We start from the raw sequence: 144,179 nt of genomic DNA, 5'->3' as shown, positions 1-144,179 counted from the left end.
TGGGGCTGTGTAAAAAACACATTGCATCTGCAAGCAAGTGCGGATGCGATGCGTTTTTCACTGATGGTTGCTAAGAGATGTTTCAGTTTTTTTTTTATCATGCGCGTGAAAAACTGAACACAATCGCAGACCAAACTGATTGAACTTGCTTGCAAAATGGTGCGAGTTTCACTGAACGCATCCGGAGCCAATCCGTCATGCTGGTGTGAAAGGGGCCTAAGGGTCCATTCACACGTCCATAGTTCTGGGTCCGCATCTGTTCCGCATTTTTGCAGAATGGGTGCGTATCCATTCATTTCAATGGGGCCGCAAAAGATGCGGACAGCGCACTGTGTGCTGTCCGCATCCGTAGTTCCGTTCCGCCGCCCCGCAAAGAAGATAGAGCATGTTCTATTCTCGTCCCCAATTGAATAGGCATTTCTGTCGTAGGGCCGGTCATGTGCTGTCCGCAAAATGCGGAACGCACACAGAAGGTATCCATGTTTTGTGGACCACAAAACACTTACGGAATTGTGACTAGACCCTTAGTCCCTGGCCAGCCATGCACATTAAAGGGCGTCTGTCAGCAGATTTGTACCTAATGACACTGGCTGACCTGTTACATGTGCGCTTGGCAGGTGAAGGCATCTGTGTTTGTCCCGTGTTCATATCTGCCCACATTGCTGAGAAAAATTATGTTTTAATATATGCAAATGAGCCTCTAGGAGCAACGGGGGCGTTGTCGTTGCATCTAGATGCTCTGCTCTCTCTGCAACTGCCGCACCCCCTGCACTTTTTCACTGCCTGGTCCTGTCAAAACTAATATGCATAAGGAAGGCTACACCTCTGATACTTTGTAAAGCCTCAATCACTCCTCAGTGTTTCACGGACATGTGCTGTATATGTTCTCCACGGACAGCACACGTCCCTATTCGTTTTAATGTGTGTATTCACACATCAGTGTTTTAGCACAGTCTGTAGGTCCGGGTTTTGTAGCACGGATGCATGCTCTGTTTTGTCTATGTTCACGGATCCATCATGCCCATTATAGCCCATGGGTCCGTAAAAACCACGGATGCTATCCTTGTTGCATCCATGTTTCACAGATCATTAAGAAGAGATTCTTTGAAAATTATTTTTCAGCTGTTCAGTGTCAGTGAAACACGGATGCAAGACAGACAGCAAAAAACGGACACCCCGATCCTTCATGTTTGCATCACTGACCACCTGCTCCCGGATTTGAGCACGGACGTGTGAATGAGGCTTAATTCGTGATTTGATGAAAGTTCTCCATGCTCAGCACATGAATACCTATTATATTCTCTTAGGAGTCATATAATACCAGAGTTGCCAACTGTCCAGAAAATGGATAGTCTGTAAAAAATAGGCGACTTTTTTCCTGTGTCCATGTTTTTATTTGAGGCTGGTGCTACTTGACTAGATTTATTTTTTATTGTGATTTTCATTATTTTACATCTCACTGTAGATGCTGGTAATGAGTTCTTTTCAGTATATGGAGCTATAGAAATGTATTCATTCTAATCTTTATTATTCATTATGGATTTACAATTTGTCCATAAAAACATGTTGGCTGTCCGTGATTTAGGGATAAGTTATACAGGGTTGCCAGCTAGAATATTTCTTTTTGCTGGACAACACTAATCTTTTGATTTTTCTTCCTTCTTTGCTCAAACTCGTGAAAATAATATATTGGTTATAAAGCATAACAACCTGACACTTGCAAAAATGAGGCACAATCCTAAATATATCAATTAGAAGCATCAACTAACTGCATTAACCATTACCAGGCTGAAGAGTACCTTGTGTTTTTTTTTTTTTGCTTTTTTTTTTAAAAGGTTAATATTATTAAGACTTTTACTATTAGAAGACATTTCCTATAATTACCAAAGAATTCTGCTCTCTACTGAGAACACGGCACATTAGAATTTATACGTTACTTCTCACTATGGCTGCATTCACAGTTGTGTTCACTAGTTTGTGGATAAATGCCAGCATTCGGACGGGGAAAAGCCATTGCATGCAGCGGTATTTGTCTGGCCAGATCACTGCTGGATCCCATTATAGTCAATGGGAATATGGTGGTACACGGTGTCCGGCAATGCCAGAAACGGTGAGCTCCGGTAGCCTGATCCTCTGTTGGATCAAACACATCTGTAAATGCAGCCTAAGTTCCTTAAGATACATATGTCTAAGGCCTAGTTCAAACGTTTTTTTGCGAGTGTACGGGGCCGTTTTTTTGTGTTTCGTATACGGAACCATTCATTTCAATGGTTCCGAAAAAAACAAAACTGAATGTGTTCCGTAAGCATTCCGTTTCCGTTCCGTTGAGAGATAGAACATGTCCTATATTTGGCCGCAAATCGCGTTCTGTGGCTCCATTCAAGTCAATGGGTCCTCAAAAAAAAGGGAACCCATACGGAAATGCATCCGTATGTCTTCCGTATCCGTTCCGTTTTTGCTGAACCATCTATTGAAAATGTTATGCCCAGCCCAATTTTTTCTATGTAATTACTGTATACTGTACACAGCGTACGGAAAAACTGAAAGGAAACGGAACTCAAAAACGGAACAACTTATCCGTGAAAAACGGACCGCAAAAAACTATAAAAGCCATATGTTCGTGTGAACTAGGCCTAAGGGTACTTTCACACTAACGTTTTTCTTTTCCGGTGTTGAGTTCCGTCACAGGAGCTCAATACCGGAAAAACACTGATCAGTTTTATCCTAATGCATTCAGAATGGAGAGCAATCCGTTCAGGATGCATCCGTTCAGTCCCTTTTACGTTTTTTGAACTGAGATAATACCGCAGCATGGTGCAGTTTTCTCTCCGGCCAAAAATCCTGAACACATGCCAGAATGCTAGATCCGGCATTAATTTCCATTTGAAATGTATTAGTGCTGGCTCTGGCATTGTGTTCCTGCAAATGCATTTGTCAGACGGATCCGCATCAGGATCCGTCTGACAAATGCCATCCGTTTGCGTCTAGCAGGCAGTTCTGGCGACTGGACTGCCTGCCGGAATCCTCTGCCGCAAGTGTGAAAGCACCCTTAGGCTTCTTGCACACGGCCGTTGTGGTTCTGTTTCGTGCATTGGTGACCGCAATTTGCGGTCTTCAATACTCGGGCAACGTCCGTGCTGCAGCCGGGACGGATCCAGACCCATTCAACTTGATCTGTCAGTTCCGCAAAAGGATAGAAGAAGTTCTATTTTTTTTGCGAAACTGAAGCACGGATCTGAACCCCACAGAAGCACTCCATAGTGGTTCCGTTCCGTGCTTCTGTTCCGCACCGCATCTCTGGATTTGCGGACCCGTTCAAGTGAATGGGTCAGCATCCCTGATGCACATGGCCAGTGCCCTGTGTATTGCGGAACCGCCGTATGCAGCCCGCAATACGGCCACGGGAGCACAACAACCGTGTGCAAGAGGCCTAAGGGAGCGTTCACATCACCGTTATTTTTTCAATTCTTCTGATCCGTCAGAAGAACCAAAAAAAAAGGATCCTGTAAAAAAACGGATCTTGTTCATCAATTATGCACATTTGACATCTGTTTGAGCCATTTCTGCCTGCGGTCCGTTTTTTAAACAGAAAAACAGTCCTGCATGCAGAAGGACAAAAAATGAGAGTCAGATATGTTGTTCTAGTTCGGGAGAGTTCATGTCACCGTTATTTTGAATGGACCCTTAGACTGCATTCTCCAGCAGGTACCTCCACATCGGACTGATATGCTGGAGCTTTGTTTTAGCCTGGGTACACACGGGCGTTGCGGGAAAATATGCGGGTGTGTTGCGGGAATATGCAAAATTTTTCCCCGCGAGTGCAAATCGTTTTAATGCGTTTTGCACGCACGTGAGAAAAATCGGCATGTTTGGTACCCAGACCCGGACTTCTTCACAGAAGTTTGGGTTAGGTATTCTGTACATTTTTTTTTTTTTCTTATAACATGGTTATAAGGGAAAATAATAGCATTCTGAATACATAATGCTTTAGTAAAACAGTAATGGAGGGGTTCTAAAAATAAAATGTAACTCACCTTAATCCACTTGTTCGCGCAGCCCGGCTTCTCTTCTTTCTTCTTTGAGGAAAAGGACCTGTGGTGACGCCACTGCACTCATAACACAAAGAGTGTAGGGGGGGGGGGGGGGTCAGCTCATCCCAATACGCAGGTGCACGTTGCTTGTGGCTGCAAATATACATATCCGACAAACACAAGGTGCAACAGCACTCTACAAACCAAAAGTAGAGTACAAAAGTATTTTACATTGCAAATACTATGCTAATAACTTAGAGATGCTTAGCAAATACATTTTGTACAAAATCATTTGAGCCCGTCTGCCGAACGCCAAGGCGACCTCTATAAGACGGGTCCTAACACTAAAACTCACCTGTTGGGTGCCATAACTGCGACCATGAATCCAGAGAGTGCAGGTCCCACATGCATGCTGGGCCCCCTTGATTTACGTCTGTGTGGAGCCAAAATGGCCTTCATTGAATCCAGGGGCTACAAGTACCAGCATGCATGCTGAGCAGACTATATACTCAGTCTAATTAAAATCAGCCTGCGAGGCAGGGGAGGGGCCCCATAGAAATGAATGGGTCCGGATTAAGTGCGGGTGCAATGCGTTCACCTCACGCATTGCACCCGTGCGGAAATCTCGCCCGTGTGAAAGGGACCTTACAGTCAAGGGTGCACCACAAATGAGGCCAGGTAGAGGCAAGAGGGGGGCAGTGGAAGGGCCATGGGCAATGGGCGCTTTTATTGTGGCAAAGGGGTTAGGTTAAGAAATTGACATTTGGGAGGGGGGGGGGGGCGCCATTTCAGTTTTCTCCTCGGGCAGCAGAAAGGCTAGGTGCACTCCTGTTTACAGTACAAAGAAAGTGCATGAGATTTTAGGAAATGTAGTCTGCAACATGTCCATTTATGCGTGCATATCCACCACGTTCACCCTTTGTAATACATAGGCTGACATCCATGACAAATCCGCAGCAGAACTTCATCTGTAGAAAATCTGCCCTGTTTGGGCCATATTCGTAAGCTACAGCTGCAGTCCATAGGGAGCCGCAGCTGTTACTGAAGGGTTAACAATCGGTAGCACTACATGAAGTCTGTGGCCGATGTTGCTCGCTCATAGGCCTTTCCATGATGGATCAGAGGTGCAGTTCTGATTGTTACCAGGCCAGTGCTTGAGGCTATACATTACAGCTGCTTACCAACTGTCCCATACAGATGCTTCCTACAATAGTCCAGTATCCAGGGTTTTCCAATGAGAGGAATGATTTTTATGTTGTCGTTTGGGGGGAGGGGGGGTCTATCTATTACAATCCAGCTGTCGGCTGTTCTTTTTGGTTTTTACAGCAGCACAATACTATAATAACGTGGAATGCTTGGTGGGGTGAAATAGCATCCACGGGTGGGAATGGCACCTGGGGAAAAAAAACTAGTGACTTCAGTTTGTGCAGGCTATGAAACACGTTATTAAAGGCTTTAAATCTATAATGTGTCCGTTCAACTTCATTGCCTTACAATTGCTGCACCCCCCCCCCCCCCTTTTAGTCCCCACAGACCTCTTGGACTTGTGCCTTTGTTTCAGATGGACTATTGCAGACCCCTTTTTTTTTTTTTTTTACTGGCTGCACCTGCTGCCCCTGCTGTTCTTTCCCTTATGTCCATGTGTATAGAGGGGGGGAAAAAAAAGTTTTATTTGGAGACCTGCCTGCAGATGTCACTGTAGAGCCAGTCACGGGTTCAGTAGTGCAGCCTCACTGCACAATCCCTTTTTGCAAGCAATCCGATAGTTGGGTTAAGTGTTAAAAAAAAGTAGGTAAATGAACTGGATTAAGGCATTTAAGAAGCTACGGTAAATTGCAACGTGCTGTATTAAAAATCTAAAATACCTTGCTTTAAAGGGCTAGTCCAGCCTTGTGTAAACCATCTGTACAAGTAAGCGGTGTAACCTTTCCTTATACATTGTGTTTAAAGGGAGTCACCCACCTGACCAGTATTAAACGATCGCATAGTTCAATGGGACACAAACACGACACAGATGTTACCTTTGTTTAGTTTTTCAGATCCTCCAAATCGCCCAAAAAGGAGTTTTTATGATATGCTAATGAACCATCGCAAGTGCCCAGGCCCCCTCTGCCTTTAGGCCTCATGTATATGACCATGTGCTGGCCAGGCCCGTACTGCGGTCCACAATGCACGGGCACAGACTGTAGGGCCACCGCATGCAGACCCATTCACTTGAATGGGGTCCGCGATTGGCATCCGATGGTCAGCACCGCAAAAAAGTTGTGCATTCTTTTTTTGCGGTGCGGAGGCCCGGACATAAACACCACGGAAGCACTCAATAGTGCATCCGTGGGGTTCCGTGCCTCCGTTCCACGACCTTCCAAATTGCAGACCCATTCGAGTTTGCAGGCCACAATACGGGCGCAGCTGGACAACGCACCTAACTCTTCCCCTCAGTGTTCTCTGGCCAGCCCTGTGTGACATAATTTTTCCCTGTAGCCCAAATGCTGCACCTTCACGCATCACCGCCGGGCCTGCGCATGTGCAGTGCTCTGCCCACTGTGGGCCGAAGCCCAGAGATATGTAGTGTGCATGTTGGAGAAGAGTCTGGCCGATTGACTAGCCACAGTCAGTCCTTAGGAAAAAAACTGTTGATCAGCAGCTGATAGACAAGGGAGCAGCAACTTATTAATAAGCCGGACTCTTCTCAGCAGCGTGTGACTCTTCTGTGCCACGCACTGCAGGCATTGAATAGTAAATGCTCTACAACCCTCCAAGGCTGGGTTCACACCTGAGCGTTTTACAGCGCATTCCTACGCGCTGTAAAACGCTCAACAGGCAAGAACCAATGATTCCCTATGGGAATGGTTCTCACCTGAGCGTTTGACAGCGCGTACGATTGCACTGTAAAACGCCCCAAGAAGTACATGAGCTTCTTTGGGGCGTCTTGTCGCGCGTTCCCGTAAATAGACTTCAGCGGGAACGCGCGACAATGGGCGTTCGCTTGTCTCTGTATGCGCGATTGCAAACGCCCGTACAATCGCGCATACAGAGCGCTCCATCACGAACGCTCAGGTCTGAACCCAGCGTAAGGCAGGGGTGGCCATCCTTAAATACACAAAGAGCCAACAAAAAAAAAAGTATGACTACCAGGAGCCACAGGCTATACATTTACACACAGTTACCGTATTTTTCGCCCTACAAGATGCACCTAGGTTTTAACAAAGAAAAATAAGATTAAAAAAATATATTTTTCATCTGATCTGAGGTCTGCTAAAAATATTTTTTCTTATTGTTCATTAGCAGAGAAAAAAATTAAAAATATATTTTTCATCATACCTCAGATCAGACTCCTAAATCAGATCCCCAATCCTTATCTGACCTACAATAAGATCACCAAACCTCATCAGACTTCCAAATCAGACCCCCAATGCTTGGATCAGACCCTCAGTGCTCAGATCTCCCCCACATGCTCAGATCTGACCCCCCAATGCTCAGACCTGACCAACCCATGCTCAAACAAGACCGCCATGCTCAGATCTGCCCCCCAGGCTCAAATCTGGACCCCCCCCCCCCCCGCCCCCGCCCCCATGCTCAGATCAGAGCCACATTCTCAGTTCTATAATTAAAAAAAAAATCTCCTCTCTCCTGATCAGGCACTGGGCTCCTGCTCGGTCGGGCACCTGCTACTCTGCAGGTCTGACATGCTCTCCACTGTGACCTGATGAGCGCAATGTCAGGTCATAGTGCGTGTCTCCACGTACTACGTTCTTACACTGTGTGCATCAGGACGTCGTGGAGAGTGAGCTGGAGCTGCAAAGTAGCAACAGTGCCTGATCAGGAAAAGAGATCTGAGCATGGGGTGGAGAGTGAGCTTTACTGGCTTCACAGCTAGAGCCTCACTTGAAGAAGCAAAGAGCTGCATGTGACCGAAGAGCCACAGGTTGGCCACCCCTGCTCTAAGGGCTCATGCACATGACCGTTGTTTTGAGGTCCGCAAATTGTGGATCTGAAAAACATGGATACCAGTCGTGTGCCTTCCGCATTTTGTAGAATGGAACAGCCGGCTGAAAATAGAACAGTCCTATCCTTTTCCATAATACGGACAATAATAGGGCATGTTCTTTTTTTTTGCAGAACAGACATGTGGATATACGGACACGAAATGCACACTTTCCGGTTCCGCATACAGCCTGCATAAAAAAGGAACAGATATGGATAAAAAATAAGTTTGTGTGCATGAGCCCCAAGGCTGAGTTCACACTTCAGTTAGGCTACTTTCGCACTTTTCTCTTTCCGCTAATAGTAGGAGGGGGGGGGGGGGGGGGGAGACACTTCCGTTTGGTCCCCATTTATTGTCAATGGAGACAAAACTGAACTGAACGAAACGGAATGCACCAGAATGCATTCTGTTCCATTTGGTTGCGTTCCCATCGCGGACAGAATAACGCAGCAAACAGCTTTTTTCTGTCCGCCATGTGGTGCGGAGCAAGACGGATCCTGACACACAATGTAAGTCAATGGGGATGGATCCGTTTTCTCTGACACAATAGAAAACAGATCCGTCCTCCATTGACTTTTAATGGTGTTCATGATGATCTGTCTTGGCTATTTTAAAGATAATACAAACGGATCCGTTCATGACAGATGCAGACGGTTGTATTATCATGACGGAAGTGTTTTCGCTGATCTATGAAGGATCTAGCAAAAACACTGGTCTGAAAGTGGCCTTATTTGGTCAGTTATTTCCATCAGTTATTGTGAGCTCAAATCAGTAGTGAAGCCTACTCAGAGACAGAGGCGTAACTACCATAGCGGCAGACCATACGACTGCTATGGGGCCCAGGGCAAGAGGGGGCCCTGTCTTAGCTGGGATCATCCCCCCTTCCACTGGAGGTGAAAACTTGGTCAGGACTCTACCCTCTAAAGGAACATTCCCTTACGTCCTAACCAGTGGCACAGATGGGGGGTATTCTGCCCCTGTAGACTGGTTAGGACAGGTGGAAGTTTTAATGAAACAATAAAAAACACTGGCATGCACACGCCCTCCCTGCCCCCAATAAAGAGGGGCGTAGCCCTCATGCTATTGTGTTTTTTTCTGTCCTGCGGACAGGACGGGACGGGTGGTGCACTCCTCCATCCTTGCGGTGGAGAGAGTGTTTATTCCCTTTCTTTATTTTGGTTCCTTTGGAACTGGGCCGCTCCTCCTATGCGGTCGGAGGATGTCCCCTGGCCTTAGCTGTGTCTCTCCCTTATGCAGAGCCCTGTCTCAGGTTGGGGCTTACCTCTTTCCGGAGGTGGAGTGGCTGGAGCGGCGGTAGCGGCGTCCCGCATGTTCGGCTGGGCGCAGCCATCTTGTGGAAGTGACGTCAGGTGACGTCACTTCCGGTTTTCGCTCCGGCCGATCAATAACGTCGGCCGGAGGTGTATTTTAGATGATCTAAGGCCGTGGGGGCCTTTAAATGTTTCAGGGTCCTCCTCTGGGTCCCTAATTTAGAGTTTTTACCTTGTTATTCAAAGGAGATAAACTCAGAGGTTTACCCCGCCCCTTTTTGGGGCGGGGCTTTCTTTTTTGGCGCCAACAAACCCTATTTAAACTTGGTGAAGCTCCAGGTTCAGTCTCCTGGAGCGCAGCTTGCTGTCAACCTTGAGTGTGGTTTGGTGCTAGAGTGTTTGCTACCTCTGTGTGCTGAAAATCTTTGTTGCTTACGATAAGAGCTTCCTAGGATCTTCTGGGTAAAGATCCTGAAGCTTGCGATTAAGCTCTGTTTTCTTGAATTTTGCTAAATTCATGTTTCTTTTAATTTTCAGCCATGTCGTCTACCGGTGACGGTGAGCGAGAGCCCAGCAGGAAGTCCGCGGGCAAGAGGCGCCACCTGCAGTGCCATGACTGCCAGATCGTCCTGGAGGACTCTTATGATTTCTCCCAGTGCCCACCCTGTAGGGCCAAGTCACTCCCCCAGTTGGAGCCATCTGTCCACGATGTGGTCGATTGGGTGAAGGGGTACATGGAGTCCAACATGAGCCAGGTCAACGCCTCCATACAGGAACTGAAGAGTACCCTGGTCGCCAAACGTCATCGTCCCTCCTCCCCCCATCGTGCGATGGAGGTCTCGGGGGGTCAGGAGGCGAGGGAAGGTTCCGCCTCCTCCTCGGATGAGGAGGATGGATTCTTTTATTTTTTTCCGCTGGAGAAGGCCCAGCGGCTACTAAAATCCGTCCGGTCGGGGGACCAGGACGTTGATCCGGGGGAAGCCTCATCCTCTGCCTCTAGGGGGCCTAGGGCCTTTAAAGCAAATGATTCTCTCCTGTCTCTGATGAAAACAGAGTGGAGAAAGCCAGAGAAAGGTCCAGTGTTGACCAAAAGGTTCAAGGCTGTGTTTCCGGTCAAAGAGGATCAGGTATCTTCCTGGGGGCCTGTCCCTAAAGTGGACATGGCGATCGCGAAATTATCCAGAAGGACCCTGATCCTATCAGACGACGGGTCAAGTTTGCTGGACCCAATGGACTGGAAGGCGGACTGCGCCCTTAGGCGCGCTTATTCCTCGGCCTCCGCCTCAGTCGCAATTGCCTCGTCAGAAGTGGCGAATTTTCTAAAAACGAGATTCTCCCAAATTGAGTCTGACCTGGACCATGGTGTCTCTAGGGACGACATTCTGGCCTCATGTAAGACGGCCAGCCTTGCCATTGACTACTTGTGTGACGCTGCTCCACAACAATTGAAGCTGGCATCCAAGTCCATGGCTCTTTCAACCGCGGGCAGGCGTCCGCTTTGGTTGAAACCTTGGAAGGCCGATACGACCTCAAAACACAATCTTTGTGCCATGGCGTATGAACCCGGCAAACTCTTTGGTGCAGAGCTTGACCAGATAATGGAGGGGCTGTCGGACAAGAAGGGCAAGTCTCTTCCCCAGCAGTCCTTTCGTGGTCGGGGCAAGGGGTATGGTTCCAGAGCGGAACCGCAACCCAGACCCCAGAGGAATTGGGGTTCCCGTAGAGGAGGGAAATCCTCTCGGGGTTCTAGACCCCCCAAGAAGTCCTCGGCGCTCTGATTGCGGGCCTCCTCGAGGCTCTTGGTATTTAGCCGGTCTGACTGGAAATCTCGGGCTCCCTTCTCCCCACATTCCCGTAGGCAGTCGCCTACAACACTTTCTACCTTGTTGGCAGGATCATATCCAGGACAGTTGGGTCCTGCGTGTAATTTCTCAGGGCTACCTTGTAGACTTGAGCAGTCTGCCTCTGGACAAATTTGTCCAGACAAGGCTTCTTCCCAGCAACAAGCAGAAGATTCTAGAAAGTTACATACTAGAATACTTCCAGAAGGGGGCCTTAGAAGAGGTTCCTCTCCAAGAGAGGGGAACAGGTATCTAGTCCCCAGTTTTCCTGGTACCCAAGAGTACTGGAGGGTGGAGGATGATTATAGATCTGAGGTTCTTCAACCGTTTCATAAGACAAAAGAAGTTCCGTATGGAAACTATCCAGTCAGTGACCAATCTTCTTATGCCGGGAGATTTCTTGGCAACCTTGGACCTCAAGGATGCTTATCTCCATATTCCCATCCATCCTGGGTCCAGAAGATTCTTAAGGCTTGCGGTAAACATCGGGGGGGTGTCCTAAAGCATTTTCCGTTTGTGGCCCTCCCGTTTGGGATTTCTTCAGCCCCACACACTTTCACCAAAGTGGTGGTCTCTGTGGTGGCCGCACTAAGACTTCAAGGCTTGAGTATAGTTCCATACCTGGACGACTGGCTCCTCAGAGCCCCTTCCCAAGCGATCCTGTCCCAACACATCCAACAGGCTGTTACATTCCTACATCAGTTAGGATGGATAATCAATTGGGACAAATCCCAACTTCAACCAGCCTTCTCGGTAAGGTTCCTGGGGTTCATGGTGGATTCAGTCAGGATGACGATTCATCTCACTCCCGAAAGAAAGCAATCCGTGCAACAGACAGCCCATTCCCTCTCTGTACCAAAACAGGTAACGATTCGAACGTGGATGAGGATGTTGGGACTAATGTCTTCAACCGCAGAGGCGGTACCTTGGGCATTATGGCATCTACGTCCGCTCCAGTCGGAAGTATTAGCCAAGTGGAATCACAGTCCAGTGGGACTCAACTCCGTGCTCTCCCTGCCTTACAAAGTCCGATCATCTCTGAGGTGGTGGTCCCACCTCATGGACGGCAAGTCCCTGATCCAGCCCTCTTGGATCATACTTACTTCAGACGCATCCCTAGTAGGCTGGGGTGCGCATCTTCAGGACAAGACAGTCCAGGGAACTTGGACACCTCAGGAGAGGTTATTGTCATCGAATCTCCTGGAGATCAGAGCAATCAGGCTAGCTCTTCTTCATTTTGCTCCCGTCATTCGAGGGAAGGAAGTGAAGGTACAGTCAGACAGCATGACCGCTGTGTTGTATATCAACAAGCAGGGAGGCACGAGGTCACAAAGTCTCCTGAGAGAGATAGGGGTGATTTTGGATTGGGCAGAACTGAACCTCACCCACTTATCAGCCATTCACATTCGCAGAGTTCACAATGTGATTGCGGATCGCCTGAGCCGAGGTCTTCCAACCGGAGAATGGTCACTTCATCCAGAGGTCTTCAAGGAGATAACGCTCAGGTGGGGCATGCCAGAGATCGATCTCATGGCAACGAGGTTCAACACCAAGGTGGAGAGGTATTGCTCTTTTTACAGGGAGGACAACCCGGTGGCAAAAGATGCACCGTCAATCCCATGGAGGTTCAGGCTGGCCTACATCTTCCCTCCAATTTCCTTGATACCAAGGGTCTTGATGAAAATCAGGCAGGACCAAGCGTCAGTTATCGCCATTATCCCATACTGGCCGAAAAGAGCTTGGTTTACCCAACTCTTACAGATGAGTCGGGGTAAATTTCTGAGGCTTCCCCCAGAGAGAGTACTGGTGTCGGGGGGCACCCAGGTCTCCTCAAATCTTCAAATGTTCAACCTGACTGCCTGGAGGTTGATCAGCCCCTTCCAAGGATAGAAGGGCTATCGGGGTCTGTCTTGAGAACCCTGGAGCACTCCAGATCAGAAGCTACCAACAAGGCCTACTCCAGAATCTGGAAGATTTTTTCATCCTGGTGTTCTAGGCATCAGCAAACATCCGCTGAAGCTTCCATCCCGATGATCCTACAGTTTCTACAGGACGGTCTGGACAAGGGGCTATCACCCGCTACCCTTAACCCCTTAAGGACACAGCCCTATTTCACCTTAAGGACCAGGCCATTTTTTGCAAATCTGACCACTGTCACTTTAAGTGCTGATAACTTTAAAACGCTTTGACTTACCCAGGCCGTTCTGAGATTGTTTTTTCGTCGCATATTGTACTTCATGACACTGCTAAAATTGGGTCAAAAAAGTTAATTTTTTTGCATAAAAAAATACCATATTTACCAAAAATTTTGAAAAATTTGCAAATTTCAAAGTTTCAGTTTCTCTACTTCTGTAATACATAGTAATACCCCCAAAAATTGTGATGACTTTACATTCCCCATATGTCTACTTCATGTTTGTAGCATTTTGGGAATTATATTTTATTTTTTGGGGATGTTACAAGGCTTAGAAGTTTAGAAGCAAATTTTGAAATTTTCGGAAATCTTCAAAATCCCACTTTTTATGGACAAGTTCAGGTTTGAAGTCACTTTGTGAGGCTTACATTTTAGAAACCACCCAAAAATGGAAACTACACCCTCTAGAAACTACACCCCTCAAGGTATTCAAAACTGTTTTTACAAACTTTGTTAACCCTTTAGGTCTTCCACAACACTTCATGGCAAATGGACATACATTTTTAGAATTTAGATTTTTTGGAAAATTTTCCAATATAATCAATTTTTTCCTGGAAAAAAACAAGGGTTAACTGCCAAACAAAACTCAAAATGGGTTGCCCTGATTCTGTAGTTTGCAGAAACACCCCATATGTGGTCGTAAACTACTGTTTGGCCGAACGGGAGGACATAGAAGGAGGGGAACACCATATGGGTTTTGGAAGGCAGATTTGGCAGGACTGGTTTTGTTTATACCATGTCCCATTTGAAGCCCCCTGTTGCACCCCTAGAATAGAAATTTCAAAAAAGTGACTCCATCTAAGAAAGTACACCCCTCAAGGTATTCAAAACTGGGTTTACAAACTTTGTTAACCCTTTAGGTGTTCCACAAGAGTTATTGGCAGATGGAGAAACAATTTAGAAATTTCTATTTTTTGGAAAATTTTCCAATATAATCAATTTTTTCCAGGAGTAAAACAAGGGTTAACTGCCAAACAAAACTCAAAATGGGTTGCCCTGATTCTGTAGTTTGCAAAAACACCCCATATGTGGTCGTAAACTACTGTTTGGCCGAACGGGAGGACATAGAAGGAGGGGAACACCATATGGGTTTTGGAAGGCAGATTTGGCAGGACTGGTTTTGTTTATACCATGTCCCATTTGAAGCCCCCTGTTGCACCCCTAGAATAGAAATTTCAAAAAAGTGACTCCATCTAAGAAAGTACACCCCTCAAGGTATTCAAAACTGGGTTTACAAACTTTGTTAACCCTTTAGGTGTTCCACAAGAGTTATTGGCAGATGGAGAAACAATTTAGAAATTTCTATTTTTTGGAAAATTTTCCAATATAATCAATTTTTTCCAGGAGTAAAACAAGAGTTAACTGCCAAACAAAACTCAAAATGGGTTGCCCTGATTCTGTAGTTTGCAAAAACACCCCATATGTGGTCGTAAACTACTGTTTGGCCGAACGGGAGGACATAGAAGGAGGGGAACACCATATGGGTTTTGGAAGGCAGATTTTGCAGGACTGGTTTTGTTTATACCATGTCCCATTTGAAGCCCCCTGTTGTACCCCTAGAATAAAAATTTCAAAAAAGTGACTCCATCTAAGAAAGTACACCCCTCAAGGTATTCAAAACTGGGTTTACAAACTTTGTTAACCCTTTAGGTGTTCCACAAGAGTTAATGGCAGATGGAGAAACAATTTAGAAATTTCTATTTTTTGGAAAATTTTCCATTTTAACCCATTTTTTCCAGCAATAAAGTAAGGGTTAACAGCCAAACAAAACTCAATATGGGTTGCCCTGATTCTGTAGTTTGCAAAAACACCCCATATGTGGTCGTAAACTACTGTTTGGCCAAACGGGAGCACGTAGAAAGAGGGGAACGCCATATGGGTTTTGGAAGGCAGATTTTGCAGGACTGGTTTTGTTTATACCATGTCCCATTTGAAGCCCCCTGTTGCACCCCTAGAATAGAAATTTCAAAAAAGTGACTCCATCTAAGAAAGTACACCCCTCAAGGTATTCAAAACTGGGTTTACAAACTTTGTTAACCCTTTAGGTGTTCCACAAGAGTTAATGGCAGATGGAGAAACAATTTAGAAATTTCTATTTTTTGGAAAATTTTCCATTTTAACCCTTACTTTATTACTGAAAAAAATGGGTTAACAGCCAAACAAAACTCAAAATGGGTTGCCCTGATTCTGTAGTTTGCAGAAACACCCCAAATGTGGTCGTAAACTACTATTTGGCTAAACGGCAGGACATAGAAGAAGGGGAACGCCATACGGTTTTTGGAAGGCAGATTTTGCTGGACTGGTTTATTTACACCATGTACCCTTTCAAGCCCCCTGATGCACCCCTAGAGTAGAAACTCCATAAAAGTGACCCCATCTAGGAAACTACGGGATAAGGTGGTTGTTGATTTGGTACTATTTTAGGGGTAAATATGATTTTTGGTTGCTCTATATTACACTTTTTTGAGGCAAGGTAACAAAAAAATTAAATTCTAAAATTTTTCTACATTTGCTATTTAGTTTTGTGGAACACCTAAAGGGTTAACAAAGTTTATAAAGTAACTTTTGAATACCTTGAGGGGTGTAGTTTCTTAGATGGGGTCACTTTTTTGGAGTTTCTAGTCTAGGCTACATCAGGGGGGGCTTCTAATGGGACATGGTGTCAAAAAAAAAAAACTGTCCATCAAAATCTGCCTTCCAGAAACCATATGGAGTTCCCTTCGTTCTATGCCCTGCCGTGCGGCTATATAGCCATTTACGACCACATATGGGGTGTTTCTGCAAACTACAGAATCAGGGCCATAAATATTGAGTTTTTTTTGGCTGTTAACCCTTGCTTTATTACTGGAAAAAAAGGATTCAAATGGAAATTTTGCCCAAAAATGGGTGTTTTGGCACCGTTTTTATTTTATATTTTTAACACCGTTCATCCGAGGGGTTTGGTCAAATGTTATTTTTATAGCGACGACTTTTACGCACGCGACGATGCCCAATATGTATGGCTCTCAGACTTTGGAGACACTAAGCAGGCATCCTAAAACTGCGGCCCTCCAGATGTTGTAAAACTACAATTCCCACCATGCCCTGCTGATGGCTGTAGGTTGTCTGGGCATGCTGGGAGTTATAGTTTTACAACATCTGGAGGGCCGCAGTTTGAGGATGCCTGCACTAAAACTAATATTTTTTTGGGGAAAAAAAATTGTTTCTGTGTCTCCAAAGTCTGAGAGCCATAGTGTTTTATGTTCTCTAGGGGACTGTTGGAGATTATAAAAATTTAGTACTCCATGGAAGTGTGATACTCCCTGAAGCAATCGATAATGCAGAGGCCCGGATGATCGGGGCAAGTGTCACACTGAGTAGTGGTGTCCTTCCGTATCCCCCTCTTGTGACACACTCTGCATCTTTTTTGGGTTCGTCCCTTCTTTCCAGTATGGGGGACCACACCTGGAAAGTGTTGGCCAGGGACGATCCGGGCGCCTCCAGTTCCCGAGGTACTCCGGCCTGCTCTTTCCCGGTCCGAAAAGATCAGGTCTTTGAGGACTGCCTCATAGAATTGGAGGAATGTCCCTGTGCTGCCAGCGCTTCGGGATAGTACAAAAGAGTTGTACATGGCAACCTGCACCATGTAGACCGCAACTTTTTTGTACCATGCCCGGGTTTTGCGCATGGCATTATATGGCTTGAGGACTTGATCAGAGAGATCAACTCCTCCCATATACCGATTGTAGGCGACGATACAATCGGGCTTGAGGACCGTTGCCGTGGTACCTCGCACAGAGACTGGGGTGGTGCTGTTACCGTGGATTGTGGACAGCATAAGGACATCCCTCTTGTCCTTATACCTGACCAGCAACAGGTTTCCACTGGTAAGTGCACGGGTCTCACCCCTGGGGATAGGTACCTGGAGGGGGTGGGCAGGGAGGCCGCGTTGATTTTTCCGCACGGTCCCACAAGCGAACGTGGATCTGGCGGCAAGGGACCTGAACAAGGGAATGCTGGTATAAAAGTTGTCCACGTACAAGTGGTAACCCTTATCCAGCAGTGGGTACATAAGGTCCCACACGAGTTTCCCGGTAACACCCAGAGTGGGGGGACATTCTGGTGGTTGAATCCGGGAATCTCGCCCCTCGTACACACGAAATTTGTAAGTGTACCCTGAGGTACTCTCACAAATTTTGTATAGCTTCACGCCATACCTCGCCCGCTTTGTGGGAATGTATTGGCGGAAACTGAGTCTCCCCTTGAACGCAACGAGAGACTCATCAACCGCGACCTCCCTTCCAGGTACGTAGGCCTGCTGAAATGTGGCCCCAAAGTGATCGATGACCGGCCGTATCTTGTACAGCCGGTCATAGGCAGGATCACTTCGGGGGGGACATGCTGCATTATCGGAATAATGCAGACATTTCCGGATGGCCTCAAACCGGGAGCGTGTCATGGCCGTACTGTACAGTGGGGTCTGGTATAGGACGTCCCCACTCCAGTACAGCCTGACACTGGGTTTTTGCACTAGACCCATATGCAGCACGAGGCCCCAAAATGTCCTCATCTCGGCTGCACTGACCGGCGTCCAGCCACCGGGTCTAGCCAAAAATGAGCCCGGGTTTTGAGCGACGAACTGTTGGGCGTACAGATTCGTCTGCTCCACCATCAGATTCACCAGTGGGTTACTGAAAAAAAAACTAAAAAAGTCTATTTCAGTAAACCCCACTGTGGGAATCTGGATTCCAGGATTGCCAGCGAAATCCGGAATCTCAGGCTCAAAGTCCACTGGGGGACACCAGCTAAGTTCATCGGCAGGGGGCTCCGGTGAACTTATTTGGTGGGCCGGGAAACCAGTACGAACCCCAGGGCGGCTCGTACTAGGGTGGGCCACAGGATCCCTAGCATGTGTGGCCCCTGGCTCCGCCTGGCGGCGTCTCCGCTGCCTTGGTGGCTCATCGTCATCCGATGATGATGATGATGAGGAGGATGCGGATGACAAAAGGAACGTGGGGTCATCCTCATCCTCACTGGGGCTCTCAGAGTCGGAGGCAATCTGGGCATATGCCTCCTCGGCCGAGAACACCCGGCGGGCCATGGGTGTGTGTGTGTGCGTGTGTATGTGCGTGCGTGTAAACCTTTATTCTATGTGCGTGTGTGTGGGGGCACGGGTGTTCACGTACTAAAAGTCCAGGCAAAAAAAGGAAGTTAAAAGTTCAAACTTGCTGATCAGCGGTTCAACGCTGATCAGCGGTCGGTGGGGTGGTGGGGGGGTGGGGGGGGCGATGCGCTAACAGTGGACGGACGCTAAAAAGTGCCGGCCAGTCAGCGCACGCAGAAAAAAAAAAGTGGTGGTGGGGGGGTCTGGTGGGGAGGGGGGGTCTGGTGGGGGGGGGGCTGGTGGGGAGGGGGGGGCTGGTGGGGGGGGGGGCTGGTGGGGGGGGGGGCTGGTGAGGGGGGGGCTGGTGGTGGGGGGGGCAAGTGGCAGGGGGGTCTGGGGTCTGGTAGCTGAAAAAAAAAAGTTTGGAATAAATGTGATTTTTTTTTTTTTTTCTAACTTTTCCCTTCTATCCCTGCCTAAAGGTGCCTCTCCCTCACTGACCCTAACCTACCTGGGTGGCGATGGGTGCAGGAGGGTGATGGATGGCGATTAGGGGGACACAGGAGCTGGTGCTGGACGATGCTGCCGGGTGCTCGTGCAGAACAGGAAGAGGAGGGGAGAGAGGAGCGCAGGAAGTTTGAATCTCGCGCCTCTCTCCCCTGCACCAATCAGCACCCTGGACAGCGGCGTTCAGCACCAGGGCCAGCTCCGCCTCTGCAAATCCTCGGACTGCGATTGGTGGTGTAAAATTACGCCACCGATCGCAGTCTTTTTCCGGTTCATCGGGTCACAGGACACCTGAATGGACCGGAAACGCAGAAAACCGCAGGTCTGCAATGACCTGCGGTTTTCTGCGATCGTCGATGCGGGGGGGTCAAATGACCCCCCCCTGCATTGTTACAGGATGCCGGCTGAATGATTTCAGCCGGCATCCCGTTCCGATTAACCCCCGCGGCGCCGGCATCGCTATTTAAAGCCATGACGTACCGGTACGTCATGTGTCCTTAAGGACTCGGGAAACATGCCGTACCGGTACGTCATGTGTCCTTAAGGGGTTAAAGTGCAGATTTCAGCAATCTCTGCTTGTCTCAACAGAGCTGTTTCTCAAGACCCCCTTATCAAGAGATTCCTGAAGGGAGCCTCAAGATTAAAGCCTACAGTAATCAGACCTATCCCTGTTTGGGATTTATCGGTCGTGCTCAGGGGGTTATCATCTCCCCACTTTGAGCCCCTAGAGGAGGCAGGATTCAGGTTCCTGACCTGGAAGATCACCTTCTTGTTGGCTGTTACCTCTGCAAAGCGAGTTGGGGAACTCCAGGTTTTTTCTGCCTTTGAGCCTTATACAAAGTTCCTGCAGGATAGGGTACTCCTCAAATTTTTACCTACCTTCATCCCAAAGGTTCCTTCCTTTGACAATATTAACCAGGTGATCTCCCTACCAACATTGGCTCCATCCCCCTCCTCTGAGGAAAGAGGGCTCCATACCCTCGACATTGCGAGATGTCTTAGGATTTACCTGGAACGCTCCAAGGTATTTAGGAAGGAGGAAAACCTCCTTATCCTTTTTTCCGATACCCATAAGGGGAGGAAAGCCTCTAAGCCCTCCATCAGTCGCTGGATTAAAGAGGCAATTCGGGAGTCTTATATGTCTCAGGGCTCGGAGCCCCCTGAATTTGTAAGGGTCCACTCTACTCGAGCAGTGGCCACTTCTTTTGCAGAGAGAAGCTCGATCCCATTGGATGTGATCTGTAAGTCAGCTTCTTGGAGTTCTCACTCCACTTTTATCTCACACTATAGAGTGGATACTAGAATACATAGTTATTCCTCATTTGGCCGGACAGTGTTATCTTCCGCCAGGCATGAGGACCCTCCCATGGGGGTTTCTACTTGCTAAATCTCCATCTGTGCCACTGGTTAGGACGTAAGGGAATCGTTAATTTCTAACGATAATTTGTTTTCCCTTAGTCCTAACAGTGGCACACAAATTTCCCCCCCTTGTTTATTATTATTTTTTTGTCTACTTGTTATTACACAATAGCATGAAGGCTACGCCCCTCTTTATTGGGGGCAGGGAGGGCGTGTGCATGCCAGTGTTTTTTATTGTTTCATTAAAACTTCCACCTGTCCTAACCAGTCCACAGGGGCAGAATACCACCCATCTGTGCCTCTGTTAGGACTAAGAGAAACCAAATTATCGTTAGAAATTAACAAACTTTTAGCAAACGAGGCAGTGGGAGAAATGGCCCAAGGGTCCAGGATTGCGTATGTCATTGCACAAGGAAAGATAGCATAGGTGTAATGGGAGGACATACTATGCACATTTTTTTGCACATACAGATGGATAGCACATGAGCAATGGGAGGAAATATTGTGCATGCATGTTTCTTTGCACAGGCAGAGATAGCATAGGAGTAAAGGGTGGACATACTGTGTGTGCACATTTCTCTGCACAGGGAGAGATAGCATAGGAGTAAAGGGTGGACATACTGTGCATGCGCATTCCTTTGCACAAGGAAAGATAGCATAGCAGTATTAAGAGGACATAGTTAATACGGTTGAAAAAAGACATACGTCCATCGAGTTCAACCAAGGGATAGGTGGGGATGCGAATCCCAAAAGGAACTGAGACTCAGATTTCATACTGCGCATGCGTATGTCATTGCACAAGGAAAGATAGCATAGCAGTAATTGGAGGACATACTATACACACTTCTTTTTCTGCACAGAGGGAGATAGCATAGGAATAACAGGGGGACATACTGAACATGCGTGCTTCTTTGCACAAGGAAAAATAGCATAGGTGTAATGGAAGGACATACTACGCACACTTTATTTTTCTGAGACATACTGCGCATGCGTGTTTCTTTGCACAAAGAAAGATAGAATAGGTGTAAAGGGGGGGGACACTGCAGATACTCGCCTGCTAAACAAATAACTGCTGAAGGACAGTCCAGAAGCAATGAAAGATTAATATGTCACCTACCCCTAAAGCCTCTTGCACATGAACGTTGTGAATCCGGTCTGTGCAATTTGCGGTCCCCAATGCACGGGCAACATGCGTGCGCGGCTGGGACGGATCAAGAACCATTCAACTTGAATGGTTCCGTGATCCGTCCGCACTGCAAAAAAATAAAACAAGTTCTATTTATTTATTTTTGGTGCGGAGGCACAGACAGAAACACCACGGAAGCGCTCCATAGTACTTCCGTGGGGTTCCGATCCGTGCTTCCGTTCTGCATCTCCGTGATTGCAGAACCATTCAAGTGAATGGGTCTGCATCCGTGATGCGGCCTGTGTATTGCGGACCCGCCGTATGCGGGCCGCAATACGGCCACGGGCACACAACGTTCCTGTGCAAGAGGCCTAACTGTGTGCTCAGCTTTTACTAGGATATAAAAATGCTTAGAAATGAACAAAGGCTAAATATACAGCTTTAAACACTCCTATTAAAAGAAATGCATACTCTGAAATTAAATTCCATGTCCGCTGCTGTAAAATGAACACTTGCGGAAAGTTGGCCAAACCTTCCATTTGGCAAGTAGCACATAAATAGGAGCCACGCTGTGTAGGATGTCTGCCAGCGAGATATTACTCAGGACCTGACTAAACAATGAACTCTAGCCGCGCAGAGATTTAATGAAACAGACACAGGCATTCCATCTCAATTTATAGATCTCATACCGAAGACAGCTACAATGTCCTACCTCCGGGGAGCTTTATGTGGGTGCTGCACAAGGGAATTGTTTCTAGCAACTAGATCTCTATGCAATCACTAGGCGAAGATCTGGCAAATGCTCCTTGAGCACCGTCCTCAATTATCCAGTCGCTTGGAAAGGTGGGCAATGTATGTATCGGCCTTTTTTCACTGGAGTAAGCAGGCGGTGGTTCTTCAGCTGAAAAAGTGCTCAAACATCTGTACAGATACAGAAACCAAAGCCAGAATGGCAAAAAATGACTTAGGCTACTTTCACACTAGCGTTTTTCTTTTCCGGCATAGAGTTCCGTCGTCGGGGCTCTATGCCGGAAGAATCCTGATCAGTTTTATCCTAATGCATTCTGAATGGAGAGAAATCTGTTCAGGATGCATCAGGACGTCTTCAGTTCCGGAACGGAAAGTTTTTTGGCCGGAGAAAATACCGCAGCATGCTGCGCTTTTTGCTCCGGCCAAAAATCCTGAAGACTTGCCGCAAGGCCGGATCCGGAATTATTGCCCATTGAAAGGCATTGATCCGGATCCAGCCTTAAGCTAAACGTCGTTTCGGCGCATTGCCGGATCCGACGTTTAGCTTTTTCTGAATGGTTACCATGGCTGCCGGAACGCTAAAGTCCTGGCAGCCATGGTAAAGTGTAGCGGGGAGCGGGGGAGCAACATACTTACCGTCCGTGCGGCTCCCGGGGCGCTCCAGAGTGACGTCAGGGCGCCCCACGCGCATGGATGACGTAATCGCATGGCACGTCATCCATGCGCATAGGGCGCTCTGACGTCACTCTGGAGCGCCCCGGGAGCCGCGCGGACTGTAAGTATACCGCTCCCCCGCTCCTACTATGGCAACCAGGACTTTAATAGCGTCCTGGCTGACATAGTAACACTGAACGCATTTTGAAGACGGATCCGTCTTCAAATGCTTTCAGTACACTTGCGTTTTTCCGGATCCGGCGTGTAATTCCGGCAAGTGGAGTACACGCCGGATCCGGACAACGCAAGTGTGAAAGAGGCCTAACATGTTGTATTTTTACCTCCAGCCAAAAATCCGGAACACTTTGACTGAACGCCGGATCCGGCCTTTTTCCCATTGACTTGCATTAACGCCGGATCCGGCGCCGTGTGTTCTGTCAAAACGGATCCGGCTTTTGCATGTTAAACCCGAAAAATGTGAAAAAAAGGTTAAGGTCCATAAATGGCGGATCCATTTTTTTCCCAATGCATTTTCTCATTGTGATCAAAATCCTGATCAGGATTCAAATGTAATCAGTTTTCACACCTTTTTCCGGATCCGGCAGGCAGTTCCGTTGACGGAATTGAACGCCGGATTCAAACAACGCTAGTGTGAAAGTAGCCTAACTACATTCATGCTTTTTTTTTTATTCATAGTCAGTACTTGGGGGATACTTATTTGTTTGTTTTTTTATCACAGAGCTGGGAACCCCTCCGACATGGAGTTTGCTGTCTCTCAAATCCTCCCATGCTTTCCTGAATGTGCCAAATCCAGTAAGACAGCTGTTGGAACATATTAGTGCCAATTCTGTTAATCTAGGTGTGACAGCGTGAGACTGAATTCCCCAAAAAATAGATATTAAGAATAAATGTGTCCATCTAAGGCTAGGTTCACATCCGCGGTAGGGTTCTGGAACAGAAAATTGGACACTGCAGGCGCTAGACTGATCCGTCACCTGTCCAGTGTGAATACTGGCATTTTGAAGCAGTTTTTCATCCCGTTTCTTTTGCCGCAATCTGCAATGGTGGCTTCTACCAGGACTTCTGCTGCAGATGTGAACCTAGCTTAAAAGGGTTTTCCAAGCCTTTTTAACTGATCAGTTAGGGCCCCCCGCCAATCAGCTGATTGAGAAGGCACCGGGGGCTCACAGTTGCACCGTAGCTTTCTCACAGCTTTGCCTAGGCCGTGTGATGTCACGTTCATCGGTCACCTGGCCTAGGAGCAACTCAGCCCCATAGAAGTGAATTGAGCTTAGCTGCAATACCAAGCACAGCCACTATATAATGTATGGCGCTGCGCTTGGTGAGCTGAGAGAATGCTGCAGCGCTACTGCAAGCTTCGGTGCCTTCTCAAACAGCTGATTAGTGGGGTCTCGGATGTCAGACCCCTGGACTTTGGGTGTCAATTTCTTTATTATAAAAAGGCTAACTCCATTAATAAAGTATATTATAGAAATGATTTTATGGCATTTTCTAGCGAGGGTCCTACCGACCTCTAGAACATATCTCAGGCAAAAAAGCACAAGGCAAGCAATCGGACAAGGCAAAGACCAACAAGAATTCTTTATTCACAGAAATACAGATATAGCAGGAAACTGGACCGGCAGGTAAGGGATCAGTGGCAGGAAAGGGATCAGTGGCAGGAAAGGGATCAGTGGCAGGAAAGGGATCAGTGGCAGGAAAGGGATCAGTGGCAGGAAAGGGATCAGTGGCAGGAAAGGGATCAGTGGCAGGTAAGGGACCAGTGGCAGGTAAGGGACCAGTGGCAGGTAAGGGATCAGTGGCAGGTAACACCACTGGAACAAGTGCATCGGTCTGACTTGGGGCCAAACCCAGAGGGCAGAGACTGAGTGAGCCCTGTTCTTCACAAAGCTCCTGAGGGTGGGGAACGGAGGCTACTTTCACACTAGCGTTTTTGCTGGATCCGGCAGGGTTCAGCAAAAACACTTCCGTTACTGATAATACAACCATCTGCATCCGCTCAGAACGGTCCAGTTATATTATCTTTAACATCGCCAAGACTTATCCGTCATGAACTCCATTGAAAGTCAATAGGGGATGGATCAGTTTTCTATTGTGTCAGAGAAAACTGATGCGTCCCCATTGACTTGCTTCGCATCCCAGGACGGAAAGCAAACCGCAGCATGCTGCAGTTTGCTCTCCGGTATGAGACAGAAACAGAATGCATTTTGGAGCATTCCATTCAGTTACATTTTGTCCCCATCGACAATGAATGGGGACAAAACGGAAGTGTTTTTTTCCGTTAATGAGACCCCATGACGGATCTCAATACTGGAAATTATTAACGCTAGTGTGAAAGTAGCCTTAGCCAAGGGCTCACTGGTAGCACCTCCAGGATGTTCCCGGTGCACTTGGCCACTTACCTGCAGAGACTGATGGTGCACACAAGCATAAGGACTAGAACCCAGACACATGACCTGGAAGCCAAACAAAACTGCACAGGACACAGTTCAGACAAGTCCAATGGGAACCAGAACAAGCAGATGCCTGGACCCCATGCGGAACGGATGTATGGTGGTCACAGGCAGACAAGCAGATGCCTGGACCCCATGTGGAATGACACATGGCAGTCACAGGCAGAGCTGCACACAGACTAGATGTCCTCCCTCCAGACAACCCAGGAGCCCTATCACGGAAGGCATAGACTCGGACTAACAGATGCCTGTTCCCCATGCAGAGTTAGTCCATAGGCAAAGAGTCAGAGCTCCACACAGAACCGGACTAGCAGTTGTCTGGAGTTAGTCCATGGGCGAACAGACAGCTGCACCACAAGACACAGAACCAAAGTGACCTTGATGTCTCACTAGGTGACCACACAGACAGGGCAGACGGAATAACCCCAGGTCAGGTGCATAGCTCCTGCACCAGCAAAACTGGAGACAGACTGACTCCAAACCCACAGCACCCAGGATATTATAGCAGGGGGACGAGGTCATCTGACCACCTAGCAGACACACCCAAATCAAACCATTAACCTTACAAGAATCAAACAGGGAGGGAAGCCTGCATCAACAGAGAACAGTACACACACAGGCTGCCATTACTACTCGTCGCCCCTGCCAACCAGCCTACACGGATTCCACTGTAGCCAGTACACCAGAGCACAAACGTAGCACAGCGAACCACACTGTGACACTACAAAGTTCATTCATAGTCTGTTGTTCTGGAACCAAAGGTCAGCAAAGCAGCTGCAGATATTAACAATAATCTTAATCTAAAAATACATCATTTTTTGTAGATTTAAAGGGAACCTGTAATCAACGTTATGCTGAAGTCACTGAGGGCAGCATAAAGTAGTGACTGATGCTCTGATGTCAGCGGTGTGTCACTCATGAGCTGCAAGTAAGTGGTTGCCGAGAACCAGCATCATAATGATTACAGCCCAGGCCTTGAAAAGAGTCAAATCTACCTGAGAAGAGTCCTGGTTATTCCTAATCTCCTGCTCTCCTCGCCCATCTGCTGATGACTGGCAGTTCTCTCCTAGAGAGAAAGGGAGAAAACTAGGTAGAAGACGGTCAGTCATCAGCAGGAGAGCAGGAAGTCATGAATAGCCAGGACTCTTCTCAGGTGGCCGGGACTCTTTTCCAGGCCCAGTCTGTAATGATTGTAATGTTGGTTCTCAGCAACCACTTACTTTTAACTTTTAAATGATGACCACTGGAATCAACTCACCTGTCTCTACTTTATGCTGCCATTAGTAAGGACAGCATAAAGTTGATGACAGGTTCCCTTTAAGTTTCCATGGTAACAGACTACAAGTAAACATTGTAGTCTGATTCTGCAATCTTACTCCCTTCCATCTTTTCCCTATTTCTTACCAGCATAAATTTGTTAGGTTAGGAAGAAGTAAGAGACATATAGATGGCGAGGACTGCAGGTTTAGGCCTCTTTCACATAACCATGTGTCCTCTGTGGCCATGCTGCGAACCACAAATTGCAGTCCGCAATGCACGGGCATCGACCATGGGGCAGCCGCATGCGGATCGCGGGCCCATTCACTTGAATGGGGTCTGCGATCCTTCCGTTCCGCAAAAAAATAGAACAAGTTCCGTTCTGTTCTGCACCGCATCTTTGGATTTGCGGACTGGTTCAAGTGAAATAGGTCTTAGACTACACTCTTTGTAGTAGACTACACTCTTTGTAGTGTGTTGCCACGGAAACAGATAGAAATGCATTGCAGCTGTAGACACAAAACAAAAGATAAGAATACATAAAAAAAAAAGACTATTTACAAAGCTTCTTTATGTATTATTTTAATGCATTGGAAAGTGTACATGCCCAAAAAATGTTGTAGAGCAGGAGGAGCTGAGTAGATTGATATATATTTTTGTGGGAAAAGCAGTAATTTACGCATTTATATTTCAGCTTTTTCTACCTTCTGTGAAGAGCATCAGTACGGGGGGGAGGTGTTATCGGTGATTGATAGCAATATGTATATTAGCGTGTATACAGAGATAGCTGTCAGTACCGTTAGAACTTCACAGGAAAGATGTAAATGTGAAACGTACATTTACTGACTTTTTCTGAAAAAACAAATATATATATCAATCCGCTCAGCTTCTCCTGCTCTATAACATGGTGCTTTCAGATTGCACTGCATTTTTGGTGACAGATCCTCTTTAAACAGCTCTAGTCCTGAACCAGAAATCTCCTTAGAGTGGTTGTAAAACCTTTTTCCACACAGTTGTAAAGGGAAACGATTCTCTTAACCTGAGCAGTAGCCCTATCCAGGCTAGGCCTATGTTGAGTTTGACCCTGACGTAATTCTTGGCACCAGTTCTTTTAGCCCATACGCCATACATTAGAACTGTGAAGTGTCTTCTGCTGCAGAGTGCAGGCGTAGATGTGCATCCAGACTCATTGGAGCAAGCAACAGATGTCTTATAGAACGGATGGAAAGATCTGGCCATTTGCATGCCTAGCACCCAAAGTTCCTGACAATGGGGGTTGTATGGGATCGCTCTCTCTCAGGGGGTCGCAATCACAGACTTCTTCTCTGACAACCGGGTTCAAGTCCAAAAGGTGCCTTATTTTGGCACGTCAGCACCATCACACACATAAACATTGAAAATAAATACCTGCCCATCTGGGCTCTACCTAATACACGTGTTGTATCTACCTTACCGATAGAGCGCCGTTCACACACACACGGGATTAGATCCGTCTTCCCCCGCCTCCACAATCGTGCGGGGCTGAGGTGAGGAAGGCGGCGATTTCAACTAGGAAGGCGGCGCTGGACACCAGACGGAGATGGGTGCAGCCGGGCACACTGTATGAAGTGCCGTCCCCTTGGGCACCTTAGGTAGGTGAATAACAAGTTATAAAAAACAGTTTTATGTGCTAATAGAGCCACAGGCAGATTTAATAGGGACCGTTTCGGATTCAGGTTATTAGTACGGACCTGGCCAAATGTTTAGGTTATAGGCCTAAAATGTCATGACAGAATCCCTTTAACATTGTGTCCAAAAAAGACCCAACTGACTTCCTTCATAAAAAAAATATATATATATAGAGTACAGACGAAAAGTTTGGACACACCTTCTCATTCAAAGAGTTTTCTTTATTTTCATGACTATGAAAATTGTAGATTCACACTGAAGGCATCAAAACTATGAATTAACACATGTGGAATTATATACTTATCAAAAAAGTATGAAACAACTGAAAATATGTCATATTCTAGGTTCTTCAAAGAAGCCACCTTTTGCTTTGATTACTGCTTTGCACACTCTTGGCATTCTCTTGATGAGCTTCAAGAGGTAGTCACCTGAAATGGTCTTTCAAGAGACTTGAAGGAGTTCCCAGAGATGCTTAGCACTTGTTGGCCCTTTTGCCTTCACTCTGCGGTCCAGCTCACCCCAAACCATCTCGATTGGGTTCAGGTCTGGGTTACTGTGGAGGCCAGGTCATCTGGTGCAGCACCCCATCACTCTCCTTCATGGTCAAATAGCCCTTACACAGCCTGGAGGTGTGTTTGGGGTCATTGTCCTGTTGAAAAATAAATGATGGTCCAAGTAAACCTAAACCGGATGGAATAGCATGCCGCTGCAAGATGCTGTGGTAGCCATGCTGGTTCAGTATGCCTTCAATTTTGAATAAATCCCCAACAGTGTCACCAGCAAAGCACCCCCACACCATCACACCTCCTCCTCCATGCTTCACGGTGGGAACCAGGCATGTAGAGTCCATCCGTTCACCTTTTCTGACACGGTGGTTGGAACCAAAGATCTCAAATTTGGACTCATCAGACCAAAGCACAGATTTCCACTGGTCTAATGTCCATTCCATGTGTTCTTTAGCCCAAACAAGTCTCTTCTGCTTGTTGCCTGTCCTTAGCAGTGGTTTTCTAGCAGATATTCTACCATGAAGGCCTGATTCACACAGTCTCCTCTTAACAGTTATTCTAAAGATGTGTCTGCTGCTAGAACTCTGTGTGGCATTGACCTGGTCTCTAATCTGAGCTGCTGTTAACCTGCGATTTCTGAGGCTGGTGACTCGGATGAACTTATCCTCCGCAGCAGAGGTGACTCTTGGTCTTTCTTTCCTGGGGCGGTCCGCATGTGAGCCAGTTTCTTTGTAGCGCTTGATGGTTTTTGTGACTGCACTTGGGGACACTTTCAAAGTTTTCCCAATTTTTTGGACTGACTGACCTTCATTTCTTAAAGTAATGATGGCCACTCGTTTTTCTTTACTTAGCTGCTTTTTTCTTGCCATAATACAAATTCTAACAGTCTATTCAGTAGGACTATCAGCTGTGTATCCACCTGACTTCTCCACATCGCAACTGATGGTTCCAACCCCATTTATAAAGCAAGAAATCCCACTTATTAAACCTGACAGGGCGCACCTGTGAAGTGAAAACCATTTCAGGTGACTACCTCTTGAAGCTCATCAAGAGAATGCCAAGAGTGTGCAAAGCAGTAATTAAAGCAAAAGGTGGCTATTTTGAAGAACCTAGAATATTACATATTTTCAGTTGTTTCACACTTTTTTGTTATGTATATAATTCCACATGTGTTAATTCATAGTTTTGATGCCTTCAGTGTGAATCTACAATTTTCATAGTCATGAAAATAAAGAAAACTCTTTGAATGAGAAGGTGTGTCCAAACTTTTGGTCTGTACTGTATATATATATATATATATATATATATGCAGCAGGCTGAATCCAGCCTGCTTTTGTGGGAGGGGCGTAGGGGGCTTCTTAAGCTCAAGCCGCCCAGCCGTCCGGGTGCACGTCCTCTCTCACCTTTCGCTTGGTAGGAGGAGTTGCACCTGACAGTCCTAACTTCCGGCCGAGCTGCCCGCACGTGTGGCGTTTCTGTGCGCCAGAACCCGCCGCCTGGTAAGTTGCCCCAGCTGTCCTTTATCCCCCTCCTGCTTCTACCTCCATTTTTCCCCCCCGCGACACCACCCCCCCCCCCCCCGCCGGTCCGCTCCTCCGCCCGCCGTTGTCTCGCCTCCATGCGCTCCAGCTGGAGCGCATCACATGGCCGTCGGACGCTTGGGCGGAAGTCGGCACGATCCACCTGCCCCCACACTCAGACCGGCGCTCCCATGGCTCCACAGATCCCCCTCCTACCTGCCGCCTCTCCCAGCAGGACCCCGCACCGCTCCGTCCGGCTCCCCCCCGGTTCCATCGTGGCGGCCGCTTCCGGTCCGCCCACTTCCGCCCGCTGTGCGTCCCAGCGTGGAACGCACCGCTCCAGGGTCGGAGGTTGCCGGGGGGGGGGGGGGCTGGCCGAGCTCGGAGTCCACGGCCGCTCCCGCACGCCGGGTCCCTGACATGCTCAAAAATTGTGAGGCAAAGCCCTTGAGGCTAACCTCCCCCGCACCGTCATTACACTTTAGACCAGTTCAGAAACACCCATCGTTCCAGGGGGGTGATGGTGTGGCCCTCAAACCAACTACCTCATGAACACACTGGGGCAGACGCAGTGCAATCCCAGCGCTGCGCTGCCACCAGGTGCCCCCCCACTCAGACACCCCAGCACACACTGCCCACAGAGGGGACGTCCATCACCACGCCAGTCCCCGCGCAGATCAGCGACCCTTCAGCACCCCGCCCCTGCCCAGCCCCCGTCCCAGTAAAAAAAAAAAAAAAAAAACCTGCACCCACGGCCATGCCATCCCAGTCCTCTCACCCCCCCCTCTCCCCCATCTTCCCACAAAAAAAAAAAGGAAAGACAGAAGACCAATGTTTTTTTTTTTTTTTTTCTTCGTTATCCCCCCCCCCCCCCAACTACTTTTCTGTCTGCAGGAACGCCCTGCTCTCTTCTCATCCCTTTTCTCTCTCGCGTCCTTTGTCACACGCAAGACTTGTTTCCCTCCGTCCTTCCCACTCCACCTGTCTGTGTCCGTCTCTCTCTTCGGGTCACGCAACCCATGTGTTTTCACCCCTACTCCGGCCCTGGTACGCCCAGGCCCCACCTTGTCCCAGCAGTCATCTTCACAGGTACGCCCTGAACCGCCCCTCAAACCCGTCCACCCAGGATCGCCCTGGCTCACATTTCACTCAGCCATCCCTCGCACAACTCCATCAGTTCTGCCGGGACGCAACCCCACCCATGGCACGTGTTTCCCCACTCCTTGGGCTGCCGCCGCAGCAGTCACGCGTCATTCCCGGCACCGGCCCGGTCATATCCCAGGAAACCTCTGGTCACGCACCAGTCGCGTTTTTTCCCAAATCAATACGTTCGGTCTTGTCCTTTCAGGTGATTAAGCTACTCCGTGAGTGCTCCCTTAGAATCACTTGATCCCATTTTTGTCCTCCAGGTAAGTAGCGGCCACGATTCGCTATTCTGGTCGCCCGGCATAGCCAATCGTGGCATCATTTACTGTTCTTTTTAGGTGAACTAGGGATAATCTCGGCTTCGCCAGGTCTTTTTCCATCCCCTACAGTCACGACATTAACGGCTCCAGTATCTTAAGGTAAGTTGGTAATCCACGCCCAGCAAGGGGACCTCGCGTCCTCCGGCCTCGCCCTGACGCAGGGCTCCACCATCCCGCTACGCGCCTCTCTCCGTAACACCACCCGCACCCACCCCGCTTCCCCCTCCAGCTTTTTCTTTTCCCTCTTCGTTTTTCAGCTCCAATAATGTCCCACGTTTCCGATTTCGAGGACGCTCTATCGACCGTAGAGTCCGCGGTATCGGAACGGGCAAGTCGCTCTTCTTACCGGACATGGACCATCCCCAAGATGATTGCCGAGCTGAACAAGCGAGGAATCCGCCATTCGGCCACAGCCCGAAAGGCCGAATTATACCGCCTTTTGTTTCCCGAGCCATCCACAGGGTCCACGGAGCAGATCTCCATGTCTACCATACAGTTGTCACTGACGCAACTACACGCCACCATCAATAATTTGTCCAGTTCCATCTGTGACATCAACACCAGGCTCCAGGCGGTCGAAAGCAGGGATGCTTTACCTGCCGCATCCTCCAGTCCCGCCCCTGGTCCTTCCACTTCCCAGCCGTCTTCCCCAGGTAGGTTATCAGGGGCGCCCGAAATAGCACCCTCCTTTTTCGTCCCCGAAAACCTGCGCAGGGACATTCTCGCAGGCAAGGACGTGAACCTGGCTGCGGTCCTCATCTCCACGCACGACACGGTGGAAAACCGGACCATCGCCTGCGGGGACGTGTCCGTAGTCCTGAAGGCCAAAGACTCCAGGTTGAACAAAAAACTCTCCATCCCAGAGTTCGTGCTCGCGTTCAGCCTCTACCGTGACATCATCTGCGCGGCACACCCAGCCAGAAGAGAGGAGTTGGACGCATACCTATACAGGGTCACGGAGCTTGGGCACAAATACGGAGGATTCGCGTTTTATGACTACCACCGGTCATTTTCGGCGAAGGCAGCTGCAGCCCTCGCCCAGTTCCAGCATATCACCAACTGGGCCTCCCTCGACATGGAGCTTTTCTGCAGACACTTTGCAGGTCTCAGGTCTCCTTTTTGCTCCTACTGCCAGTCAGTCCTGCATGCCTCCGATTGGTGCCCAAACTCCCACGCCTCCCCCCTGCCCAAACAACAGCCCAGCACTTCTGCCCCCCAGAAACCGGGCCCGCTCCTGGACAAATTAGGTCGCCCCATCGTGTACCTGGGAAAAAAACAGTTGTGCAATAACTTCAACTCCAGCTTCTGCAATTACAGCAAATGCAAGGCGCTCCACATTTGTTCCACCTGCTTCCGGGCCCACCCCCAGTCCTCCTGCTCCCAGCGCTCAGCCAAAAGCTGACTGGCCGACATCAATGTCCCCCTTCTCATCTCCCTCCTCAATACCCACCACGATCCCGCCTTCGTCCATTTCCTGCATTCCGGTTTTTCCACAGGCTTCCACACCGGCCTGGTCACCCTGCCTCGAGATTCCTGGGAGACCCCCAATCTCATGTCAGCCATGACGGACCCGGCCTCGGTGGATTCCCTTCTGCAGGTCGAGCTGCAGAAGGGTTTCATCATAGGGCCCTTTCCCACCCCTCCCTTCCAGGTCTACAGAGTGAGCCCCATCGGGTTGGTCTGCAAAAAAAACACCAATAAAAAACGATTAATATATGACTTGTCTGCACCTCATGCATCCAGCACCCCGAGCCTCAACTCATTGATACCGTCAGAAGAATACTCCATGCACTACTCTTCCCTGGACGAAGCAATCCAACTCATCCTACAGGTAGGGGCAGGTGCTTGGCTCTCAAAAGCGGACATTTCGGACGCTTTCAAGCTTCTACCAATCCAACCCCACCTCTGGAGGTTTCACGGGATCAAATGGAGGGACCAGTACTACTTTGCCACCCGCCTCACGTTCGGGTCAAAGAGCAGCCCCTGGCTCTTTGATCAGTTCGCCCAGGCCCTCCATTGGATCCTGGTAAACCACGGCTGTTGTCCCAGAGTCATACACTACCTGGACGATTTCCTACTGGTCGAGAACCCGAACCACGTGCCCGACAGATTGGAAAGCCTCCTCAGCATTTTTTCCGCCTTACAGGTCCCAGTGGCGCCATCAAAGGTTGATGGCCCTAACACGGTCCTCACCTTCTTGGGTATCACGCTTGATACCTGCAGAATGGAAGCCAGACTCCCAGGGGACAAGCTAGTCAGGCTCCAGTCATCCATTTCTGCTCACATCGGTTCCCGAACCATGTCCAAGGGCGACCTGCAGTCACTTTTGTGCTCTCTCAACTTTGCGACCCGCATCATGCCACAGGGACGATCCTTCACAGCAAGACTCCTCCAATTATTACCCATAGCCACAACCCAGGATTCGCTGATCCAACTGGACCGTGAAGCCCTGGCTGACCTGGACATGTGGAGGGTCTTTCTGTCAGCATGGAATGGCATCTCCATGTTCGTCCCTCGCTGGAGTCCCACCTGCCCGACCGTGTACTCCGATGCGGCAGCATCCGTCGGGTTCGGCGCCTTATTCGGCCACCAGTGGTTCGCTGATTCCTGGCCCTCCCAGATCCTCTCAGATCCTCAAGCCATCCAGTCCTCTCCTCTACTTGAATTGTACCCCATCGTGGCAGCCGCACAAGTCTGGGGCGAAGTATGGAGCAACATGCCCGTGCGTTTCATCACCGACAACCACACGGTCGTCGACATCATCTCCAAAGGCAGATCCAGCTCACCCAAAGTCATGCGCTTCCTACGCAAGCTAACCTGGCTTGCCCTCAAGTACAATTTCCATGTTTCTTGCACCCACATCCAGGGTATCAGGAACGTTGCAGCAGACGCCTTGTCTCGCTTAAACCTAACTCTCTTCTTCCAGGTCATGCCACAAGCCGAGAGAATCGGGATTCCACCCCCGGACTTCGGCTCTCTGATCCTGGACTAGACAGGCACCTAGTCATGGCTCAAACCCTCATCCGCAAGTCCCTGTCCGAAAACTCCACAAGGAACTACCAGTCCGGTTGGAAAGCCTTCGAGGTATTTCGTCGCCTTCACCCCAGGGGCAACGTAAGCGAAACTGCTTTCATCATGGCTTTCCTGGCATACTGCCACAAGGACCTACATCTCTCTTTCAGCACCATCAGATCGTATCTGTCAGGAGTCCAGCATCACCTCATGATCCATCAGCCAGACAGCAACCCCATCTTTTCTTCCCACGCCATCAAAGCCACACTGCGGGGTATTCAAAAAAGCTCTCACAAATCCGGACCCTCCAGGCAACCCGTCTCAGGGGACCTGTTCAGGAAACTCTCATCCTCCCTAGACGGCAGTCCTTTTGGCCCTTTCAGGAGCTGCATTCTCAAAGCCGCCCTCTATCTAAGCTTTTACGGCTTCCTCCGGCCCGGGGAATTCACCGGCACCTCTCCTCACAACTCGGGCCCTGCCCTAAACCAACTCACCCGTAGTCACGAGCATTTCACTTTCACCTTGCCAGTCTCCAAAACCTCACAAACCGGGCCCCCAGTGCACATAGAATACTTCCCTACTTCCAACTCCTGGTGTCCCGTGGCCGTCCTCAACAGGTTACTCACCACCCTGGGTAATCGGGCTCCCGCCAGCCCTCTCCTTCCTTTCCCGTCACGACCTCTCATGTCTTCGCAGTTTGTCAAACACATTCGCAGCCTCGCGTCTGGGTTAGGGTTCAACCCCCAGGCCATCACGGGCCATTCATTCAGGATCGGAGCCGCCTCCGCTGCCTCCAAACATGGGGTCCCGGCCCACATCATCCGTAAGATGGGCCGCTGGAAGTCCTCCTGTTTCTCACAATACATCCCGCATCCGGAGGCCGAAATCGCCGCGGCTTTCTCTGACTTAGTTCTGTAGTACCATCTTCACAATAAAGAGTCGCTCCCTACACCTTTTTCCTACTCGTATTTTGCCCCCTTTATTTGGCCTACCCTCATCACGTGGCAACAGGCACACCACCAGCCACTATAGCTAGATCAGGTTCAGTCTCACTCTCCAGGCTGCGCGCCGTAGCCAGGACCACAAATATATATATATATATATATATATATCACTGCCCTCAGATAACCAGAGCAACGGAAATCTAACATCTGAGCAAAAGTTATTCCACACTTAGACCTTTCTGGCAACACCATTTATTGCTAAGCTGACAGATGATAGCTCAGCTAGTCAGTGGAACTATGGACATAAAGCAGTGGCAGTCATATATCATTCATCTTAATTGGAGACACGACTAAAGACTTTATCATTAAAGGGGTACTGCAGTTTGCTTAAACTGATGATTTATCCTCTGGATAGATCATCAGCTTCTGATCGGCGGGGGTCCGACTCCCGAGCCCCCGCCGATCAGCTGCTTAAGGAGGCAGCGGCGCTCCGGCAGCGCTGCAGCCTTCTCACTGTTTACCGCAGTCCCAGTGATGTCACGACTAGTATCAACTGGCCTGGGTGGGGCTAAGCTCCATTCAAGTGAACAGAGCTTAGCCCCGCCCAGGTCAGTGATACTAGTTGTGATGTCACTGGGCCAGCGGTAAACAGTGAGAAGACCGCGGCGTTGCTGGAGCGCCGCTGCCTTCTCAAACAACTGATCGGCGGGGGTGTCGGACCCTCTCTGATCAGAAGCTGATGATCTATCCAGAGGATAGATCATCAGTTTAAACAAACTGCAGAACCCCTTTAAGAACATCAAATCATCATGTTGGCCTACCCTTACAATACAGGAAGGCCTTTAATACTGACAATAATGGTGCAATAAGCTGTGCAAATTAAGCATTGATGCTTTCACTCTTCAGTGGCAGCATTCATCTCCTCATGACTCTTTTTTTGATGGCTTTGTCTACAACCTAGGTTCTTAACCTGTGTTACAGTCAGAAGGTATAAGCCATGTGTCTAGGGGTACTGGTATTGCTCTCATGCTGTGCTTCTGATAGACAGAACCATGTATGATCATGGTACGTTGATGTAAATTAGTATTAATATTTAAAAAGGGGATACTAAGGTTAGGAATATTGAAAGCACCAGTCTACAAGCATTTGAGGTGTTTTTAAGTATGGTAGGGTCATCTTTCTATCTTATTGAATAGTGAAAGCTTGCTTGCTGCTGCTGTCTTCTCAGAACCCACGACCAGGTCCCATGAAACACTGAGCTGGATAGGTTTTAGAGGGTGCTAGACTGTTGCCCAGGGCCCCATTTTCAAAGGGGCACCAAAGAAATGAACTCCCATTCTTAGAGTGGAGCATTTCAATTTTGACTAACACCAGGAGCTTTGTAAGTAACCACTTCATTGCCCTACGACACTTGGGACAATGTGATCGTTTAGACTACAGATATTGATTACCTATCCTCTAAAAAGGTCATCCATATGAGATCGGTGAAATCTGACACTCATACTGGTGCCGCCATACTGAAGTTCAGCTGTCATTCACTTGAATGGGAGCTGAGCTGCAGTATCCCCCTCCCCCACCCCCATGGCCACTGCACAGTGTATGGAGTTGTCTGCCTCCAGCACCGTACACTGTATAATTCCCGTTGCAGTGGCAACCCCAAACAGCTGATCATGGGGTTGTCGGGTGTTGGAGTCCGAAGAACAGGTCGTCAATATCTGTAGCCAGGGGAACCCCTCTAAGCATCGTATAGCAATACTATTTGGACACTAAATGGCAATTTTATCTGAGCAATTTTATCAACCAGAGTAGTGTGGGAAATGTATTTCAGCGCTATATGGATATAGAACCATTATTTGGCCACCATATTGCAGTAAAATGGGATCTTGTGATTTTTGGGGCTTATTTTCACAATTACACCATTCACTCCCGTTTGGAAAACAGAGTGGAAAAGTGAGTTAGTCGGCTGTCAATCTGAATGAAGCCAAATGGATCAACTGAGTATTTTGAAAAAGTCACAAAAAATTGTCGCATTAGGGAGGGTTGGCTTATAAAGTGGAACAAATTACAAGAATGCAGACTGCAAAATTGGCCCAGATTTACTAATCCTGTTAGTGGTGTAAATTTAGACAGACTGCACCAGATTTATCCTCGGGGCTCCGACCAGATGATAAAAGTGGTGCAGGGGTAGACACTTTTGTCTAGCATTATATAAACTATTGGTTTATATGAACTATTGGTGGGCTTACTTTGAGACATGAAGGGACATTTTCTAAGCATGTTGCGCCAGAATTATGGCATAAAATGTGCCAAAAAGAATGGTGTTTTGAATTGTGCCAAATATATTAACAGTTTTTTCCAGAATTTTCACCATAAAGAATGCATCACACCAGAAATTGGTTATAAGTGTCAAAGTGGGCAAAGCTATCAAATTGGCGCACATTACGCCTCATTTATCATCCTCTTATTGGCAGAAATGGCTCAGATTGTTGCAAACAATTATGCCAGCTTTTTATGTGGTGGTGGTTTGTGTAAACAGTCGCATTTATGGCAGAAAGATGTGACTTTTTGTCAAAAAGTCGCATCTATGAAAAGAAAAACCAACTTGTCGTGGGAACAAGTGACAGGTAAGTATTAAAACAGGGGGCATTTATTTTTCTCTAATATAAATGAGCCAAACAGCCGGGTTCTGTCAGTAAATTAACCTTCAAACAAAAACAAAACATTAAAAAGATAAATGTTGCAAATATGATTCAAAAGTCACAAATATGTTTCAAAAGTCGCAAGGGTATTCTGGCAGGGGCTGGCTGAAATGGCATATTTCAGTTTACAAAGGTTGCATTTTAGTGCTATTGGCTTCAAAATGTCGCAAATTGAGAGAAATAGGCGGAGAATCAAATTTATATTTTAAACAAATCACCACTTTTGATTTGTAATGTTAGTATTTTTTTTAGTGCAAATTAGGCCATTATTGATAAATGTCCCCCAGAGTTTTATGCCAGAACAGTTGCGGATGAGGCTACTTTCACACTGGCGTTTTGGTTTCTGTTTGTGAGATCCGTTCAGGGCTCTCACAAGCGGTCCAAAACTGATCATTTTTTCCCTAATGCATTCTGAATGGAAAAGGATCGGCTCAGAATGCATCAGTTTGGCTCCGTTCCGCCTCCATTCCGCTCTGGAGCCGGACACCAAAACGCTGCCTGCAGCGCTATGGTGTCTGTCTGACGAAACTGAGCCAAACTGATTCATCCTGACACATAATGTAAGTCAATGGGGACGGATCCGTTTTCTATGACACAATCTGGCACAATAGAAAATGGATCCGTCCTCCATTGACTTTCAATTGTGTTCAAAATGGATCTGTCTTGGCTATGTTAAAGATAATACAAACGGATCCGTTCTAAACGGATGCAGGCGGTTGTATTATCTGAAAGGATCCGTCTGTGGAGATCCATGACGGATCCGCACCAAATGCAAGTGTGAAAGTAGCCTAAGAAAGAACGCCAAAATCAGATTGGCGGGAGTCCAACACCCAGCACCCCTGCCGATCAGTTGTTTCCTCCAAGCTCCGGCTCCACAATTCCACAGCTCCGTCCATTGTGTAGTGGACGGCGCTTGCGCCTATTGTAGTGATGAGAGCAGCGCTGAAGTAACTTGCTCCGTCCGCTACACGCCATAGACAGAGCTGTAGTTCCGGAGTTACAAGGAAACACCAAGAAAGTCTCTGCACTTTCCATACTGTAACTTTCTGAAGTTATGCAGATTATTTTAGCCCTGATTTGACTGTGGTGCTTTTCCTTCACTGCACATCAATAACAGGAAACGCATAGACTTGTGGACGGGTGCGCTATTGTTACACCGATGTACAGTTTCACTATCAGGCTCTGGTAAGACATAAGGACGGGAAACCCTGGCCAAAGGGGTAATAAGTGCAGGCCTTAAAATACTGTATTTGCCTCTTGGAGTGCCTCCAACCACAATGAAAAGTGCTGGGGGAGACTTCTCAAAACTGGTGTAAAGGGAAACTGGCGGGAGCGGAGCCTGACCGCTGAGCGTGATGGAGGTCTGATCCAGAGCTTCCGCTCCACAGACCCAACCTTCTAATCTTTAAGACGCCCGAATCATCTTTAATATGGTCAAGATCGGGAAGGACAAACCCAGAGAGCCTCCCATGTCCCCCAAACACAAAAAGGGACAAGCAGACATGGATCGCTTCATAAAAAATAAGATTGGGCTTTCACCAGAGCGCACGGACAAGATGGCGCCGAGAGCTCCTATGTCTGACTCAGAGGAGGAAGATGCCGGAGCTGGTGCTGCGCACAGAACAAGTGGCGACTATCAGGTAGACGATAATAACAACCTAGCAAGGGCTTTTCTAAAAGAGTCTCTCACCCAAGCACTAGCCCCTGTGTTACAGGAATTGAGAGAAATGCAATCATTAGGCCTCCGGGTCGAATCCTTACAGTCTAATCAGTGCCTGCTCTCAGAGCATAGTTCGGCCATGTCTAAATATGTCCATACCCACGCGAACTCAATAAACAATGCATACCTCCTAATAGAGGATCAGGAGAACCGGAGCAGGAGCAGAAATATTCGGTTCAAGGGATTACCAGAATCCATAGTGCCAAATGTACTGCGTACTGCAGCTCTGCAAACATTCACTGCTCTCTTGGGTGAAGAGAGGGCGCCATCTATAATCATCGAATGGATTCCCAGATCCTTGAGACCACCTCCAGGGCAGGGGTGGATTAAGTGCATGATAGGCCCGGGGCTATCTGCACACAGAAAGTTATCACTGTTATCTGGGCTGTTACATAGGACTGCAGGTGACAAAAGAAAATTTTAGTTGGCAAATTTTAAAATACATACGATTATAATTTTAAAAAAAAGGCTTGGAGGAGAAGATGAGACACAGGTCACAGTAGTGAGTTAGCTTTACATATAGGGGAATACAGCACCACCTACCTGTTACTTCCAGTGAGCTCTCCTGTCATGTAGATCTTCTCTTTCCTCTTCTCCTCCGTTTGACCCAGACCGCCATGACAAATTCTTTCAGCCGCATCTTATCTCTACAGAGTTTGTTACAGACACGTTAGATTTCTCATAATTGGGGTAATTTATCAAACTGGTGTAAAATAGAACTGGCTTAGGTGCCCATAGCAACCAATCAGATTCCACCTTTAATTTTCCAAAAGAGCTGTGAAAAATGAAAGTGGAATCTATTGCTTTGGGCTACTAACCCAGTTCTACTTTACACCAGTTTGATACATTACCCCAAAGGTCCCTATAGTGTCTACAGCAATTATAATGTCCCCTAGAGTGCCCCCAGTAATAGTAACACCCTGCTCCAGGTAATAATGCCACACTGCCCCATGAAGTAATTTTCCCCCACACTGCACTCCCATGGAATAATGTCCCCTCGCTCTGCACTCCCATGAAGTAATTTGCCCCCACACTGCCCCATTAAGTAATTTGCCCCACACTGTACCCCCTGAAGTATTTTGCCCCCACACTGTACCCCCTGAAGTAATTTGCCCCCACACTGCACCTCCATGAAGTAATTTGCCCCCACGCTGCACCCCCTGAAGTAATTTGCCCCCACACTGCCCCGATGAAGTAATTTTCCCCCACACTGCACCCCCTGAAGTAATTTGTCCCCACACTGCCCACCATGAAGAATTTGGCCCCACACTGCACCCCCTGAAGTGATTTGCCCCCACACTGCCCCCATACAGTTATTTGCCCCCAAGTAATATTCTTCCCAATATGAAGCGATTTGCCCCCATTTAATAATATCCCCCCCGAACTGATTTGTTACCACACTGCCCCATGTCCTCCTCTGCCCCCCCAAAGTTGGTACACGCAGAAACAAAACAAAAATTAAAAGCTAATACTTACCTGTGTCTGGCATGGTGAGGCAGGCGGGCATTCTTCATTGTCCTGCATCCCTCCCGGGACAGGTGAGCGATGATGTCATCACACACCTGCGCCGGAATTTCACTACTGCATAGGCCTCAGGCCTACTAGGCCTGAAGCCTATGGCGGTGATCGGCGGCAGGGCAGGGAACTATTCGCTCCTGTGCCCCGCCGCCGAACGACCCTATAGTAATCCGCTACTGCTCTGGGGAGTGGTGACCCACCGTGTGATGTATTTCAATGAGGGTCAGCCGGCACTCCGTTTGAAGGCGTGGTGCACGAATCCAGGGCCGAAGTCCTAATACAAGCGAAATAAAAGACCGGCACTCACTTTATCTTCTGAAAATTTTCGCTCTTTATTCGCCACATATCAAATATTCAGTGACGCGCGTTTCGGCTCTGATGCGAGCCTTTAAAGGGGAATATTTCACACATCCCCATACAGGCAAGCGATTTCCAGTTTGAGGTCTCTTCACATGTAACAGCAGTTTCATTATATATTTACTTAAATGCCCTTGTGGACTGTTATATATAGGTGAAACGTCCATACGGATGAAGGACCGCTTCTCCAAGCACAAGTCCACTATAAGAAAAAACAACTTACTTCTACCGGTCCCCTACCACTTTGATCGCTGCAAGCACAATATTGCGCAATTGCGCTTCCAAATAATTGAGCAGATACAACAACCTCGAAGAGGTGGGAATCGGTTGAAAATGTTAAAAAAAACGTGAATCCTATTGGATTCATACACTCCAGACACTGGAACCCATGGGGTTAAACCGGGAGTATGATCTCAATAGCTTCCTGTAAATTTCCATCCTTTGTGTTTTAAATATATTTTAATCTCATATTTTGTATTTTCTTGTATTTTTACAGAAAACGTGAGGAACTCCCAACCGCATCATCTGAACTGCAAGTTACTATGACCATTCAGAGAATTTCATATGATCTACAATTACTACTACCTTCATTGATGCTGCTGCAGTTGGGCCGCTTCTCACGTGTTTCTGATTGTCTAATACAACCTTTTCGTTGCTTCCTTTTTTTCTCATTTTTTTCTTTTCACTCCGTTTGTTTGTTTAAATCACTATGACTACCTGATGTCATTTCCGCCGTGGCGGTCTATTTAAATCATGTATACTGCTTTATTTCCTTGTATGCCATTGGTTTGAGAAAGGCTCGCATCAGAGCCGAAACGCGCGTCACTGAATATTTGATATGTGGCGAATAAAGAGCGAAAATTTTCAGAAGATAAAGTGAGTGCCGGTCTTTTATTTCCACCGTGTGATGTAATCTGCGGTCTTCTGAGTTTCTGCGACACCGCAGCTTTGTTACAAGCAGCAAGGGGTTGAAAGGATTTGAAGCACAAGGGAGCTCATATACAGCTATACCAGGACATAGCCCCTTCCACACTTAAGATACGTCGCACTTTGAAACCTCTTACAGATCATCTACGGAGCCACAAGATATTATACGGATGGCTCTATCCCTTTGGCCTTACATTCAGCAAAGAGGGGAAACGCTGCACTGTCCGTGAGCCATCAGACCTGCCCGCAGTGTGATCACTTCTGGAGATTAACCCCCTGCAGATAGACTCTTTGTTGCCCCTAGCCAGCACCGCAATGAAGATACCACCTTTACCGAGATTGGATCCATGGTCGGTGGTTTCCAAGCACAAGCCGGAAGCTGCCAAGAAATTCAAGAACTAAGCATTCCTTATCAGAGAGCAGTAACCGGCTTATTATTATTATTATTATTATTATTTTTCTCTAAATGGCTTTACTTCAAAGCACTAACTACAATTGCTTGTGTCCTTCTCATTTACATCTAGCGGAGCCTGCCGCTAGTGTTAGCTTGGTACACCCTGGAAGGCTCACAGATAAAGATCTCTCTTTAAGGGAAGGGGGCCATTTGGCCATGGATGACAGGTCCTAGTTTACTGGGCGTATATATATATATATATATATATATATATATATATTTATACATTATTAGTTACCTCTAGTTCTTACTATTCCAATAGCATATTTTATCTTTTCCTATGTCATAATGTATGTTTATCTCTTGAAGCGCATATCTAATATACCTTCATCAGTGGGATAGACCCACCTTGTGGCAGTAAGTATTCAAGTTTGAAGTGTTAGCTATCATTTAGTTTAAGGCGTGGGTCTGCGGTGCTAGATCCGGATGTATATGTATCGTCCTCTATCCCCCAGTAGGAGACAGAGAAATCCACTTATACCGCAGCAACTATGGTGGCTTATGGTCCACTGTGTGGCTAGCTATGCTTATCTGTCGCCTTAAAATTAACATAGTTCTTTTGTTTAAGAGTTTAATTATGTTAACTGTGTCTTCTGTACTTGCTCAGGTCTCTCCCGGGATCAATCGACTCAGTGGATATGATACCTCATACCTTCCATTAACATGGCTACTTTAAGCACTACATCTTTCAACGTCAGAGGACTCAACACACCTCAAAAACGGTCACACGTAATCACTCTCCTGAGGAAGAGCAAAGCAGATATTTGCTTTCTACAGGAGACACATCTCAAAACCAATAGGATACCTAGTCTTCCTCATACACATTATGATCAATGGTTCCACTCAACTTTTAGAGTAGCCGCGAGGGGAGTTAGCATAGCAATTGCTAGGAAGATCCCCTTTCTACCTGTTCTGACTCAGGCAGATCCAGAAGGACGTTATTTATTTGTTAAAGGAAACATTGGTCACATTATGGTGTCACTGGCCAGTATTTATGCTCCCAGTTGTGGCAGGCGCAGAACTATGAAGTGCCTTTTGCGCTGTGGCATTAGAAGAATTTTGGTATCTCTGACTTTTAGTCTAACCAGACTGTCTATTACTCCTTAATTCCTCTAGCACCGTTCTATGGAAACAATAGGTTTAAAGAGCACACCAAATGCTTTAAATAACTTCTTTATTAACTTCAACTTTTCTTCATATATAACACTGCCGCCTCGGCAGCAGATAGTCCATGTACAAAACACGTGTTGAAAAGATATCACAAAATGGCGGTATGCATAAGATGGTGGTTCAACTGTTCAATCTTGTCATTTAACATAAAATAGTGGATATATTTCTCTCTTCAGTATCTGTACTCTCACTTTAAGTTATTTAAGCACTTTATGATCTCTCTGAGAGGTATATATAAGATTTTACTAATAGTTCTACTTGCAGTTAGCAGTGACTATTTGCACATTGGTTGAGTATGATCTGGTTTGGTTGTATGCAATTTGGATTGCAATATGGAATTTGAATTTGGATTGTGAACTTTGTAAATGTAAAATAAAAAATTGGATGCAATATGCAATTGTATGCTTGCAATTTGGTGGAACTGTAAGTAAACACACATATAACTGGTTCAGTTTACAGTTCTAATCACAATACTAACAATATGAACATTATATAACTGTTCTAAATACCTATTTTGGCCTTTTGTTCCCATAAAACTTGACTCTGACTGGAGCTCCTCTCTCTGGTGAGTAATGATTCCAGCTAGGCAATTCCCCACACAGGCTGTGAGTGAGGCTGGCTGTGATTGGTGAAAACTCTTGCTGTGTGAGAAGCTGGCTGTGATTGGTCTAGACTTCTGCCCAGCAAGAACCGATTAACTCTATGCTTTCTGTTGTTTCTGCTGTGTCACTGAGCTTACCTTACATTACAAAATGAATCTTAAAGGCATATTATTTTTTTCTGCTTCTGTGAACACAAAATAACAGTTATATGACACCCAAAACATGATGTCACAGTAAATAACTCTGCTTTTGTCTTTAACACATAAACATAGGAACTGTATTAAGGCTATTGGCAGGTCTAGCTGTATACACACATAAGCTATACTAGCAACCTAGGACAGGTCTTAGCTGGTCAGCTACACCACTAGCAAACAACATAACTGGATTAGATCTACGTTATCTAAATTTCATGCTTCTACTGAGGGTGTCAGGATAGTGGAAGAGGATATACCGCATTTTTCGCCCCATAAGACGCACTTTCCCCCCCCCCCCCAAAAAAATGGGGGGGAAATGCCCCTGCGTCTTATGGGGGCGAATGCTGACAGTTTAACATCGCTGGATGCGATGTAGAGCGAGCGGGGGCCGGGGGAGGGACTGGGAGGAGGAGCTGGGGGCCAGGAATAGCGGTGGGGCGGTGCAGTCAGTGTACTATAGCCCCGCCGCTCCGGTAAAGTAATATTAAATGTCTTATTCAATTAAAATGTATTACATATGCCCCCTCACTCCTAAATTCCTAATAGTACCTTACATCCTATTCCTAATAGGTTCTGTAGAATGCAGGCAGGCCGGGCGGGCGGCAGCGTAACTCCTTGATGTCACGTGCCTGCGCTGCCTACTTTATGAATGAAGCAGGCGGCGCAGGCAAGTGACGTCAGTGAGTGATGCGCCGGCCGCTCGGCCTGCCTGCCGCAATTGTACAGAACCTATTAGGAATAGGATGTAAGGTACTATTAGGAATTTAGGAGTGAGGGGGCATTTGTAATACATTTTAATTGAATAAGACATTTTATATTTGTATACTGGGGGGGGGGCGGCGGCGGGGGGGGGGCTGATCCGTGGATGGCACAGTTAAGGGGGGGGGGGCTGTGGATGGCACTGTTATGGGCTGGGGGGTCCGTGGATGGCACTGTTATGGGGTGGGGGGGTCTGTGGATGGCACATATATAACAGTGCCAGCCACAGATTCCCCCCTGTAACAGTGCCATCCACAGATCCCCCCTGTAACAGTGCCATCCACAGATCCCCCCTGTAACAGTGCCATCCACAGATCCCCCCTGTAACAGTGCCATCCACAGATCCCCCCTGTAACAGTGCCATCCACAGATCCCCCCTGTAACAGTGCCAGCCACAGATCCCCCCTGTAACAGTGTCCGTCATCCACAGGTCCCTCCCGTAACAGTGTCCGTCATCCACAGATCCCCCCATAACAGTGTCCGTCATCCACAGATCCCCCATAACAGTGTCCGTCATCCACAGATCCCCCCATAACAGTGTCCATCATCCACAGATCCCCCATAACAGTGTCCGTCATCCACAGATCCCCCTATAACAGTGTCCGTCATCCACAGATCCCCCATAACAGTGTCCGCTATCCACAGATCCCCCCATAACAGTGTCCGTCATCCACAGATCCCCCCATAACAGTGTCAGTCATCCACAGATCCCCCCATAACAGTGTCAGTCATCCACAGATCCCCCCATAACAGTGTCCGTCATCCACAGATCCCCCCATAACAGTGTCCTTCACAGATCCCCAGTAATAGTGCCACCCACAGACCACCATTAGTTCTAAACCCACCAAAAGCACATCTTTTGGTTAAAAATATTTTTTTTCTTATTTTCCTCCCCAAAAACCTAGGTGCGTCTTATGGCCGGTGCGTCTTATAGGGCAAAAAATACGGTAAACATCTCCCTGAATCCGATTGTTGATACTTCTACAGGAACCTCAGCTGCTTCACAAAAAGTGATTGGAGGTATTCAAAAAATCCTCAGGGAAACTCACTTAGTGGCCACTTGGAGGGCCCTAAATCTAACAGCTAAGGACTTTACATTCTATTCAACAGTACACCACTCATTCCAAAGGTTAGACTTTATATTTATTTAGGAAAATAACCTAGAGATGCTCCTTAGCTCCAATATAGGTCCCATGACTGTGTCAGACCATGCTCCTGTTTCCACTACTCTTTCCTTCTTGACCACCCCAGCCAGAGAGTGGACCTGGCGACTCAATGAGACTTTGCTAGATCCAGATAAAGCTCTAACCAGCATCAACCCCAAGTTATCCCACTATTTTTAAGATAATAATCCATCTGACACTTCCCAGACCATAGTCTGGGAAGCACATAAAGCATTTATCAGAAGAGAATTTTTAGCTCTAGGTACAAAAGTCAAGATAGCTTATTTAGAAAAGATCCCAAAAAGATCTAAAGCAGAGACAAAACAGGAGGAGTTACTTGCCTTACGGCAAAAGCTAAAAGAATTGCTGAATGTCAGGTGTGCTAGAGTGTACCAGTACACGAGATTTAAATATTACGCTTATGGGGATAAGGGAAATAAACTGATGACCCATCTGGTCAAAAAACGAAAGGAAGCCCAATTTATAAAAAGCATCAAAACCCACTCAGGCTCCATAACAACTAATACTAAAAGCATTGCGAAAGAGTTTAACCATTTCTACCATTAGTTATATAACATTTATCCTCATACACTACTAACTGCGGATTATTCCTGCATTGATCACTTCCTGAAAGACCTGAACTTTGGATCCTTGGTTCCAGTACAGAACTAGCAAATACAGTCCTGATCAAAAGTTTAAGACCACTTGAAAAATGGCAAAAAAATCATATTTTACATTGTTGGATCTTAACAAGGTTCCAGGTAGAGCTTCAACATGCAACAAGAAGAAATGGGAGTGAGACAAAACATTATTTTTGAGCATTCAATTAATTGAAAATAACGATTAAACTAATACAGGCTGTTTTTCAGCTGATCCAAATTTTAGGACCACATGCCTTTAAAAGGCTAAATCTGTGCAAAGATGTGAATTCATTGTCATCTTCTGTCAGGTAGTCACACGTTGTGATGGCAAAGGCAAAAAAACTCTCCCTTTTTTAACGTGGTCGGGTTGTTGAACTGTATAAGCAGGGTCTCTCACAGCGCGCCATCGCTGCTGAGGTGGGACGCTGTAAGACAGTCATTTGGAATTTCTTAAATGATCCTGAGGGTTATGGAACAAAAAAGTCAAGTGGAAGACCCCAAAAAATGTCATCAGCACTGAGCCGGAGGATCCAATTAGCTGTCCGTCAAGACACTGGACGATCCTCGACCCAAATTAAGCCACTTACTGGTGCTGACTGCAGCCCCATAACCATCAGACGGCATCTGAGACTGAAGGGCTTCAAAAACAAAAAACGTCTTCAAAGACCTCGTCTCCTTGAACGCCACAGAATTACTCGTTTGGACTTTGCAAGAGAGCACCAAACATGGGACATTCAAAGGTGGAAGAAAGTTTTATTCTCTGATGAGAAAAAATGTAATCTTGATGGTTTCCAACGTTACTGGCATGACAAGCAGATCCCACCTGAGATGGTTTCTACGCGCCACAGTGCAGGGGGCGCCATAATGGTCTGGGGTGCTTTTTCCTTCAGTGGAACATTGGAGCTTCAGGAAGTGCAAGGGCGTCAAACGGCCGCTGGCTATGTCCAGATGTTGCAGAGAGCATTCCTCATGACTGAGGGCCCTCGTCTGTGTAGTAACAACTGGGTTTTTCAACAGTACAACGCTACAGTACACAATGCCCGCAGGACAAGGGACTTCATCCAGGAGAATAACATCACTCTTTTGGCCCATCCTGCCTGTTCCCCTGATCTAAATCCAATTGAGAACCTTTGGGATGGATGGCAAGGGAAGTTTACAAAAATGGACAACAGTTCCAGACAGTAGATGGCCTTTGTGCGGCCGTCTTCACCACTTGGAGAAATGTTCCCACTCACCTCATGGAAAAGCTTGCATCAAGCATGCCGAAACAAATTTTTGAAGTGATGAACAATAACGTCGGAGCTACTCATTACTGAGTTCATGTTTGGAATTGGATTTCTGTTTTGGGGGGTTTATTTTTTTTTGGAGGTGTGGTCCTAAACTTTTGATCAGCTGAATAACAGCCTGTTTCAGTTTATTCATTGTTTTCATTAAATTGAATGTTTAAAAAATGTTTTGTCTCACTCCCATTTCTTCTTGTTGCATGTTGAAGCTCTACTTGGAACCTTGTTAAGATCCAGCCATGCTAAATATGATTTTTTTCCATTTTTCAAGTGGTCTTAAACATTTGATCAGGACTGTATTGGCTGGGCTTTGGAGAATTTGGGGATTTGGAGGGCCTGACAGAGGGGGTTTACAATACCATAAATGCTTTGCACACCAGCAGAACTCTCTTCTCTGGCTTCCCAAGGCAACTACCCTCATCTTTGACCCCTTTCCTACTTTATCCCGACATCGTTAACCATCCTTCTTACTGGCACCTATTTCTGAATTAGTAGAGTGTACAAAAACGTTGCAGGATACAGAGAGTCTGAGCGCCCAATATATAAAAGAGGGCAATTTCATTAGTCAGTCAGATTTCAAAAGATCCTGTCGCGTTCTACGCTCTAGATTTGCAGCGGAGTCAGGAGTGACCTGGTTTGAGAAACTTATAAGCACCCCTAAAATACCTGGGCATGCCATCTCCCTCTTTTTAAGACTTTATTATCTAAGAGCGATGGGGTCACTCCTGCCTATATTAAACACTGGGAAAAAGACTTGGGGAAATCCTTTACTATAGCAGAAATTGACCAGATACATCTGAGGTCCCATGGCTTTTCAAGGTGCATTAAAATACAGGAACATTCCTACAAGACCATGACCAGATGGTATAACAACCCCAGTAAGCTTTTGAACATCGGACTTAGAGAGACAAATACATGTTGGAGATGCCTAGACAAGGAGGGGTCATTGTATCATATATTTTGGTCCTGCCCTCTGATTAAGGGCTTTTGGGAACAGATAGAGTGCACAATGAATACTATATGCCACACCTATATCCATCTGTCTCCTTCTTCAGTACTGTATGGCTTCCTTCAGAGAGCTGGACCCCAAGGGCTAATGACCTCCCAACATGGTTGGTTCAGACAGCTAGACTGCTGATACCTCCCCACTGGCTCAGTACTGTACCTCCTTCTCTTAACCAGTGGCGGGAGAAGGTAGATCAGATTTGCCTCATGGAGGAACTAGCTAAATGGGCAAACAGATCTCATTCCAAATTCCAGCGTGTTTGGTCTCCTTGGAAGGCTTTTATATACACCGTTTTGAACACATGAGCGTGGTTGTCTGCATTGCTATCCTTACAGATCACGACCATCTGTTTGTTGTAGTCCTCTGTCAATCGCTCCCACTTAGGAAGATTAACAAAATAACACTCAACAATACTTCTTACTTTAGAGAGATCCCGGGACCGACCTACCGATTCCGGTTGTTCAACAGGGCATTTTCGTACTTTTATTGAAGAAATGCTAAATAATGAACATCTGCATATGCTTATCTGTTCTTCGTTTCTCCTTTTTATGTAATTGCATATAAGTAACTCAATAAAAATTAATTTGTTAAAAAATAAATAAAGGGAAACTGGCTTAGTTACCCATAACAACCAATCAGATCCCAGCTTTCATTTTCGAAAGGAGCTCTGAAAATTGACAGGTGGAATCTGATTGTTTTTTATGGGCAACTAAGCCAGTTCTACTTTTTCACCAGTTTTGAGAATTCTCCCCTATTGTGTCATGATTGTAGTGGCACTTGTTAAATTGAGGCGTGGAGTTCCTGGTTGTAGTCCTCAGAGTAAGGCCTCTTGCACACGAACGTATTTTCATTCTGTGTCCGTTCCGTTTTTTTTGCAGGCAGTATACGGAACCATTCATTTCAATGGGTCCGCAAAAAAAACGGAAGGTACTCCGTGTGCCGTATTTCCATTCCACAAAAATATAGAGCATGTCCTATTATTGTCCACATTACGGACAAGGATAGTACTGTTCTATTAGGGGCTAGCTGTTCCGTTCCGCAAAATACGGAATGCACACAGATGTCATCCGTATTTTTTGCGGACCGGAAAAAAAAAATACATACGGTCGTGTGCAAGAGGCCTAACTTCTGACAAGAGACAGCTACAAATGCAGGGTGCAGGAAACGCATGAACATAGAGACAAAAATTTGAAAAAGGCACTACAGTGAAAATGAAACTACAATGGACGTCACGCAGTAGTGATAATGTCCATTGATCAAGACCCCTGTGTATATCTAACAAGCAGAATGATAAACTTCCATGCATGGGGGATTGTTTATATTTTGAATGTATGAATGATCAGTTTTGTCAATGAACATTATTGGGGGAAATTTATTAAACTGGTGTAAAACTAGAACTGGCTTAGTTGTCCATAGCAACCAATCAGATTCCACCTTTCATTTTTGACAGCTCCTTTGGAAAATAAAAGGTGGAATCTGATTGGTTGCTATGGGCAACTAAGCCAGTTCTACTTTACACCAGTTTGATAAATGACCCTATATATTTTTGTGTTGTTTTGCTTATTTCCTCTAGGATATGGAATCACTTAGGCTAGCTTCAAATCTGCGTATTTCATTCTGGCAGGCTGTTCAATCACAGAGCAGCCTGCCTGAATTAACCAGATCTGGCACTATAATGGGGTCCAGCAGACATTCCCTTCGAATCTGGCTGCAGCATGCTGCAGTTTTTGTCCAGCCGCCTCTCGGCATGTGTGCCGTGCTGCTGCCGGACCTCCAGCCCATCCCCATTATAGTGAATGGGGCCGGAGCGGACTACCGGCGGCACACACGGATACGGCAAGCTGTTCCCCTTTATAATGGAGGACATATGCGGCCTCTTCCCAGTCTTTCCTTGCATAGCGCTTCTCCAGACCAGAGAGCAGCTGAGCAGGGAAACGCTGTGAAGGTGCTGCACTGCTGAGTCAGAGCTGCAGCTCTTCCATTCCCAGGCTCTGTGGACGTCCCAGAGGTCGGACCTAGGCTGATAAGATAACCCTTTAAGCATAAATTTATAATGGAGGAATTCTGGCTGGCTTCATGGTCACATATCACTTGGGGAAAACTCCTTCAAAATCAATCTGCAGCACTACAAAAAGTCGTGGTGTAGCCCTTGCCATACGCTAACATTTTCACACAATCTTTGGTTTCCATACATAATTAGCTAAACCCTGAACGAATGTCTCCTGAATTATTTGGACTTCATTGTTCTCTCCTATATCCCTAGTCAGCTGTGAATTTCCTGATTTTGTCCCATGAGATTCTTTCATATACAAAACAAGATATTGTCTCTTAAAAGGACATGGGTGTAATAGCGCTAAATAAAGACCGCTGGTAAATAAAATACTGCTCGTAATGCAACTATTAAAAAAATTACAAAATGGTCATACACATTTTTTATTCAACATGACAGATCGTTGATGTGGTGGTCTAAGTTAAAGGGGTTATCCCATGATTAATGTAAAAAATAAAAATCAGACATCATCTAGTACATGACAATCTTTTTCTAACAAAGCTAGAACCAGCTCTGTACCTCACATGGATCCAGAGATCTCCACATTTAATGCTCTGCTAGATTTCTATCAATCGGAAAGCTCAAGGGGAGTGTCTTTGCTGCAGCTAAGGAGGCGTGTCCATACTCTACCTATCACAGCTCAGGAGGCAGTTGAAAGATGAAAACTGAGCATGTGCGGCCTTCTCTGTGAGCAGGTCAAGGAAATAAGAAAGAGAACAAACAGCAGGTGGCGCTATACAGATACAGTTTATTGAATAACTCTGTGGCTATAATAAATTTTTAATTACATGTAATTACAAAAGTATTCAGATCCAGATGCTGGTTTAATTTTTTTAATATATTTTTAGCGGGACAACCCCTTTAACAGAAGGGGGTTCGGGATTGTAATTTCTTGACCAGAATGGAGAACACCCACAAAAAAAACTTCTAGTTCTGGAGGACCTGTCCTGCATTATATAGTCATTCCCCCGGCATTATGTAACACTTAAAGGAGTTGTTCCACAAAAAATCTTCTACAGTTTTCAAACCAGCACCTGAATCTGAATCTTTTTGTAATTGCATGTGATAAAAAATGTAGCATAGCCACTGAGTTATTCAATCAATTGTATCTGTATAGCAGCACCTGCTTTGTTTTTTTTCTTATGTCTTTGACCTGCTCAATGAGATGGCCGCACATGCTCAGTTTCATTCTTCAACTGCCTCCTGAGCTGTGATAGGGAGAGCTCAGACACGCCTCCTGAGCTGTGATAGGGAGAAAGCTGCAGCATAATGGATACGCCCCCTTAGCTGCAGCAGAAAAGACACTCCCCCTGAGCTGTCAGCTTGATATAAATCTAGCAGAGTAATGAATGAGGAGATCTCTGGATCCATGTGAGGTACAGGGCTGGTTCTAGCTTTGTTAGAAAGAGATTGCCAGGTACTTTATGATATCTGATTTTCTTTTTTTACATTAGTCATGGGATAACCCCTTTAATTATTCCGCAGGCAAATTAAACACTTAGGGCTGTATTACACCAACGGATGATCTAACACATTTTCTTACCAATCATTTGTCAAATGGCCATTTACACACACAGATCTTTTGTTATACACAACAATTATTGGTCTGATTGGACAGAAATTGGTCAGATAATCTTTTGATGTAATACAGCCCTTACTAAGACCGCCATGAGAAATTGTTTTAGCCGCATCTCGTCTCTACAGAGTTTGTAACACAGACACGTTAGATTTCTCAGTTTTTCCATCAACCTCCCCATCCTGGTGTCCCCACAGTGTCATCCTGCTGCCACCCCCAATACCTGTGCACGTTGTGCCCCCCAATGCCCCAGGTACTATACTGCTGAAAAAATAGTGACCCTAATAGACATAATTGGAGTCCTTTATCAAACTGGTGTAAAGTAAAGAGCTGTCAAATATGAAAGGTGGAACCTGATTGGCCAGTTCTACTTTACACTAGTTTGATAAATTACCCCAAATGTCCCTATAGTGTCCACAGCAGCTATAATGTCCCCTAGAGTGCCCCCAGTAATAATAACACCCTATACTGTGCTCCAGGCAATAATCCCTGTATAGTGTCCCCAGAAATAATAGACTGGCCCCTACAGTGCCTCACCAATAGAAATGCCCCAATGCTGCCCCCCACACAGTAATTTCCCCCACACTGCCCCCACACAGTATTTTCCCCCACACAGTAGTGTCCCCCACACTGCCCCCATACAGTAGTGTCCCCCACACAGTAGTGTCCCCCACACTGCCCCCATACAGTAATTTCCCCCACGCTGCCCCCACACAGGAGTGTCCCCCACACTGCCCCCTACACAGTAGTGTCCCCCACACTGCCCCATACAGTAGTGTCCCCCACACTGCCCCCCACACAGTAGTGTCCCCCACACTGCCCCCATACAGTAGTGTCCCCCACATAGTTATATCCCCCACGCTGCCCCCACGCAGTAGTGTCCCCCACACTGCCCCCACATAGTAATTTCCCCCACGCTGCCCCCACATAGTAATTTCCCCCACGCTGCCCCCACATAGTAATTTCCCCCATGCTGCCCCCACACAGTAGTGTCCCCCACACTGCCCCCACATAGTAATTTCCCCCACACTGCCCCCACATAGTAATTTCCCCCACGCTGCCCCCACACAGTAGTGACCCCCACACTGCCCCCACATAGTAATTTCCCCCACACTGCCCCCATACAGTAGTGTCCCCCACACTGCCCCCATACAGTAGTGTCCCCCACACTGCCCCCACATAGTAATTTCCCCCACGCTGCCCCCACACAGTAGTGTCCCCCCACGCTGCCCCCACACAGTAGTGTCCCCCACACTGCCCCCCACACAGTAGTGTCCCCCACGCTGCCCCCCACACAGTAGTGTCCCCCACGCTGCCCCCACATAGTAATTTCCCCCACGCTGCCCCCACACAGTAGTGTCCCCCCACGCTGCCCCCACACAGTAGTGTCCCCCACACTGCCCCCCACACAGTAGTGTCCCCCACGCTGCCCCCCACACAGTAGTGTCCCCCACGCTGCCCCCCACACAGTAGTGTCCCCCACATTGCCATCCCTCCCATAATAAATTGCCCCAACTGTGCCACACAGTATCCCACCATATTCCCCCCACGTCTTCCTGTGTGCACCCCCTCATGTTTCCCAAAGCTGGCACATTATAAAATAAAATAAAAGTTTGCCCCCACACGTCCTCTGTCATGTGTGCACCCCGGCGCCCTCATGTCCCCCAAAGTGGGCACATAAAAGAAAAAAAAAAGAAAAAAAACCTAAAAGCTAAATACTTACCTGCGCTTGCTCGCTGAGTCCCTGCACAGACGCGCGCTGGGATTTCACTACCGCATAGGCTTCAGGCGGTGATCGGCGGCCGGGCAGGGAACTATGCGCTCCGCTCCCTGCCCCGCTGCAGTATGTGGGACTGGGTCACGGGTGTCAGCGCTTCAGCAATAAGCGCTTTCATCTGTATTCATGGAAGCGCTCATTGCTTCTGGGCCTGCTGGCACCCCCATCAGAGCCGGCACCAGGGCCCCCCCGCCCCCCCCTGGGCATGCCACTGGTGGGGTGGTATCTTAACGTGGCTCCAAACGTCCTTCACCAAGTGAATGTGTTACCTTAAAGGCTATGGACAACATTGGGGGCAATTTTTTTATTATTGCATTGTACTCATTTTGAGCTAAAAATCATTATTTCACATGGGTCCTTATAAAAAATGTGGAGCCCTTTTCCCTGTACAGCCTTGAGATTCTCTAGTGCCAGTTTCTATACTTTTACTTACCGTCGAGGAGCTCAGCTAACAACTTCATATTATAAACACTGATTATAGCTCGGTTGTTATTGTACTGATAATAATGTGGCTTAAGTGTTTATGACCCTTTAGTAGTTCAGAGAAAAGGGCTATTAGATGACCGGCATACAGTGAAAGTAGGATCCACATAGCTGGACAGCTAAGGTGCATTTACACGGCCCAAGAATTGAGCAGATTATCGTGAACTACAGTTCCTGCGAACAGTCAATCCCGACAATCTGGCAATGTAAATGTGCCGCCAATCACCCAATGAACAAGCAAAACACTCGTTCTTTGGGTGATTCTGTTATTCATGCAGGCAGTACCATTCATGGTTTTTGGGCAGCAGATCACTTGGTGCAATAGCCATCCTTCGTCCTAATACAGTGAAGGAGATCAGTGAATGTAAATGCGTGGTCTCCTTCACTGAAAGTGCAGCTGACTGTCGGGAAGGAACGCTTCCCTCTCGACAATTGTCCGCTGAGTCGGCCTGTGTAAATCTAGCTTTAACCCTGTGTGACAGAACGACTCAATATTTTTAATAAAGACCAATTGAAAAAACGGGACTGACTGACTGAACCTGCTGATTTTAGTGGGATTGGCTGGTTATCTAAGGCATAAGGGGTTGTGCAGATTTTTCCTCCAAGGGCATGTGTCAGAGGATGGAAGGATCAGGCATCTGGTCATTAAAAATGCCTGATCCTGGGGAAAGACCCGTCCCTTCCTTCCAGTTATCGCCCTATCTCTCTGCTTAATGCAGATACTAAATTATGGGCAAAGATTCTCGCTCACAGAATTAGCCCTCTCCTTCAGAGACTGATTCACTTGGATCAAGCGGGTTTTGTTGGGGGCTGGGAGTGTAGGGACGGCACCGTTAGGCTATTGCACGCCATCGAATACGCTTTAGCTAACAACACACAGCTCACCCTTCTCAGCACTGATGCTGAGAAGGCGTTTGATCGAGTAGACTGGAGGTTTATGGAAGCCTCTTTGCTTAAATTTGGCTTCCTTTGTCCGTGCGGTGCTGTCCCTCTACTCCTCGCCTCAGGCGCGGGTCAGAATTAATGGGATCCTGTCCTCCCCATTTCCATTGCTAATGGCACTAGACAGGGGTGCCCCCTTTCCCCCTCTCTATTTATTTTGTGTTTGGAGACATTACTTCAGGCGATCAGACAAGAGGATGGCATTGTAGGTTTGAAAGTGGGACCTCTGACCCATAAAGTAGCGGCATTCGCCGATGATATGTTACTTCTCCTGCCTGACCCTGCCAAGGCGTTCCCAATTGTGCTTAGCTTATTTGACTCATTTGGACAACTATCCAACTTCAAAATAAACCTTTCTAAATGCACAGCCCTGGGAATTCGAGTCCCCAACTCTATTAAATCCTCCTTGTCCCAGGATTTCCCCTTTCTGTGGGCGACTTCACACATCTCTTACCTGGGAGTGAACATATCAGCCCGAAATGATCAGGCCTATTCTCTGAACTATTCCCCCCTCCTCAGTAACATCAAAGACCAATTAAAAAACGTAGATATTCCCTTTGTTTCTTGGATGGGACGTAAGAACATCGTCAAGATGTATATTTTACCCAAAGTACTTTTTCTTCTTCAAACATTACCCATTTACTTACCTGATTCCTTCTTTCTGTCCCTACATAAGATTATATCAGGCTTCGTCTGGAAGCAAGCTCGTCCGAGATTGTCACATGCCCAGCTGATCCTTCCCAAACATAAAGGGGGTCTTAGCCTACCAGACGCAAAACTTTATTATCAGGCAATCCAATTGCGCTTGCTAATAGAGTTGCAAAACCCCAATGTCACGAAATTGGCTTGCCAGATCGCACGTTTTTTGCTCAAGCCATCTGAGCTTGCTCGGCTATGGTTGGTCAAGTTGAATCGCGCACAAGATTTATATTTTTTCCCCCTACTTAAAGGTCATCTCCACTCTTGGCGCATGCTAACCTCCAAATTGAAATTCACTTCTAGCCCCTCCCCTATCATGCCTTTGCGCCTGCTGCCGCACTGTCTTGACCCAAACTACTCTGATGATCTGGGTATCTGGGATGCTTTCGGAATACTCCTTTAGGTGAAATACTCTCAGGGAGGAAGATCCCTACCTTATCTGACCTCCAGGCATCACCACCGTTCAGGAGATGGACCTCCTTACATTACGCACATTTCTCTTTCATATGTCAACAATATTTGAGATCTGCCAATAAGCACTTCGTCCCCTCGTGGTATGATGTACTTGTGGTCTCCTCCAGACCGACAAAGAAATTAGTTTCTCTGCTTTATAACAAGTTACTGTTGGAGGGTATTCAATCTAGACCCCCCCTCATTGGGCATTGGGAAAAGGAGCTTGGGGTTACCTTTTCAGATGAGAAGGTTTCACTGATCCTGAAGAATTCTTATGGATTCTCTAGAATTCCTTCAAATTGACAACTAAATGGTACCGTCCCCCAGACGTGATGCACAAAATTGATTTGAGTATCCCCCCTATTTGTTGGAGATGCCACAAGGCTGTCGGTACGCTATTTCATATTTGGTGGTCGTGCGATGGCATTGCACCATTTTGGTCCGGGCTTGGTGATCTTCTCCAACAGATCATCCCTCCAGGTCCCAAACTCTCTCCTTCTCTGGTGCTCCTTAATGTTCCCTCAACAGATTCTCCCCTTCACAAGCGCTCTTTATTGGCCCACTTACTGGCTGAGGCTAAACTACTGGTTCCTCTGAATTGGCTTTCTGAAAGAGCCCCTTCCATTTCAGATTGGATGTTTAGAGTAAACGAGATCTGCAGGTTTGAAGAATTATCAAGCTGGAAGACTCTCTCACATGATAAATTTCTGGTTACATGGGGCCCCTGAATGGACTGGTGTCGGTCGAGATCTAGTTGACTTGACCTATGTATGATTGTCGCCTGTTTGAGGTTTACCCTATGTAATTCATATTTTCATACTTATGGGCCTATAAGGTGTGTCTGTGCATTTTGGATGGACATTAATGAATGTACACTTCCCATTGAGTTTATTCAGTGCCTTAGGTTTTTTGCGCCTTCTCTAGCCGCTATCGCCCTTCTCCTGATTCATGGCCTATCAAATAGTCTGTCCCTTTGTGTGTTGTTTAACATGCTCACAGTTCATGTATACGCTGTAATATGTATGCCTCCTCGATTTATGGGGCATGTTTGCCCTTTGTTATTGTTATATTTCACTTTGCTGGTGAAAATAAAAATAAAGATATGATTTAAAAAAAATGCCTGATCCTTCATTTCCACAAGAGATATGCCACCATCAGAGGAGTCTGGCGGGTGCTTACTACTCTGTTACGTCTGATTTACTAAAATGTGTCCAATTTTACATACTGCATGTACAGTTCATAAATCCTTCAGCTCTCAGTCCAACAGAATTTCTGTTTCACATAAAGGACCTCGGCTTTGGCACCTGACGAGTCCAGAACCATGCTGATAAATTCCACAATCACTTCCTGGCAACATCCACAATGATCGTAGTTTTTTCAAGCTTATCTCTCCGCTACCTGCCCTCACCCAGCTGTGCACAGTGAATGGGTCAGATACTGTGCCGTTATGATGGCTCTTTATCCAGGGCATATAATGAATGCGAGCTTAGAGAATGACTTGTGACATACCGAGCATTAGATTATTTTCAACCTAAGTCACAAATGAGCCGGTGAATAGAATCTTGCATATTTGCGGTAGACTTGAGATGCTGGCACTCAGACAAGCCAGAGGTCAGGACAATGTGCACTTTGTGAGTGTTTCAGACCCAGACTATCTTATAATGTGACGGCTATTGTCTCCAGCAGGATTTGACTCATGCCTCCTGTAGAGTTGCACAATACATTACATGCAGTCAGGGGCGTAACGATCGCGGTCGCAGGGAGTGCGACTGCGACCGGGCCCGGCGGGGGGAGGGGCCCGCTGTACTAACATGTAATGAAGCGCTGTGACGGGGCCCAGCATGAAGTACAGTGACAATGCCGGGCCCCCATCAGGGCGCTCCATTACATGTTTAATATGAAGCAAGGTGGGGGAGGTTTGCGCAGAGGGGGGGAGGAGGAAGAGGGGGGACGCGCGCACTCACTCACTCACATACAGTCCGCCCGGCATTTCTTGTCACTGCCAGGCTGTATCCAGATCATCAGTGAAGCAGGAGCTCTAGAGCTCCCTCTGCTGGCCGCACATCGCGCTGCTGGCTGTGGGAGGAGCTCTGAAGGCCCGGGAAACTGCCTTCAGCACAGCCAGCAGTGCCATGTGAGTGTGGCAGCGCAACACCAGGGAAGAGGGTAAGTATGTGTTTTTTTATTTTCTTTTCCTAACACTGCAGACTGGGGGCAAAGGGGAAGGGGGTTGATGGGCACAACTAGAGTGAGGGGGCACAAAAGTGGGCATCTCTACTGAGGGGGCACCTAATATGTCATAACTACTGTGAGGGGGGCACATATATCAACTACTGTGAGGGGGGCACATAATCTAGCATAACCACTGTGAGGGGCACATATGTGGGCATATTTAATGTGAGGGGCACATAATCTGGCATAACCACTGTAGGGGGGCACATATCTGGTCATAACTACTGTGAGGGGCACATAATCTGGCATAACTACTGTGAGGGGTAACATATCTGGCCATATCCACTGTGAGGGGCACATATCTGGGCATAACCACTGTGAGCGGGCACATATCTGGGCAAACCCCTGTGAGCGGGCACATATCTGGGCATATCCACTGTGAGGGGGAACTTATCTGGGCATAACTACTTTGAGGGGGCACATATCTGGCATAAATACCGTGAGGGGGCACATATTTGGCATAACTACTGTTAGGGGGCACATATTTGGCATAACTACTGTGAGGGACACATATCTGGGCATAACTACTGTGACAGGAACAAAGGTAGGCATAACTGCTGTGAGGGGCCACAAGAAGGACATAACTTTTGTGAAGGGACCACAAGGTGGGCTTAATTACTGTGAAAGGCCACAAGGTGGGCATTAGTACTGTGAGGGGCCACAATGTAGACATTAGTACCGTGTGGTTGCACTTAGGGGAAATGTCCTAAATTACCCTGCTATACATTGGCATAGCTCAGTCTACCAGGCCAGCACAGCGCCCCCTGCTGGTAGTTTCATAGGGGCAGTCACCATCCCTTCCTTATGTGATTATTCTTTTTTTCTCTATCACCACAGGAACCTTGTTCTGGATCCAGCGGACATCACGCCGACGCCAGAGACACCCTGGATGAGGTAGGACCAGATTTTATTAGGACTGGGTGAGTGTAGCCATGCATTGGGCTTAGGGCTCTTTAACACGAGCGGATCCCGTGTGGCTAAACTGCTGTGTGAAAGAAAGCCAAGCCCCGCTCCGGACAGCAGAGACACTGAGTAGTAACATGATTGATAATGCTCTTTGCCTCTCTGTGATCGTTTTGCTACAAAATCACGGTGACAACTTTATCTCATTGTGATTTTGTAGTAAAAAGGTCACAGAGAGGCACGGAGCTGTCTCTGCTGTCCGGAATGGGGCTTGGCTCTCATTCACGCAGCGGACTAGCCGCACGGGAAAGAGCCCTTAGTAAGAAATTCTGCCGCTTCTTTGTATAAATGGGGGGGGGGGGGGGCCCCGATCCAAAGTTTGCACTGGGGCCCATAACACTCTAGTTACGCCACTGCATGCAGTCCTGAGGCAGGAAGATTTTTTTACTTGTCTGCATACACCAGGTTCATCTAATTACAATATAGTCTGGACAGGCTGCCATAGTTATATCAATGGTTATGTTAACTTAAAGGGGTTATCCAACCCCTATAATGCCCCCTCTAATGCCCGGGCCCCTCACACAGGTTGTACTTACCTTGCCCCCCAGCGCCCATTCAATAGAACAGAGCTTAGTGATACTAGTCGTGACGTCACTCCGCCTGCGGTAAACAGTGAGAAGGCCGCGGCGCTGCTGGAGCGCCGCTGCCTTCTTAAACAGTTGATCAGTGGGGGTCCCGGGTGTCGGACCCCCGCCGATCAGAGGCTGATGATCTATCCAGAGGATAGATAATCAGTTTAAACAAAGTGCAGAACCCCTTTAAGACCCCAATACATATTAGTGTCTTGTCAGCCACCCCCACCATGCATGGATGACTTTTTGTCCATCCAAAGGCTGGCATTATGTTGAAAAAGGGTCGGATCCCGGTCGGTTACCCTTTGTAGTCAATAGGAATCCAGAAGTTTGCGGCATCGCCCGGCTATGCTGGATACGGTGAGCTCCAGCAGGCTGTTCCTCTGCCAGATTTCACAACACAGATCGTAGGGTTACAGGGAGATTTTTAATCAATAGTCATCACGTCCAGTTAGGAAAACAGACGTCAAGTGGAATGTGATTCACACGTATAGGGATATGTTTGCAAACAGGTGCTTCAGACTGAATTAACGCTGGCACGTATATGTGCAGACGTAGGAGGAGGATCTCAGACCCCTTCTGCCAAACAGCCGCAACAACAGGTTTTATAGCTGTCAGGAATCAGTTTGGCACATCTGTGTGCTTTTCAGTACGAGCTATGAAATCTGAAACGTCCCCGCACCTGTCTGCACAAAGTATCCTTTCTCCTTTATTTGCTTTGGCTAACCTCTGTCCTTGCTCTTATTTAGGGTAAAGCACTGAGGGGATTTTACATCACATGGATGGGCGTCTGTTGATGGACGACATCAGGAAATTCCTTCAGGAAACCCATAAATCTCCACGCTAAAATAATGCTTGCTGAAAAACAAAAACATCTATAAATGCAATGGTGAAGATCAGTGACAGAGCAGTGCATGCACAGATATGACGGGACAGTGTTGTATAGTGTAGTTTAGATATGCTTGGGCTAGCCTGCTCAAGTGACAAATTAGAAATTGGAGTATGAGAGGCCAGAAATCACTGATGGAAATCACTGAATAAACACTGAGGCCTTTGTGTCAGTGTCACATCCATGAAAAAAGCGTGTTTCATACGTAAAGCTGTCCGTGAAGGATCCGTGGTTGGTCCATGTGTCCGTTTTTACCATCCTTGTGTCATCCATAATTTACTGACGTTGCTCAGCTGAAAATTTATTTCCAAAGAATCTCCTATTAGTCTTCAGTGAAAAACGGACGCAACACGGACACAACACGGATGTGTGTCAGTGATTTACATGGACCAAAAGACTTCAATGGGCGTGCTTGGTCCGCATCACGGATCATAGTACTGCATGTCCCTGTGATTTTTCTTTACTGACCCATGGTCAGTAAAAAAAAATACTGAAATGTGAACAGACACATTTAAATCAATTGGTACGCGTGCTGTCCGCAGAAAATACGGACAGCACACATCAGTGAAAAACGGAAATGTGAACGAGGGCTGACTGTGTGAAACTAAGGCCTAGTTCACACTTCAGTGATTTCTATCAGTAATTTTCAAACCACAACCTGGAATGGAGCCTCCATAGATAAGGTAGAATGGAAAGACCTAGACTTGTTCTGTGTTTTTGACCCACACCTGGTTTTGTCTGAAAATCACTGATGGAAATCACTGACCAAACACTGAAGTGTGAACGTGGCCTGATCGGCAGCATACCTGTTTGGTGGAGCCCCAGCAGTAAGCCTACTAGATCTCCGGAGGTCTTGACTATCTAGTAAGACTTGACTCACCCCACTGGGAGCTGACAACTGGGAGTCTTCCACTACAATTGGAGATTTGGATGTGGTCGCGGGTTCCTCTTCACTGCAAGGCGGTACTGGTTCTGTGGCAGGAGCTTCTTCACCTGCGGCCTGGGAACTTTCCTCAGTGTTAAGAAGGGTCAACCAGTCTTCACTATCATTTTCATCGAGGATAAGAAGTTCTGAGGACGGGACAGACGGAGGTGTCCTCTGAGCAGGTGTGGGATCTTCAGAACGGCATGACCGTAGCATATTCCTATGTAGAGTCCTTGAGGCAAACTCCTCTTGCAACCGCTGACCTGCTAACCGGCGGATGGTCTGACGGTATTCTTTCACCCATGCCAGGGCATCCTGGTCTAGCTCCCCTAGGCCCACTGGTTCAATGATCACCTGTGACCCAGTATCCACTAAGCAGTCGACAGGAACACCTTCAATTTCAGCTCTTATGATGGGACACCCTGCGACCAGGTGTTAGGAACCATGCTGGGTAACTTGGCTCTCCACCTCCCCGCAGTACGCCCCACTACTGCAGGGGCTGGAAGCTTAACGGCGGGTCTGGGTGTCCAGACGGATCACTCCATGATCCAGTGCTGTAGAGTCCCAGAATTAATTGTTCCTGCAGTTTCCGGTCTACGGCTCCCATGCCGCGCACTCCGTCTGCCTATTTTTTCTGTACCTCGCCCAATACTTCCTGTAGTGCCATTGCATATTGTAAGACCCCTTTATCTTCCCGCTGAATCCGGTAAAAGAACTTTGCCCCGAGGTGCCCTACACTAGCTGTTTCCCCGTATATTTCTTCCAGAAATCGCACAATCTCTTTCAATGTATTGCACGTGGCTTCTGGTTGTAGGAACACATTTATTTGGGCCTCACCCTCTAGGGCGGCCAAAGCGATTTCCACTTGTAGTTCTGAGCTGACATTGTAAATCCTAGCAGCACTCTGTAACCTTGTCACCCAGTCCAACAGTGACATGTTCTGTCCATCAAATTTGGGCAGCAAGTTAAACAGCGTGCCCATAGGGAGGGCTCTTGCAGGGGTTCCACCATTGCCTGAGGTACTCACATTAGCACCATGCACATTGCCTTCAGCCGCCGCATCTCTGTGACTGTACCCTGCTTGCACCGCCACTTGTAGCGGTCAGAGGAGCAAGAGACAACAGGGCAGGGTTCAAATACAGTACAGCCGACAAGGAGGCTGAAGCAGATACCGGCTTTAATAAAGAACAAAATATAACGGCCGGAAAATCGGATTAACAGTATTGTGCCGATGCACCTTGGGCGCAATCAACAAATGATAAGAACAGTGATAAAGAGTTTACATAAATTTACAGAAAGGATAACTGAACTTTTCATCCAAAAATCGCGCACCAATCAGCAAGCACATAAAAATACAGGCTACTGTCCTGTAGTATTTTCCTGTCTGAACCCTGCTACTCAGGGCACGTTGCTACAATGCACTGATTACAGTATCCTGTTCTAAGACCTATCACAGATTAGCACTGGTGCACACTCACAGTTCTGTGGGCAGCTGCTTGTCTTGGTCTGGTACATGGAGGCAGGTGTAGTCTGGATCCTGATCCGGTCGCTTGCTTGTACCAGCGCAGTCCTTTCCTCTCTCTGTCTAGATGGCAGGCACAGGCATCCACATAGTTCGCCTCTGACAGGAGTACCTGTCCTATCACTGGTCTCTGAATTAAACAATGTCACTCCTCTCGGACACACTTTACAGTCTCTGTTGTTCTGTCCCACAGCAGCCTGGAAGAATCAGTTTAAAGTCTCTGTTCACATCAGTCAGAAAAACGCACACTGGAACAAACAACTTCATTTCTCTGTTACTCAACAAAAGAGCGACCTCTTGTGGCTGGAGGAAGACATCACAGTCTGTGTGAAACCTTATCATTAGCAATACAGCGCAATCTAAATGAATGTTTCTAGGGGCTGACCCTTACACAGAATGCGGTGGCATCAGGAGCAGGGCTTCATTTTAATGTTTGCCATTAGGCACATCTTCTCTATTTAGATCGCTGTCTCTTTCTTCCAATTAAAATGCGTTCATTTTCTAGGACATCTACATGGGGAGATATATTGTCTTCCTAATCAAAGGGGTTGTCTGGGCTACAGATACTGATGACCTATCCTCAGGATAGGTAATCAATATAGATATGTGGGAATCTGACAACTGGCGCCCCCACGATCAGCTATTTCAGTCACCCGCCAGCGCCATAAGCTGTACAGTGTAGGGAGGAGACGCAGACAGCTCCATACACTATGTAGTGGCCGTGCAGGGGTACTGCAGCTCAATTCCTAGCTTCAGTACACTGGTGTTGGAAGCAACATGATGTACAGAGCCCTCTGCTTCCACTCCTTTCTGCGGATGCCCGAAACTGCTGATCGGGGGGCATGTCGGGTGTCAGATCCCAATAAACCTGATATTGATGACCTATCCTGAACATAGGTGGCATATCATCAGGATATGCCACCAATGTCTGATAGGTGCAGGTCCCACCCAGGGACCTGCACCTATCTCTAGAATGGAGCTTGCAAAGTGAACGAGAGCAAGCTGCGCATGCGCGCCCTGCCTCTATTCATTTCTATAGGAGTGCAGAAAATAGCCAAACGCCACAATCGGCTATTTTTGGAAGTCCCAATGAAATGAATGGGAAGGGCACTGGGCAAGCGTGGTCACTGCTCCACCCACTTTTATGGGGCTGAAGGAAATAGCCGAGCCAGCGCTTCCATAGAAATGAATGGAGGGCGACAGCGTATGCGCAGTCCCCTCTCCTTCACTTTGCAGACTCCTTTCTAAGGATAGGTGCAGGTCCCAGAGGTAGGACCCGCACCTATAACACATTGGTGGCATATCCTAGCGATAAGACACTGATGCTTGAGATGACACAACCCCTTTAACGTCCAAAAACATGGGGCCCTGACAACAAGCAAAGTACTGCCCCTTCACCTGCCATATAGAGCAGACAAAATGTCACCATATAGAGTCCAAATAATATGCAGTATCCAAGTAATACATTGTTAAATATCCCACATGATATTTAATTACAAGTAATACCACGATACAGCTCCAAATATTGCCGGGTGGTTTATGTTCGCTGCAGGGGTTTTGGTTCTTGGGAGCTCCTCTAGAAATCAGGGCCCTTGTCCAGTTTTCCAGCCCCTAAACCAGCCATTCTCTCCAGAAACTGTGAAAATAATAAAATGATGCATAAAAATGCCATTTAAGGGCTGCTTTACCTGATACCTTGTCCGGCAGACCGCCCTGTGAGCAGAACTCAGACGGACTTACTTATAACGTGTTGGCAGGTTAGTTGGCACAGGTTGGACCATCCTTGGGTTGTGAGTTATGGAGCATCACGGCTAATGTCTTTTAGAAAAGCACAATGGGCGCAAGTGTTTCAGTTATTTAATGCAGTTTCTCTGTCCATACTTTTGGCAAGGACTCGCTAAGCTCATATAGTTCTATCAGGAGAAGAAAAGGCTTTTCATCCATGGTAGAATAAGTTATTCATTCTTAGATTTAATAACCAGCTGAGAATCCCGTGAGAGCGAGATACTTGTGCCTATTAAACGGTGACCAACAAAATGGAGTGTGCTACAATTCCGGAGTCGGCCTACATCATGACTTCACGGACAGCTAGTGTTTACAGCCCCTACATTGTATTGTATGTGTACAGTCTCTATTTAGTAGTTTATTAAAAAGTACGGCTTCAGTAATTGCCCTGACAACTTTATACATGGCGATCCTTAGACACCACCTGTGCAAACACGCCGTAATTCAGTGCAGAAAGACTTGCTGAGACCAGAAGACACAACACTTTAGTGCAATGAAGAACTTATGCGAACAGGGTCTCATATTCTTTACCTAGCGATACTGGGAAGATAGTCAAATAAACAGGCCTACCAATGTATTCATCTGCATTCTGCAACATAAGGCTTTCATTTCTAGCATCTTCGGGCTTGCAGTTCTTGGTTTGGCTGAAAGCCAAGGAAGAAAATGTACTAAAAATGAAAAATACAACAGCATTTTTGCAAAAAGGCATTCTAGTACTATAAAGTATGTAAATATGTGTGTGTATACAGGTATATTTATATACTATATATATATATGTACAAGTGTGCATCTGTATATAAAGGCATGCATTGTGGTTCACATCTGCAGTGGAGGTTCCGCCAGGAGCTTCCGTCCCAGATTCTTGCATCATTCTGCAATATTTTGTCTAGCAGAATGATGGTATCCATGCTGGAAACCCAATAGACCCGATTATTGTGGTGTTGGATCAGAATAAGAGAATTTGGCAACAGATTTGAATGAAGCTTATTGGTCCCTTTACACGGGACGATGTGCAAACAGATAGTTGGGAAGGAAGCGTCCCTTCCCGACAATCTGCTGATGGCTAGTGGAGGAGACAGGTGCATTTACATCAATGAATAAAAACAGAGCAGCTTAAACTTTAGTAGAGTTCACATTCACATTCACAAAGGAGTGTCTTTCAGATATAGTTCCTCAAATATGTACCATCGGTTCTCACATATATCGATGCTCTAGTCTCCTAAGAATGAAAGAAGAGATGGCCCGACATAGTGAAGTCCCGCTTACTGAGTGATAATGTAATAATTTATTGTACTCACAAAATCCATAAAATAACAGTCATTTAAAAATGTGCACGTCCTCTCATCAAACGCCCATGTGCATTTACATGTAGCAATCTCCACCGGCTCCTCCCCATAGCTAATGTCATCGCTCTTCCCCATACAGACTCGTTGATTCCCAGCAGTGTTTACAAAGCACGATCTGCCATCGGGAAACAAGGATTTGTTTGTGTAGCACAAACAATCCAATTACCCGACGAACAAGCGTTTTGTGGTATCGGCAGTAAATTTACACCGCCAGATCATCGCTAACGAGCGTTACTATGAGCGCTTGTCAGCGATGATCTGTTCAATTCTCTAGATGCATGCTATAATACAGGAGGCTGGGATGGCTGTGGCAGCTGTATGCTGTAGCCTGCCCTGGCTGCACACTCACAACCATGCCTGCCTGCTGTCTCTGGCCTCATCTTTCCTCTCCTTTCCCAGGCTGTCTCTCCCACTTTGCCCTGCCCTCCCCAGAACCTGCAGGCACGGGTCAGGTGCCCGGGCACATACCTAAAAAAACGCTGCTGTGCTAATGCCCTGTTGCTCCTCTCACCTGTCGCGCTGCTCCTCTCGCCTGCCCCACTACTTCTGTCGCCTGCCACACTGTTCCCCTCGCCTGCCCCACTACTTCTCTCACCTGTCGCGCTGCTCCTCTCGCCTGCCCCACTACTTCTCTCACCTGCTACACTGTTCCTCTCTTCTGCCCCACTACTTCTCTCGCCTGCCACACTGCTCCTCTCGCCTGCCACACTGCTCCTCTCGCCTGCCACACTGCTCCTCTCGCCTGCCGCGCTGCTCCTCTCGCCTTTCACACTGCTCCTCTTGCCTGCCACACTGCTCCTCTCGCCTGCCCGACTGCTTCTCTCGCCTGCCACACTGCTTCTCTCGCCTGCCACACTGCTCCTCTCGCCTGTCACACTGCTCCTCTTGCCTGCCACACTGCTCCTCTCACCTGCCCGACTGCTTCTCTCGCCTGCCACACTGCTTCTCTCGCCTGCCACGCTGCTCCTCTTACCTGCCGCGCTGCTCCTCTCGCCTGTCACACTGCTCCTCTAGCCTGCCGCGCTGCTCCTCTCACCTGACCTGCTGCTTCTCTCACTTGCCGCACTGCTCCTCTCACCTGCCACGCTGCTCCTCTTACCTGCCGCGCTGCTCCTCTCGCCTGTCACACTGCTCCTCTAGCCTGCCATGCTGCTCCTCTGACCTGACCTGCTGCTCCTCTCACCTGCCGCACTGCTCCTCTCACCTGCCGCGCTGCTCCTCTCGCCTGTCACACTGCTCTTCCAGCCTGCCGCGCTGCTCCTCTCACCTGCCACACTGCTTCTCTCACTTGCTGCACTGCTCCTCTCACCTGACCCACTGCTTCTCTCGCCTGTCACACTGCTCCTCTAGCCTTCCATGCTGCTCCTCTCACCTGCCCCGCTGCTTCCCTCACCTGCCGCGCTGCTCCTCTCGCCTGCCGCCTGGCCTGAAATTAAATGTGGTGAACTTTAGTAAGTGAGGCGCTGCTCCCGGACCCCTTGTCAGGCTCTGAAGCAGCTGCTTCCCCGGTAGTTACGCCACTGTGTATAGCACCACTTCCTATTTGCTCTTTTTCTAATATCTCTGTCCTGCTCAATGAAATGGAAGCGCGTGCTCAGTTCCATCCTTCAACTGCCACCAGCTGCAGCAGGAAGGACATGCCCTTTGAGCTGCCAGCTTGAAATACATTTAGCATAACAACTGGATCAATGATTGGGGAGCTCTCTGGATCCATGTGAGGTACAGAGCTGGTTCTATCTTTGTTAGAAAGAGGGTATCATGTACTAGATTATGTATTATTATTATTTTTTTTTTCATGAATCTTGGGATAACTCTTAAACATGTATACATAGAATTGATAAAGATAACTCTTGTTTTATTAATTTATTAAAGCGATTCTCCAGGTTGGGTGAGTTTGACAAGGTATTCTTAGTGTATAATGATTGACCAGCTACATGTTGAGACGGCCAAAGATAACAACCTTGCAGAGGCTTGAAAAGACATGTTAAGCAAGCCTGGTCTCCTCCTGAAGGGTTAGTCATCTGAGGCTAGCCATATTGATTAAAAGTGAACAATTCAGTCGACTGATGTGGTTAGGGGAAGAGAAAAAAGACCTGCTATCACTTGCCAAGAAAAACAGGCTCTTCTATTTTTGTGCTCAAATATTTCTGATTACAGAGGTCAACCTGATGCAGCATTTCAATATTATTACAGTAGCGTGGGTGAAGACCATTAACTGCCTATGCTTTCTTGGAAGATTACAGTAAAGGTTAAAGCTACAGGCAGTTATTGTTTCTCAGTGCTGCTAAGTGTGCCTTGCAGTGATCTGATCTTTGTGGTAGATTTTAGGCGTTGTCCTCCATTTAGCTTATGACCCCTGGAGAATGGAAAATGCAGCTTTACATCTGTCTTACTTTCACCTCCCACTGTACTAGCAGTTAACATCTAACCTCTCTTCAACTTCCTATTGTTATCAGTCCACCAGACCATAGGCCCCTTTACATGGAGCAATTATTGGGAGGGAACGTTCATTCCTGACAATTGGCCTTTGTAAAGGTGCCATACGCAATTTCTGTGCTCCAAACTGCAGCCCTGTCGTAACGCATAGGGAAGACTGTCAGGAATATGGATTAATATTTACTGTCAGCCATGTCCTCACACCCACCATTTTCTGGAAGATAGCAGAGGTAGTGAACTCCACAGGAGGGCCCTGCTTCAAAGCCGCAGCCAGATAGCAGAAAACTCCTAGCAGGCCACATCTGGTTACATTTCACACCTTCATTCAGACAGCAAAGATCCTGCAGGAAAACCTCCCTGCAGGGGGTCTAAGTCATTCCCCAGTTCAATCAAATCTAGCAGACAGCATGGAGCCGGCGATTTATAAGGAATTATGAATTGCCCGGCCATCACAGGCGCTAATTGGATACATATTTGTGTCCTGGTGGCCACGGTAAACATGCCCATGGTCTTAGTTTGGTGGTGGGAAGCCAGGGAAGGAAAATATACATATCTCCCCACAGAAACCCAATAATGGCACCATGTTTGGACTCTACTTGTAGCCGGAACCCAGGCGGATCTGTTGGTCCCAGAACCATCACCCTGTGACATTCTGGTCTGGAGCTATGAACCCTAAAGTGTTTTGTGGGTCATTGAGCTGCCAGGATCAGCAGGGAGGTGGGGACCACTCCCAGAGGCCAGGAGGGGGAGGCTGGCTACAGGTTAAAAGGCTTGAGCCAGCAAGCGGGCGTGTATTTTCCCTGAAGGTGGGTCACATCATGCCATGTGTTTGGAGAGACCTGGAAACAGCTGACATCACTGCCCTCCATGTGAATACAGCAAAGGAACTTTCATCTACCCGGTAACTGACCTGTGCTCTGTGTAATCCTGTTTGTACCATATTGCCTGTATTTGTAACCTCAGACCACTGTATATCTTCTTAGTGTATATTGTGTTATCTAGTGTGCCCTTAAGGCGATTAAATATATAATTTAATCTTGTGCTGTCTTGTATCTCGATCCCGAATCCTCTCGTCCGTGTTTCGGCCTAGTTATAAGCTACAGTGGGTTGGTTTCTTACCCTGTAATCCCGTTAGCGGACTGGGCTTATATCAAATGAGAAGCTGGGGGCAGATTACCCAGGCTGAGAAAGCACAGCAGTGAAAAGGCTCTCTAAGCCTCTGTGCCCGCGTGGACAGAAGGTGTCTGTGTAAACTGTACCAAGCTGACCTTACGTGCTCCTCCAGGAGGGAGTAACATCACATCTTGGTAACCAGGGACCATACTGCGTCTCGTGAGCTCGACGTAGTTGAAGTCAAGCGGGCACGAGAGGTGGTATTTCTCACAACGACTTTGCTTCACTTTTTGTCAACTCTGTACAGCAGGACAAGTGTCTCCTGGATCAGGGTTGAGTGGAGAGTATCCATACCAGAGAGCGACGTCCCAGAGTGGTCAACCCTTTCGGAGTGGGTGTGTCGCTTGGCTGGAAGTACAGTTCAGACTAGGCCAAGTAAGACAATTCGGGGACAGATACCTCGCCCTGCTGCCTATTCAAGTGGACCCGAATTGTGACGACTAGCTGCATCCCTCTGACTACTGGAGTATCCCATACCACTGTGTGATGACAGGAATAGTAAGACCGCTCCGATTACTATAGAGCACTATTGAGTAGATAGCACTACTTTAGGTTACTTTCACATCTGCGCTTTCCCTTTCCGCTATTGAGATCCATCAAAGGGGTTCAATAGCGGGGTAAAATGCTTCTGTTTTGTCCCCATTCATTGTCAATGGGGATAAAACTGAACTGAACTAAACAGATTGCGCCAGAATGCATTCCATTCCGCTTTGGTGCGTCCACATCGTGGACAGAATAACGCTGCAAGTGGCGTTTTTCTGTCCGCGATGTGGTGCGGAGCAAGACGGATCCGTCATTACCCACAATGTAAGTCAATGGTGGCAGATCCGTTTTCTCTGACACAATAGAAAACGGATCCGTCCCCCATTGACTTTCAATGGTTTTAGTGCCAGATCCATCTTGGCTATGTTAAAGATAATACAACCGGATCCGTTCATAATGGATGCAGATGGTTGTATTATCGTGACGGAAGCGTTTTTGCTGATCCATGATGGATCCAGCAAAAACGCTGGTGTTAAAGTAGCCTTATTTGCTGCATTTTGTTATTGTTTTGAACAATACTTTACCTTTTTATAAACAAGGATTTTTTATCCACTTTGGGCATTGTTCGGTTATTTGCATAAGGATAAATACAACTGCACCCCGGGATGTAGGAAATTGCTACACTTTGTGGCAGTAGCAGGCACCAAGGCAATTTTGCAAGTCTGGTTACAGCCCACAATTCCCCCTTTTAAATTATTCTTGGAGAAACTATCTTATATCATGCGTATGGACTGGGTGGAGGCTTCACATAAAAAAGACAAAAAAGTAGAACATTTGTTTCAGGTGTGGGAAAGTTTTATTAACATATTGCCGTTACATATCCGTAAGCAGGGGCGTAGCTATAGGGGGTGCAGAGGTAGCAGTCGCTACCGGGCCCAGGAGCCTGAAGGGCCCATAGACCCTTGTGCCACATAAGACACTGGCATTATAGAAAGTGCATACTGGTCAATTTACACCTCTGCCTGTAGGGAAGGGGTTAGGTCAAGAATTTGGCATGAGTGGGTGCCCTTTCAATGTTTGCCTCAGACAGCAGGAAGGTTACGAGCTTCCCTGCCCCTTTTCAACAAGCACTGAGGGAAGGGGGGCCCAAGCTGAACTCTTGTACTAGGGCCCATGAGCTTTTAGCTATGCCCCGGTCCGTAAGGCCATACACAAATGCTTTTTGGGGACCACATGGTTTCTGCAATAGATGACACTTGGCAAAGAACCGGTTCTACTATCCTGAACCGGGGGGAATGGGATCATAGAGCCCAGATTCTCCCGAGCATCTCCATTTTTGTTCTAGTCTTTTCTTTGTTCTCTAATTCACTTCCATGAAGTAGCACTGTACATTAGGGAAGAGAAGATATTGTGGCATCTACCCCGAGAGCCCACTAAGGACCATATCAGTCTATAATATCAAGGCTCTCTCGGGGATAGCTGCTATTGTATCCTATGGAGGCGGTCGGCTAATACTGATAGTTTAGTTGGGTTTTTGTCAGCCTCTGCATGTTCATGGACACTACAACTGATAAATAATTTTGCACTTGTAAGAATGGATACTAATGATAGCAGTGCGACATTGCCTTTGTTTGTATGTTTATTCTTCAAATATTTGAAAACTTAATCAAAACAAAATTAAAAAAATTAAGATAAAAATGATTACCCTGGGGTTGCAGGCCCCTTTTTAATTTTTCAGAATTTCCTTTGGGATGATTCTACTGACATAGTGTGACATTTATACTGGTCTAGTTATATCTGTCCTCTGTTAAGGTGCCCCAATCACCCAATGAACGAGTAAACGCTCTCTTTTTAACTTCCTATTGTTATCAATCAGTCCACCAGCCTATAGGCCCCTTTACATGGGGCAATGATTGGGGCCATTATTGGGAGAGAATGTTCGTAGGAACGTTTATTCCTGACATTTGCCCTGTGTAAGAGTTCCCCAAATCACCCAATGAATGAGCAAGCGCTTGTTCATTGGGTGAAAACATTGCTGGTGCGGTCACCTAAATCATTGTTTCTGGGTAGCAGGTCTAAACAGCAATCTGCTGCACAGAAGCAATGATTCTCTATGGGGGTAAGGAATCACAGCAGCGATCCCCCATCTCCTGGGCCATCTTTAATATTGATTGGACCCTGGGCAAAAATTTACTTGGGCCTCCTGGATCCCGCCTTCCCACACCTTAACATGCAATCACGCCCTCCACCACAACACACACACAAAAAATCCACACACCTGGTAGAGTACAGTGAATGACTGTAAATACTTCCAGTTCTGAAGACTCCAGCGGCTCAGGATCAGTGCTCTGGGCAGCTGGGCTCAGGCTGGAAGTGGGCACCGTTCTGCAGGAAGGAGACCGGGGCTCGGCCTCACCCTAGTGTTACAGTGCACCCCAGCACCCCACAGTATGCAGTATAGCACCCTATAGTATACAGCACCACACAGTATGCAGTTTAGCACCCCACACTATACAGTACCCCACAGTATATAGTAGAGCAGTATAGCAGCCCACAGTATACAGCACCTCACGGTATACAACACCTCACTGTATACAGCACCCCAAACTATACACGATACAGCCCCCCACACTATACAGTACAGCAGTATAGCACTCCCCCCCACTATACAGGCCCCCCACACTATACAGGCCCCCCACAGTATACAGCCCACCACACAGTATACAGGCCCCCACACAGAATACAGGCCACCCCCCCCCCCACACACACACAGTATACAGCCCACCACACAATATACAGCCCATTACACAATATATAGCCCACCACACAATATACAGCCCACCACACAGTATACAGCCCACCACACAGTATACAGCCCCCCACTATACAGTAGTTTACAGTATATTAACATAACAGCCCCTGTCACCTTTTTCTGATGTAATCTTTACACAAAAAAGCTCCACAGTTAACTTTTGCAACACTCAGTAGGACCTGTGATGACCTCATAGCCATGTGACCAGTAATTGCTAGGTTACTGGTCACATGGTAATGATGTCATTAAGGTCCTAGAGCAAAACTCATTAAGGTCCTAGAATTAAGATCATTAACACAGTACGATCATGATGCCTGTGTAGCCGACAGCCTGACACCCGGGGCAGTAGCTAGCAGGGCTCAAGAGGCAGCTGCCTTGGGCCCCCCAGGAGCAACTGGGCCCAGGGCAGCTGCCCCTTTTGCCCCTTGGTAAAGACGGCCCTGCCCATCTCCATACAGCGGAAGTAACTGCTGCATGTAATTGCAACTCTTACATCCTTAGACAAGAACGCAATTATTGGGAACAGATTGTTCCCGATAATTGCCTGCTGTGCCGGCCCATGTAAAGGTTCTGAGGTCCTACCTAGCCCCAAATTTCTGTATTTCTTAAGTTTTTTTTTACATAGACTGATACTCAAGCCAATTATCGAGGATGAGCGTTTGTAGAAAACGCCGGCAAAGAGCAAATGCCTGTTCATAGGGTGATCTAAAATAATTTTTTCTATGTAGCAGATCTCCCACTGTAAACAGTGACCTGCTGGGCCGGAACAATGATTTTCCATGGGGATAAGTTACTGCTGTAGTGATTGCTTGTCCCCATATAGCTGATGTGGTTACCGCAGTTTTCATCTCCACTGCCGATCAAGAAATTATTGTGAACATTTAGTTTGTTCCCGATTATTGCCTGAAACCTCCGTCCATGTAAAAGGATCTTAGTCTCATACATTACATGCGTTAGGGTCAGTTTACACACCACAATTCTTTCCTTCCAAAGTAATTGAATATGAAGGGAACCTGTCACTTTTAAAATCTGATCTTCAGCCAACATGGTATACAACAGGAGGAGCTGAGCAGAATGATATATGGTTTTGTTGGGACAAATTTAGTATTTTATTCATTTAAATCCTTGCTCTTTCTATGCCTAGGAGTCCAGTGGGTGACCCTGAATAGTAATTGACCACTATCTCTGTATGCAGTCATATAGGGAAGGCTGTTAAAGGGAAGCTGTCACCATGAAAATGCAATGTGAGCTACACAGGGCTGGTGCAAGGATTTTTGCCACCCTAGGCAAAAGCTAATTTTGCCGCCCCCTTGACTCCGCCCATGACCACACCCTTTTACCGCCCCTTTTTTGTCGGCCACCTATTTAATGATTGTTTTACTTGACCAGCTAATTTTAGATATTCTACAGCAGTCCCGTTACAAAGCAGTCCCGTTACAATCCCCCCTCCCCAATCAGCCTTTCGATCAAATAATAAAAATAGTAAAATAGAACATTTAATTAAAACATTTTAATTGTAAACATTTTCTCATATGCAAAACATAAAATAGCAGCATTGCACATATACAGCAGCACGTACCTCTCACATCCAGGGCCTCCAGGTGACGTCTCCTCCAATGTAGATCTTCTCTGTCATCATCTTCTCCATTCGGTTCGGACACTTCTCTCAGCTGCCTCGTCGCTGCAGAGTGTGACACACAGACATCTTAGTGTCCTCACTTTTCTATCATCACCCCTCAACCTGGAGTCCCCACAGTTTTATCCTGCTGCTCGCTGTGCCCCGGCCCCAATACCACAAATACTATCCTGAAGAAATAATAGTGCTCCTCATAGTCCCACCAATAATAATTATCTTCTAGAATGCCCTCATTAGTAATACTGCCCCTACACTGCCCAACATTAAGTAATATGTCCCCCACACTGCCTCACATTAAGTAATTTGCCCCCACACTGCCTCACATTAAGTAATTTGCCCCCCACACTGCCCCACATTAGGTAATCTCCCTCCACACTGCTTCACATTATGTAATTTGCCCCTCATACTGCCCCACATTATGTAATTTGCACCCAATACTGCCTCACATTAAGTAATTTGCCCCACACACTGCCCCACATTAAGTAATATGTCCCCCACACTGCCTCACATTAAGTAATTTGCCCCCCACAGTGCCTCACATTGCCCCACATTAAGTAATTTGCCCCCCACACTGCCCCACATTAAGTAACTTCCCCCTACACTGCCCAACATTAAGTAATATGCCCCTCACACTGCCTTACATTAAGTAATGTGCCCCCCACACTGCCCCACATTAAGTAATTTCCCCCCCTACACTGCCTCACATAATGTAATTTGCCCCCCATACTGCCCCATATTATGTAATTTGCCCCTCACATTATGTAATTTGCCCCCCCCACACTGCCTCACATTATGTAATTTGCACCCACACTGCCCCACATTATGTGATTTTCCCCCTACACTGCCCCACATTAAGTAATATGCCCCCTACACTGCCCCACATTAAGTAATATGCCCCCTACACTGCCCCACATTAAGTAATATGCCCCCCACACTGCCTCACATTAAGTAATTTGCCCCCCACACTGCCCCACATTAAGTAATTCCCCCCCACACTGCCTCACATTATGTAATTTGACCCCCATACTGCCCCACATTATGTAATTTGTCCCCACACTGCCCCACATTATGTGATTTTCCCCCTACACTGCCCCACATTAAGTAATTTGCCCCTACACTGCCTCCCATTAAGTAATTTGCCGCCCACACTGCCCCACATTAAGTAATTTACCCCCACACTGCCCCACATTAAGTAATTTTCCCCCACACTGCCTCACATTAAGTAATTTGCCCCCCCACACTGCCTCACATTAAGTAATTTGCCCCCCACACTGCCCCACATTAAGTAATTTGTCCCCACACTGCTTCACATTAAGTAATTTGTCCCCACACTGCTTCACATTAAGTAACTTTCCCCCTACACTGCCCCACATTAAGTAATATGCCCCCAACACTGCCTCACATTAAGTAATTTGCCCCCCACATTAAGTAATTTGCTCCCCACACTGCCCCACATTAGGTAATTCCCCCCCCCCCCCACACTGCCTCACATTATGTAATTTGCCCCGCATACTGCCTCACATTATGTAATTTGCCCCTCACACTGCCCCACATTATGTAATTTGCCCCCCCCCACACTGCCTCACATTATGTAATTTGACCCCACACTGTCCCACTGCGCGAGCATTAGTTCAGTTAAGTTCAGTGTCTTCGGCGCGCAATGCCTTCCTGCGGCGGTTGATCCTGCGAGACCCACCTCAGGAGGTCACAGGGATTGCGCGCCGAAGTGACTGAACTCATGCGTGCGCAACCGGCAAGCACAGGGTCAGATCAGCCACACAAGTACAAGGGGGCGGGTGCTAGTGGTGTTGGGAACTTGGGTCCGGCGGGTGACACCCCATCAGACTGGTGTCACCCGATGCAGCCCGCACCCGCTGCACCAACCTCGCAACGCCACTGGCGGAAAGACTCCAGAGCGCCAGTGTCTCCAGCAAGAGTGGCTCTCTACGCGGTGGCCTACTCTGCTTATGGGTGGCGCCGGCCCTGGAGCTACAGGCACCATGTTATAGAGCAGGAGTTGCTGAGCAGATTAATATGAAGTTTTGTGTCAAAAGATTCAGTAAATCTTGTATTTAATTCATGTCTATGCTCTCTGGGCTTTGAAGTCCAGGAGGTGGTCCTATCAGTGATTGACAGCCTTCCCTCTATGACTGCGTGTATATAGATAACTGTCAATCACTGACAGGACCGCCTCATTGACTTCAAAGCCCAGAATGAGCAGAGATATATATGAATGAAATAGATAATTTATTAAATCTTTTCCCATAAAACTATACATCAATCTGCTCAGCTCCTCCTGCTCTATAACATAAGTTCTTCAGCTCAGACATCATGTTCCACGTGACAGGTTCCCTTTAACCAATGACTGTACTTGTCCACTGGACTCCTAAACTCAAAATGAGCAGAGATCTAAAAGAATTCCTTGCTGTCTTACATATAGACCATTTTCTATGCCTAAAACAGGCATAGAAAATGATAAATGAGGTCAATTGGCCAGTCCCCTTTCCCGCCCACAATTTTAGACCTGGAGTGAGCGGGACGAAGTCGCAGAAAATGACAATGAATCCACATCTTTGCACAGATTTGGCCTTTTAAAGGCATGTGGTCCTAAACTTTTGATCAGCTGAAAAACAGCCTGTTTCAGTTTATTCGTTGTTTTCATTAAATTGAATGCTCAAAATGTTTTGTCTCACTCCCATTTCTTCTTGTTGCATGTTGAAGCTCTACTTGGAACCTTGTTAAGATCCAGCCATGCTAAATATGATTTTTTTGCCATTTTTCAAGTGGTCTGAAACTTTTGATCAGGACTGTATATGGTCTTTATTGTTTTTAAAACTCTGTTACCTTTCTATGTCATTAGCAGTAATTTTGTGAATTTTCTATTCTTGCTCTCTCTCTCTCTCTCTCTCTTGTTGGGGTATTTATTTTAATATTTATTTGATGCGGATTATATTAAAGTTTATATGTTTATTATTATTTATTTATATCATTGGGTTATCATTGGGTGTCTTCAGTGCTCAGTAAAACACTAAAGACAGAAGAAAGACTCTCCTTAGCAACGCTCAGTTAGAGCTTTTCTAAGGTTACTTTCACACCTTTGTTTTTGCCTGATCCAGCAGGGATCAGCAAAAACGCTTCCGTTTTTGATAATACAACCAGCTGCATCTGTTATGAACCGATCCGGTTGTATTATCTTTAAATTAGCAATCACGGATCCGCCATTAATACTATTGTAAGTCAATGGGTGCCGAATTTGTTTTCTATTGTGTCTGAGAAAACAGATCCGGCACCATTGATTTAGGTTGTGTGTCATGCCGGATGTTTTGTTCTGCATCCCATGCCGGACAGAAAAAAGCTGCTTGCTGCAGTTTGCTCTCCAGTATGGGAACGCAACCAAATGGAACGGACTGCATTCTGGTGCATTCTGTTCTGTTCAGTTTTGTCCCCATTGACAATGAATGGGGACAAATCGGAAATGTTTTTCTCCGGTATTGAGATCCTCTGCCGGATATCAATACCGGAAAAGTAAAATGCAAATGTGAAAGACTCTTTATATCCTGTTTTCCAGTACAAATAAACATCTATCACTAATAAAGTATATTACAAAAAAGTTTAACGCCCCTGTCCCTATATTAAAAAAACATGAAACAATAGTTACACTTTAAGTACAGGGCTGAATCTTTGCCCTGGATGAAGGAAAGCCAAGCCATGGCTGTGTCCATCTGCATATATTAGGGAATCGCTGGGGTCTCTCAATGCTCATGGATCATACAGTGCAGCAGCATATGTTGGAGCTTTAGCACAGCAGTAGTACCAAAAATAAGAATCATTCTTGTTCTCATAGAACAAGTGTATAATTCAGCCATAGCAAGCCTTTGCTGCTTCTGTTCACATTAGGTCAATCTCATATACAACAAGTCACTGTTATGGTCCCCTGTGGCCAGTCTAGACTGACTCTTGAGCTCACAAGCGCATTGCTAAAAAAAGACGAGTACAAGTTGGAACAGTTGTTTTCTAGATGTGGTGCATGAAAATATTCTCCTTATTATGAGCCATTTTCACAAAGCAGTATTATACTGGGAGACTCTGTCTGCTCCCAGACACATTGCAGCCTGTTCAGTCTAATAGAATATTTATTGTGATATGTTAATGCTTGGTAAATATGGGTGTAAGACACCCCAAAGTGCCGCAATGGACCACATGCTGCTTGTCACTGAAAATACACTATAGGCATCCCCGGTCTGGAAAGAAGGCATCTGTGGACGGCCGTGCTTCTAACCACAATTTCAAGTGATTTGAAATTGAAACGCTATTTGCTGTTTAAGCTGTCCAAGGCATTACATCTAATATATAAAGCGGAGTGTATGTATGTGTGTGTCTGTATGTATGTCCTCTAAAGGAATCCGCACCGTCGCATTTACAATCACGAAATTTGGCACACAGGTACATCAGGTGTCCGGGAAGGTTTTAGACTGGGTCTCAGCTCTCTAGCATATACTGTTCCTGAGATATTCCCGAAAAATGCATTAGCCAATAGAAGCCTTGTCACATGACCCTTGTCAGCCAATAGAAGCTCGCAGGCCCTTAGTCTCCACATACACACAGTTTTAAACCAGGTTTCCGTAACAACCGAGCCATTTTTCTTCACTGCTGTAGGTAAGCTTTAAAGGGGCGGGGCCTAACGGGAGCGGAGTGCTGTGAAGGTCACAATTCAGGGGAAGTAGGGTGCCATTCAGGCCACCCTCAAAAAGGCGGACTTAAAAATCAGACGACGGGGATTGAAAAAATGAAGGTAAAAATCAACTTCTGTCAGCTGCAGGGGTGGGAGGGAGGGTGAATTTCTCCCTTCAGCTCACACTCAGACAGCACAGTGATGCTGTATGAGAGTGAGCTGTTGAAAAGGACATCCCTGTCTCCATCCAGGCCCTGCACCGGACGGAGGACAGGAAGTCTGAAAGCTGGACTGTCCGCCCTAAAACCGGACCTCTGGCCACCCTAGGGGCAGGCTGCTGTGGAGGTCACAGTTGAGGGGACGATCCGCTATGGAGGTCAGTGTTAAGGGGAAGATTGCTGTAAAGGCCACTGTTAAGGGGGCGGGGTGTTGTGGAAATCACTGTTAAGGAGACTGGGTGCTGTGGAGGTCACTAATAAAGGGGCGGCTGCTGTGGAGTTCACTAATAAAGGGGTGGACCGCTGTGGAAGTCACTGTTAAGGGGGCAGGGAACGGTGGAGGTCAAAGTTAAGGGGACGGTCTGCTAAGGAAGTCAGTGTTAAGGGGCGGGCTGCTGTAGAGGTCACTGTTAAGGGGACGGGGTGTTGTGGAGGTTGCATTTTAAGGGAATGGAGCTCCGGGGAGGTCACTGTTAAGGGGGTGGGATATTGTGGAAATCACTGTTAAGAAGACGGGGTACTATGGAGGTCACTAATAAAGGGGCAGCCGCTGTGGAGGTCACTGATAAAGGGGAGGGCACTGTGGAGGTCACTGTTAAAGGGACGGGCACTGTGGAGGTCACTGTTAAAGGGGCAACAGGGTACTGTGAGGTCACTGTTAAGGCAGCGGGGTACTGTGAGGTCACTGTTAAGGGAGCAGGGTACAGTGGAAGTAACTGTTAAGGGAGTGGGGTATGGTGGCAGCCACTGTTAAAGGGGCAGTCGCTGTGGAGGTCTCTGTTAAGGGGGCCGGGAATGGTGGAGGTCACAGTTAAGGGGACTATAACCTATGGTCAGTGTTAAGGGTTGGGTGCTGTTGAGGTCACTGTTAAGGGGGCCGGCCCCTGTGGAGGTCACTGTCAAGGGGGTGGGGTGCTGTGGAACTCATTGTTTAAGGGGCAGGTTGATGTGAAGGTCAAAGTTAAGGGGGTGGGCTGCTGTGGAGGTCCCATTTTAAGGAGACGGAGCAACAGAAATGTATTTGTTTCTTCATGTTCACTCGTTAATTCTGAGACTGAGTTAGATCATCTTCTAGCTTTGCCTGGTTAATTTAAAGAGAATCTGTTGATTGCTTAGCCTTTATATGTCCAGGCATATTGCTACTCTGGCTGCTGGTGATAACATATGCTCTGGGTATTTGTTTCCAGGCTCTTAGTATCGATTTCCATTCTAGTGTGTTGTATGTGTGAATCCTTTGTACTGTAGTCCTACAGTCTTTCATCGCTGCACTTTGAAGTTTATCTGTTGCCATGTTGTTTTTTTATTTGACTTGGCCATCTTGCTGGGTTGTATTTAAGAGCTGGGTCAGATTAGTGTATCTTTAATTCTGTTCACTCTTATCTGCTGCCAACTTGTATGTCATTACCATCCTCCATCCACTCCTTTTCAGGACTCCCATCTCCTCCATCCGTGACTATCATCAGGAGTTGTGTCTTAGACTACCTTAGACTCCCAGTAGGCACTGTAGCTAGGCTGTAGTCACAGATTACATCTCAGTCCTAAAGCAGCTGAGGGAAAAAAAGCTGAGAAAGAGCAAGGACTAAGGAAAATAAGTAGCCTCACCTGGAATACACGGTTCAGTTCTGGACACCTGTCCATAAAAAGGATGCCCTGGAGTTAGAAAAAGTGCAAAGGAGAGCAACTAAACTGATAAAGGGCCTAGGAGATCTTAGCTACGAGCAAAAATTAAACGGATTCAATTTTTTTAGCCTTGAAAAAAGACATCTAAGGGGGACATGTACAAATATATAAATTGACCTTACTAAAAAGATCAAGGGAAGCTATTCTGTATTATAACCCCTCAAAAAACTAAAATTCAGTCATAAGAGGAGACAAGCATTCTTTACAGTAAGGGCTGTGAATCTCTGGAATAGCCTGCTGCAGGAGCTGGTCACAGCAAATATAGTAGATGGCTTCAAAAAATGTTTAGATGACTTTTCAATTCAAAATAACTTTGCGGCTTATGACAATGTATAGAAACCATGTTCTACACACCCTTTCCCTTTGACCCAACCCCTTGTTAAAATGAAGATGGACATTGATCCAGGTGTTTGTTCCATGGATCAATACAGCAGAATTACAGGTTGAACTTGATGGGCTTTTGTCTTTTTCCAATCTTTAGCAACTATGCAGGTAAGCTTTATCTATAGGTACTAACTTATATAATTTATTAACTCATGACTGGACAGTCACTTAAAATAATGATAACAAAAAAGATTGGATTGGAAAAGACTGAGTGGGAGGAATACAATGTCATGTAGGAGGAGAAGAGGCAAAGCAATTCAAATTCTGTTTGTTTTTATTTCCCCCTTTATGTTAAAGAACATATCTCCATATAATTATCCTCTCAAATAAACATTGCTGCTTTTACTGTAGGTCAAGCTTGCGTGGCTCTATAACAGTCTGATTACATGGCATGCTGCAGTATTCAGCTACATATTGCATGAAAAAAAAACACTCTAATTTCCCAATGCAGGAAGCATCATTATGTCTTGGCGCATAACTGCAGCTCTGAAAGGGTAAAGTGCATGGAGAGAGACAGTTCAGCTACAGGAAGTGGTTGGAGGAGCTCTTGGTGATAATAGAAGATTATCAGCGTTTGATATTGATAGTGCTAGACAACTAGAGTGCTATGGACTAGGACTATAAGGCTAATTTAATTTCACAAGATCGAGTTTTCTGTCTGCATGCATTCCATTTTGAGAACAGGCAGCATCCAGACTGAATCCTGACCCATTTATTACATTGGGCCTGTGCGCATGAGCATCGTTTTTCACTGATCATCTCTGCGTTCAGGAAATATCGCAGCATGGTCAATTGAGCATTTTTCATGCAGCCCTTGCCCTATAGAAATAAATGGGGCTTGTGTGATACACGGAAGGAAACTGGATGCAATGCGTTTTTCACTGATAGCTGCTAGGAAATGTGGAGTGTTATTCTTTAAAGGGGTTCTGCACTTTCATTTAACTGATGATCTATGCTCTGGATAGATCATCAGCTTCTGATCGGCGGGGGTCCGACACCAGGGACCCCCGCCGAGCAGCTGTTTGAGAAGGCAGCGGCGCTCCAGCAGCGCCGCGGCCTTCTCACTGTTTACCGCCGGGCCGCCGGCCCACTGATGTCACGACTAGTATCAACTAGCGTGGGCGGGGCTAAGCTCCATTCAAGTAAACAGAGCTTAGCCACGCCCACGCTAGTTGATACTAGTCGTGACGTCAGTGGGCCGGCGGCAAACAGTGAGAAGGCCGCGGCGCTACTGGAGTGCCGCTGCCTTCTCAAACAGCTGATCGGCGGGGGTCCCGGGTGTCGGACCCCCGCCGATCAGAAGCTGATGATCTATCCAGAGGATAGATCATCAGTTAAATGAAAGTGCAGAACCCCTTTAATTTTTCTTCACATGCGTGATAAACGGATGCAAAAGGGATTCAATCTGGCTGTTATTGTAGATAGTGGTATGTAGCAGAGGTTCGCATTTTTACTGTCCTCTTTTAATGGGCCAGGTACACGTTTACAATAGTATTATTAAAGTGTCTGGACAATTGGTCAAAGGGTGGAGTAACTTTGTTTCATGCCAGGAAAGAAAGGTGTGGCATAAATAGTTTTTTTTCTATGCACAAATCTCTAAGCAATATCATATCAAAGAAGCAGGGTACACAGATAACAACAATAAAAAAATATAGCTGTAAAAACTACCAGACAGAAGTATATTATTAGCACATCTAATTGCATTTGCCTTCTTCGGATGTTTTCATGTCTTCTTTGGCAGGGATCTAAAGCAAATGCTTTATATACAAGAAAGGATCAAAGGAAAAATTTCAAAGGGAATTAAAAAGAGTTAGTCGTTAATTTAATTATATTGTGCAATCAGTAAAACAAGGTACAAGCATCTAAGCAAATATATAAATGATTTATTATACAATAACTTAAAATACAATCAAAGCTTAATCAATATAAAATTCAATAATATGCAATAACACGCAGTAATATGTAGTGCCCTAAATTTGTCACTAGATGGCTCTAACACAAATACCAGCGTTCCTTATTACCTCTCAAACATAAAATGTAATACAACTGTCTCGACCACAATTATGAGATATACTCTCAGTTGACACAGTAAACTCAATAGTGATTAGGGTAGATACGAACACTTGCTCTGCTCAAACTATGACCAATCTCAGATATCGGGTAGTATTGCGACACAACTTATACATTTATCAGACCTGATATTGACTATGGAATGTGAATATTCCAATCAGAGAGTTTCTCCGATATCAATATTAGATCTTTTATTCAGTAATATGCATCTTTACTGAATAGTTATTATATTGTAGCACTTTTAACATTATACATCTGCACTAAAGCGGGGAGTTACTAAATATCAGGCCAATTAATTCAATCAATACTGCACATAATAAGGTTATACAATACCTGAGAATGCAGATGATATGCAGAGTCTAAGGGAAATCAGCTCTAAAGTCCGTTCTGATCATTGGGATTTTTCTCCTGTGGTCTCTCCTTTATTTCTCGTTTTTTTCTCTCTCTTGTGTGTGGTTTATTATCAAAAACGTATCAGTTAGACACACCTTCCCAACTTGGAGTTTTCCAATCATTGTCAGTTAGGCGTGTACATATGATAATGACTGTGATGTCACTGTATTACCCAGAATGCATTTATGCTGTTGATGTAATGTTACTTATATATACCTAGGTGGCACTATTGCATAAGCTACTAGCATTATTACTAGTAAGGGTTAAATGTCCAGGTCTGACTTCATCTTACATTCCATACACATAACATATGGAATCCTAAATCAGAGCTACAGGGATTAACTCTGACACATGTACCAATAACCAAATAAAGCATAGACATTTAGGTACCAGTTTAGACATCTCCCAAACTTTTCTCACATTTATGGTATTGATAAGAATATAATAGACCTTGTACTCTCACAGACATGTGTGTTTCCCCTGTCACTTCAACGGGTGATTGATTGTTAGTTAAAATAACACCGCCTTCCCTGAACGGAGACTCATTAACAAAGTCTATACTTAAAATTCTTCTTATCATATTTTAGGAGTACATGCGTTCCTAGTGAGAAATATATAAGATAATAGATGCATTGATGTCCTTCATAATATTTAACAATATAAAACAATACATATGTCCTATTGATTATCTTATACATAAAAAAACTAAGGTTCATTATATGTGTATACAGACACCACAAATTTTCAGTTTTACCAATAGACATCAACCATAGAGGTAAAAGTAACAGGTACATCTAGAGAATATCCTTATCTCAGTCATAAATCTATAAGGATACAAGAATGACTCTTCTCAGACTGGTACATCTATAGAGAAGAAACCTTATGAACAGTGTCCTTTCCATTAGCCTATTTCGGCCAACTTTAAAAATACGGTACATACAAAAATGGTGAATATATCACAATATGGCCTCTTATAGATAATCAAATCCACTATAATTATGATATTTACATATAAATGTTATATACCTATGAAAAAGCACAACATCTTGCAAAACTGAATGTTATCACAGTGCATATATATTTCCATGGTAACAAACTACAAGCAAACCCTGTGTAGTCTGACACTATAATCATATCCGGATCTGCTATCCTGCATTTGTTAATGTAGCAAGAAGCTGGAATTGGTAAGAGGGAGTATAGTTGGAAGGTCAGACTACAGTTTGTAGTCTGTTACCATGGAGATTCATTAGTTTACATTGGAAGAAAATATAGAAATATACATAAAATGGTAATATATTCATCAAGACTACAAAGTAGAATTATTGCTGGTATAGATGCTGCCTATGTCAGTATATGTATTTTTTTGTCCCAATATGCCGTTGTCAAATTAAAGGGATATCAGATGCAAAGGGATATCAGATGGAAAGTATAGTTTTCAATGGAAACACTTGTCTTGCCAATGTAGACATAGACTCAAACAGTCATTGATCTATCTTTATTCCCATAATACAGTTTATAATGTTTATGGTATTATACGCAGCCACCTGTACCTGCAAGAGAAAAGATTAAGTTCACAACTGTTCTTGAAATTGGGGCATTTACTGCATTATGTTCAGGTAACTTTACAATGTTGGAAGTATAGTAAAGTCTGATACTTGTCTGTTTGTATGCAGTAGTATGTCATTATGACTCATTGCTCATACTTAGACTATTGTTTAGTACCTTCTTGCATGACTTATGTGTTATTTTCATACATGAAATGCTAGTTGCATAAAACTGGTTTCACAGGCTGGTCCAGTTTCTGGTCTGTATTCTCATTCCGCCTGTTGAGTTTAAAAACATGTTTTGTTTTGTGTTTTTTGGGGAAGCATCTGATGTGGTTAGAATTGTTTTTCACCGCTTGGTAATATTTTGTAACGTCAGTAGAAGAAACAAAGAACACAACTTCTATCTGTTCATCTTTTTAGTGGCTTTCACAGCTGTTCGATTAACCCTCATCTTCACACTTGTTCCTATTTCATACAAGCTGAACACAAGACTTACTGTATGCACAACAAGATGAGTAAGAAAATGGGTTTGGGCAAGTGGGTGATGATATGACAGCCAAGATATTATCAACAAAGTTATTATATTGAAATTAGACTTTTCATCTACATAAGGCAGAGACTATTGCGTGGGCAGATCCAGGATTTGGCTTATTAGTGTAAGGACCTTACCCAGCCACGTTCCTGTGCATGGCTGTTTTTGGAGGGTTGCAATGCAGACCAGCCAATCTCCAGCTGGTCGACCTATCAATGAAATTGGACACAGGGCCAGTCAGGCTCTTGGCTCAGTGTCCAGTCCCAGAGTTAGGCGGGGGTTTAAGTCAGGCACTTACTGATTGTCAGTGCCTTTGATTCTTGGATTCCTGGCTCCTGTTTGCTGTTTGTGCTCACAACAATGCTGCATTTCTGTTGGACCTTCAAGTGTATTGACCTTGGCTTATTTCAGGATTTACCCCTTGTCTACTACTTAGGCTTTGAATCCTTGGCTTGCTTCTGGACTTCTACGGACTCTCCTGGCTTTGACTTTAGCTTGTTCTACTCTTCTGCTACTCCTTTACATCTGATAAGTCTACTACCTGAGAGCTTGCACCTCTTTTCCTCTTGAACATATAATATGCATGTGATAGTTTTGATGTTTGGTTGCACTTATAGACTTTTTTCTTTGGATCAAGGTTTATAAAAAGGTGTATCAAACAGTAACCTACACAATGTACATTAGAAATAGGGAAGCTGTACGATGCATCCAGGCTTTCCAGAGCTCTTCAAGTTGGAAGTACTCAATTTTGAAAACATTTTTTCTTTGCTGAAAAAAAAGGATGGATTCTTCTTCCATTTATTAAATTAATACATATGTAAGGTATACAATGCTCTCTTTTCTGGAACTACATATAGAAACTACATACAGCTAATCCACTAGAGCCATGTTATGAAACATATCCTCCAATTATCCTTTTTTTTTTTTATGTAAAGTTTGAGAATGCAAATACATATGGTAATAAGAGGCCGTCAAAGGTCTTCTCAATGTCCAAAATTAATATTGAGAAAACAGACTCATTATACATTTAGTTTGTATAATATGAGTTTGCAGGTTTTCTTCATATTGTCAGGCTATTTCCCTCTAAGTGGGTCCCTTCTGCCTAGAACAAGATGCAGCTACCTATTAAGTATCACGGAAGTAATCAAAATATCAAGTAGTCAGGGCCAGGTAGCTGGGGGAGGGGGTAATTTTATGAATGTTGGATGGCAGTAGCAGTCATAAATATTGACTCAACCCTAAACAAAATTTATCTTCATCAAATAACCCCTAAATATCATGTCTGTGCATTTCCTGAATTCTGCATATGCATTTCCTCTTCCCTTTTGCATTATCTTAGGATCTGGAGTTGAAAACAACAAAACCAAAAACTGCCGTATTATCTGAAATGTCACCACTGTTTAATTAGAGAATGGGCTATTTGAAAGTTTTTTGGCATTTCTAAGACATAAACATGAGTCTTAGCACCTATCTATTATATTATATATTATTATATCCTATGTGATTTGTTGGTTTGCAAATATTTCATGGTAGAAATGGGACTGTCAACTACTAATCTCTTTAGATCAAAAACATGCAATTTGAAAGCATAAAATATGAAAGTACAGTGTGGGATATTTAAATGTAATGGTTGTATTGAGAACATTTATATGCAATTTGTTTGTATTAGGAATACATTTTCATGTTTGTGCTAGAGGAATTTGGGTAGATATGGATCATGGTTTTAGGTGGGGCCTTTTTGTTCCTTAATTTTGTTTTTGTAAAGACTGATAGAATTGTAAGGCTACTTTACACTTGCGTTGTTGTTTTCCGGTATTCTGGTATTGAGATAAGGTCCGTCACCTATTGACTTTCAATGTACAGGGTGGGCCATTTATATGGATACACCTTAATAAAATGGGAATAGTTGGTGAAATTAACTTCCTGTTTGTGGCACATTAGTATATGTGAGGGGGGAAACTTTTCAAGATGGGTGGTGACCATGGCGGCCATTTTGAAGTCGGACATTTTGAATCCAACTTTTGTTTTTTCAATAGGAAGAGGGTCATGTGACACATCAAACTTATTGGGAATTTCACAAGGAAAACAATGGTGTGCTTGGTTTTAACGTAACTTTATTCGTTCATGAGTTATTTACAACTTTCTGACCACTTATAAAATGTGTTCAATGTGCTGCCCATTGTGTTGGATTGTCAATGCAACACCGCAGGAGAAATGCTAGCACAGGCTTCCAGTATCCGTAGTTTCAGGTGCTGCACATCTCGTATCTTCACAGCATATGCAAGTGCAACTTTAACTTTTGCTCAATACTAGTCTTACTTGGAGAAGAGTCTCTCTCTCAGCTAGTCAGCTCCAGGCAGTTCGGGCGGTGCTCACTCACTGACGCCACGCGCCAGCGCCGCCTAGTGGGAGGAGCAGGCGCCTGACGTCAGTGAGTGAGCGCCGCCTGCATTGCCTGCTGTTACCGGAGGCAGAGCTGCAGTAAGAAATCTAGTTAGATGAGCGGCGCCGGCTGCGGATGATTATTAAAGTTAAAAGTTAAGTAAGTCTGCAGGCAGGACAGGCGCTTTGCTGACACTGTATGTGATGTCAGTCAGGTCCCGCCCAGTGCTTGAAGAAGACGCCACATCTGCGAACTCCGTTAGCCGGCCGCTGCCGAGCACCCTGCAGGAAAGGTAAGCATAATAACAGCGACTCTTGTGGGAGGATGGGGACTCTTGCTGGAGGATCGGGGTTGAAGGGGGAGTAGATAAAGAAAGGATCTTTTTGCAAAGGATGGCCAGAACCTGATCATCTTCTGATGGCACTGAGACCAGCTGCTCTGTCTGAATATATAGCAGGGGGGACACATGGAGTCTGATGATGGCAAATGCTGGGGAACACATGTCTGATGATGGCAAATGCCACATGGGGCTGATCTAATGGCACTGGCTCACTGCTGGGGGATATATGTCTGATGATGGAAAATGCCATGGGGCGCTGATCTGATGGCACTGGCTCACTGTCACTATTCAGACATGTGTCCCCCAGTGAGCCAGTGCCATCAGATCAGCGTCCCATGGCATTTGCCATCATCAGACATACAGTACAGACCAAAAGTTTGGACACACCTTCTCTTTCAAAGAGTTTTCTTTATTTTCATGACTATGAAAATTGTAGATTCACACTGAAGGCATCAAAACTATGAATTAACACATGTGGAATTATATACCTAACAAAAAAGTGTGAACCAACTGAAAATATGTCATTCTAGGTTCTTCACAGTAGCCACCTTTTGCTTTGATTACTACTTTGCACACTCTTGGCATTCTCTTGATGAGCTTCAAGAGGTAGTCACCTGAAATGGTTTTCACTTCACAGGTGTGCCCTGTCAGGTTTAATAAGTGGGATTTCTTGCCTTATAAATGGGTTTGGGACCATTAGTTGCGTTGTGGAGAAGTCAAGTGGATACACAGCTGATAGTCCTACTGAATAGACTGTTAGAATTTGTATTATGGCAAGAAAAAAGCAGCTAGCTAAACAAAAACGAGTGGCCATCATAACTTTAAGAAATTAAGGTCAGTCAGTCCGAAAAATTGGGAAAACTTTGAAAGTGTCCCCAAGTGCAGTCACAAAAACCATCACATGTGGACCGCCCCAGGAAAGGAAGACCAAGAGTCACCTCTGCTGCGGAGGATAAGTTCATCCAAGTCACCTGCCTCAGAAATCACAGGTTAACAGCAGCTCAGATTAGAGACCAGGTCATTGCCACACAGAGTTCTAGCAGCAGACACATCTCTAGAACAACTGTTAAGAGGAGACTGTGTGAATCAGGCCTTCATGGTAGAATATCTGCTAGGAAACCACTGCTAAGGACAGGCAACAAGCAGAAGAGACTTGTTTGGGCTAAAGAACACAAGGAATGGACATTAGACAAGTGGAAATCTGTGCTTTGTTCTGATGAGTCCAAATTTGAGATCTTTGGTTCCAACCACTGTGTCTTTGTGTGACGCAGAAAAGGTGAACGGATGGACTCTGCATGCCTGGATCCCACCGTGAAGCATGGAGGAGGAGGTGTGATGGAGTGGGGGTGCTTTGCTGGTGACACTGTTGGGGATTTATTCAAAATTGAAGGCATACTGAACCAGCATGGCTACCACAGCATCTTGCAGCGGCATGCTATTCCATCCGGTTTGCGTTTAGTTGGACCATCATTTATTTTTCAACAGGACAATGACCCCAAACACACCTCCAGGCTGTGTTAGGGCTATTTGACCATGAAGGAGAGTAATGGGGTGCTGCGCCAGATGACCTGGCCTCCACAGTCACCGGACCTGAACCCACTCGAGATGGTTTGAGGTGAGCTGGACCGCAGAGTGAAGGCAAAAGGGCCAACAAGTGCAAAGCATCTCTGGGAACTCCTTTAAGACTGTTGGAAGACCATTTCAGGTGACTACCTCTTGAAGCTCATCAAGAGAATGCCAAGAGTGTGCAAAGCAGTAATCAAAGCAAAAGGTGGCTACTTTGAAGAACCTAGAATATGACATATTTTCAGTTGTTTCACACTTTTTTGTTATGTATATAATTCCACATGTGTTAATTCATAGTTTTGATGCCTTCAGTGTGAATCTACAATTTTCATAGTTATGAAAATAAAGAAAACTCTTTGAAAGAGAAGGTGTGTCCAAACTTTTGGTCTGTACTGTATATCCCCCAGCAGTGAGCCAGTGCCAACAGATCAGCACCCCATGGCATTTGCCATCATCAGACAGTCTGATAGATGATGGAAAATGCCATGGGGTTTATGGCACTGGCTCTGGGTCACAGGGGGACATGTATGATGATGATGGCAAATGCCATGGGGCTGATGGCACTGGCTCTGAGGGACATGTCTGATGGCAGATGCTGGCAAATGCCATGGGGCTGATGGCACTGGCTCTGGGCCAAGTTTTGTAATTTGTATTTTTTGTATACATACAGAAGAAAATAATATATTGCAATATATATTGCATATTGCACATGCTTCAAATTATATTGCAATATAGATTTTAGGCCATATTGCCCATCCCTATGCAGAGCATTATATTATAAATAGCAAGGACTGGGAGAAAGCTACTTAGTTACATAGCTAATATGGTTGAAAGGAGACATGTCCATCAAGTTTAACCATGAGAAGGGCAAGAAGGATTAGGAAACATATTAATAATATAAAGAAAAGTTTGTAAATAGTGTTTCCAAACATTTAGTTAATGCACACAACAGCATCCTGAAAGTTTAAAGTTCACAGATATACAATGGGAGATGTAGACAGCTTTCTCCATGTAAAACATTTTGGATGCATATATTAAATATGGGGAAACTCGGGATTATATATAGAAATGTATTTGAACTGTAATATCAGTAATTTGTAGGAAACACAATTATTTAATGGATATGACATATTAATTTTATAAAGCATTTCTTAGCAAAAAGTGCTAACCAGTGAATTGCTCTGTGGAAGCAGTGGCATAGGGATCGCCATAGCAATGGCTATGAGGCCCTACACCACTGGGGGCCCGAGCTGCCGGCTGAGGATTTTAATACCAATGATTTTAATACTAGTGAGGGTGCTCTGCCCACCAATGATTTTAATACTGGGGAGGGCGCACTGCCCACCAATGATTTTAATACAGGGGAGGAGGGGAAGGGCGCACTGCCAACCAATGATTTTAATACAGGGGAGGGGGGGAGGATGCACTTCCCACCAATGATTTTAATACCGGGGGTAGGGCGCACTGCCCACCAATGATTTTAATACAGGGGAGGGTGCACTGCCCACCAATGATTTTAATACAGGGGAGGAGGGGAAGGGCGCACTGCCCACCAATGATTTTAATACAGGGGAGGGGGCAGGGTGCACTGCCCACCAATGATTTTAATACCGGGGAGGGCGCACTGGGGGCTGATGGAGAGGCACTGGGGGCTGATGGAGAGGGTACTGGGGGCTGGTGAGAGGCACTGGGGGCTGATGGAGAAGCACTGACTGGGGGCTGATTGAGAGGCACTGGAGGGATGCTGGTGAGAGGCACTGGGAGCTGATGGAGAGGCACTGGGTGCTGATTGAGAGGCACTGGGGGCTGATGGAGAGGCACTAAGGGCTGGTGAGAGGCACTGGGCGCTGATGGAGAAGCACTGGGGGCTGGTGAGAGGCTAGAGGCTACTGGGGACTGCTATGAGGCTACTGGGGGCTGCTATGAGGCTACCGGGGGCTGCTATAAGGCTACTGGGGGTTGCTATAAGGCTACTGGGGGCTGCTATGAGGCATGGGGCTCTTATCTGAGGTCTGATTGGGGGTCAATCATATTGGGGTCTGAGCTGAGGTGTTATCTGAGGTCTTATTGGGGTGTTATTAACATGGGGATCTTATTGGGGCTGTTAGCTGAGGTCTGATTAACATTGGGGGTCTGATTGGTGGTCTGACCTGAGGTGTAATGTACATTTTTTTTTTCCGGAGTAGCTTTGAGAAAAAAGGCCTCACAGTCTCCCACACTCCTTCTGCCCGGCCAAGCCTGCCTGCACCCCTGAGGCCAAGCCTGCCAGCACCCCTGAGTCTTCAGAACTGTAAGTAAATTAAATATAAGGGGAGCTTATAATATGAAAGAGACGAATTATGTCTGAACAGACATATAGCGCAAATTCCAATTTTTGTTTACGTTTTATGTTGCACTGAATTTTCTGCAAAATCTATATATATATATATATATATATATTTTTTTTTTTTTTTTTTTTTTTTGGGGGGTGGGGATCTTGGGTGAGTTCCCACACTTTTTTCTCAGGACTTGACCCCTTGAGTGGTCCCACAGTCTGGGCGGCAGTTCTGACTAGTCCTACTTTAATACACAGACATTTAGCTTCGTACATACATACACTGTCACAAATGCGTTGCCAGTGACCAACTGTCTGTGCTCAGTCCTACGCGCAACCGTCGCAAGTGCATGAGGAGCTGCGGATGTGGCGGCGAGGTCCGAGAGGTATGTGGGGGTGGGAGATCCGGGAGTGGGGGGCCATACATTTTTTTTGCTATGGGGCCCAGTCATTTCTAGCTATGCCCCTGTGAGGAAGGAAAAACAACGGTGGAAGACTGATATGAGACTCCGCATGGGGCACAATATTCTTATTAACTGATTTATTTTCTTATTGGATTAAAAGTGTTATGCCATGATTAATGTACAAAATGAAAATACAACATCATTTAGTACATGATAACCCCATCTCACACTAGATTCTCTTCAAGCTGGCAGCTCAGGGGAGTGTTTCTTCTCAGGGGCATGTCCTTTCTGCTGTAGCTTGCTTTCTATCACAGTTCAGAGGGCATGTTCTTTCTGCTGCAGCTCTTACCCTGTAACTGTCACAGCTACAATCAGTAAATATGGCTGGTGACAGATGAAGGATGGAACTGAGCATGTGCGACCACCTCAGTAAGTGGATGTAGACATTACCATATAGATTAAACACCAAGGCGCATTATTATTATGATGAGAGAATATCTCACAACTGGATCATTTTTGCAACAGAAAGTTACAAAAGCAACTAGTTTTTCATGCTGAACTAAATAAAATAATATTTAATGGTGGCACCACCCATTTAGGTATCTTTTTTAATTTATTTTTATTACATAATTTTACATAATGTTGTTTTCTTTGGTGTCATCCCTTTTCAGAAGATTCGCGATAAAAAATTCACGATAGGAAAATAGATATTGCAGCCTTCTCATTGGCCGACAAGCAAGAAGCAATGAGGGATCATGGGTACTGATAGAAAAAAAATCTAGAATATTCGCGATTAAATAGATATAGCACTATATTCTAGATATTTGCGAATTCTCGAAGTGCCAATATTCGCTAAAAAAATTTGCGATTAGAATATTAGCGATCAACACTAGTAGCCTCCAAGTGTGTCCCCAATAAAGTAATAAGCCCCCTTTATACCCTCAGTAATGGTACACTTCTTTGTGCTCCCACACGTTAAGCCCTTCACAAGGTAATAGTTGCCTCCTAGAGTGATTGGAGGGGCAGAGACACAACAGCGCTCAATTAGATTTCCACCCCGAGTTGAATTTGGTGGTCGCCCAGGGATCCAGTGTGATGGCCAAAAATCCAGAATATGGGCTCTGAATGCCCAGTGCTAGCAACTCTCAGTGGAAGACAACCCCATTTGGAGCTGACTTTGGATCTATTTCTTATGTGTTGATTCACAAGTTACTCATTAGATCTGCAGGTCCTGCGTGCGCAGTGATAAAAATAACACATTTACAATGTTCTTAAAAGTGTAATGTGCAAAAGGTTTGTACAGATGGAGAATGGGTTCTCGGGAGCATATCTTGTGTTGGGCACAAGACACCCCAGTCCGACCTTGATTTGTATCACAAAATGGCCTATTTTAATACATATTTTGCTTTACAGTGAGTTTGTAATCGTGTCCGGTATAATTGTTTTGCTCACATTGCAAGATATTATGACTCAGACCTGTCAAAGTTGGAAGAAGGTCAGTGAATAAGCTTGTGGGAAACACAAGTGTCAAGTTGTAAAACAATAATGATAATAATATACGGTAGATTAGAACAGAGTCTTGAACTGCTGTTTAAAGGGATTCTGTCACCAGGATTTCACTTACTGAGCTGTTAACATGACCACATCAGTCTTCACGATTTATATTACAATACACTAGTATTACTGCGCTGTGTCTTGTAATTTGTCTATAAAATCGCTTTTATTAATATGCAAATTACCTAAACAACGAGCCCAAGGGGCTGTCCCTCTGTCCGTTGGAGCCCAACCGCACCCCTTCTCCTGGAGCCCAGCACCGCCCCACTGCTAATTTATTCACTCCTCATGGCTGACCTCATATGCCTGGTGCGCCGTAATCTTGCGCATGCGCCGTGGAAAGACCAGTATTCTGTGAGGCCGATGCCAGGACACCGCACAGGCGCTGACAGGTCTTTCCACAGCGTATGTGCGAGATTACGGCACACCAGGCATATGAGGTCAGCCATGAGGAGTGAATAAATTAGCAGTGGGGCGGTGCTGGGCTCAAGGAGAAGGGGTGCAGCTGGGCTCCAACGGACAGAGGGACAGCCCTTGGGTTTGTTGTTTAGGTAATTTGCATATTAATAAAAGCGATTTTATAGACAAATTACAAGACACAGCGCAGTAATACTAGTATATTGTAATATAAATCGTGAAGACTGATGTGGTCATGTTAACAGCTCAGTAAGTGAAAAGTATATTACAATAGATAGTTTTAATCTGAACTCGAAACTGCAGCGGACAGAATAGTCTCTGCTTTAGAAAAAGTCCAACAGAGTGTCATGTCTTCACAGTCTAAGGCCAGTTTTAGTTTACTGATTTTAATATACCTAGAATAGGACCCTCCACCATTCTGCTGAACCAAATTTAGATCACAATAGAAGTCTACAGTGATCTATTTGGGTCAGTATAATTGTGTAGGGTCCAGTCTTGCACAAACAGTTACAGGTTTCTATAGTTTTCTTTCTGTACTTAAGCTAAAGGCCAAATGATTCTTTCTCACTTCCAATTATACATTTAAAATTGCATTTTGATAAAAAAAAATTGTGAGCCAAAGGAAAAATTCCTATTAGAATCTTAAAAATCACCAGACCAAAGTTACCTAAGCTACCATATATCAGGTACAGTATGATATTAAAATCTAAATCAATGTTGACTATTGCAATTGTACAGCCAGAACAAAACTACAAAGTTATGACTGTACCGGACATAAGCCAGAAAGCAGATTCTGATCCACCAGTTTAAAGGGGTTGTCTGGGCTTTTACTATTGATGACCTAGCCTCAGGATAGGTCATCAATATCAGACTGGGGGGGGGGGGCTGACATCCGGCACCCCCGCCAATCAGCTGTTTGAGGAAAGGGTGTGCAAAGTGCGCACATGCCATCCCTCTTCCTGTCCGCTGCTGCAGTATATGATCTTTGCCATAGACAGCAGAGGTGAATAGGAAGAGATATAGGACATGGCACGTGCGAACTGTGTTGCCGTCTCCTCATACAGCACACACTGTGACCTGAGGATGGTTCATCAATAGTAAAAGCCCCGACAAACCCTTTAAATATTAGTGTTGGGCCTTATGCACATGATCATAGTGCTTCCGTGGGATTCTGATTAAGTAAATTAGTCCGCATCCGTGATACGGTGCACACACGGCCAGTGCCCGTATATTGAGGACCCACTGTTTGCGGGCACGGACCTGCTACTGTCGTGTGCATGAGGCCTTAGGCCCCTTTCACACGGGCGAGTTTTCCGTGCGGGTGCGATCCGTGCGGCGAACGTATGGCCCCCGCACTAAATCCTGACCCATTCATTTCTATGGGGCTGTGCACATGAGCGATGTTTTTAACGCATCACTTGTGCGTTCAGTTGAAATCGCAGCATGCTCTATATTTTCCGATTTTGACGTGACGCAGGCCCCATAGAAGTGAATGGGGTGTGTGAAAATCGGATGGCATCCGCAAGCAAGTACGGATGCCGTGCGATTTGCACGCATGGTTGCTAGGAGACCATCGGGATGGAGACCCGATCATTATTATTTTCCCTTATAACATGGTTATAAGGGAAAATAATAGCATTCTGAATACAGAATGCATAGTACAATAGCGCTGGAGGGGTTAAAAAAAAATAAAAAAAATTTAACTCACCTTAGTCCACTTGCTCGCGAAGCTGGCATCTCCTTGTGTCTCCGCTGCTGATGAACAGGACCTGGGGTGAGCTACTCCATTAAATAGAGCTTAAGGACCTTCGATGACGTCACTCCGGTCATCACATGATCTTTTACCATGGTGAATCACCATGGTAAAAGATCATGTGACGTACCATGTGATGACCGGAGTGACGTCATCGAAGGTCCTTAACCTGTATTTAATGGAGCAGCTCACCCCAGGTCCTGTTCATCAGCAGCGGAGACACAAGGAGATGCCGGGCTTCGCGATCAAGTGGACTAAGGTGAGTTAAATTTTTTTTTATTTTTTTTAACCCCTCTAGCGCTGGTTTACTATGCATTCTGTATTCAGAATGCTATTATTTTCCCTTATAACCATGTTATAAGGGAAAATAATACAATCTTCAGAACATCAATCCCAAGCCCGAACTTCTATGAAGAAGTTCGGGTTTGGGTACCAAACATGCGCGATTTTTCTCACGCGAGTGCAACGCATGACAATGTTTTGCACTTGCGCAGAAAAAATCGCGCATTTTCCCGCAACGCACCCGGCTCTTATCCGGGCAAAAAAACTCACGCTCGTGTGAAAGGGGCCTTAGACTTATTTTTCACTCGTTAAGTTGCCGTTTTTTTTTCTCCTTTTAGTAAATGCAGCAAAATGCTGTCTAAAAAGTAACCTTAAAAAAAAGACTCATTGAGACAAATTAGAAAAACCGCAGCAATTATTAATAATGATAATAACCAATATTTTGGGGTAAAAATCAGCCACTAAACAAACAAATAAGGTGGACAAGAGAAGAAAATCCAACAGTCCCTTGCACTAAATAGTAAACATAACACTGCTTCTGCAACTTTGGTGGTGTACAAAAGTCACTGATTTTGGCACACGCCATATTTGCTCTAAAACTGGCAACTTTTCTTACCTATTGACGCTTTTGGAAAAACGGGTCAGACAGGGTCACTGATGGTCAGACATGTGTATTATTAATTTTAACAGTTAATAAATAAGTCATTTCAGATTTTTACACCTACACGTTTTATATCATTGGGGATACATCATGTTTATTTTAGAATTCACATAATTCAAATATATTTAATTTAGGTTTCATTTCTAATATCGCATAGTTGTCCCAAAAATATACTTGAAAATACAGTCAAGGACCAGGATCATTTGAATAAATATTTACAGGCTTAAAGGAGTATTCCAGAATTTTACTATTGGATGGCTTATTGTTAGGATAAGCAATCAATACCTAATTGTCAGGAGTCCAACACCCCGCACCCCTTTGGATCAGCTGTTCTACACAGCCTTTTTTCATAGTGACTGACTGAAGTGAGAGAGAGGAGCACTACAATAACTAGCTCCATCCACTTCACAATGGCAGTAGCTGCATAGATCTGGAGCTACCCAAGAACAGCTGATCTGCGGGATGTGGGGTGTTGGACCCCCACCGATCAGATATTCGTCGCCTATCCTGAGAGAAATTCTGGAATACCTCTTTAAGCTGGCTGCCTGTGCAATCAAGCAACTTCCAGGCACCCAGGAGAGAAGACAGAAGTGTGTTTTTACCACTAATATACAGTACATACAGTAATGTGTATGCAATGTAGGTAATGGCAAAACCTCCCCCTCAATCATTGCTATTAATGCTAGCACATTCCAATTGCCTAGACACATCATATATACAAATTAACAGCGCAAAAATTATAAAGTCTGTTTTAGGCTCCATTCACACGTCCGCAACGTGTTTTGCGGATACACGGAGCCACGGATCCGCAAAACACGGAAAGCGGCAATATGCATTCTGCATTTTGCGGACCGCACATTGCCGGCACTAATAGAATATGCCTGTTCTTGTCCGCAATTGCGGACAAGAATAGGACATGTTCAATTTCTTTGCGGAAACGGAAGCACGGATGCGGAAGTGCGGATCCGCAAATGTGGATGCGGACAGCACATTCCAGCCCCATTGAAAATGAATGGGTCTGCGCCCGTTCCGCAAAATTGCGGAAAGGATGCGGATCCATTTTGCGGACTTGTGAATGGACCCTTACCCTAAGGCTGGGTTCACACCTGAGCGTTTCTCAAACGCGCGTTTTTGTCGCGCGTTTTTATGCGCGTTTTTTGTAATAGTAAACACGCGTTTGACGCGCGTTTGTGTGATTGACTGCAGTGTCCTATGGCCACAAACGCGCGTCAAAACGCCCCAAAGAAGCTCAAGTACTTGTTTGAGCGTCGGGCGTTTTACAGCGCGTTCGTACGCGCTGTAAAACGCCCAGGTGTGAACCATTCCCATAGGGAAGCATTGGATTTCATGTCTTGAGCGTTTTACAGCGCGTTTGAACGCGCTGTAAAACGCTCAGGTGTGAACCCAGGGTAAGTTTGTAAGAGGCAGCCCTGATCATCCAGCAACATTTCCAACACATATATATATAGCAGACTGTCATGTTTCCCTCCAGCCACCAGAGGCCACTGTGGCTGAGTAGGACAGTGAGAGGAGTTGTTTCCAGAGGACAAGGAGTTAAGTGTTTTTTCCCGGGCTGAGCAGAGAGCCTGGGCTGAAGGTGTCTGAGTACACAGGAAGAAGGACGCTGTGCACTGAGAGGGAGATCCACAGGGAAGATTAGAGTGATTGCTCCCTGCCTGCTGACACAGTATCTGGGACATTAGAGTGTGTTTGCTCTCTGACTGAGCTGATGTGTCCTGGTGTAGAAGAGAGACTGCTGTAGTGTGAGGCACTTACCAGAGGAACTGTGAGTGAATTCCAGGCCCTGCCTGATTACACGTCCAGAGCTGCTGATTATCTCTAACCAGAGTTAGGCTGGGTTCACACTTGAGCGTTGCGCAAACGCGCGTTTTACGCGCGTTTTTGACGCGCATTTTTATGCGCGTTTTTGTAATAGTAAACGCGCGTTTGACGCGCGTTTGTGTGATTCACTACAGTGTCCTATGGCCACAAACGCCCCAAAAGTCGCTCATGTACTTTTTGGAGCGTCGGGCGTTTTACAGCGCGATCGTACGCGCTGTAAAACGCCCAAGTGTGAACCATTCCCATAGGGAATCATTGGTTTCTCCTTGTTGAGCGTTTTACAGCGCGTAGGAACGCGCTGTAAAACGCTCAGGTGTGAACCCAGCCTTACAGAGACTACAAAGAGAGGCCAGAGCTGAGCCACGCTGAAGCAAGCAAGCAAGCAAGCAACCAGATCGGGACCCAGACTGTACCTGCCTGCATGTGCGGACACCGAACTGTGAGTGCACTGATGCTAACCGGAGCTAGGGCATAGTGGAATAGGATTTAGTTTAGTGCACCGTAGAGGTGCACCCCGGGTAGCGGGGACAGATAGGACTACCTAGAAGAGAGTAGCCTGCTATTGTCTGTACTTGTGTTTGTGATTCATTTGTGTTCTCTATGCAAATTTCCATTATCTTTATTGTGAATTCCCAAGCTGTTCATATTGTAAATCTGCTTCTCCGGCAGTTAGGCCTCTTTCACACGGGCGTCATGTTTTTTGCCCGGATAAGAGGCGGGTGCGTTGCGGCAAAATGCGCGATTTTTCCGCGCGAGTGCAAAACATTGTCATGCGTTTTGCACTCGCGTGAGAAAAATCACGCATGTTTGGTACCCAGACCCGAACTTCTTCACAGAAGTTCGGGCTTGGGATTGATGTTCTGAAGATTGTATTATTTTCCCTTATAACATGGTTATAAGGGAAAATAATAGCATTCTGAATACAGAATGCTTAGTATAATAGTGCTGGAAGGGTTAAAAATAATAAAAAAAAGTTAACTCACCTTCTCCTCTTGTTAGCGTAGATCCCGGTCTGTTCTTTAGCTGTGGACTGAATGACCTGAGGTGACGTCAGATCACATGCTCCAATCACATGGTCCATCACCATGGTGATGGAGCATGTGATCTGACGTCATCAAAGGTCCTTCAGCCACAGCTAAAGAACAGACCGGCCTCTACGCGAACAGGAGGAGAAGGTGAGTTAACTTTTTTATTATTTTTAACCCTTCCAGCACTATTATACTAAGCATTCTGTATTCAGAATGCTATTATTTTCCCTTATAACCATGTTATAAGGGAAAATAATACAGTGAATAGACTGTCACCTAGAACCCATGCGTGAAAATCGCACCGCATCCGCACTTGCTTGCGGATGCATGCGATTTTCACGCAACCCCATTCATTTCTATAGGGCCTGCATTACGTGAAAAACGCACAAAGAGGAGCATGCTGCGATTTTCACGCAACGCATAAGTGATGCGTGAAAATCACCGCTCGTGTGCACAGCCCCATAGAAATGAATGGGTCAGGATTCAGTGCGGGTGCAATGCGTTCACCGCACGCATCGCACCCGCACGGAAAACTCGCCCGTGTGAAAGGGGCCTTAGAGTTCTCCTTTAATAAAGCCGGTTTCTACTTCAGCCTCCTTGTCTGCTGCACTGTACTTGAGTCCTGCTCTACGGTCTCTTCCTCTGCTGACCGTTACAAGTTCACACCTGAGCGTTTTACAGCGCGTTCAAACGCGCTGTAAAACGCTCAACACATGAAAAGCAATGCTTCCCTATGGGAATGGTTCTCACCTGGGCGTTTTACAGCGCGTACGATCGCGCTGTAAAACGCCCGACGCTCAAACAAGTACTTGAGCTTCTTTGGGGCGTTTTGACGCGCGTTTGTGGCCATAGGACACTGCAGTCAATGACACAAACGCGCGTCAAACGCGCGTTTACTATTACAAAAACGCGCGTCAGAAACGCGCGTCAAGAACGCGCGTTTGGGAAACGCTCAGGTGTGAAAGCAGGGTTAGAGTTGCACTGTATGATTACATAAAAAATTACCAAGAAATAAACTTTTTTTCACACACTAAAAACATAATACTTCTAATGCCCCCCCCCCAAAAAAATATATACATAAAATAGAAAGAAAAGATTACAATAAAACTCCCAAATTCATGTAGATGTGTCAACATATAAAAAGTTATAGCTGTTAAACTAACATGCTAACTAGGCTAAACGGACAAAAATAACCCAGAACAGAAATGGCTAAAGGGGTTTTCCAGACATCTAATTAAAAAAAGAAAAAGAAATGCTTTAAAACAATAGAAGACAATATAAACAATATAAGACGCAATACTGACTTTACCGATCTCGCACAGTTCCCACTCTGGTGTTTCACGGGTCCCCACCATTCACTGATTTACCTGTTCCGTTTTGATACAGACATGTGACTGATGCAGCCGGTCAAGGGCTGTAGGGGTGAAGCATGCTAAGCAGATTTAAAAAAAAAAAAATCTCTTTAACCCCTTCTACACCAGAGGTCTTTTTTGACTTTCCATTTTAGTTTTTCGTTCCCCGCCTTCAACAGATTCATATTTTTCCATTCACATAGCCATATGAGGGGCTTATTTTTTCTGGGACAAGTTGTACTTTCCAACACCACCATTTAATAGGTGATTTGAACTTTTATATTTAAAAAAATAATAATATTTGTAAAAACTTTTTTTTATTTTTTTTAAACTTTTTTATAGTTTCCATGGGGAATCTATCATTAGATTGCTATTGTCATAGACTCCAATGCACTAACATTGGAGTCTATGATGATTTTACTACTTTGCTATGGAGCCCTATTACAGACAAGGGCTCCATAGGAAAGACTGTGCAGCAGCCTCCGGTCATTCACTTTGACAGGGGCTGCCGCACAAATGTTCTGGCTCATCCAATTGCCGTACTGGGGAGCCGCGCTTTTGGTTTTCAGCTTTGCTCAGATGCCGTGGTCAGGTCACGGACATTAGCTGTGGGTGTCTGCTGTAAGGAACAGCAGGCACCTGGTTGCTATAGTGCCCGCTCCGCTCAGGGGTGGGCACCATCTTTAAAGACCTGACATGTGACGTAATAGTACTGGTAAATGGTAATGGTAAAAAAATGTCCTTTTTTAATGAAATCTAATTCTGTTCATTTATTGTTGCTTCCCCCTTCTTTATTATTCTTAGTTGGCAAATGATAAATTTTTGAACTTTTGGACCTTAATTTTATACTGCATATTAGGCTGTGTTCACATAGAGTAGACACTTCCATACAAGTGTATCCAGTGAAACAAATACTGTGCAGTATTCCTTTTTGTTTTACATGGCAACATGGGTGACGGATGCCACTGTATGGCATCCAGTGCAGGTCTCTGTCAGGGCTATATGTCCACCAACAATAAAGAATGTGTCAATTTTTTTGTAAGTTTAGTTCCCAGAAAACTTGTTGCACTCCACCAGAAACTAAGATACAATAACCATTGAAGAGGATCTATTCCAGGAATGGCTGATAATCCACTTTGAACATTGCACGTTATTGCTTGATCTCCCAATGTCTCCCACTGTTCAGCAAAATCACAAGGTAATAATGTTTGAGACAACACGAGACCCTGATTTAGGGGTCTTATTCATACTCGCAGGAATGTAATATAAAAATGCATGTCAGCTATAAACACAATAAAACACGCAACTCGAGTTTTGCCAAAGTTCAGCTTCTTCCGGGGATTGTGAAGAAGAAAAACCTTGATGAAATCGGAAGTGCATATGTAGAGGACTCACAATGTCACATGTGCACTCATAGCATGCTTTAAGAACAGCAATATATTACATTGGCAGGACAGGGCGAGCGGGGTGGACACACCATTGGTGGTCCCTTGCCTGAAAGACAGGGGTCTTTCAGGCAAAGGAGCGCATACAATTTAGGTTTACTTGGCTCCAAGCTACTGATAGATTCGGATTAATCGGATGAAGTATTGACTATAGTGTTATAGAAAGGAGTAAGGAACACTTTGGTGAGCATCTTGTAACGCTACCAAACCACAGTGGAAAACACGTGAGGCTCACGGTGGGCCGATGGGTGCAATAGTTCATGTACTCAAGGTTAGCAGATGCCTCCCTGGGCTGGCGTACAGTTATGGGAAGACAGCACAAAATCCTCCGGGGAACTCTCGGTTGCAGGGAACACCAGCCAGATGGAAGTTGAGGTGCCCTTGATGGTAATTGGTGTTAGGTGCTTTTGCGGCTGGGCCCCTGGTTCGTGACGCCAGCAGCGTTAGGTGCAAATGTTGAGAGTAGTAGTAAGAATGAGAAGTCGGTTGTTGTGAACCAGTTAAACTTTTACTGAAGAATCAATAGTCTCTGGACAGTTGGTACAGTTCATCAATGGAAAGCTTTTTGTAAGGCACAAATAATAATAAGTTGACTTGTAATTCCTATCAGGTAGTGGCAGTTGTCAAAAGAGGGATTCTTCTAATGCTGGTACTTTACAGGCAAGGATCCTGGTGGCAATCCTAAGCACTCTGGCACTAAAGATGCTATTAACTATTTATTTAGGAGTTATCCTTTAAAGGGCTTCTGTCACCCCACTAAAGTGATTTTTTTTTTTTGGGCTAGTGAAATTAGTTATATTGCGATATATCACAATATAATTGTGTTACTTACTTTGATCCAGCAGTTTCTGCAAAAAACGAAGTTTTATAATATGTAAATTCGGTCTCTAACAGCAAGTAGGGCGGCTACTTGCTGCTAGCTGCTGCAGAAATCCGCCCCCTCGTCGTGTTGATTGACAGGGCCAGCCGGGATCTCCTCCTCCGGCCAGCCCTGTCGGCATTTCAAAAATCGCGCGCCTCTGTTGATTCGGCGCAGGCGATCTGAGATGAGGAGGCTCGTCTCCTCAGCACTCCCTCAGTGCGCCTGCGCCGATGACGTCTTCTATTTCGGTGATGTCATCGGCGCAGGCGCACTGAGGGAGTGCTGAGGAGACGAGCCTCCTCATCTCAGAGCGCCTGCGCCGAATCAACACAGGCGCGCGATTTTTGAAATGCCGACAGGGCTGGCCGGAGGAGGAGATCCCGGCTGGCCCTGTCAATCAACATGACGAGGGGGCGGATTTCTGCAGCAGCTAGCAGCAAGTAGCCGCCCTACTTGCTGTTAGAGACCGAATTTACATATTATAAAACTTCGTTTTTTGCAGAAACTGCTGGATCAAAGTAAGTAACACAATTATATTGTGATATATCGCAATATAACTAATTTCACTAGCCCAAAAAAAAAAAATCACTTTAGTGGGGTGACAGAAGCCCTTTAAGGGCGTTCCCCCCACGGCAGACAAACACATCTGCTCCATTCTTTGGCACGAAACTCTTTTAGGAAGGTTTTTGGTTTTCACTACTACCTGGAAGGTTTAGTTAGTGATAAAGACAATTCTGAGCATTAACTGTCCATTTGTGTCCAGGTACTCGGAAAGCTCCTCCTGGTCACTTGTGCTGAGGCCCATAAGCTATAGTTAGCTGTTACCCTCGCTAGTCTCTCTGCATCTTGGTGTATAGACTTACTGTCTGGTGCTTGGTTTCTGTAGTTATCTTCTTCAGGCTTGATCAGGGCCCAGAGGAAAGGAACACAGCTACATGGTGACTTTAGCCTGTCTCTCTCCTTTATGAACTTGCTTCTTATCTCTTTCTCTACATTCTCCTCTTCACCGCTCTAAGCTAGACCCCCCCCCCCCCCCCACTATATATACTATGTGGTGAATGGATGTTAAAGAGATTGCCAGCCAGATAATAGCATAAAATGCAAATAAACTCATGCGTATACATATTAAGATGTTTGAAGTGTCACTCTTGATAAATTAGCTATCAAACAGCAAGGGGCCAACATACTATGGCTACTTTCACACTAGCGTTCTGAACGGATCCGATCATAATAATGCAGACGGAGGCTCCGTTCAGAACGGATCCGTCTGCATTATATTTGCAAAAAAAAGCTAAGTGTGAAATTAGCCTGAGCGGATCCGTCCAGACTTTTACATTGAAAGTCAATGGGGGACGGATCCGCTTGAAGATTGAGACATATTGTGGCATCTTCAAACGGATCCGTCCCCATTGACTTACATTGTAAGTCTGGACGGATCCGCACGCCTCCGCGCGGCCAGGCGGACACCCGAACGCTGCAAGCAGCGTTCAGGTGTCCGCCTGCTGAGCGGAGGCTGAACGCCGCCAGACTGATGCAGTCTGAGCGGATCCGCATCAGGGCTGGACGGAAGCGTTCGGGTCCGCTCGTGAGCCCCTTCAAACGGATCCGTCCCCACTGACTTACATTGTAAGTCTGGACAGATCCGCACGCCTCCGCACGGCCAGGCGGACACCCGAACGCTGCAAGCAGAGTTCAGGTGTCCGCCTGCTGAGCGGAGCGGAGGCTGAACGCCGCCAGACTGGAGCTCACGCCGTCAAACGGAGCTCACGAGCGGACAGCCGAACGCTAGTGTGAAACTAGCCTATTTTTGCACAGGGACCCTCTACTGTGTATATCACTTTAGGGGAATGGACACACTTAAGTTGCATTTTCATGTGCCGACTAAGAAGGCAATTATCGGGAAGCAACCATTCCTTCCCGATAATTGTCTGCCCATCAATGGAGCTGAGACGTGAATTTACATGCAGCAATTCCTTTAAGTGTATGAGGACGTGCAATGGCTACTGCAATCGCTCATCCTCATACAGATTCATTATTTCTGGGCAGCAGGACCATTGATTACACAGCACAATCTGCTGCCTAGAAACGATGATTGAGGTGTCCGGATAAGCAATGCTTTCTCCCAGTGAATGAGCATTTGCTCTTTAGTTGGATGACTGCTGACACCTTTAGACAGGGCAAGTATCGGGAACAAGCATTTGTATTCATTCATTCCTGATAATTGGCCCAATAACAGTCCAGTGTAAATGCGCCTTTACAGACATGATTTCAGCAGGAAGCTGGGTTATTGACAATTTCACCACTGTGTCCCTGGAGGTATATCAAAAGGATTTTATTATTTATTATGCTCCCTTATGTTCCCCAACATAATATGGCTCCCCTTATGTGCTCAACACAGAATAATGCACCCTTTTTGTGACCCAAATACATTATGTTGCCCCTTATATACCTACAACACAGAATAATGCCCCTTATGTGCCCCCAACCCAATATAATGCCTCTTTAATGGGTGAATTCTCACCTAGCCCATGATCCCACAATAAATGGAGTAAATCTCTCAGTGCAGATCTGCTTTGGTCTGTCTGGCGGATAGGTGCAGCAGTTTTGATGACATCACTTCATCGTGCAGTTAGCACCATACCACCATTTGCAGGTTAACGGCTCCCTGCTTTATTGTATTAAACTGTGTCAATGTCCTGTGGACGCAGTTAAAATAGGGACTTAGCTGCCAGGGAGCAGAGCCCCACTGATCTCTTGGGCACCACTACCTGGCAGCAATTTTCCAGCAGTGTCACCACAGAAGAGGTGAGGCATTACATGGTCAGATCCTCCAGAGTAAGAGATGCTATGAAGCCACTCTCTACTATGACTAATAGATGAGGCTTCTGAACATGCGACCTCCATTGCCCCGATTTATATAACTTTTACTAAACAGTTTTTGAAATATGGTATAGTAGAGAAAGCCTTTGTTACCGATTTCCACCTATGGTTTCATGACACCTGATCCAGAAAACAACTCTTCTGTAAGCGAATATTTATAAATGGTCTCTGGTTAATGAATAATGAACAGATAGGCTCCGCGTCTTACCTCTAGTTCTCTTTATCAACTGCAAACTTTACTGGAATCCAAATTAAATATACTTACTGGAAATGTGCTGCTAGAGTGTTTTACTATCTGTGAATTATGTATCCACTCTGTGTTTCCTGCTGATTAGTGTTGTGTAATCTATGAAGCGTGTTCTTTGCATATTTCACAGAAAATACGCAACAGGCCATGTAATAGAACAATTTTAACAATCTGATATTCCTCTCTGTATAATAATATATTGTGTACCGTAAAGACACTGAGTGCCAGGAACTCGTATTCTTATATTAATTAAACACTCCCCTCAAAGTCTGCACGTTCCTACTCTAATACACCTCCCTTCTGACTGCTTACCCATGCAAACTGCGCAGCCCTTAACCACAAGCTAAATATAGTGAGAACAAAGTGGAATTTAACATTTGAACTAAGAACTCACTCCCTTTTACTTCCCTTTTTTTACACTCCATCTTTTTAGCTAAAAATATCGTTGTTTACATTGTGTATCGTTTTATGTTTCAAGAAACAATATACAGATACATAATAACAACAGAACAGAACATGCATATAACACACTAGTATAGTATATGCCTGCATGCTAAGATTTTTAACACTTTCAACATGTCAGACTCTCAATGTCACCAACTACGACTGTGACTAGAAACTAAAGGGCCCCATAGCAAAGTCAGGGATGTCCCACCCCCACTTTGTTGACAGTAAACTGAACTACCGTAATGCAAGCAATAGTATAACACAGCAATTACACGTTTGTCCCCGTGGTAATCACTGCCACCTTCAGCTGTATGAGCTGACTTCGCTTTGTCATGGCAAAGGGCTCTCTGAAATGAGGTTGTCCAAATCCCTTTAAAACAATGATAGAAATGTATATAGTTGTCCTTTGTAGCTATCCTTAGGATAGACTATCAATATCAAACCCCTGGAAAACCCACTTGGGCTACGGAGATTTATTTTTATTGCCTGCTGAGGAATAGGGAAAGGGTGGCCCTGCTCTCTTAGGGTACTTTCACACTAGCGTTTTTGTTTTCCGGTATTGAGTTCCGTCACAGGAGCTCAATACCGGAAAAAACCTGATCAGTTTTATCCTAATGCGTTCTGAATGGAGAGCATTCCATTCAGGATGCATCAGTTCAGTCCCTTTTAAGTTTTTTTCGACGGAGAGAATACCACAGCATGCTGCAGTTTTATCTCCGGTGTAGCGTTACATTACCCTACTTCGTGAGATTTCCCTACCTCCTGAATTCCTGTTGCACTGCTAATGACGTGAGGAGGCGTTGCTGAGTTTTGACGATCTGCGCATGCGCAAACCGACAGTTTATGGAAAATCTCAGCTTCACACCGGGACACTGCGCATGCACTTGCCGGAGTTAGCCGCGCTTGTGCACTGGGCCGTAATATTTCCCTACTGAGGCTCTCCTGCGCATGCGCAGTGTCCCTGTGTAAAGCTGAACTCGGCTAACATTTTCCATAAACTGTCGGTTTGCGCATGCTCAGATCGTCAAAACTCAGGAACGCCTCCCACGTCATTAGCAGTGCGACAGGAAGTCAGGAGGTAGGGAAATCTCACGAGGTAGGGTAGTATAACGCTACACTGGCCAAAAATACTGAACACTTGCCGGAATGCCAGATCCGGCATTAATTTACATTGAAATGTATAAGTGTCGGATCCTGCATTAAGTGTTTCGGCAAAACGGATCCGGCTTTTCGGTCATGCACAGACCTTTAAAAATGCAAAGAAAAATTTATACCGGATCCGTTTTTCCGTTTGACACCGGAAAGACGGATCCGGTATTGCAATTGCATTTGTCAGACGGATCCGCAATCAGTTTGTATCCAGATTGCCGGATCCTGCAGGCAGTTCCGTCGACGGAACTGCCTGCCGGAATCCTCTGCCGCAAGTGTGAAAGTACCCTTAGAAAGGGCGAAGGGGGGATTCTGGGGAAGTGGAGCTTTATGATTACTAAAAAAAAGTGTGTATATTGAAGGGGTTGCTGTGATTACTAGGGAAGTGTTGGGAACCTGCTTTGGCCACCAGAAGTGTTCCTTCCTAAGGAAGTAAGTAAAACATCATTCTAATTAACTTTACAAGCCAGATAGTGGCAGTATGGTTTCCAGATGGGACAGTTTGCAGAGAGCAGTGGGCTGGCTATTGAGGGGGGGGACCTACTTTAACTTCTGGAGAAGTGTGGTAATATGAGATAAAAAACCAACACCATAAACACCACAAATATGTCACAAACCAAAAATCTTTACATGTAGTGCATTTTATATTTCGCTGTAGAGTTTTTGAGCTAAAACAAAACACAATTAAATAATTGCAAAATGCTGTGTATGAATCTAGTCTAAGGGCAGCTTGTGTAATGGTCTTGAGAAAAACTCAACTAGGTGAGATATGTTCTTCTGCGCAAGAATCTTCTGGTGTTATAAGCCAAGTTCCAGTCAACAGGTGAAGTGATATTAGAGATTAGATATTGATTTATGCAGCTTCTTGTGAATTTTCATAATGCTGACCGGAAAAATAACTGGGGTCAATTACAGAAGTCAAGATGATTGCATCTTGTTAGGGGTGGTTACAAATCCATGAATTTCCTAAACTCAGTTATTTTATGGTTATTTCAATAATAATACTTTTAATGGAAATATTTATTGGCTTTCCTAATTGAAGTATTCTATTAGTCTTTGTTTTTGCCTGTGACGTGTTGCAAGATCAGAATATTTAGGACATATTTTAAAATGCTGAAGACAGAACTGAAAACAGGATATAAATACAGTACACAACGCACTGCTAAATAGCAAAGTGGAGACTCTGTGCAAAGAAGGAAATGGCTTCAGTTTGTTTGTCTGAAAGATTAAACAGCATTTTGCAGCAACACGTTAAATGCAGAGCTGAAGAACACTCCCGTTTGCTAGGATGTAGTATGGCTCATATAGTGTATAGGTTATTGTGCTTTAAAGGAAATGCGCCATCAGTAAATGAGCTATTGTTTAAATAACATTTTTGTTTAACATATTTTTTTTTGAATTCTTGATTATGTTAATTTTAATTTTCCATGTTAATATCTATATTTGAACAAAAAACATAAAATCCTGCAGTTTTTGCACTGGCCACTAAACCTAATTTATAGGCTGATGCCGACACATCCGCCGTTGGATCTCCCCTTCACGCCGATGAAAACATCCAGCGTCCGGGGCAGCCAATAGCAGACTGCAACGGGAACGAGCCTCCCTAGCATCACCCACGATGCTAAGAAGGCTTGCTCCCATCGCGGCCTGATATTTGCTGACCCACCCCGTCGCCGGGAAGATGCAGTGGCGGCTATGCCAGCATCAGAAACGACGCGGGTGCTGGGGAGCGAGGTAAGTACAACCTCTGTAACTGTGGGCCAAGGTGGTACCATTTCCTAAGGCTTCATGCACACAACCGTCTTTTTCATCTCCGCATTTTTAACGGATAGCACACTGAACCATTAATTTCTGTGGGGCCATATCTGTATTTTTTGTGGATCAGCGTTCTGCAAATTGTAGAACGTGTCCTATTCTTGTTCATATTGTGGATAGAATAGTCATCTCTTTTGATGGCGTGAGAAAAATGTGGAAAACACACAGAAGGTATCCATACTTTGCGGATCTATTGTTTGCGGACCAAAACACAGACACGGCTGTGAGCATGACGCCTAATAGAGAGGCTGCCTATCGGTCTGGGATAGAAATTTGATTTAGATGAATACATAATATTTTGACTTTTTGCTATAATACAACCCTGGGGTTGATGAGGTCTGTGTATACGTCCTCATTTTCATGGGTGGTGGGAAGCTGTGACTCTGAAATAGCAAGAAAATAAAGGGGTAAGCAACCTTAAAATCATGCTGCCCTCCTACAAGTCAAGGGAAGAGGGGAAACGGCCATACACCTGAAATAACTGTCACTCGTTCGTCTGACAGCTATCTGTTCCGATTACCGCATGCTCAGCAAATAGATGTGTTGTGAATGGAAGAGAAGAGAAAGCCCCTGCTAGACACATTAGGCAGGTGGCTTATTTCCCAAAGAACAAAGGGGTCAGGCATGTTGAAGTCCACCATGAACAACCCTTCTTGCCCTGGGGGAGAGCTGGTGTGCTCACATACACTTTAGATGGTCGACCAATGCCAATTGTTTATCCGACATGCATTATGTGTATGGCCAGCTGAAGGAACAGGCATGAGCAGGGAGTGTAGGGAAAGGAATCAGCATCAGAAGGTTAAAACAAAGCTAGATTGTATTACTGAGTTGGTGGCCTCTAACTATAAAGGTGCCATCACAAATAGGGGCCACCGGAAGCAGCAAAGCTGCCTGGATTAGGAATGAAAGAAATGGTATCTCCTTGCTGTCTGTTAATGACTACCAAAAAAGCACTTCTTTCATTAGCTATCTGCAGGAAGGAACCTCCAGCTCCTGGCAGGATCATGGTCACTGTGTAACAGCACCCTCATTTTGTGGCCATGTATGCGCCACTCCATTCTTACCAAGAAATTTCAACCAATTCTCCATCCATGATGCTCAACTCAATTGAATATGATTAAATTATCTACAACCGATTGTGCAAGTATAGTAATCCCTCTGATGACTGAAAGAAGATCTTCAACCCCAACCCTATCCTCCCACCTATAGAATGGAAGCCCCTCAAGCAGCACCTCCCATAACCACAGGTGACTACAGTATAGAATATATCGAAATGACTTGTAACAAAAACAGGAAAAACCATCTCTTCTGTCCTCAAAGTACAAAGGCTTACATTTTCAACTCCGAGTCTTCCCCTGATGAAAGATATAAAGGTTGTGTCATATGCTAATTGTGGTTTGGGCATGTCTTGCTTTTTATAGTTTACAGCTTCCTGGTGGCTTTGCTGTATTCTTAATGACGAGCTGTGTTCTGTGTAAATTCTACCATGGGCACAAATGTCTTTTTCAGCAAAATAGTGACAAAATACCTTGGTTCACATGTCCAGGTGACACACTGAGTATATCATCTGATGAAAGTGGGTGATGAATATGAACGCAGAGTCAAAATTAATGGAAAATAAGGTATTAGCTTTTTTTTTTATATTATTATTATGCATGGTACCGTTTCTATACCTTCTCCAAATTAGACAGCTCATTTAAAACCACTATATGTTAATTCAGTGTTAAAGAGAGAATATATCGGTCAAAAAGCTTTTTGACACAATAACACACACTGTAAGGCCTCTTTCACACGAATGTAAGGGCTCCGTGCCCGTGCTGCAGGCCACATTCGGCTGTTCCGCAATACACGGGTCACTAGCTGTGTGCATACTGCATCACGGATGCGGACCCATTCTCTTGAATGGGACCGCAAATCTGGAAATGCGGTGCTGAACGTAACAGAAGCACGGAACAGAACCCCACGGAAGCACTACGGAGTGCTTCTGTGGTGTTCCATTCCTTGCTTCCATTCCGCAAAAAGATAGAACTTGTTCTATCTTTTTGCGGAACGGACGGATCGCGGACCCAATTCAAGTAAAGGGGTCCGCAATCCGCATGCGGCTGCCCCACGGTCGGTGCCTGTGCATTGCGGTCCGCAGCATGGGCACAGAGCCCTTACATTCTTGGGCAAGAGGCCTAAAAGTAGTATGGAGGCTACACTTCATAAGTGCAAAATGTCAAAAGAAGTTATGTGCAGAAATCCAACCAGCAAGGAAAAATACAACATATCTGAAACCTGCAAAATTGTAAATGCGGCTCTGGACTATAAGGGTATGGCCACCCTTTTCGTGGTATAACTTCCTAAATTTCTGCAGCAAAATTTGCATCAAATCTGAAGCAAAATTGTGGGCAGCATGGTGGCTCAGGGGCTAGCGGTAGTGTAGTTTGTACGTTCTCCCCGTGTTTGCATGGGTTTCGTCCCACACTCTAAAGATATACCAATAGGGAATTTAGATTGTGAGCTCCACTGGAGACAGCAAGTGATAATAATGTATGTAAAGTGCTGCAAAACATTTTAGCGCTAAGTAAAATAGATAAAAATCTGCATATATTGAATGCAGATCTGTCACAGATTTTGATGCAGATTTCACCTTACACATAACAAAAGGTGAAATCTGCAACAAAAATTGATATGCTGCAGATTTTAAATACGCGCCACAGGTCAATCTATGCTGTAGAATTTTTTTCACAGTGTGGTGTTTGCATGAGATTTCTTGCCATCTCATCAACTTTGGTGCTACTGTAAAACTGTGAAAATGTGCCACACAAATCTGCAGTATGTACGTCCCATGTGGACCTGCCCAAGTACAGGTTCTTTATACTCATTAATAAACTGTTCAACTATGTCACTCATTTTTCAAGTATGCTGGCATACTGGCTCAGTGTTTAGGGTACACGGTGTACACAACAGTTGTGAGGCAGGGTTGGGCACTTTGAACAGTAAAGCTCACCTACCTGGGCACTTGCAAGACATTTTCCAAAGGAATAAAACTAGCATTAGAAAAAAAAATTGGTGACAAACTCCCTTTAAAGAGTCTCATGCTTAAAGGGGGGGATCAGACAATATATGCAATCCGCTTGCCTGTGCATCTTCAATGCACCGCTGAGGCCAGTGATTGGCTGCAGCAATCACATGTTGTCGAGGTAACGTCACCACTGCAGCCAGGTAAACTGACCAGAAGAACAAGTAGCAAAACTCCAGAAAACTCCCAAATTTAAAAACATTTAATGGTCTGGAACTGGAAAAAATACAAGCCTAATATAAATACATGACATGCCATTATATATATGGGAACAATACATTGTAGACAGCTGCAGAGGGATAGGGCCCACTGGCATAGGGAATGGGAGAAATTCTGTATATGAATATGTTTAAGTAGGCCTTGAGGTCATGATCACTAAAAGGAACAGCCTCTTGTTGGGAGGGATACCAAGGTGGTTGCAATGAATCTTCGACCCACTTCCAGGCACGAAGAAGGAAATACAGTGACCTCTCTATGTGCCATCAGACAGCAGTTCAATGATAGACACATGGGCATTTCTATAGAGCAAGTTCATTTTGGGACCCTTAGCATGAAGTAAAGGAATTCATAGGTAAACAGGACTCAACAAATAGTTAATGAAATGGCAAAATGCCCTTTAGTTATCCACAGATCCATCGGGGTGCTACAAAAAAAATCTTCTTGGACAACTCTTTTAAAGCTTTGAGTTTTAACAAAAAACACCCTCTAGATCATGGATGTTAAATTCATGGCCCTCCAGATGTTGCAAAACTACAACTCCCATCATTCCCTGATAGCTGTAGTATACCCAGGCATGATGGGAGTTGTAGTTTTGCAACAGCTGGAGGGCCACGAGTTTGACATCCCTGCTCTAGATGCTCTTCAAAGATATGTATAGTTTTTCCTTCACTGAAAATCTTACTCTGCTTTTTTTCTTTACTATTTTTTTCACAGATGTAGAGAATCATTGGATGATTTGGATGAAAAAAGAAGGATCAGCCCCAAAAACTTTGAGACTCAACTGGGGACAAAGAAGAAAAAAACATGTCTGAGTTCTGTACTGGTCCAATTACTCAATCTACATCTAAATGAACATAATTTTTTTATACCGACTAGATGACAACAACAATGGTTTATTTGGCCTACTTTACTTTTTTCTTTCAAAATTGTTTTTATTGCAGAGTATTTTTCCCCCCCAGATATAACAAAGTGAAGTCATAGCAACCAATGACGCCATGCGCTCCTGCACTAAGCAGGATGCCAGTCTGGTATCTCACGGACCACGTTCCACGGACATCTGCATGAGTCTTAACTCAGATAGGAGGGTTTAGAATATTTTGGCTTCCAGAATTGCGGATTACAGTTGTCCCTTATAAGAGATGAGGGGATGACAGAAGGATCTGGTTTGATTCAAAGTTGCCAGATGGACAACAAGAATTGTGGTTATAATGTCCAGAAAGAGGGAGGCATTGTGGTGCACAATGCCTGTGTGTGAACTGAAAGCCTGAAGCAGATTTTGGATATTGTCCATAGCGTCATCTTGGATTATTCCTATTGGTAGTTTTGACAGTCCCATTTTATTAAAATTCATATAGGAGAGGAGACAATACTTGGAGGGGGAATTAATAAAATCCTTATATTTAATCAAATACAAAATCGTTCTCTCAGATGAGGCCCAATAGCCGCTGTCTGTCCGTTTTCTACAGTGTCCCTGTATATACTACTGTTGAGGGGGCCCTGACAATAAAATCTTTTAGTTTTCCTCCTAGGTGGGCCCCTTCTTTCGGGCCCCAAAGCAGCTGCTTCCCTTATAGCAATGCCTCTGATAAGTGTTTAATTTATCTGCAGAGCCACCACAGGGTAACTTAATCATTACAAAGTATCTATTCAAACCAATAGGTTGTCTCTGTAAGGGCTCTTTCACACCTGCGTTATTGTCTTCCGGCATAGAGTTCCGTCGTCGGGGCTCTATGCCGGAACAATCCTGATCAGGATTATCCTAATGCATTCTGAATGGAGTGAAATCCGTTCAGGATGCATCAGGATGTCTTCAGTTCCGGAACGGAATGTTTTTTGGCCGGAGAAAATACCGCAGCATGCTGCGCTTTTTGCTCCGGCCAAAAAAACAGAAGACTTGCAGCAAGGCCGGATCCGGAATGAATGCCCATTGAAAGGCATTGATCCGGATCCGGCCTTAAGCTAAACGTCGTTTCGGCGCATTGCTGGATCCGACGTTTAGCTTTTTTAGAGTGGTTACCATGGCTGCCGGGATGCTAAAGTCCTGGCAGCCATAGTAAAGTGTAGCGGGGAGCAGCATACTTACCGTCCTTGCGGCTCCCGGGGCGCTCCAGAGTGACGTCAGGGCGCCCCAGGCGCATGGATGACGTGATCGCATGGCACGTCATCCATGCGCATGGGGCACTCTGACGTCATTCTGGAGCGCCCCGGGAGCCGCACGGATGGTAAGTATACCGCTCCCCCGCTCCTACTATGGCAACCAGGACTTTAATAGCGTCCTGGGTGCCATAGTAACACTGAAAGCATTTTGAAGACGGATCCGTCTTCAAATGCTTTCAGTACACTTGCGTTTTTCCGGATCCGGCGTGTAATTCCGGCAAGTGGAGTACACGCCGGATCCGGACAACGCAAGTGTGAAAGAGGCCTAATGCAGGACAGGACAAGCCCTCTAGCTAGAGAGAGTGAGAGAGAAGCTATTTGTAACCACTCTCCACTCTGACCCAAGAGATGAGGATCCTGAACAGTGTACCCCCACTATTGAATTCACAAATGGGGTGTATTATAATGGGATTTTTAAACTGGACAACCCTTTTAAATGTCCAAAGCTTATTTAACCACTTCAGCCCCGCTAGGTGAAACCCCCTTCATGACCAGAGCACTTTTTACACTTCGGCACTACACTACTTTCACCGTTTATCGCTCGGTCATGCAACTTACCATACAAATGAATTTTACCTCCTTTTCTTCTCACTTATAGAGCTTTCATTTGGTGGTATTTCATTGCTGCTGACATTTTTACTTTTTTTGTTATTAATCGAAATTCTACGTTTTTTTTTGCAAAAAAATGACTTTTTTCACTTTCAGCTGTAAAATTTTGCAAAAAAAACGACATCCATATATAAATTTTTCGCTAAATTTATTGTTCTACATGTCTTTGATAAAAAAAAAAATGTTTGGGCAAAAAAAAAAATGGTTTGGGTAAAAGTTATAGCGTTTACAAACTATGGTACAAAAATGTGAATTTCCGCTTTTTGAAGCAGCTCTGACTTTCTGAGCACCTGTCATGATTCCTGAGGTTCTACAATGCCCAAACAGTAGAAAAACCCCACAAATGACCCCATTTCGGAAAGTAGACACCCTAAGGTATTTGCTGATGGGCATAGTGAGTTAATAGAACTTTTTATTTTTTGTCACAAGTTAGCGGAAAATGATGATTTTTTTTATTTTATTTTTTTCTTACAAAGTCTCATATTCCAATAACTTGCGACAAAAAATAAAAAATTCTAGGAACTCGCCATGCCCCTCACGGAATACCTTGGGGTGTCTTCTTTCCAAAATGGGGTCACTTGTGGGGTAGTTATACTGCCCTGGCAATTTAGGGGCCCAAATGTGTGAGAAGTACTTTGCAATCAAAATGTGTAAAAAATGGCCTGCGAAATCCGAAAGGTGCACTTTGGAATATGTGCCCCTTTGCCCACCTTGGCTGCAAAAAAGTGTCACACATCTGGTATCGCCGTACTCAGGAGAAGTTGAAGAATGTGTTTTGGGGTGTCATTTTACATATACCCATGCTAGGTGAGAGAAATATCTTGGCAAAAGACAACTTTTCCAATTTTTTTATACAAAGTTGGCATTTGACCAAGATATTTCTCTCACCCAGCATGGTTATATGTAAAATGACACCCCAAAACACATTCCCCAACTTCTCCTGAGTACGGCGATACCAGATGTGTGACACTTTTTTGCAGCCAAGGTGGGCAAAGGGGCACATATTCCAAAGAGCACCTTTTGGATTTCACAGGCCATTTTTTACAGATTTTGATTGCAAGGTACTTCTTACACATTTAGGCCCCTAAATTGCCAGGGCAGTATAACTACCCCACAAGTGACCCCATTTTGGAAAGAAGACACCCCAAGGTATTCCGTGAGGGGCATGGCAAGTTCCTAGAATTTTTTTTTTTTTGTCGCAAGCTAGTGGAATATGAGACTTTGTAAGGAATAAAGAAAAAAAAAGAAAAATCATCATTTTCCGCTAACTTGTGACAAAAAATAAAAAATTCTAGGAACTCGCCATGCCCTTCACGGAATACCTTGGGGTGTCTTCTTTCCAAAATGGGGTCACTTGTGGGGTAGTTATACTGCCCTGGCAATTTAGGGGCCCTAATGTGTGAGAAGTACTTTGCAATCAAAATGTGTAAAAAATGGCCTGCGAAATCCGAAAGGTGCACTTTGGAATGTGTGCCCCTTTGCCCACCTTGGCTGCAAAAAAGTGTCACACATCTGGTATCGCCGTACTCAGGAGAAGTTGGGGAATGTGTTTTGGGGTGTCATTTTACATATACCCATGCTCGGTGAGAGAAATATCTTGGCAAAAGACAACTTTTCCAATTTTTTTATACAAAGTTGGCATTTGACCAAGATATTTCTCTCACCTAGCATGGGTATATGTAAAATGACACCCCAAAACACATTCCCCAACTTCTCCTGAGTACGGCGATACCAGATGTGTGACACTTTTTTGCAGCCTAGATGCGCAAAGGTGCCCAAATTCCTTTTAGGAGGGCATTTTTAGACATTTGGATCCCAGACTTCTTCTCACGCTTTAGGGCCCCTAACATGCCAGGGCAGTATAAATACCCCACATGTGACCCCATTTTGGAAAGAAGACACCCCAAGGTATTCCGTGAGGGGCATGGCGAGTTCCTAGAATTTTTTTTTTTTTTGGCACAAGTTAGCGGAAATTGATTTTTTTTGTATTTTCTCACAAAGTCTCCCTTTCCGCTAACTTGGGACAAAAATTTCAATCTTTCATGGACTCAATATGCCCCTCACGGAATACCTTGGGGTGTCTTCTTTCCGAAATGGGGTCACATGTGGGGTATTTATACTGCCCTGGCATTTTAGGGGCTCTAAAGCGTGAGAAGAAGTCTGGAATATAAATGTCTAAAAATGTTTACGCATTTGGATTCCGTGAGGGGTATGGCGAGTTCATGTGAGATTTTATTTTTTGACACAAGTTAGTGGAATATGAGACTTAGTAAGAAAAAACAAAAACAAAAACAAACAAAAAATTTCCGCTAACTTGTGCCCAAAAAAATGTCTGAATGGAGCCTTACAGGGGGTGATCAATGACAGGGGGGTGATCAGGGAGTCTATATGGGGTGATCACCCCCCTGTCATTGATCACCCCCCTGGTAAGGCTCCATTCAGACGTCCATATGATTTTTTACGGATCCACGGATACATGGATCGGATCCGCAAAACACATGCGGACGTCTGAATGGAGCCTTACAGGGGGGTGATCAATGACAGAGGGGTGATCACCCATATAGACTCCCTGATCACCTCCGTCATTGATCACCCCCCTGTAAGGCTCCATTTAGACGTCCGTATGATTTTTTACGGATCCACGGATACATGGATCGGATCCGCAAAACACATGCGGACGTCTGAATGGAGCCTTACAGGGGGGGTGATCAATGACAGAGCGGTGATCACCCATATAGACTCCCTGATCACCCCCCTGTAAGGCTCCATTCAGACGTCCGTATGATTTTTTACGGATCCACGGATACATGGATCGGATCCGCAAAACACATGCGGACGTCTGAATGGAGCCTTACGGGGGGGGGGGTGATCAATGACAGAGGGGTGATCACCCATATAGACTCCCTGATCACCCCCCTGTAAGGCACTATTCAGACGTCCGTATGATTTTTTACGGATCCACGGATACATAGATCGGATCCGCAAAACACATGCGGACGTCTGAATGGAGCCTTACAGGGGGGGGGGTGATCAATGACAGAGGGGTGATCACCCATATAGACTCCCTGATCACCCCCCTGTAAGGCTCCATTCAGACGTCCGTATGATTTTTTACGGATCCACGGATACATGGATCGGATCAGCAAAACACATGCGGACGTCTGAATGGAGCCTTACAGGGGGGGTGATCAATGACAGAGGGGTGATCACCCATATAGACTCCCTGATCACCCCCCTGTAAGGCTCCATTCAGACGTCCGTATGATTTTTTACGGATCCACGGATACATGGATCGGATCCGCAAAACACATGCGGACGTCTGAATGGAGCCTTACAGGGGGGGGTGATCAATGACAGGGGGGTGATCAGGGAGTCTATATGGGGTGATCAACCCCCTGTCATTGATCACCCCCCTGTAAGGCTCCATTCAGAGGTCCGCATGTGTTTTGCGGATCCGATCCATGTATCAGTGGATCCGTAAAAATCATGCGGACGTCTGAATGGAGCCTTACAGGGGGGTGATCAATGACAGGGAAGTGATCAGGAAGTCTATATGCGTGATCACCCACTTGTCATTGATCACCCCCCTGTAAGGCTCCATTCAGACGTCCGTATGCGTTTTGCGGATCCGATCCATGTATCAGTGGATCCGTAAAAATCATGCGGACGTCTGAATGGAGCCTTACAGGGGAGTGATCAATGACAGAGGGGTGATCAATGACAGAGGGGTGATCAGGAAGTCTATATGCGTGATCACCCCCCTGTAAGGCTCCATTCAGAGGTCCGCATGTGTTTTGCGGATACGATCCATGTATCAGTGGATCCGTAAAAATCATGCGGACGTCTGAATGGAGCCTTACAGGGGGGTGATCAATGACAGGGAAGTGATCAGGAAGTCTATATGCGTGATCACCCACTTGTCATTGATCACCCCCCTGTAAGGCTCCATTCAGACGTCCGTATGCGTTTTGCGGATCCGATCCATGTATCCGTGGATCCGTAAAAATCATACGGACGTCTGAATGGATCCTTACAGGGGGGTGATCAATGACAGGGGGGTGATCAATGACAGGGGGTGATTAGGGAGTCTATATGGGGGGATCAGTGGTTCATAAAGGGTTAATAAGTGACAGGGGGGGGGTGTAGTGTAGTGTGGTGTTTGGTGCTACTTTACACAGCTACCTGTGTCCTCTGGTGGTTGATCCTAACAAAAGGGACCACCAGAGGACCAGGTAGCAGGTATATTAGACGCTGTTATCAAAACAGCGTCTAATATACCTGTTAGGGGTTAAAAAAATCTGATCTCCAGCCTGCCAGCGAGCGATCGCTGCTGGCACGCTGGAGATCCACTCGCTTACCTTCCGTTCCTGTGAGCGCGCGGGCCTGTGTGCGCACGTTCACAGGAAATCCCGGCCCTCGCGAGATGGCGCATATATGCGTGACTCTGCGCAGGGCTGCCACCTCCGGAACGCACATCTGCGTTAGGCGGTCCGGAGGTGGTTAATATGTAACTAGATATATAATGCCTTTACACTCAGCACTTAAAGGGAACCTGTCACCGGGATTTTGTGTATAGAGCTGAGAACACTGGTTGCTAGATGGCCGCTAGCACATCCGCAATATCCAGTCCGCATAGCTCTGTGTGCTTTTATTGTGTAAAAAAAAAACATTTGATACATATGCAAATTAACCTGAGATAAGTCCTGTCCCTGACTCACCTCGCGTACAGGACTCATCTCAGGTAATTTGCTTATGGATCAAATCGGGGTTTTTTACACAATAAAAGCACACAGAGCTATGGGGACTGGGTATTGCGGATGTGCTAGCGGCCATCTAGCAACCCATGTCCTCAGCTCTAAACACACAATCCCAGAGACAGGTTTCCTTTAACATACAGGGACGTCATATTCTTGTTTGGTTCTGGGCTCAGCTAAGCTTTCATTCGTAGCTCAAGGGTCCTTCTATAAAAATAAAAAGGAGTTAGCAAATTAATAAGGAAAGAATTTGTGTAAGAACATGAACATTACACAATGTTTTGGCTATCCATTGAACTGTGGAAAAACTACAATGTAAATGACATTATTGCAGAACTAACCCGCTACAAAATTCCCTGGGTTTATGTGACCAACAAAATAAAACCTGAGTGCTAATTTAAGATTTTTTTTTTATTACATAGTCTGAGTATAATATTGTAAAACAGGCTAACCACATCAAGGAAACTTCATTTACAGCAAGTCCCATGTTGGTTTTAATATAATTTCTTTTAAATGGGTTGAAACTGCTTGCATCTTTCCTTCATGTTCACAATGAAAACTCCCCAGACACTCTAGAGAAAGAATATCAAGTGTAATTGAACTTTTATTAGACCATGAAAAATTGATTCTCTCTGTTAGGCCTCATGCACACGAACGTATTTTATTTATGTGTCCGTTCCATTTTTTTGCAGACCGTATACGAAACCATTCAGACCTTGCTTTTTTCAAAGCAACACCTTTCAAGTGCAACTCTTTAAGTGCATATACTGAATTATACCAGAATGTACGGTAATATTATGGATATGGAATCCACTTTGCCATCACTGTCTACTGACCATTAGAGATGGCCTTGCGGTTCGCCTGGCGGTCGTTTTGCAGCGAACTTTGCGCGTTCGCCGAATATATGGCGATATCCGCCGGTGCCATATTCTTTTGCATTGCGCCGAACTTTGACCCATGACACATCCATCAGGTATGACAGGACAGCCAATTGAGAAGTTTCAGCTCATGGGCACACCCCCACGCTATAAAAGAACCTGATCTGGCAGCCATTTTACATTCAGTTTTTTGCCAGTGTAGGGAGAGGTTGCTTTGTGGCACAGGGACAGGCTGTTAGGGACACCAAATGCTAGCTAATAGGGCCACAAAAGGACTGGTATAGGTGTGCTATGGATAGGTGTGATATACTTATAACATAGAAAGTATATTATAGTGCATTTGTATTGTGCAGCAGTTGTGTGCGGTTCTGCTGCGATATAGAGGGACAAACGCTATTGGAACAACGAATTGCAACTTATACCTGTTGCCCCAAAAAAAACAAATTGAGGGGTGTGATATACCTTCTTCCACAAAATACTGATTGAGGGCTACGATATACCTGTTGCCCCAAGTAAACAGGGTGGTGTGATATAACTGTTGTGGCAAAAATATTCATTGAGGGGTGTGATATGCCTGCTTCCACAAAATACTGATTAAGGGGTTTGATATACCTTCTTCCACCAAATATTGATTGAGGCCTGCGATATACCTGCTTCCACAAAATACTGATTAAGGGGATTGATATACCTGCTTCCACCAAATATTGATTGAGGCCTGCGAGATACCTGCCTCCACAAAATACTGATTAAGTTGATTGATATACCTGCTTCCACCAAATACTGATTGAGGGCTGCGATATACCTGCTTCCCAAAAATACTGATTAAGGAGATTGATATACCTGCTTCCACCAAATATTGATTGAGGCCTGCGCGATACCTGTTTCCACAAAATACTGATTAAGGGGATAGATATACCTGCTTCCACCAAATACTGATTGAGGGCTGCGATATACCTGCTTCCAAAAAATACTGATTAAGGGGATTTCTATACCTGCTTCCACTAAATATTGATTGAGGCCTGCGAGATACCTGCTTCCACAAAATATTGATTGATGCCTGCGATATACCTGCTCCCACAAACTACTAATTAAGGGGTTTGATATACCTGTTTCCACCAAATATTGATTGAGGCCTTCGATATACCTGCTTCCGCAAATACTGCTCTTCTCTAGGGACTTAGGCACAGGGTCATTTTGAAAATGACAGGCAGGGGAAGAGACAGACCATTCCACAGGGATGGTAGGGGTCGGGCAGGTGCACCAGGCCAGAGCCTAAGTGGGAAGTTGGAGACGGTGCGTGCGATAACTTCAAAGGACGCACTAGAGTTGGTTGAGTGATTCACTCAGCTTTCCACTTCTGCACCCTCCTCATCCTTTGTATGTGCACCCTCCTCACTCTCTGCTGTGTGCACACCCAAAGACACCGCCACCACCACCATAGCACCTCCACTCGAGTCAGAGGAATTATTTTCCCATCCATTCCCAGACCTAACCGATGCGCAGCCATTCTTGACATCGGATGAGGAAGAGGGGGTAGCAACGGCGGCCACCCAGCGGTCTGACGACAGTACCCAGGTCAGCCCAAGGAGGGAGGTCACCGCTGTTGCTGCCTACTCCGAGATCTCAAATGTCAGTGGTGGTGAAGGTGACGATGATGACGTGTCGATGGACGTCATGTGGGTGCCCACAAGAGAGGAAGAGGAGGGGAGTTCAGAGGGAGAGACAGAGCAGCAGAGAGGGAGGAGAAGCAGGCAGAGCTCGCAGGGCACAGGAGGCAAAAAGCAGACTGCTAATGCATCTGGAGCGAGCCATCCACCATGCACAGTCACTTCTGGCGCTCCCAGGACGCCGGCACATGGCTCCGCAGTGTGGGCTTTTTTTAATGTGTCAGCTGCTGACAATAGTGTTGCCATCTGCAACCTGTGCTTTTAACGCATAAGTCGCGGTAAGCCCAACACTCACCTAGGGACAACATCCTTAAGAAGGCACCTGGCCTCCCATCACTGAGCCCAGTGGGAGCAGGTTGAAAGAACCCACAAAGCCAAACTCCCAACGCTCCACGTCCTGCCTCTTCTCCTTCTCCTCCCATTTGTCCTCCACCTTTCACCGTGCCGTCATTGCGTTCATCTGGCAGAAGGCATCGTTCCATGTCCCAAATGTTCTAGCGTAAAAAGTTGATGACACCAGATAACCCTCCTACCCAACGGCTGACTGCTGGCTTGTCAGAACTACTAGCCCGCCAACTACTGCCATATAAACTGGTGGACTCGGAGGCCTTTAAAAAATTTGTGGCCACTGGCACACAGCAATGGAAGGTCCCCGGAAGGAAATATTTCTCCCAGAAGGGCATCCCAGAGCTATATGGCCACGTTCATCGGCAAATGAATATATCTCTGGCACACAGTGTTGGTGCCAAGATATATCTGACCACAGACACGTGGTCTAGCAAACACGGGCAGGGAAGGTACATAACTTTTACTGCCCACTGGGTGAACCTTCTGACGGCCGTCAAGCATGCAACCCGTGTTTCCCGTGTGGATTTGGTCTTCGGCTTAGTTCACACGAACGTGTGTGATCAGTGGCCGTATTGCGGCCAGCAAATTGCGGGCCGCAATACACGGCCACAGTTCTGTGTGCATTCCGCATTACGGATGCGGACCCATTCACTTCAATGGGTCCGCAAATCTGGAATTGCGCAACGGCCGCACGGAACGGGACCCCTCGTAAGCACTACGGAGTGCTTCCATGGGGTTGCGTCCCGTACTTCCCGAACATGTCCTATCTTTTTGCGGAACGGGCGGATCGCGGACCCATTCAAGTGAATGGGTCCGCGATCCGACGTGGCTGACCTACGGCCGGCAATCATGCATTGCGGCCCGCAATTTGTGGGTCGCAGCACGGGCACGGGTCACACACGTTCGTGTAAACTCGGCCTTCCTCCTACTCCATCCTCGGCTAACTCCTCCTTTTTCCACAGCTACCGCCTCTTCCGCTGCGCCCCCTAAAGCCTATTCTACATGCCAGGTGAGACATTGCCATGCTGTGCTGCGGCTGTTGTGCCTGAAAGCCAAGAGCCACATCGGTCCTGCACTGCTTTCAGGTCTGCGGTCACAGGCCGATCAGTGGCTAACCCAGCTCAATTTGACAGTTGGTAAAGTGGTGTGCGACAACAGTGCCAATCTTCTGAGTGCACTGAAACAGGGCAAAATGACACACGTGTCGTGCATGGCACACGTCCTGAACTTAGTCGTGCAGCGATTCGTTGGCAAATACCCCAGGGTCCAGGACGTCTTGCAGCAGGCCAGGAAAATCTCTGGCCATTTTAGAAGATCTTACACGGCCATGGCTCACTTTGCTGATGTTCAGACGTCTGATTTGTGACAGCCCGACACGCTGGAACTCCACCTTGTATATGCTTGATAAGTTGCTGCAGAAGCAATGTGCCGTTAACGACTACCTGTACGAACTCTGCAGCAGGACAGATTCTGGGAAGCTTGGTTTCTTTTCACCACACCAGTGGCTGCTCATGGGCGAAGCATGCAGACTTCTGCGGCCATTTGATGAGATCACCAAACTGGTCAGTCGCAGCCAGGGCGCCATCAGTGACATCGTACCTTACGACTTCTTTCTGGAGTGTGCATTGCATCGTGTCATTGATTAAGCCGTCGAGGAGCAGTAAGATGAGGAAGTCGCAATGTCGAATTAATTCCCAGGGGAGGCTACTCCATCTGAGACAAGTCAGCAGGAGTCTGAAGAGGAGTCAGAGGAGGATGGTGGCGGGGGGTAGGAGGAGGAGCAAGAAGAGCAGGCTTTGAGGGAGACTTTAAACTTTTTGGGGATCCCTGGTGTTGTCCGTCGCTGGGGGGAGGAAACTGAGGACGAAATTCTCCTAGGCGATAAGCAGGAGCCAGGGCGCTCCACCGCTTACAATTTAGTGCAAATGGGGGCCTTCATGCTCCAGTGTTTGAAGAGGGACCCCCATATAAAAAGCATAAAGGGCAAGGACCAGTACTGGGTGGCAACGTACTTAGACCCCCGGTACAAACACAAAATGGCGGCCATGTTACCAGCATCACAGAGGGCTGGTAGAATGCAGCATTTCCAAGCCTTGCCGCAAGAGATGCTGCATTCTTCTGTTGCGGGTGCTGGCAGAGGAATTTCCACCCACAGCAAAACAGGTGAGGGTACCAATCCTACCACGGCTGCAAGAAGAGGGCGGTTTGAAGATGTGTTGGTCACTTCAGATATGAGATAATTATTTCTGCCAACCCATCGACAGCCAACCTCCGGATCCAGCCTCAGGGAACGCCTAGACCGACAGGTGTGGGATTTTTTGCCAATGATCCTCCTCTGGTATGTCACTGTCCATGTTGTGGGACTATTTGTGCACTTCTAGTAAGTATTTGGTGCCTGCAGATATTACATGAAGGTTTTTCAGGTTCACCTGCCATTAAAGTCAATGGGGCCCGCCGCGAACGCGCGCTTCGCGAACATTTGATCACGAACGCGCGTTCACGAAACATCCTGGCCGATGTTCATCCTTCACTACTGACCATCACCCAATTCTCTCCTCTCCAGTTATGTCTGCATTGAACCTAACTACTGCAACCAACTTTTCCAGAATCTGATATTGTCCACACCCCTCATCTTTCCTTCTCATGCCCTGGTATGTCTGCATTGTACCTAACTGCTGCACCCAACTTTTCCAGAGTCTGATATTGTCCACACCCCTCATCTTTCCTTCTCATGCCCTAGTATGTCTGCATTGGACTTTTAATGTCTCTTTCCCTGCTGGATTTATTAAGTAATGGTTTACATTGACTATTTCGCCCCTGTATCTGGTTCCCTCTCAAACACACACAGATACCTCATGCCATCTCTTATTCTCACCTACTAACACTTTCTCTGCTTCTCCTCATTGCAAATCCCCACTATCACCTCTACCTCCTACTACGAATCTCCTTCTACAAATTTCTGCAACCCTTTAAACCTAATAACCATTTATCTGACCCCTGCTCCTTTGGTTCCTCTTGCAGGAGCATTATGGAATGCACGCTCTGTCTGTAACAAACTGTCCTACATTCATGACCTCTTCATCTCTCGAAAACTTCCCTTTCTGGGTCTCACAGAAACATGTCTGACACCCTCTAACACCTCCTCCCCTGCTGCACTATCATATAGCAGATTTAATTTCACTCACACCCCCCGCCCCAGCAGCAAACATGGTGGAGGAGTTGGTCTTCTCCTATCAGACACCTGCTCCTACAGGCCAACTCCACTGCCACCCTCCATTACACTCACTTCATTTGAAGTATACTCTGTTTGCATTTACTCTCCCTCCAAGTAGCTGTCATTTACTGCCCCCCAGGCCCAGCCACCATCTTTAACACCTGGCTCCTACACTTTCTTTCTGTCGACATCTCCACTATCATAGCTTTCTTCCTCCTTCACCCTCTCACAGTGGTCTTCCGCTCCCACCCACAGAGATGGTCACACTCTGGATCTTATCTTTACCTACCTCTGCTCCCTATCTAACTTTTCCTATTCGCCTCTCCCCCTATCCGACCACAACCTAGTCACTGACCTTCTCTTCCGTAGTCTCTTCTGCTGCCTCCCCGATTAACACACTAGCACACCCCAGCAGGAACCTTAAACGTCTTTACTTTCACTTGCTTTCTGACTCTCTTCTTCCACTCTCTACCATTTGTTCCCTCCAAGACCCAGATACTGCCACCACCCTATATAATACCACAATAAGTGCAGCTCTGGACATTGTTGCCCCCCTCACACACAACAAAACCCACACAAAACAGACAACCCTTGGCACACCAACCTGACCAAAAAACTCAGACAAGCTTCCAAGGCTGCTTAGCGGCGATGGAAGAAATCCCATTCTAAGGATCACTTCACCACATACAAGCAATCCCTCCTCATTTTCAAATCCTCACTCACTGGTGCAAAACAGGCCTACTTCTCATCTCTTATATCTCTCTGTCCCACAACTTTTTAACACCCTTCTCCGTCCCCCAGAGCCCCCACCCTCTCCTCAAATCTCAGCTGTGAACTTTGCCACATACTTCAAACAAAACATAGTCAACATCAGAGAAAGCTTCAGTGCACAGTCCCCACAGACCCTCTACACAACTGCTCAGTCCTCTTCTCCCAAAACCCGCTTCTCCACAATTACAGAAGAAAAACTCTCCACTCTAATCTCCAGATCACATCTCACCACCTGTGCACTTGACCCATTCCCATCCCTACTTCATCCATAACCTCATCACAGTGTTTTTCCAGCCCTAACACATCTCGTCAACCAATCGTTAACCTCTGGTGTCTCCCCCTCTGGTTTTAAACATGCTACCATTACACCCATCCTCAAAAAGCCTTCACTTGACCCATCTTCTTTGTCCAGTTATCGCCCCATATCACTTCTTCCATATGCCTCAAAGCTACTTGAGTAACATGTCCATTCTGAACTGTCCTTTCATCTCTCCTGCTCCCTCTTCAACCAGTTACAATCTGTCTTCCGACCCCACCACTTAACTGAGACTGCCCTCACCATAATCACCAATGACCTACTAACAGCCAAAACCCAAAAACATTACTCTGTCTTCCTTGTCCTTGACCTGTCCTCTGCCCTTGACACTGTCAACCACTCCCTTTCCGTAACAAACTCTCTCATCTCTTGGCATCACTGACCTGGCCCTCTCCTGGATTACATCATACCTCACATAGCGGACATTTAGCGTCCCCCGCTCTCAAACCACCTCCTCGTCTCATTCCTTCTCTGTTGGTGTCCCGCAAGGCTCTGTCCTAGGACCCCTGCTCTTCTCCATCTACACTTTCGGCCTGGGACAGCTCATAGTCCCATGGCTTTCAGTATCTCCTTTATGCTGACGACACACAAATCTACCTCTCTGGTCCAGACATCACCACCTTACTAACCAGAATCCCACAATGCCTATCTTCCATATCTTACTTCTTCTCCTCTCGCTTTCTAAAACTTAACATGGATAAAACAGAATTCATAATCTTTCCCCCATTTTGCTCAACCCCGCCAACAGATCTATCTATCACGATCAATGGCTGCACACTCTTCCTGGTCAACCAAGTCCACTGCCTTGGAGTGACCTTGGATTCTGCACTCTCCTTCCGACCGCACATTCAAACCCTTTCCACTACCTGCCGCCTCTAACCTAAAACATCTCCCACATCCGTGCTTTCCTCAACTTTGAGTCTGTGAAAATGCTTGTACATGCCCTCATCATCTCCCGCCTAGACTACTGCAACACTCTCCTCTGTGGCCTTCCATCTAGCACTCTCGCACCCCTCCAACTATACTCAACTCTGCTGCCCGACTAATCCACCTCTCACCCTGTTACTCCTCTGCCTCTTCCCTCTGCCAATCCCTTCACTGGCTCCCCATTGCCCAGCAAATTCAGTTCAAAATACTAACAAATACATACATGGCTGTCCACAACCTGTCCCCGCCATACATCTCTGAGCTACTTTCCCAATACATCCCCACACGCAATCTCCGATCCTCACAAGACCTCCTTCTGTCCTCTCCTCTTATCACCTCTTCCAACAGTCGCCTCCAAGATTTCTCCTGTGCATCCCCTACACTCTGGAACTCGCTACCCCAACATATCAGACTCTCATCTACAGTGGAATCCTTAAAAAAAACAAAAACTAAAAACCCACGTCTTCATACAAGCCTACAACCAGTGACCCTACTGCCTCTATACCGCCATGACCAACTTTACCCTCACCTACTGTGTCCTTCTGCCATACAATGTAGATTGTAAGCCCTCACGGGCAGGGCCCTCTCTCCTCCTGTACCAGTTTGTAACTCGTCTTGTTCATGCTTTAGTGCAATTGTCTGTATTATGTATGTATACCCCTTCTCATATGTACAGTGCTATGGAATGAATGGCGCTTTAATAATAAATAATAATAATTCAGTTACTCCGTGTGCATTCCGTTTCTATATGTCCGTATTTCCGTTCCACAAAAAAAAATAGAACATGTCCTATTTTTGTCCGCATTACGGACAAGGATAGTACTGTTCTATTAGGAGCCAGCTGTTCATCCGTATTTTTTTGCGGATCCATTTTTTGTAGACCGCAAAATACAAACGGTCGTGTGCACGAGGCCTTATACCGAGTGGAGGACCTGAGGGGTGTTAAGTAACTCTTAACACAGTGGAGGGAATTTACTAAATGACACAGAGAAATGTCAATTCATCCCTTTAGGCTAGGTTTGCATATCTGGAGTAAAAACTAAATAGCGTAATCTTAAAGAGCATCTGTCAGCAGATCTGTACCTATGACACTGGCTGACCTGTTACATGTGCACTTGGCAGCTGGAGGCATTTGTGTTCGTCCCATGTTCATATGTGTCCGCATTGCTGAGAAAAATTATGCTGTAATATATGAAAATTAGTCTCTAGGAGCAATGGCGGTGTTTCCATTACACCCGGAGGCTCTGTTTTCTCTGCAGCTGCCGCACCCTCTGCTCTTTGTTTCAAAGGGCCAGACAGAGTAAGGGCTCATTCACGCAAACTGCGGATCCACGAAACACGGATGCCACCCGTGTGCCTTCCGCAATTTGCGAAACGGAACAGACGGCCCATTATAGAAATGCCAATTCTTGTCCGCAAAATGGACAAGAATAGGACATGATCTATCATTTTTGTGGGGCCACGGAACGGAGCACGTCTTTTGTCGTCCCATTGAAGTGAATGGGTCCGCACCCGAGACCCAAAAAATGCGGCTCAGATGCGGAACCAAACGATTTTGTTATTGTTGAAATCATGACATTCCCTCAGTCGCCACAGGCCTGAGGGCCAGTCGCTGAAATGTCACCGGATCCGGGACGGTTGGGAGGTATGGTAACCTACAGCTGCTCCAGGGGAAGCTGAAAAACAAATCAACACAGGGTGGTAACAGGGTGGCCTATACCTGTCCCACTCCCGCCATGTAAAAAACTGAACAAAAATACATAATGCATTATACATCTGTGATAATCCAACAGGAACCGCTCAACAGCTAAAGGTGCCCATTCACATTAAGAAAATGGTGGCAGATGTCAGGAGAAAAGAAGAATTGGGCATCCTAGATCCAACAAACTTGGCATAATTACCGTACTTTGATAAAGGAGCCCTTTTGTGCTCTACATAACACACACCCTTCTCTATTTATATCCAGTTTTAGTATGCCTTAAAGGGATTGTCCAAGATAAAATACCATATTTTTCGCTTTCTAAGCGATGATAAAACGCACCCCAGGTTTCAGGAATAAGAAAAAAATATTTTTCATCACATCTCATATCAAAACCTCAGATCAGACCCCCATACAAGGACCTCAGATCAGACCCCCTTCAGACTTCAGATCAGACCTCTATTTCAGGCTCCCATCAGAGATAAATAGCTTCAGTTACCTCTCTTGCTCTGCCGCTCCTCTCCATGTCCGGTGGCAGCAGTCGCACTACCTTGTCTTCTCTGGCCTGCGCTGCACTGTCCCCTATGTCCTGACGCTGTACGCAGTCAGGACAGTGCAGTGCAACCCCAGAGGAGAAAACCAGGGAGAGTAAGTACTGGCAGCACTTCACTCCCCGCACCTAATGCATACTAGTGGGCGCTTCCATAATGGAAATGCCCACTAGTATTCGCTTTATAAGACGCACTGCCATTTTCCCCCCACAAGAGCTTACAATCTATGAGGAGATAGAGGTGACACAAGAGGAGTGAGGGCCCTGCTGACAAGAGATTACAATCTATTAGGAGACAGAGGTGACACAGGAGGAGTGAGGGCCTTGCTCATAAGAGCTTACAATCTATGAGGAGACACAGGAGGAGTGAGGGCCTTGCTCATAAGAGCTTACAATCTATGAGGAGACACAGGAGGAGTGAGGGCCTTGCTCACAAGAGCCTACAATCTATTAGGGGACCGAGGTGACGTGAGGGCCGTGGTCACAAGAGCTTGCAATCTATGAGGAGATAGAGGTGACACAAAAGGCGTGAGGTCCCTGCTCACAAGAGCTTACAACCTATTAGGAGACAAAGGTGACACAGGAGCAGTGAGGGCCCTGTGCACAAGAGCTTACAATCTATGAGGAGGTAGAGGTGACACAAGAGGAGCGAGGGCCCTGCTGAGAAGAGCTTACAATCTATTAGGAGACAGAGGTGACACAGGACGAGTAAGGGCCCTGCTGACAAGAGCTTACAATCTATTAGGAGACAGAGGTGACACAGGACTAGTGAGGGCCCTGCTGACAAGAGCTTACAATCTATTAGGAGACAGAGGTGACACAGGAGGAGTGAGGGCGTACACTATGCAGTAAAATTGTTATCTTCATTCTCCAGGTCAGTACGGTTCCAACGATGCCACACTTGTATAATTTTTCTTGCGTTTTAATACAGATTTTCTTTTTTAAACCTTTGAGGATTTTTTTATTTATTTTATAACCATATTCTGACCCCTATAACTTTTTTGTAGCTATGTGTGCGGGCTCATTTTTTGCGGGACGATCTGTTCTTTTCAGTGATACCAAGTTTAAGTGTGTGCGACTTTTTGATCACTTATTATAAAAAAAATATTGGGTAGTTGAAGTTAGAAAAAATGGCAAATTGGCAGTTTTTTTTCCTGCTATGCCATTTGGCGTATGCCATTAATATTGTTATATTTTAATAGTATGGACATTTCCACATGTGGCGATGCCCATGATGTTTATTTTTTTCATGTTTAGGGATCGGACCCATGACGTACAGCTACTTCATGGGTCCTTAAAGGGTTAATGTTTGTGTGTGTCGTTAAAAGATATCGACAGTATCCCCCATAACAGTGACCTCTACAGCACCCCTCCCCTATAACAGTGACCTCCACAGCAGTTGCCTCTTTAATAGTGGCCCCTGCCCCCTTAACAATGACATCCACAGTGTTCACCCCTTTAACAATGGCCTCCACAGCAGCCTGCCCCTTAAGGGCTCGTTCACACAAACGTTTTTTGCGTCTCGTATACGGTCTGCTTTTTACGTTCTGTATACGGAACCATTCATTTCAATGGTTCCGCAAAAAAAAAAACGTAATGTACTACATATGCATTCCGTTTCCATATTTCCGTTCCGTTGAAAGATAGAACATGTCCTATTATTGCCCACAAATCACGTTCCGTGGCTCCATTCAAGTCAATGGGTCAGCAAAAAAAAAAAAAGAACACATACGGAATTTACTCCGTATGTCTTCCGTATCCATTCCGTTTTTGTGGAACCATCTATTAAAGATGTTAAACCCAGACTAATTTTTCTATGTAATTACTGTATATGCCATACGGAAAAACGGAACGGAACCGGAAACACTACAAAAAAAAAACTGAAAAACGCTGAAAAAGACATAAGGTCGTGTGAACAAGCCCTAACAGTAACATCCACATTGAAAGCCTCTTTAACAGTGACCTCCACAGTGCCTAAAACCTTCCCAGACACCTGATGTACCTGTGTGCTAAATTTGGTGAAGATCGGTCCAGTAGTTTGGTCACGCATAAAGAACAGACGTCGGGACAGACAGAAACTCATTGTGTACCGGCATGTTACCTCCACAGTATTCTTTCCGTGATAGTAAGTGAAATGTGCACCAAGTTTAGTAGAAATTGATCGATGAGTTTTTGAGTTACAGAGCAATATGTGTGTAGCATACAAACTCCATGCAGCTGCTGTGTAGGGGTGTATGACCCCCACAAGATTTCATTCCAGGTGGCAAGGGATGTGTGTACCAAGTTTAGTTGAAATTGATGGTTGCGTTTTTGAGTGATCGCGGAACATACATATATACATACATACATACTGTATATACATACACTCACCTAAAGAATTATTTAAATACGGTGTTGGACCCCCTTTTGCCTTCAGAACTGCCTTAATTCTATGTGGCATTGATTCAACAAGGTGCTGATAGCATTCTTTAGAAATGTTGGCCCATATTGATAGGATAGCATCTTGCAGTTGATGGAGATTTGAGGGATGCACATCCAGGGCACGAAGCTCCCGTTCCACCACATCCCAAAGATGCTCTATTGGGTTGAGATCTGGTGACTGTGGGGCCATTTTAGTACAGTGAACTGATTGTCATGTTCAAGAAACCAATTGTAAATGATTCGAGCTTTGTGACATGGTGCATTATCCTGGATGGGTACATGGTGGTCATGAAGGGATGGACATGGTCAGAAACAATGCTCAGGTAGCCCGTGGCATTTAAACGATGGCCAATTGGCACTAAGGGGCCTAAAGTGTGCCCAGAAAACATCCCCCACACCATTACACCACCACCACCAGCCTGCACAGTGGTAACAAGGCATGATGGATACATGTTCTCATTCTGTTTACGCCAAATTCGGACTCTACCATTTGAATGTCTCAACAGAAATCGAGACTCATCAGACCAGGCAACATTTTTCCAGTCTTCAACAGTCCAATTTTGGTGAGCTTGTGCAAATTGTAGCCTCTTTTTCCTATTTGTAGTGGAGATGAGTGGTACCCGGTGAGGTCTTCTGCTGTTGTAGCCCACCTTTTTTTCCCATTCTGACATTCAGTTTGGAGTTCAGAAGATTGTCTTGACCAGGACCACAACCCTACATGCATTGAAGCAACTGCCATGTGATTGGTTGACTAGATAATTGCATTAATGAGAAATAGAACAGGTGTTCCTAATAATTCTTTATGTGAGTGTATATACGGCCTTCTTTATATATATATAATAGATAGAAAGAAGATAGATGAGGTGACACCAGAGGAGTGAGGGTCCTGTTCACAAGAGCTTACAATCTATGAGGAGGTAGAGGTGACACAAGATATATACGTCCTTCTTTATATAAAATGGATAGAAAGAAGATAGATGAGGTGACACAAGAGGAGTGATGGTCCTGCTAACAAGAGCTTACAATCTATGAGGAGACAGAAGAGGAGTGAGGGCCCTGCTCACAAGAGCTTACAATCTATGAGGAGACAGAGGTGACACCAGAGGAGGGAGGGCCCTGCTCACAAGAGCTTACAATCTATGAGGAGACAGAGGTGACACCAGAGGAGGGAGGGCCCTGCTCACAAGAGCTTACAATCTATGAGGAGACAGAGGTGACACCAGAGGAGGGAGGGTCCTGCTCACAAGAGCTTACAATCTATGAGGAGACAGAGGTGACACCAGAGGAGGGAGGGTCCTGCTCACAAGTGTTTATAGGTATCCCTGTATTCTGTGGATAGGGGATAACTGGAACACCCCTTTAAAAAAAAGTTGCCCTGAACACAAGTATTGTTTTTCGGTGTGCCGTTTTCCATATCCCACCACATAGGGGGGCCCGTAGGCGTATACAGCACACAGCCCCTCACAACTGGTCTGAACCCGGTCGTATGATACTTTTTCTCAAATAAACGTATATTTTTCGAGTATTTAGTTTATAGCCCTACTCTTCCTGCCTTTCAGACCCACTTCTCCACACTTAATGCTTTGTTATGGCTTTGCAGCAATAACAACAAAAGCAAAACAGTACAACGCCTCTGCGAGAAACGTCTCTCTCCCGCTTCGTATTAAAACCGCTGTGTGCAAACACAGGCCCGTCAGGAAGCCAACTCCTAGCGCGCCCTCGCAACCACGTCATCGCTAACGCCCCGCCCACACCACGGCTTTACTACACCGCCTAACCACGCCCCCTCCCTAGACGAAGTCGCTATGGTACGACTCTCCCGTTCCCCTCCTACCCGACTGACCCTCCCTTAGCCACACCCTTTCCCGTAGCCACGCCCCCAGTTGACGCCCTCCGCTGTTTCCCCTCTGGTCTTTCTTTCTCTATTTTTTCCTCCTCAGCGCTTTCTACCCAGAATCCCTCGCGAAACCCTACAATGAAATTTAAGAAGTTTTTTAGGTTTCGGCGCCATTTTCGATTGGACTGAGGTAAGGAGGGATTTTTTTTTTCCTGGGAATAACTCGCCGGAGCGGTTTGTGTCTTTTATTCTAGTTTCCCTACCTCGACAGCCGCCTTCTCCGCACTGAAAAATCGGGAAAAAATTCAGGAAAAATCCCCGTGGTGTCCGGTGTGTAGTGGAGGCCTCCCCCACCTCCCCCCCACCCCGGCTCCGCCCGGCACAGAACGGGGGAGAGGGGCGACCGTTACCCGGGGCTAAACCCCCGCCGCACACACGGACTTGGCATCGGCGCCCGGTGCCCCCCACACCCGGCCGCATCTCACCCGCTTCTGGGTGTAGGGCTCGGCGCGGGGGGGGGGGGGGGGGGGGGGGCGACTTTCCGGCTCACTTTCCTCATTAGTTTTTATTTGTGTGGTGTTTTTTAGGTTTACGTTTCATTTTAGTTTGTTATTTTTACTTTATTTTTATTTTTATTCTAAACGGTTAAAGTTTCTTTTTGGTCATTTGTAGCTAGAACTTATTTCCTCTTTTCAGTCTCCTGTGCAGAGATGGTCTCTGGCTGTTGTTTTGCACAGGGGTTAAGAGGAGTCATCATGCTGGGAGGGGGGGGAATCAATAATTGGGGGGGGGGGGGGAATCAATAATTGGGGGGGGGGGGGGGGTAATACTGACAAGACATGTCTTATGGGGGGGGGGTCTTTTGTATCAGAAAAGCATTAAAAGGGGGCTTTTTTTTTTCTCCTCTCCCCCCCCCCCCCCCCCCTTTCCTCGGGTCTGAAGGGCGCTGCCTGCTATGGAGGGTCAAACAAAGGGTCCGCCAGTCCTTTATTGTGTCTGTCACTGAGACCGTGATCTGACAAATGCCTTCAATATATCCTTATGTACTTAGGTTTCTGGTTGGATACAATGTGACGGATGTCTTTTATGTGTTTTTTATACCTAATCAATTAAAATAAAGTCACATCTAGTGTTCAAAATTCAGTAAAAATGTTAATAAACTTTCTTTATTTCTGTGTATACAAGGATGTTTTTTTTTTATTTTTTATTTAGGTCATTTTATTTTTTGTGAGGGGGGTGGGGTCAGCTAAAAAAAAAAAAAAATTAGGATCCTGCCACTAAATCTAGGGGAGGGGGGGGGGGGGGGTGAACGTGTGTCATATTTACAGACAGTGTCGGCCCACTCTCTTATGTGGTGTATTGAGCTTTTGAATATTTGTCTTTTTATCACTTTTTAAAAAAAAAATAATCTTAAAAAGTTCCTTTTAAGCATCATGCACACAACCGTATGTATTGTGCAGTACGCAAAATACGGATACAGGCCGCGTATTCCTACTAAAGCTGCTTTTATGTCTGCCAATAGAACAAGAATAGGATGTGTTCTATAGTTTGCGGAATTTCCTGACATCTGTGTGCGGTCCGCGTTTTTTGTGGTTCCTTTAGAAATGAATAGGTCTGTGTACGATCAGCAAAAAAACGTGGGTTATACGCAGACCCAAAATACGGTTATTTGTATGGGGCGTTAGGGGATCAATGGGGAGAAAATCCTTTGCTACCGTCTGTTATGACTATGATAAACCCTGAGCAGCTACTGGCCTGTTGACTACAAAATTTATACATTTTGGGGGGGGGGCAGAAATGACTAGTTGATAAGTCACTTTTTTTTTTTTCTTGGGCTTTTGCTATGAGTGGATTTTTTTATTTATTTTTTGGTCACCATGTCTAAGGCTACTTTCACATTAGCGGCAGGGGACTCCGGCAGGCTGTTCCGTCGGGTGAACAGCCTGTCGGATCCGTCCTGCCGCTAGTGACAGTGTGCCCCCCAGACGGCCCCTTCGTCCCTATTGACTATAATGGGGACAGAGTTCCAGCGGAGGCACGGCGAGAGGCTGCCAGAATAAAACTACGACATGTCCGACATTTATTCTGGCAGCCTCTCGCCGTGTGCTGCCGGAACTCCGCCACTATTATAGTCAATGCGGACGGAGCGGCAGTCTGTGGGCACGCGGTCACTAGCGGCAGGATGGATCCAACAGGCTGTTCACCCAACAGGACAGCCTGCCGGGGGGTCTGTGCCGCTAGTGTTAAAGTAGCCTTTAGGTGACGCAGTGTACTAAACGTTTGTAATAAGCTAGTCACACTGGACCACAGTTTTAGGGATCATGCACACAAACACCTTTTTTTATTATTTTTTTGCATTGCAGGTCGATGTGGACAGCACACTTGTGCTCCCCGTGTCCATTCCGTGGCACCTGCAAAAAAAAAAATGTCCATATCACTGACTAGGATCCGGACATTCCTTTCCGCAAAATGCAGAACACATTCAGCCGTTATCTGTGTTTTGCCGACTGCAAGAACCACTACGGCTGTGTGCGTGATCCCTTAGGGTTACGGTCACATGGATTTTTTACCTTTTTTTTTCTATGGTGGAGAAAAAAAAATTGTGCAGAATCCGTTTCTTGATTCCTTGTTTTTTAGGATGCAGACTTTTTTTTTTTTTGTGGTTTTTCATCCTGGCCATTTCCATCTGGAAGCAGGAATTCCACAAGGAATCCACACCAGGAATGGACGTAATTTCTTTTTTCTGTGGTACAGTTTTTAAAACTGCAAGTGGAAAAAAAAGTGGCATGCGCATTAACGAGTGTCTTCTCTATTAAATTCAATGGAGGCTTTTGCTGCAGATTCTGCACCAAAATCCACAAGGAGACCTGCACACGGGACTGGGTTTTAAAACAAAATTTCCATGCAGATTTCTCTGCGTTTCAGCAACAAATTCACACCAAAATCTGCATGTCAGGCCTCCTACACACGGCCGTATTTTTGGTCCGTGTCCAATCTGCATTTGTAGATTGCACATGGACCCCTGCAAGTCTATGGGTTTGCAAAAAACAGACAGCACATAGATGTCATCCGTGTTCTGTCGGCATCCGTATGTCCGCCCTTCAAATGATAGAACGTGTCCTATTCTTGTTTGTGTTGTGGACAAGGATAGCCATTTCTATAGATAGGACTGAGAAAAATGCAGATTGCGCACACAAGGTATCCATTTTCTGTGGTGCCGCTGTTTGTGGTCGTGTGCAGGAGGCCTTACTTTCACATTTTGTTGCTGATTTGCCCTGATTTCACGGCATTGCCAAGGGTGAAATCTGCAGTAAAAATCCGCAAAAACGATTGCCATGCTGCAGATTTCAAAATCCACACAGCGGGTCACTGTCAGCGTGGAAAGTATATGCAAAGTGAGCATAAGATATGTCAAATCTTTGCTTGTACTGTTACGCTGCTTCCCTCCAACATGAAAATCGCACTTGGGGCTCAGGCACAAAACGTATGTATTTTACGGTCCGCCAAAAATACAGATGATGTCCGTGTCCATTCTGTATTTTGCAGAATGGAACAGCCAGTCCCTAATAGAAGAGTCCTATCCTTGTCCGTAATGCAACAAGACATGTTCTATTTTTTATTTTTAGCGGCACGGAAATAGACATACATTTTTTTATTTTTTTTTGCGGGGGGAAAAAAAAAACGGACACAAAGAAAATACGTTCATGTACATAAGCCCTTAGCGTTCAACATGTGCAGGTAGCCTAAGGGCACAGCCTCGCTGCATTGTTTTCCTTGTAAAAAATAAATAAAAATTAAAATGCCATGAAACGCATGTGTTTTTACAAGCTTTTTTTTGGTCACTTGTTTTAGGCCGTCTTCATATCACCTTTTTTGTTTTTGGTCTGATCTGTCAGAAGAAAGAAAACAAAACAAAAATCCTGTATTTTAAGCATCAGTTATGCACATGTTGCATCCATTTCACACAAGATCCGACAGAAAAAAAAAATATATATATATATATATATATATTAATGGATGTCAGATGGCAATGGCTAAAACAGATGCAAAATCTGTATAACGAAAGTTTAAAATACAGGATCTGTTTTGTTTTTGTTGGTTTTCTGTTCTTTTGACAGATCGGTGATGTGAACTCGGCCTTGCGTATATTTTTATTTTTTCCCTGCAGAGAACTCTATGGAAAAACACTTGGGAAAACTCTAATATTCCAAGCGAAATGTCTTAAAATGTTCCCCCCATAGGATTCACTCCTGGCTTTGGCTTACAAGTACTGACCCGATACTGACAGTGTAAAGGCTGCTTTAGGCCTCATTCACATTTGTGTCCTAAAGTCCATGAAGAATCCATGTTTGGGCCACGTGTCCACCTTTTGCCCTCCATGTGTTGTCCGTATTCCACGGACACTACTAGTCTGCAAATTATTTTCCAGAGCATCTACCGATCATCCATTGTGTTAGTGTTTTTTCATGGAGCCATAGACTTCAATGGGCATGTTTAGTCTGCATCACGGAGCAAAGGCCACATGCACGCGGTCGTTCCGTGCATTGGGGACCACAATTGCGGTCCCCAATGCACGGGCAACATCCGTGCAGCGGGCCGGACCCTTTTAACTTGAATGGGTCCGTGGTCTGTCTGCACCCCAAAAAAATTTGACACGTCATATTTATTTGCGGTGCAGAACAACAGAAAGAAACACCACGGAAGCACTCCGTAGTGCTTCCAGTGTTCCGTGACTACGTTCCACATCTCCGGAATAGCGGACCCATTCAAGTGAATGGGTTCGCATCCGTGGTGCATGAGGCCAAAGTCTGTGGAAAACCACTGATGTGTGAACAAACATTAAAAGTCAGTGGATAAGTGTGCTGTCCGCGGGGCACGTGTCGGTGATTCACTGGAGTGAACGAGGCTTTAGGCGTGTTATGAGATCGGAGGATGCGTTTGGGATTTGACAGTTCTTTGTGCTCTGTTCTAGGCAAAACTAGAAGGCGAGAGCTTTTACGGCTGAGAACAACCTCCGCTGTTTACTTTTAAGGGTCGATCCGGACAAGACGCATCAGTGCCGATATTAATGGTTCTCCGCTCTGCACGTATAAAACCAGTTAGTTCTGTTACCTTTGTCCTGCACTGTCCTTCAGCAGAGCAAGAAAACACCTGAAAAATCCCAGTTCTTGTTTTTTTATCAGCTGGACAGTCCCTAGACAGGTCACAACAGTTTTTTTTGCACATATTTTGATGCGTAATATGCCTGTAAACTGCCTTTCATTGAGAGTCAGCAGTTGCTTCTATTTTACACATGTAAGTCTACTGTCACACTGGCGTTTTGGCTTTCTGTTTGTGAGATCCGTTCAGGGCTCTCAGAAGCGGTCCAAAGTGGATTGGTTTTGCCCTAATGCATTCTGAATGGATAAGGATCCACTCGGAATGAATCAGTTTGCCTCCGTTCAGTCTCTATTCTGCTTTGGAGGCGGACACCAAAAAGCTGCTTCCAGCGTTTTTCTGTCCGCCATGTGGTGCAGAGCAAGACGGATCCGTCCTGACACACAATGTAAGTCAATGGGGACGGATCTGTTTTCTCTGACACAATAGAAAATGCATCCGTTCCCCCATTGAGTTTGA

The sequence above is a fragment of the Bufo gargarizans genome, chromosome 9 (genome assembly GCF_014858855.1).
Source record: "Bufo gargarizans isolate SCDJY-AF-19 chromosome 9, ASM1485885v1, whole genome shotgun sequence".
Taxonomy (NCBI): domain Eukaryota; kingdom Metazoa; phylum Chordata; class Amphibia; order Anura; family Bufonidae; genus Bufo; species Bufo gargarizans.
Note: the sequence above shows the minus strand (reverse complement) of the source record.